At 45.5% G+C, this 110,271-nt stretch overlaps 3 protein-coding genes across 7 annotated transcripts; 1 reads left to right on the forward strand and 2 right to left on the reverse strand.

The window, feature by feature from the left end:
* Positions 1 to 2,022: 2,022 nt before the first annotated feature.
* On the reverse strand, positions 2,023 to 11,658 carry DRC10 (dynein regulatory complex subunit 10). Of its 2 annotated transcripts, none has more exons than XM_084649576.1 (5): positions 11,498 to 11,658; positions 9,990 to 10,744; positions 5,276 to 5,509; positions 3,725 to 3,796; positions 2,023 to 2,490 (listed from the first exon to the last, which is right to left on the reverse strand). In XM_084649576.1, the coding sequence occupies exons 2-5, from the start codon at positions 10,710 to 10,712 to the stop codon at positions 2,218 to 2,220; spliced, it is 1,302 nt and encodes a 433-aa protein (XP_084505702.1). In that variant the 5' UTR covers positions 10,713 to 10,744; positions 11,498 to 11,658; the 3' UTR covers positions 2,023 to 2,217. The 2 variants fall into 2 exon arrangements, with proteins under 2 accessions (XP_084505702.1, XP_084505703.1); XM_084649577.1 differs by having other exon boundaries at positions 2,283 to 2,490; positions 5,226 to 5,509.
* A 257-nt stretch (positions 11,659 to 11,915) lies between these two features.
* On the forward strand, positions 11,916 to 81,690 carry TPCN1 (two pore segment channel 1). 3 transcript variants are annotated; one of them, XM_084649579.1, is made up of 28 exons: positions 11,916 to 11,980; positions 12,461 to 13,246; positions 42,461 to 42,585; positions 45,661 to 45,837; positions 47,135 to 47,248; positions 47,798 to 47,928; positions 48,547 to 48,635; positions 50,143 to 50,177; positions 51,075 to 51,133; positions 51,967 to 52,066; positions 53,254 to 53,370; positions 54,068 to 54,192; positions 55,894 to 55,942; positions 56,168 to 56,231; positions 57,866 to 57,910; positions 59,035 to 59,091; positions 59,181 to 59,234; positions 63,862 to 63,934; positions 64,312 to 64,419; positions 67,117 to 67,188; positions 68,221 to 68,310; positions 68,840 to 68,955; positions 69,908 to 69,954; positions 72,017 to 72,085; positions 72,543 to 72,627; positions 74,876 to 75,012; positions 76,255 to 76,335; positions 78,659 to 81,690. In XM_084649579.1, exons 2-28 carry the CDS (start codon positions 13,147 to 13,149, stop codon positions 78,773 to 78,775), a joined length of 2,436 nt encoding a protein of 811 aa, XP_084505705.1. In that variant the 5' UTR covers positions 11,916 to 11,980; positions 12,461 to 13,146; the 3' UTR covers positions 78,776 to 81,690. The 3 variants fall into 3 exon arrangements, with proteins under 3 accessions (XP_084505705.1, XP_084505704.1, XP_084505706.1); XM_084649578.1 differs by lacking the exon at positions 11,916 to 11,980 and adding an exon at positions 11,993 to 12,188; XM_084649580.1 differs by lacking the exons at positions 11,916 to 11,980; positions 12,461 to 13,246; positions 42,461 to 42,585 and having other exon boundaries at positions 45,777 to 45,865.
* Positions 81,691 to 82,715: 1,025 nt separating this feature from the next.
* Positions 82,716 to 100,236, reverse strand: SLC8B1 (solute carrier family 8 member B1). Of its 2 annotated transcripts, XM_084649581.1 has the most exons (15): positions 98,881 to 100,236; positions 94,628 to 94,780; positions 94,202 to 94,254; positions 93,426 to 93,484; positions 91,901 to 92,005; positions 91,152 to 91,319; positions 90,851 to 90,958; positions 90,675 to 90,737; positions 90,094 to 90,224; positions 89,054 to 89,195; positions 88,043 to 88,164; positions 87,437 to 87,590; positions 86,331 to 86,411; positions 84,313 to 84,377; positions 82,716 to 83,820 (listed from the first exon to the last, which is right to left on the reverse strand). In XM_084649581.1, exons 1-15 carry the CDS (start codon positions 99,079 to 99,081, stop codon positions 83,623 to 83,625), a joined length of 1,803 nt encoding a protein of 600 aa, XP_084505707.1. In that variant the 5' UTR covers positions 99,082 to 100,236; the 3' UTR covers positions 82,716 to 83,622. The 2 variants fall into 2 exon arrangements, with proteins under 2 accessions (XP_084505707.1, XP_084505708.1); XM_084649582.1 differs by lacking the exons at positions 82,716 to 83,820; positions 90,675 to 90,737 and having other exon boundaries at positions 83,827 to 84,377.
* Positions 100,237 to 110,271: the final 10,035 nt, after the last annotated feature.

Consider the following 110,271-nt stretch of genomic DNA (forward strand, 5'->3'; position numbering starts at 1 on the left):
TTGTTTTGTGTTTCTCTGTGTTCTCTCTCAGTGAGGAACCAGGGCAGGAAAAATACATCTCCTAAAGCCATACCTAAACTAAGCATCTAAAATTACAAATTGTAAGTAATAAAAAAAAAAGTGTTAAATTATCATTTGTTTTAGCTTGTAAATTTTCCCTGTGCTAAAAGGGACATTTATCCCTGTTTTTTGTAACTTTAAAGTTTTGCCAAGAGGGAAATCCTCTGTGTTTTAAATCTAATTACCCTGTAAAGTTACCTTCCATTCTAATTTTACAAACGTGCTTTTTTACTTCTTTTTCTTTATAATAAAGTTCTGTTTTTTAAAAATCTAATTGGTTTTTAGTGTCCTAAAAACCCAAGGGTCTGGTCTGTGCTCACCTGGTTTACCTATTTGGTTGGTAAATTAGTCTCAAGCCTCCCCAGGAAAGGGGCTGAAGGGGCTTGGGGGGATATTTTAGGGAAACAAAAACTCCAAGTGGTCCTTTTCCTAAATCTTTGTCTAACTCACTTGGTGGTGGCAGCAGTACCCATCCAAAAACAAGGATGGATTTGTGCCTTGGGAAAGTTTTTAACCTAAGCTGGTCAAAATAAGCTCAGGGGGGTCTTTCATGTGGGTCCCCAGATCTGTATCCCAAAGTTCAAAGTGGAGAGGGAACCCTAACAGGAGCTGGCCTGGGCTCCACTGGCCTCTGCTCCCCCCGAAATAGAAGTCAAACTACTCCTATGCCCAAGGGTCCCCCCCTCCCCGACATAGAGCCCTGAGTCTCCCTCCTCACCTGGCTGGGCCATGGAGATTTTAACAGCATGTTGGGGGGTGCCTCAGAAAGAAAAAGGTTGACAGCCCCTGCGCTAGATAGCCTTGAGACAAACTACAAGGGAGCGAGGGTGCACGTGGGGGCTGAACGGAGACTAAAATCTCCCAGTAGAGGTGCAGGGGTGCAGATACACCTACCCAGAGGGACACTCATCTCGCAGAGCCATCATTACTGCAGAAAGTGAGTAACTTCCTCTTTTTCTTGTAACCATTCCTGACTTTTATGCCGCATTACTTGTGTTCACTTAAAATCTCTCTTTATAGTTAATAAACTTGTTTTACTGGTTTATCCTAAATCAGTGTGCTTGGAGAATTCCACCTGTGGTAACAAGATTTGTGCATACAATTTCTGTTAATAAAATGACAGACTTTATAGGAGCTTGTATTGTCCAGGCGAGGGCTGGGCAGTATAAGACGTACAGTTCTGGGCAAAGTCTGAGACTGGGAGCATGCTGGGGTCACCCTGCAGTGCAATTCTGGCTAGTGAAAGCCTGAGTGTGACTGGCAGGCTGCAATTGCACACACACATAGCTGGGAGTGACTTACATGCTAGAAGGGGTGTGTGAGCAATCCAGGAGTGCAGGCAACAATAGCAAAGCAGTGTAACACGACCCGCCGGATCGGCAGGTAGCGATTGATCCAGCGGGGATCGATTTATCGCATCTAGTCTAGACGCAATAAATCGACCCCCGACTGCTCTCCCGTCAACTCCTGTACTCCAGCGCCGCAAGAGGCAAAGGCAGAGTTGACTGGGGAGCAGCAGCAGTCGACTCACCGTAGTGAAGACATCCCGGTGAGTAGGTCTAAGTACGTCGACTTCAGCTATGTTATTCAAGTAGCTGAAGTTGCGTAACTTAGATCGATTTCCCCCCCACCCCCAGTGTAGACCAGAGCTAAAGGACACCACAAGTTAGAGGGCAGAGGTGACACAGCTACTACCTAGTCTAGATTGTACTTTGGATATGTCACATGGGACCATTGCTGGGGTCTGTACTGGGAGTGGTGCTGGGGTCAGTGAGAATTTTGCCATTAACCTCAGGAGGAACTGGAGTGGGCCCTAAGTGACTTGTACAAGGTTGCACAGTGCATGTGTGGTAGAGCTGGGGATGGAACCCAGGAGTCCCAGCTCCCAGTCCAGTGCCTTAACTACAAGATCATCCTTCTTCTCTTAAATTCAGACCAAAAGCAATTAAAATATCCCACCTGGAAGTCTAACATGTTGGCTGACATTTATTTATGACAGAATCATTTTTACATGCCAGATTTGTGTATATACAAACCATAGACATCCTGGAGAGGTTGTTTGTCTGGTTGAAGTGAAGACACCCTAGATAGCTGAGGTCCAAAGAGAAATGTCTACAATGCTGGGAAGAGAGAGCAAGGGGAAAGGATGGAACTAATTTATTTCTTGCTCTTCTTGCCTTTTCCCTTCTTCTTTCTCTTTGACTTTAACAGTGACCTGACCAAGTAGCCCTTCCAGAAGGCCTGAATGTGGATGGCAGCACGGACCATGATAGCCAGTTCCCTCTCAGCTCTTTCCTTCTTCTCTTGGGATAGCCTCCTCTCCTCCTTGATCTGGGAATACTCTTGTTCAAGCACAGCATACTTCTTCTTCAGCTCAGCAAGCTGGGCCTTCTCTTCAGTATAGACAGCATCGACTTCCTCATACTCAGTCTGGTAGGACAGCAAACACCAGACTTATAAATGACTTTCATAATATCACCCTACATTTAGTATAGGTAGCATTTTTCCAGAAGGGTTCCAAAGAGCTTTACAGACCCTATACGAATAGGGATTGTTTCATCCATCATAAATGCGTGCAGGGTCACTTGCAGCCCTTATTCTTTTCATCTCTTGGGATGGAATTTTCAAAGAGGTCTAAAAGGAGGTGCCCAACTCCAGTGGGAGCTGGGTTCCCAATTCCTTTAAGCTTCTTTAAAAACTGCAGGCATGGTTCCAATTGTTACCATCCATTGCCTTGCAGGCCAGGCAACAATACTCTCAACTTATTAAGCAACTTTTTATCTATGGTATAAACACAATCATCTGGATGATGGTGGTTTATTGTCATTATAACCCATCTGTAGGGATGAAAATAAGCAGTATGGAGATAGCCTGCTTGCATGACAGGGTAAGGGGAATCAGCAACATTTGTGTGTCAGACCTACCAACCCCAATTTATCAAATTCTGCCTCTGCTCTCATGATGATGGCTTCATGAGCAGCCAGGAACCAGCAGGGCTTGGTGCCACAAGCCATCATGTTCTGAGCTCATTTCTGCTTCCGATTACAAGGTTGACAAGGCAGGGACCTACTATTAAGGCCAATCAGCAACAATTTTCCAGGTCCCTCTCCTTAGGCCCTTGCTTTGCTGTTAACCAAGCACCCTGTCTTGATCTGGATAATGAAGCAAACATCCACTAAAATGCCAGGAACATGAGAGGAAATAGTGGATTCTGGGAGGAGTTAGGCAGTGTGGACGTGATTCTAAGACTGTTAAGCTTAATATGGAAGATAGACGATGGATTTGCTGTCACTCTCCAGACTCTGAACTACTTGACTAACAAGTTAGTAGAGATGTGGAAAGAGCACTTGGTTTGTACACTAGGTGGAGCCAGTAGGGCTGAGGAAACAAACATAACAATTCCATCCAACACACTGAGGAAACAATCATCCAGTGCTAGAACAGGATAGGATTTTGCAGCTGACATGACCCTTCTCAACAATGCCTATACAGCAGAGAGCAGCTGAACACAAAAGCAGGGCAGAAAAATGGTTACTTGCCTGATAGTAACTGTGGTTCTTCTTTGAAATGGCTTGTCTGGGTACATCACATGCACCCCTTGCATGGGATCCACATGGACAAGCCCTCTCGAAGAAGAACCAACTATCTTGACGACTGAGAGTACCTGTTTTTCTCCCATGTCAGCATCATATTTCTGGATCCAGTTCTCGATTTCCATCTCCACTTTGTATTTCTTCTAAAATAAATGACACAGGAAAAAATGACATTTACAGGCAGCTGAATATAGAAATATAACATGCAGTATGCTGGGATGAAAGGAGCTGTTCATTTGAATCCCAGCAGCTAGTATGCTTGTGATGCCTGCTCCTTTTGGAAAGGTTCTTCAGTCCAAGATGTCTTTGACTCTGGGCCTCTAATGGAGAGCAGACATCATTCACCTATAGAATATGGGCATGCTTGGTCTACAGCAAATGGCTGGGATTCAGTTGCAGCACAGAGAGACTATACTGACTATAATGATGGGTGCGGTTAAAATACAGAAATATTTTGGACTGTTGGAAAATGAGCTAAAAATGACTTAACCTCACTGTTTGGTGGAATCCTAGAGAGTTACTGAACGGTTTCCTTCAAGCTGATGGTACCTGCACTCTGTAGAACCGCTCAGATTTTAAGGCCAGAAGATTATCTAGTCTGACCTCCTGTATATTACAGGGCAGAGAATTTCACACAGTTAAGCTTACCCAGTCACTGTTGAGAGACCCAGTTCCCTATTTGACCACCACCTCTTCTGATGGATGGGATAAGAGCCAGGTTTTTGACAGGCCCTGATGACCAGCTCCTGCCTTCATGTGAGGTGGACTGGCCTATGACTGGTCCAAGTTCTTCACACATGAATTCCTCAATCCAATTAAAACATTGGTCATAGGAGAATAGAGCACATAGGAAGGGAAAGGAGACTTCAGTGGTGAGAAAGTGTGTTCTTTGTCTTCCCCTACTCTCTCAGCATGTATAATTGATTGAGCTGAGCAGCTTTTAACAGAAAGCAGAGAAATGACCTGCAGTGAATTTGAGCTGGATGACAACGCAGGCCTAATAATGGATGGGGCTGCTTGGATTTCATACTGCTTTGTAAACTTTCATTTGACACTGCCCCTACACTATAAAACCTTATTCTACCTTGGACTGTACAGTGTTTTGAAAGAGCTAGAGAAGATATATAACGTAAACATCCTTTAAGTAGATGTGTTCTGCCTGCAAATTGGTCTCTGCCCATTTGGACTGAGAACTGATTAGAAAAGAAAAGGTGACGTTTTTTAACGCTATAGATTTTTCCTGCACAATTCTGCCACTCTCCAGCAGGAACATTTTGGGACTATGAATTCTGACTGCTTCATTAACCTACTAGAGCACTATCTCACCTGTGCTATATATTGAAAGTGTTTTCAGAGGCAGGCTGGCATCCAGTATGTACATGTCTGGTGGGAGCTATAGGTGACTACGAATAAGACCCTTTGCTGGTGGGTTGCTGTGATGCTGCTTTCCAGTGAAATCAGTGGTATGTTAGATCATAGCTGATATGCTCAGCAGCACAGCAGATACATTCTGCCAGGAATGTCTGTTAGCAGTTAAGTGGTTAAGGTTAGCAGACAATATGAAGAACTCACAGCACTTTAACAGGTCTGCTTGCTTCTCTAGAACTCCCCTCCCTTGGTACCTTTCTGAGAGCCAGCTCTGAGTCTCTATTGTCTATGATGAGAACATTGAGCTGTGCTCTTAGCTGATGTATATCTTGCTGTATCTTGGCACACTTTCCCTGGGAACTTCGCAGCTCCCCTTTTTGGAGTTTCTCTGCTTCCTGCTTGGTGCGTTGGATGTGGCTTTCAGAGTACTTCTCCAGATGAAGTAAGTGGCTTTTGAGATCCTTGATTGCAGCATTCTTTTTCATAATCTAAACCCAGGAAAAAGAAGCACCATAAGGAACTGCAGGGTAGGTCAAGGGGTTTTCAGATCAAACCTACAGGAGAATTAAGGCTTAGTTACAAAGACACCAGTGTCCTAAAATAAGTAACTGCATTCCAGTGACAGTGAGCACATTGCATTTGCACAGAACTCTGAAATCATTACTGGTGCAACTCCCAATGACTTCAAAGGGAGCAGAGTTAGGCCAATACTGAGGCTCAGTCTACACTAGAGCTTACTACAGTCTAACTTACGTTGTTCAGGGGCGTGAACAATCCACACCCCTGAGCGATGTAAATTACACCATCCTAAGTGCTGGTGTGGACAAGCATAACTACCACCTCTCACAGAGGTGGATTTATTTTGCCAGTTGGAGAGTTCCCTCTGGTTGGCAATGAGTGTCTTCACCAGATGTTCTGCAGCTGCGCCGCTGTAGTGCTTCTAGTGTAGACAAGCGCTGAGTGAAATCCCCACCCTCACTGACTCTTTTGTTGGTAGTTTAGCAGACAGGCCAAGGAGTGAATGGGCAGCACTGAAGAACACTGGCTGTGCATCACAGGGAAGCTGGCACAGCTGCTATCCATGCTGGACATGATCCAAAGCCCTTTGAAGTCAGTGGAAAGACTCCTACTGAATTCAATGAGCTTGGGATCAGGCTTATTGTGCCTGTTCTGTGGCCAGACCGGGCAACTAGTCCTATTGGCTGTCTAGAACAGACGAAAATACATCACAGACAAGTGAAATGTATTTCCTTGCTAGCACTGGGCAAACTGCTAAACTGCACTTAAAAATCATGAGTGTATTGAATTACCAGCATGCCTGACCTGAGCTTGAAAATTAGAACCCATCCCCTGATGCCTCAGTTCCTCTGTAGATACCCCCCAAGTGCAAAAAAAGGATGATTATCTTGCCTGACCTACTGCCTTGCTAAGTACACTTTGTCCCCAATCATTCAATTGGACTATTTCCAGTGGACCTTGTGGCTTGTGCAGAGCCCCACTGAAGTTAATGGGGCTCTAAATGCACGCAGGGTCTGCGCACGTGGATCCGATTGCAGGATTGTAGCCTTAAATTGTAAAAGAAAAATAACTAGGTGCTACTCATAATAGATCCCTATCAAATCATCACAGAAATGTACCAATTCAAGCCCAAAAGCTACTCAGCTATGCTTCCCTGCAATGATGATAATGAAAAATCTGACCTATCACTTACCCCACAAATATATTTCTCACTCCAGATGAGTGGTTGGATATACTTTTGCAAGGCTCTATTAACAGATTACACTGGATGTCAGATCATTATGCTGGATTAATAGATTACGCTGGATCTTAACTGGTTTTGGTCTAATTAAAGACTACAAGAGTATTGCTATTTTTATTGTACTCTTAATTAATTTTAAGAGAAAGAGATTAAAATTACTTTTTAATTAATCCCTTCTCTGAGCAATGAGAATCATGAGTGCTGCATAATGAACATCCTCATGTCAAACAGCCTGGCTAGAATAGCTGCTCAATGTTCTTCCTCAGAGCTTGTGTATTTACCTTATATTTGGAAAGTCAAGCAGAAAGAGAAGTGATTTTGGTTGGCATGCACGTGTGTGTGTGTGTGTGTTGTCACCCACTGATTGGAATGCAGTAATGGACATTTAGATTGTGGTTTTAAATAGTCACTGTGGAAGTCTTTTGGACAGAAAGGAGTAATTTGGAAACTGCTCCCAGCATTAAAACAAACTAATATACATATATGTTCCAGAAGTTTAGTAGAAATGTTGGGATTTTTCTCCGAGGCCCTTTCCACTTGGTTCCCAAGAAATTAACTCAAATATGGACTCATCACTGAGGGTTTTTTTTAACTGACACACAGCAACACTACGCTGAAGTGATCAAGCTCAAATGCAGTGGGGTAGGTATGGAGGTTTACCACAGCTTCAAAGCACATAATAATAAATCACATTATACACATATTTGAAAACAAACTAACGAATGTGCATTACATTTGACATTGCATCATGATTTATAATTGGCTTACTAATTTTTGTAACCAGCCCCTGTACAGATCCAGAACTGCTAGTAAGCAAAGCTGCAGCTGTAACATAATGACAGGTTTCAGAGTAACAGCCGTGTTAGTCTGTATTCGCAAAAAGAAAAGGAGGACTTGTGGCACCTTAGAGACTAACCAATTTATTTGAGCATAAGCTTTCGTGAGCTACAGCTCACTTCATCGAAAGCTTATGCTCAAATAAATTGGTTAGTCTCTAAGGTGCCACAAGTCCTCCTTTTCTTTTTGCGAATACAGACTAACACGGCTGCTACTCTGAAACATGTTGTTTACAAGCCCACTTGTGAACTTATGCTTTGTCCATTGCTAATCTGTTTCCTTACTTCAGTTTTCTTTCATTGTTTATGCAAGGCCTACAAGATAGACTGGTACTTAGGGTTGCCAGGCATCCGTTTTTGACCGGAATGCCCGGTCAAAACGGGACTCTGGCGACTCCGGTCAGCACCGCTGACCAGGCTGTTAAAAGTGGTTGGTGGTGCAGAGGGGCTAAGACAGGCTCCCTCTGTCTCCCAGAAGAAGCTGGCATGTCCCTATGGCCCCTAGGTGCAGGGCTGATCAGGGAAGCTCCGTGCACTGCCCCCACCCCAAGCACTGGGTCTGCAGCATCAATTGGCTGGGAACCTGAGCCCGCTCCTGCACTCCGAACCTCTCGGCTCCAAGTCTGGAGCCCCCTCCTGCATCCCAAATCCCTCATCCCCGGCCCTACCCCACAGCCTGCACCCCCAGCCGGAGCCCTCACCCCCTCCCATACTCCAACCCCCTGCCCCAACCCGGAGCCCCCTCCTGGACCCTGAACCCCACATTTCTGGCCCTACCCTGGAGCCTGCACCCCCAGCTGGAGACCTCACCCCCTCCTGCACCCCAACTCCCTGCCCCAGTCCAGTGAAAGTGAGTGAGGGTGGAGGAGAGCGAGCGACGGAGGGAGGGGGGATGGAGTGAGTGGGGGTGGGGCCTCGGAGAAGGGGTGGGGTGGGGGCAGGGCCTCTGGGGAGGGCGGGGCAGGGCCTCTGGGGAGGGGTGGGCAGGGCAGGGCTGGGGCAGGGACTTTTGGTTTTGTGCGATTAGAAAGTTGGCAACCCTACCAATATCCCATATGAAAATGGAAATGACTAGTTAAATAATTAGGGAGGAAGGAATAGTTTGTGTATACGGTAACGATGGACTGGAAGTCAGGAGATCGGGGTTCTTGTCTTGGCTCTGCCCACCAACCTGTAGTGTAATCTGAGCCTCATTTTCCACAGCTGTAAAATGAAGAAACAATACTGCCTCAGAAGAAGATTGTGAGCCTTAGGGCCAGATTCTTGTAGGTATTTTGGGGAATACCCAGGGGTGAAAGTAACTTAAGGGACTTACCGGTACGCAGGACTGGGGTCCTGAGCAAGATTGGCGGGGGGAGCTCAACCAGAATGGGCAGCGGATTGGGCAGAAGGGGCGAGGCCTTTAAATCCCTGGGCCCTTTAAATCACCGCCAGAGCCCTGGGTCTCCTGGCTGCTGCCGCTACCCTGGGGCTCTGGCGGTGATTTAAAGGGCCCCAGGCTCTGCCTGCGTTAGCAACAGCCGGGAGACCCGGGCCCTTTAAATCACCGCCGGAACCCCATGGTAGTGGTAGTGGTGGCTGGGAGCCCCGGGGCTCTGGCGGCGATTTAAAGGGCCCGGGGCTCCGGCCGCTGCCAGGAGCCCAGGGCCTTTTTAAATTGCCAGTTGGGGAAGCTGCCTCCTGCCGGTACAGTTTACTTTCACCTGAATACCTTTGGGGATGTGGGCCTTAGTTCATTAATGTTCATGAGGTAGAGAGATACTATGATGAAGGCCATAGAAAATGCCTGTAATGAATATGTTAAATAGTGAATGTGGAGTCAGTATTAAAAATGGATTTTTTAAAACAGTTTTTTAGAACTGCCTGTCACTGTTTCACTATCCAGTTACAGGGAATGGTGCTAGTGCTTCTCAGTGAGAGCTGACATTATGGCCGTGACTACGAGGGGCCTTTGTGACTCCTTCTTTGCCACGGTGGCCAATTAGAAGATATAGACCACATATCAGCAGGCCACACGCTGGTTCCCTTATGGATTTGCACAATGCCCTTCCTTTAGCTATGGAATGGTTCAGACACATTGACTAACATGCTTGACTTCACTGTCACTTTAACTTCAATCGCAATTGAGCTGGCCAATGAAGATGGCATCAAAACATGCTAGAACCATGTTTGAAAGCCTCTATCTAAATATGCAGTGATTCATTTTAATTATATTTAGAATGTAACATCTATTTCTAATTCAGAAAATGTTTTAAGAAATATTTCAGCGACTTCCACTTTATGAGAGGCAACAGATTATATTTTAGTTTACTTGCCTTTCCTTCAATGATCTTCCCCTCTAGCCTGAAATGTTTAGTCTTACTACCACTGTACCTCATCGTCTCGACTCTGGATTGCCGCTGCAAGTTCTGTCTCTAAAGCTGCGATGGTTTCAGTGTTTTTCTTATCCCGGAGGGAGATTTCTTCCATGAATTGAATCTTTTCTTGTTCTTCTAAGGGACTAGTCAGGAGTTTCTCAAACAAGAATCCCCGGAACGCTGAAAGGTTTTTAATAAACATTTCAGCTGATAAATCCCTAGCATAGGCCTCATCTCTCACGGCTTGAGAAGCTAGCGGGTCAGCCTGAAAGAGTCTCAGAATATTTCTGATAGAGCTTTTTACAGCTTGCTGATGCAATTGAAGATGGTGGATTTGTTCCTCAGTTCCTACAAGGTCCCCTCTTCCATCTTCCTGCTTCAGGAGACCTTTGCTTTGAAGCTGGGTAAGTAGCGCTTCCATGTTGTTTGAAAGTTGCTCATGCTCCTTAAAGGTATCCATGAGCTCAGATCCCAGTATAGTGCTTAAGCCATCCAGAAATTCAGTAATGTGAGTGATCAGACTGATCAGTTCTATCTTAAAGATGGTCTCATCCAAAACAGATATGATCCTCTTCGTCTCAACAGTGGTAAGTTTTGAACGACCTGGATCCAAGAGCTTTAGGGGGCTTGTTTTGATCGCTGACTTTTTTGGAGTCTGACTGTTTCCCACGGAGGACTTGCTGCTTGAATCAGTAGACTCATACGGCAACTGAAGCATGGTAGCTACCTCTGTTGCCATGTTCTCAGCCAAATACTTACAAGTTGAGGGTTCTAAAGTGAAAGGGAGCAAAAATCTTCTATATGGGTAGAGTCACAGAGGACATCTCAATCAAACAACATCTAGATCCCCCCAGTGCTTCAACTGCATGCTCTTCTTTTGCAAAACTTATCTTAAAAAAAGTTTGATTTCAGCATTAGCAACACAATATAATTTGGTAAAAATTGAGAATGTTACATTATAGTGGAGCTGTCTCTAGGTTTAAAAGCACATTCAGGATATTGGATCCTTACACCTAAGACAGCCTGTCTCTGTGTTGGAGGTGAAGCTGTATGTTAAGCCTCGGTGGCACTGAGACAGAGTGATGAGCTATTTGTTCCCCGTGCTGAAAGGTGGAGGGAAAGCTCCTGAGAAGAGACTGGGATGGTGGTGGGGATCCCTGGTTTCTAGGAGATGGGGGGAAGCTCTTCAGTCTCTCGGAGTCTGGATAAAGAGGCTCCCCTGGTCTCTCTGAAGGTGGGTTGAACAGGGGCTTGACTTTCTGAGCACATGGCCAAGTTGGGCTGTGTGTGGGTCTCTCTTGGGGGGGCGCTGGCCTCTCTGGGGGTGGGATCAGACTGTGGCGAGGGGCTCCCCAGTCTCTTTGGAGAGGGAAGCGGGAGAAGGGTGAAAGGGCTTCCCTGTCCTCCTGGGGGTCCCTCAAGGAGCGGGGGGGAGGCTCCCCGGTCTCTGGGGGGGTCGGGCTGGGGATAAGAGGCTTCGGTTGGGGGCCGGGCTCCCCATCTCCCGGGGGAGGTTCTGCTCACATCAAAGCTGCCGCCGCCGCCGCCTCCCTTCCCATCTGTTTTCAGCGTGTCTCTGTTGCTATGTTACCCATTCCCTAACCTTTAACCCCGAACACAGAAGGTGGGGACAGATCCTTACGGATTCTCTCCCCCCTCCGTAACCAATCGCCGCCCTTGCTAGGCACGCTTAGTCCCGCCCCTTCCTTCTCCAGAGAAAGGCGGGGTCTCCAGTATGTGCCTAGCCTTCTGACCAATCAAAAACATCACCGCTCACCTCTACTTTGATGGGCGAGACCTCCGTCCAATGGGAGGACAAAAAGGGAGAAACCCGGATCCCCTTCCATGCACCGCGACAGTTGAAGGGCGGGGCAGAGAGGGCGCCAAGGGGCGATTGGCGGCTCTCTGGGATGAGGGAGCTATCAGAAGGCAGCCTGACGGGTGGCGGCCAATGGGCGGTGCCGGTGGGCGGGGCTCGGCTCGGCTCTCAGTCAGCGGCTGAGTGAGGCGAGTTGTCGCAGCGGCTGGGGGTAGTTTGGCGGGTTCGGTTCTGTCGCTGGACTCGCCGGCTGACGCTCGGGGCTCCCCGGGCGGCGGGGGCGTGAAGCTTGGCTCCCACGCGCGGGGCTCGCTTGGGCTGGGCGCGGCGTGAAAAGTGCACAAGGGTCGCCGGGGACGCGCGGGGAGGGCGTCGCTGAGGAGGGGCTCCCGCCAGGTGTGTGTGTGTGTGTGTGTGTGTGACGGGGGGGGGGGGCCCTGTAGGGCGCGTGCAGGGCGCGTGCAGGGCGCGAGGGAGTTGCTGGGGCTGGTGCGGAGTCAGCTCGGTGGAGGTGATCCCTGTGACTCTCCTCGGCAAGGTGCAAAGTAGCACACCCCACCCCCCGTACCGTGCTGCTGTACAGCTACCCGGAAATGCACATTTGCACTTTTTGTCCTGGGAACATGTTACTGTTTGTGTGAGCTGACCCGGCCTTTCCTCTCCCGCAGCCCCAGCCGTCACTGACTTACCCGCAGCCTCAAAAAAAGAAACAAACCGTAACAACGTTGAGGGGCGGCATCATTAGTAAGGCACTTTTAGGGTAACTTCTGGATTCTTCTTAGGAGTTCACAAGTGTTGTAGTAGAGGAAAAGTGTGCGTGCACACTCATCGGACTCCAGTTTTCCCATTCCCCCCTTGGAGTTCAGAGCTTTGAGATGGAAGAACAGAAAAGTTTTGGATTTGAAGCCATGTGTGACAGTGTTATATTAACTATATATATGTAGCTCCTGCCTATTCTTTATTATTAATAAACATTGTGGGATTCACCTAGAATTATTTTCCTTCTGCTCTAAATTAAATCATGAGTATTGCAGCTAAGATCATGAGTATTGTGGTTACGGATAAGTAGCTCAAGTTAGATAAAGTTTTTTTGTTTTAATAGCCAGTGGCTGGATATAAGCTTATGTTGTTAGTGCATTTACTGTTCTGCACCACTCTTTGGAAACAGCTTGATAGATTCTTTTTGGCCTGAGATCCCCTGGAAATGGGTGTATCTTTCTACATATTTTTAAGTCTAGAAGATGCACCTGATGGAGGACTTTCTGAGGAATATTTTTGACAAAGTGTTTTTGAAAGGTGAACTACAAAAGACATTATTTAAAGTTCTTGGAAGAGGAGCCTGAAAGGAAATAGAATGGATGATGACGTTCCCCTCATTCTCACTTTGGATGAGAGTGGAAGCAACACTTCAACACCCAACGAGCAGCTGGATCGGGAGGACCTGCCTAATGAAAGTAAGACCACTTTATGTTTCTTTGGAGCACACAGTTTATTTTCAGTTAGCTGCTGTAATTGTGGTTTGAGGGGTAGGTCTCCCACCCCCCTCTCCCCCATCCATAGCGGTTGCTCTGTATTCTTCCTTCTGGAACCTGAAATCTTACCAAAAAAATTAATCACTCGCAGTATTAGGAGTAGCCTCAAAGAAACCTATTAGGAAATTTTTTATTGTTTACTCAAAACTCTCAGAACTTTAGTGAATGTCTTGGGTGATCAAGGAGTAGATTTGGCTTTATATGAGTCTGTGTGTCATGCAGCCTTTGATACTTTCAGGTAATAAATTGGGACTTTCTTGCCCATAAAATGAAGTTTCCATTTCCATATCTCTGCTCCAGAGTCATGCCTTTTCTTGGCACTCACACGATGTGCTATGCCATTGGACCAGGCTGACACAAAGCAGTTACAATCATGTCATTTGACGTTTGCCCAGGAACATAAGGTCCTCATCTGTAGCTGCTGTCTTTATTTTTCACTCTTTTGGTTCCAGTCAGGAAATGGATACCTCTTGATGCACTAAGGAACCTAAATAAAGGATTTAGGAAGCATCTTATCTTAACCATCTAATACATTTTTGAATAAAAATTAGCTCTCTCCCAATTAGCCACAGTTATTTGGTAGCTTAATTGGTTTATGACAGGAAGAAAGAAAAACAACTCACAAAGTCATCACTGTGTATTTAATTTCCTGCTATCTTTAAGCTCTCTTTCATTGTGAGGTGACATCTCCTGTTCCTACATACTTAATCACGACTAACTTTTTTCTCAAATTTCCTATCACCAAATTTATTTCAACAATCATTCCCATTAAATAAAGAAATGTCTTTTGACTTCCACATGAATCCAGGAGGCTGAACAAGTTTTGAGATGCCTCTTCTACTTCTACTTGCAGTTCAAATAAAGAAATTAATCAGACCAAATAATTGTACTCATAGCTGGGGACCCAGTATTCTAAGCTGTAACAATTTTTTAGTCCCTGGCTTGCAGTCACATCTGTTCCCTTAATTTCCTCTTCCTTTACTCTCCTGAACTCTAACCCTCTGTTCCTGAGTGCATTTTGAGATTTCTTCTTTGGCTAGGCTGCTTGAGTTTTCTTTCTGTAAATCTTGCTTCATTCCTGCTTTGCACAGGTCTGTTGTCGCCACTTAAATTTACTTCCCTGGTTGTTTTTGTTTTGTTTTTTTTTGCGGGGGAGAGGGGTTGAGTTTTTTTTTTATTTTTTTTAAATAGAGGAGATAATGCTGCTTCTGCCTTTTGGCTTGTTTGTATCCCTTCCTGTGACTGACTCCTTTTTTTTGTTTGTTTTTTGTTTTCTCTGGCAGAAGAAAGTATGTATCTGTGGGTCTTAGTGTTAGTTTAAAACCAATAATACTGGAACAAAGCAAAAAATTGAGAATAAGCATTTTATATTAAATAAAAAAATGAAGATACCCCATATTTAATTTTTAAGTGTATAAAACTTTAGGGATGAGTTCTGTGGAACCTACAGGTCCCCCACTCTTCCTGAGAGCTCATACTGTTGTGCTTTAGATGAGACCAATTTTTTTATATTAAAGAAAAACTATTTTAAATTGATTAAAAATAGATAAAATTGATCCATAATTTGCTTTAAAAGCAAACATTAATGCTCCATTCTTGCTATCTGTAGTATGTGCATGGGCTTCTGTACCCATGCAGAATCCCATGAAGTCAGTTGGACTCCACATCCTGATTGCAGAGTCTGCGCACTATCGCTTATAGGATCAAGACCTAAGGCATAAAGTCCATGAAGGGCTTGAAAAGTCTGTTTAACCCTGGCAAGTGGGAAGCTTAACTTGATGAGGGAAGGGACTTACATCATCATTTACTGCAGAAAATTTGGTTTTCATTAAAAAAAAATTCTAGCCCCTATGACTGCAAAGAGAATTGTGAAATATGATATAGTCTGGTTTCTCTGAGTCTACAGACTACTCTAGTACCTGCCTTTGCTGCTGCTCAGCTTTTTCCAGTGAGTAGGCCAGTGAAATCAATAACACTAGTTAGTTTCACAGCTGTTCTTCAGAACCCTGTTGATAACTCTAAAGTTGACTAGATATGTCTGTTTCACTTTATGGATGCTTGGGGAAAGCTGTGAGTAGAAGCAATCACTATTCACAGGGAAAGAGGACCAAAAAAAGGAAAGAGGTCTTTTGTTTCCCTCCTTGTTTTCTGCTCCCTGCTTTCTTTTCAGTCTCTGTCCACCTCCATGAGTGAATTTAGTTCTAGCAACTTTAGCAAAACTAATAGAATTCTGAGGAATTGCATGACAGGGCCTACTTGTCATTGATTCTGATCTCAGATTTCTAAGGGCCTGTCTGTAGTGTAAATACAACCATGTTGGGGGGCTCAATTACTTTATAGTTTGTCTTTCAAAACAGTGGTTCTCAGCCTCTTCTAAATTGGGACTGTCCCATACAATGTAGACAGTAGTCCTGGACGTTCCCACTAACTCAGTGGTTCTCAAATTTTTGTACTGATGACCCCTTTCACATAGCAAGCCTCTTAGTGTGACCCCCCCTGTCAAGGTTCCTTCCCCACTCTGAACTCTAGGGTACAGATGAGGGGACCTGCATGAAAAACCCCCTAAGCTTATTTTTACCAGCTTAGGTTAAAACTTTCCCAAGGTACAAACTATTTTACCTTTTGCCCTTGGACTTTATTGCTGCCACCACCAAGCGTCTAACAAATATATAACAGGGAAAGAGCCCGTTTGGAAACGTCTTTCCCCCCAGAATCCTCCCAAACCCTACACCCCCTTTCCTGTGGAAGGTTTGATAAAAATCCTCACCAATTTGCATCAGTGAACACACACCCAAACCCTTGGATCTTAAGAACAATGAAAAAGCAATCAGGTTCTTAAAAGAAGAGTTTTAATTGAATAAAAAGTAAAAGAATCACCTCCTGTAAAATCAGGATGGTAAATACCTTACTGGGTAATCAGATCCAAAACATAGAGAATCCCTCTAGGCAAAACCTTAAGTTACCAAAAAAAAAATACAAACAGGAATATACATTCCATTCAGCACAGCTTATTTTATCAGCCATTTAAACAAAACAGAATCTAACGCATATCTAGCTAGATTACTTACTAAGTTCTAAGACTCCATTCCTTTTCTGTTCCTGGCAAAAACAACACACAGAGTGAACCTTTGTTTCTCCCCCCAGGCTTTGAAAGTATCTTCTCTCCTCATTGGTCATTTTGGTCATGTGTCAGCGAGGTTATCCTAGCTTCTTAACACTTTACAGGTGAAAGGGTTTTTCCTCTAGCCAGGAGGGATTTTAAAGGTGTTTACCCTTCCCTTTATATTTATGACACCACCCCCAATAAATTAAAAATACTTTTTTATATATTTAACACCATTATAAATGCTGGAGGCAAAGCAGGGTTTGGGGTGGAGGCTTACAGCTCATGACCCCCTGCATGTAATAACCTTGTGACCCCCTGAGGGGTCCTGACCCCCAGTTTGAGAACCCCTGCTCTAACTGTATGGATAGAGCAGGGTGGTTGCAACCTTCTGGCACCTAGCCATAACCTGTAGGTTGAGAATCCTTGTTACAACACTTCAGTTTTACTGTGTAGATGGGATATCTCCATGGTTTGGGAGTATGGGTTAAACCTTGTTATAGTTCTGATCTGTCCCAATGTTGTAGCATAATTCAAGTATGTAGGTGCAACACAGGTGCCATCTACTTTACAACACAGAACCATGGTTTATCTGTTTTAGGCCCTTGTTTAACTCCGTTGTACCTGGGCCTTCAGACGTGGGGGATTTTTTGGTAGTGTTGATAGTCCGTAAAAAGTAGACTGCAATATTTTGTAAGTAGCTACATGCCAGTTTTCTCAAAACCATGGTACAAAGCAAAAATCGTAACTTAAATACAGGGGTGTATTTCTTAAAATTGTTGCAGGAGGGGTGGGCAGGAGGGACCCTTTCTTAATTATTAAGAAAATTAAATGAGGAGACAGAAGCTAGATTTCCTTTTTCAAATAAGAATTTAAAGACAAATTATCTCCTGGTCTATTTAATTCTTTAAACACTGAATACAGGAAAACCCTTCTGTGAGGAGTACATAAAAGGTTTATAATGACTGCGATTAAGGAAGGCAGGGTTTTATATTGTACTGAAGTATCATGTCTTCCAGGATGCTATCACTTTTCTGCCTCACCAGATTGTCAGAAGTTTGCAAAGCTGACTAGAATTTTGATCCTAATGGATACAGTAGTGAGGTTTTCCCACAATGCAGACAGCAGTCTGAACAAAAAGAATTGCGAGGCTTGATAGTAAGTTCTTCAAAACTCCAGCAGTCAAAGGAGACTGAGAGGGAGAAAAGTGCTGTCATCACTTGAGTCTGTTGCTTAAAGAAATTATGTTGCCCTTTCCTAGCGCATCTTATTTGAGGAACTCAAAGCGCTGAATAAATGCTAATTAAGCTTCACAACCCCTTTGTGAGTTAAATGAGTGTTGTTACCCTCATTTTACTGTGGGGAAAACTAAGACACGGGAATTAAGTGACCTTATTCAAAGATACACAGTCAGTCACTAACAGTGGTGGGGAAAAAATAGCCCAGGACCTCCTGACTTTTAGTTCCCTGTTTTAAACACTTTGCTGGCCTAGTGGAAAGAACAGTGGACTGGGGCTCAGAAGATATAGGTTTTATTCTTGCTTCTGCCACTGTCCTAGTGGGTGAAATCGGGCAAGTAACTTCACTACTCTGTGCCTCAGTTTCTCCATTTGTTAAATGGGGATAATGATACTGCTCTCCTTTGTAAAGCATTTTGAGATCTACTGATGAAAAGTGCTATATAAGAGCTCAATATTATCTTAATTTTAAAAATATTCTTCCATCATATCTCAAAATCTGAGAGAGCTTTTTTTATATAAAAGCCACATGTAAAGCCTTGCAAGTATTAAACAGCATCTCTCTTGAGCAGCTTGGAATTATAGGCAATAAATGGTGCATACATATGATTTACCCCCATTTTAGTTCAGGTTCAAGATATACTCTTCTGTGTGGAAATTCCTGTTGCATCAACTAGGAATGCAGGTCCAGTGCATTCAGAGCAGGACATACAGTACCTATGTTATATAGGCAACCATGTTGTACTATGTTACCACAGTACTTCCACACTGGTCGATTTATAGCAAATAGGAAAAGTCATTTTTATACTCTGGTTTGAACAAGAAAAACACTGATTGCTACTGAGGCAAAAATAAATTCTAGTAGACATGTCAGCTGCCACTCTAGGTTTTGGATGAAGCTTCCTGTCTTCAGACAAATGTAATTTTGCAAAAACACTCACATCTTTGCTGAGCCTTTCTAAACTTGGGCTCTACTTAAAGGTGAATCAAAGGAAACTTTAGAAAGCCTGAGCCATTCTGTTCATTTGTAATGGGTGGAAAATAGAGAATTATTACCCAAGCTCACTTCTAAATATGTTCTGGGCCACCCTGAAATTTATGGCATAAGACCTGCCAAGGAGGAAGCTACAGATACTTCACTGTGGTGCACAACCCTCCTGCATGAAGATTATAACCGAGGAACTTTGGATTCATAAGAAGCTGTGCTGCAGTACGCACTTCATGAGTGTTCATCGCAGGCCTCAAAGTATTGGAGAAGGTGCTACCCTTCCATAAGAATATGGAAATAAAGGAGTTCTTTTTATCAAGTACTGTCTGGTCTTAATATTAGAAAAATCCCATCAAGGAATTAAGAGAATGTAATGAGGCTTTCAGCAAAGTTGTCAGACGTGCCGTTCGCTGATGCTCTGTTCAAATAATTCAGAACGTTTTTAGCGTATAATTATGGAAGGGCACATCATGTACAATAAACCAGTTCATTTTGAATAGTCTAACTACGTTGCCACTTGTAGGCACGTGTCCAAAACACTGGGCTAGAATCTAGCCGAGGAATGATTGACATAGTTCTGCTGAAATACACAAGCATTCAGGGATGTGAATATCCACTTGCTGACTCCTATAATCAGCATAAAGCTTGAAGGAACACAAATTTCCTTGTATAAATTCTGGTTCAAGAACATATTTGTGTCATCAGTGAAAGAAAAAGGATTTCCCCCTCATACTTAGCAGGGATACCATATCTGGACAGCTAGTGTCTCTTTCGAAAATATCCTTATTTAATAATGTAACTTGTAGTTCAGCCACTGGATAAGAGTTCCCCAGGTGTGAAATTGCACCACATCCTCTGATGTTCCTAGTGGGAACGAGTAGGCAACAGCTTCTTGGCTCTTTTGGAAATACTATAATCTCCAGCAAACTATCTGTGCTTGTGTTAATACTCTGTTCATTGAGGAAACAGATTCCCTGTCAAGGAGGTCTTTGACTTTGCTGGCTTTGAAAGTAAATGGATACTAAACGTTAGTTTTGTGGAAGACTTAGAAACCTTACCAGGAAACGAAGGTATTGATCCTCCAAATGGCAGTGAGAGATTTAGAAGATGACATTGCAGACTCAGCACACAGATTATGTGGAAATTGATGACTGTGACTAAAGTAATGGGGAAGAAGTGAGGGCAGACAAGGTGGTTGCGTTTGACCTGGTAATTTAAGGGATCTCTGACAGCAGAACCTTAAACTTCCTACATACCATGCAGTATATTCTCCTACAACATGCCTTCTTGTGCCACTGATCTCCTCTTAAATAGCTCCAGTAGTGGTGCTTCAGCTGCTTCATTTGGAGATAAATCATGGCTTGAGCAAAGGACCGGGAACCAGAATTTAGGAGTGCCAACCTCAGTTCTGCCACAGATTCCTTCTTTGACCTAGGATAAGTCACTTTAACCTCTCTGTGCTTCAGTTTTCTCATCAGTAAAATCTGTATTATACCTACCTCACAGTGGGCCTGGGAAGAGTCATTAGTGTTTTATGAAGGACTTATTTTTTTGTAGTGCTGAAGTATTTTTATTTTTCTATTTATTTAAGGGTGAGATTTTTTTTTTTTTTTTCAAAAGTGCATAGGGCAGTTTGGTGACTAATTCCCATTGACTTTCAATGACCGGTATCAAACTGATAAAAATCTCTTCCCAAACTCACAACTGTACAGTCTGAATGTCTGCTGGGGTTTTTATAATATGCGTCTAGCCCAGATAACTTATAATGGAACTCTTTTTTTAGAAGAGCAAATTGCTCCTGAGGGAAAGCTGTCTCCAGTATGGCTTCCTAAGACAGTGTCTCAACCTGGGGTTCGTGACCCTAGTGGAGGTCGCAGTGAGGGTTTAGGGGGGTTACAAACAGTCAGCATTAGATAGGTTTGCGGGACTTCTGGCTTTTGCGCTGCTTCCTGCCAGTTTACATGTTTCAACCCTGGGCAGCGGGGCTGAAGCAAAAGGCCGAGCTAAGATAGGGTAGAGGGTCTCAATTTTTTCAAGTAGCGGGGTTGCCAGCATTAAAAGGTTGAGAAACACTGCTCTAGGAGACGGAAATTACAGTAAAAGAAATCAGCACACAAAACGTCAGAGTACTGATTTTTCTCTCAGCACTGTTCCCCTCTCACTGTGATTATTGGTGTGATGTGCCCGTGCCCTGTAAACTCAGATGAAGTCTGGAAAGGTTGATTTCCAACTTGCATTCCATTCAGGAGCTGCTGTGTGTCCTCTGATACTGGAGAATACACAGTTGTGTGCTAGACTCCTAACACATCATCCCCTTGTCTCTGCTTTAGTGAGACAGCAGTGCTTTGGTATGGTTTGGTAATTATGCATACTTGCTGTAGTAAGAGAGAGTAATATTGTTAATCTTTTAAATATATACTCTCTCTTGAATTTACAATGGTGTCCATGCATTACAAAGGCATCCATGGCCAAAAAATAATTTAAAAAAAAAAAAAAAAAGGTAACCTATGGCCACAGTGCATCGTAACTATAGAAGAGTAATTCAACTTAATCAAGTACTGTGACAGATTGTCTTGCAGTTAGCATGAACGCATTGTGCTTGTCTTGTTTTTTCAGTTGGGGGGGGCTTGATCTACATTAATTCAGACATTTTGCCTTTCACAGTAGGGCACTTTGTTGAAAAAGAACAGCTGCACTGTTGAATGTAGTATAATTTTCATAAATAACTGTCTTGTCTGTCCCCCAATTGTATTTTGAATGGTCCAATTTCCCCCTGCTCCCCAACCTACTTGTTCTGCACAGAAGTAGGATGGACAAGATAATTTCATGGTGTGTTATACAGGGTTCCATTATTTACTCCTGGGGGAATTCTGCGCCACTGCACAATGCTGAATTTTGCAGAAATTAATGTGTGCGCAGAATTTCCCTTTTTTCCCCAAAGAAATGTGTTGCAGAGCTGTTGGCCGCCATTAGGGGCCACTGGACCTGGCAGAGCCCAGCTCACAAATAGAAGAGAAGGTCAGAGGAAGGGAACTGGAGGGTTCCCCGCAGCTGCAGTTCCCAGCATGCCCTGAAGGAAGGTGGTGGTGACATGCAGGAAACACCGTGCTAGCTCGGGACTCTGTATCAGGCTGTTTCTTCTTCTGGATCCCTGGACTCTGGAGGGAAGGGGCTGTGAGTAGCTGGGCCAGGGGGGACCTGTGGCTGGGCTCTGGGGAATAGGTGGTGTGAGTGTCAGACCCCCCAGCTGGGCTCTGAGGGGTAGGGGGAAGAGAAGCTGGAACTGGGTTGTTGTAGGGGTTTCTTTAACTCTTTACTCCTGGGGAATTTGTGTGTGTGTCTGTATTGCTAGGCATACTTGCTGTCAGGTATTTTGAAATAAGTTACCAAAATTGAAACTGGCATGATTATATAGTGTTTTGACAAATAAAATTTGCAGCATTTGAAAATATTGTATGCTGAATTTTTAATTTTTTGGTGCAGAATTCCCCCAGGAGTAATTATTCTAAAGTAAAACCCTTCTCTTCACCACTCCACCCCCAGAATTATAAACACGTATCCAGTTTTATACACACATAACATAAGTCATTAAGGGTATGACAAATGGGGATTGAAGAATCTGGAAGCCACTCATTTCCCCTTTTGTGTAGAAGTCGACAGTGACCTTGATGCTTTGAGAGAGCCATCTGCATCTTTCTTCAGCACGTCTTCGCTCTGCGTGATACGAGAACAGAAAAACAGGCTAAGTGTTTCCTTCCCGGGCTGATGGCTTGTGTTGAGGGATACATAGAGACGTGCATATGTATAGTGGTGTCAGAGTATTTGAACAGGTGGTCCTGGAACTATAAAAGGTTTTAAAGAGCTAGAAAACATTCAGACTGTGGTTCTGAAATGACAACAGGAAACCCAACAACAGTTGGAAACAAATAGTTATTAGCTTTTCATGGCTTCCCAGGGAAGTCATCAGTTTGTTTTTCCTCTTTTTTTTTATGGTTCCTGTGGATTTTTAGAGCATTTTAGAAGCAGGATGTTTGGTATGGCCAAGTTTGCTTACTGGCAGATTAAAAAGAACAAAAGCTGAGCATGCTGAGTTAACTCATCATAACCAATATGATGCTCCTCAGAACTTCCTTTACCCTTGGTGTCTTCACCGAGGGATCCTGCCTGCTGCCCTCAGCCCCCCCTGTGTTGAAATCCCATTTTATCCATCCGAATGCTTTAAGAAGCGTTGTATAAACTAAACAGCAGCATCTGTGTAGTGGTTAGAGTTCTTGTTGATTGCCTTTTCCTTATTGCCTCTGGGGTTCTAAGCTCACATTCACCAGGAGTAGAATTTATGAGCCAGAACACTCAATTTCTGATCCTCTAAACTGGGGAAAATGGAATGAGTTTGAGGGGTCTCCGTTTTCTCTGACAGGCTCTGGCTTTAGATCTGCATCTTCCAAGGGTTTCCATTTGTTTATAGCATGATTGTGCAATATGTTTTGTATTATAGGATGAACACTTCCTTTTTATTAATCTGAGTAGTTCTTTAGGTACAACTTTATGTGAACTGTGGAATGGCTCTGGGATTCTATTGGTACGCTACTGAGCATTTGAATGAAAAGCTCAGACTCCCACATGCCATGTAGGAGACATGGGAACTCTTTTCCTTTGGGAAAAAAATAAAATGTATCTGGTTCAACCCCAAGTTGCTCTGCATTGATGGTGGATGACTTCACAAATGACAAGGAGGTGCTCTTACAAACCCAAGATCAAATCCGAATTTTAAGTGGCTTGTGTCAAGGTCATTGGGGAAGAAAAAAACCACTGCTTACTACATGTGAGAGAGCTATGACCTAGTGAAACCTATTGATAACAATGCTTTTATTCTTGCATAAAAGGAAATAAAAAATTATGGACCATATATCAATACAATTAGATATGAGACACTCAGATGATGATAAGTGCCTTAGAAATATAAACAAAACTAGCCCCGGGTACATGGTTATATGTTACGTGCTTTTGTTTTTTCTGTAAATCATAATCTGGTAATCTCTGCTGTCCTCTGTGAATTTTATGAGAACAAAATGCAGTTTGTGGCATTTACTTTTACCAGCCACAAAATGTGCAGGGGAAAGCTGCATGCAAGAAGATAGCATAACCCATTAAATGAAAGGCATGGAATACATAAATGCTTCTGTGCATTGGGTTAAATGAGGGCGATGCCCATAAAACTGAGACATGAGCACATAATTCCATATGTAGGAGCAATGAAAAAATCTCCAGGGTCCAGCCATTTTAGTGAGTTTGGCCTCGTCCTATTTCTAAATGCAGATTACATCGCCATTTAAGAGAGAGCCAGACATGTAAGGAGGTAAAGAGAAGCATTATCTCCTCTAGAGCTAATTCCAATCCATCAAATGCAGTCACTGGGCTTCAGAAGGCATAGGACTATGTTGCACTATTTCTAAGCAGGGGGAGGAATCCTCAGAAGAATGGTGGGTCTTAGTAGAATGGTATTTCCCCACACACTCCTGCTTCCTTCATTGACCTGGCAACCCTGTTTGAGGGTATCCATCTTTAGTGCTTTCTTGAATAGTAACTGAAGTATTGAGCCATAGTCTAATCCTGCTTGCTTTTATTCATGTAAGTCGTCCCGTTGATGTCGGTGGGATTGCTTGCCTGGGTGAGGTGAGCAGCATTTGGCACCACAGTAGATAATGCCCTCACAAATGTGTATCTTGAGGAAGGCCATCCATAGCCAAAATGCTGTCCTCTTCACTTAATGTTCCTACGAGGTGAAACTGCTAAATCGAGTTGATTATTTTATTAATTTGTCAACAGTAAGTCATCACTGAAACTTGAAAGTACTACTCGTATTGGACAGTCACACCTCTTTACTGATGCATGGTTGGGGCAGAGAAGTAGTGTGATGGTCATTCCAGAACAACTGGAAATGTGACAACAAATATTGCAAACTTGCTGAGTGTTACGTGGCCATGTCACTTTATTCTTTAAAAAGAAAAGGAGTACTTGTGGCACCTTAGAGACTAACAAATTTATTTGAGCATAAGCTTTTGTGCATCCGATAAAGTGAGCTGTAGCTCACAAAAGCTTATGCTCAAATAAATTTTCGTCTCTAAGGTGCCACAAGTACTCCTTTTCTTTTTGCGAATACAGACTAACAGGGCTCCTACTCTGAAACCTCACTTTATTCTTTGACTCTGCTTTGCAACCTGCATGTGCATTAAGTGTTCTGCTTTTGGGAAAGTAAAACCAGCTAAAAAACAAACAACATAACAAATGGCGGGGAAAGGGGAAAATTTCTAGTACTGAATGTAAAATAGAAGCTAGGAAACTAGAAAATTGGTAAAGCAAAAAGACACACAGAAATCCATGGCCAGCAAAGTTAAGGATAATATGGACGAGTTTAAGTATATTAGGAACAAAAGGAATGCTAACAGTGGGATTAGTCCGTTATTAAATGGAAATGGTAGAATTTTCATTAATGCTGAAAAGGGAGAAATGTTCAGTAAATATTTCTGTTCTGTATTTGGGGAAAAGTCAGATAATGTATTCAAATCATGTGTTGTTCTACTTTTCCATTCCAACAATAACTAAGGATGTTAAAGAGCAGCTATTAAAGGCAGATATTTTTAAATAAGCAGGTTCAGATAACTTTCATCCAGACATTAAAAGAATTGGATGAGAAGCTCTCTGGAATGTTAATGTTGGTGTTTGTGTGTTTTCTCACCCAATATGTCTTGGAACACTGGGGAAGTTCTAGAGGACTGGAAGAAAGCTACTGTTGTGCCCATATTTAAAAAGAGTAAATGGGGTGGCTCAGGTAATTATAGGCCTGTAATCAGGAATGGCTGGTACAGGACTTCTTTATTAATGCCAATATACATGGATTTATGGAAAATAGATCTTGTCAAATTAACCTTATTTTTTTATGCCATTACAAGTTTTGTTAATAAAGAGAATAGTGTTGATGTAATAGACTTCTGTATGGCATTTGACTTGGTAGCATTATGATATCTTGATTAAGAAACTAAAATGATATAAGATCAACATGGCACTGGCTTTTGGCCCTATGTTGTTGAACATCTTTGTCAATGACCTGGAAGGAAAACAAAATCATTACTGATAAAATTTGCAATGATCCAAAGATTGAGGACTGGTAAATAATGAAAAGGACAGGTCACTGATACAGAATAATCTGGGTCACTTGTTAAGCAGGGTGCAAGCAAACAGTATGGATTTCACTATAGCCATATTTAAGGTCATACATCTAGGAACAATGAATGTAGGCCATACTTACAGGATTGGGTACTGTATCCTGGGAATCTGTTGCTCTAGAAAAATACTTGAGGGGCATAGTAGATAATCCGGTGAACACAAGCTCCCAAGGCAATGCTCCCAAAAAGGTGAATGTGATCCTTAGATGCCTGAACTCAGTGCTCCCCAGTTCACGTTACTTCTGTATTTGGCACTGATGTGACCACTACTGGAATACTTTAAACAACAGCATTGGACAGCATTCAAGAAGGATGTTGAAACATTTGAGAGGGTTCAGAGAAAAGCCACAAGAACCACTAAAGGATTGGAAAACCTGTCTTTTATTATAAAAGATTCAAGGAGTTAAATCTGTTTACCTCATCAAAGAGAAAAGTATTGGGTGACTTGATCACAGCTGTAAGTATTTACATGTGGAACCAGAAATTTGGTAATAGAGGGCTCTTCAGACTAGCAGACAAAAGTATAATGAGCCAATGGGTACAAAGCCCTGGCTGGGATGATTTAACTGGGAATTGGTCCTGCTTTGAGCAGGGGGTTGGACTAGATGACCTTCTGGGGTCCCTTCCAACCCTGATATTCTATGATTCTAAGTTGAAGTTTGACAACTTCAGACTAGAAATAGCGTAACTGTTTTTTTAACAGTGATGGCAATTAACCATTAGAACAATTTATCAAGAGCTATTGTGGATTCTCTATCACTAGCAATTTTTACATCAAGATTGGATGGTTTTTCTAAATTATATGCTTTAGCAACCACAGATAAGCAGAAGTTAATTCAGGGAAGTCCTATTACCAGAGTCACACAAGAGGTCAGATTAGATGTTTATAATCCCTCATGACCTAAAAACAATTTATAAATCTTGCAGTTGTGGGTGAGCCTCTGGAAGACAGAATCTTTACTCCCTGTTAAATCTTGTTGGAGCTGCTCTTATGCGGTTCCTCTTTATTTTCCTTAAGCAGCAGTTTAGTGAGACAAGAAGTCAGGGATTCTCCTTATTCCTTTGTATGCAGCCTCATGAGATATTAGCAACTTCTCTTCTCCAGTTCTGCCAGAGTAGAGAAGGAAGAGGAGGTGATAATTGCTCTGTTCCACAAGTATTCGCACTCCGGAACATATTTTTAATACCACAGAGCTTTATCACTATAATTAAGGGTTTCAGAGTAGCAGCAGTGTTAGTCTGTATTGGCAAAAAGAAAAGGAGGACTTGTGGCACCTTAGAGACTAACAAATTTATTTGAGAATAAGCTTTCGTGGGCTACAGCTCACTTCATTGGATGTATTCAGTGGAAAATACAGTGGGGAGATTTATATACATAGAGAACATGAAACAATGGGTGTTACCATACATACTGTAAAGAAAGGTTTCAGAGTAACAGCCGTGTTAGTCTGTATTCGCAAAAAGAAAAGGAGTACTTGTGGCACCTTAGAGACTAACCAATTTATTTGAGCATGAGCTTTTGTGAGCTACAGCTCATGCTCAAATAAATTGGTTAGTCTCTAAGGTGCCACAAGTACTCCTTTTCTTTTTACTGTAAAGAGAGTGATCACTTAAGGTGAACTATTACCAGGGGGAGAGCGGGGGTAGGGGGGGAACCTTTTGTAGTGATAATCAAGATGGGCCATTTCCAGCAGTTGACAAGAATGTGTGAGGAACAGTGTGGGTGGGGGGGAAATACACAAAGTAAAACTATTTCCCCATGTTTAATGACACATCCACTCCCAGTCTTTATTCAAGCCTAAATTAATGGTGTCCAGTTTGCAAATTAATTCCAATTCAACAGTCTCTCACTGGAGCCTGTTTTTGAAGTTTTTTGTTGAAGAATTGCAACTTTTAGGTCTGTAATCAAGTGACCAAGAGATTGAAGTGTTCTCCGACTGGCTTATGAATGTTATAATTCTTGACATCTGATTTGTGTCCATTTATTCTTTTACATAGAGACTGTCCAGTTTGACCAATATACATGCCAGAGGGGCATGCTTTGTAAAATTGAGTTTCGCTAGCAAAGAGATCATTTATAAACAGGTTCTTTTGGATTCAGTTTTTACTGATTAATGCAGATTTCCTCACAAAATTTTCAAATTTCAGATTTTTCCAGTCTCTATTTTTCTACATTTCTTTTTTCATTGCCAGTTTTGGATTACCTCTTTCTGATTTCATCTTAAGAAATAGTCAGTGCTGACATCTGAAAGCATTACATTAGAAGTGAGCAGCACAACTGGAGAGAATATCTAACATTCATTTTAACTTACTGTATTAAAGACATACAGTAGTTAGGGGATTCAGATACGGTCTTTCTGGATTCCTGTCTGACGCCTATTAAAAACTCTGTTCATGCATTCTTTGACTCACCCTTCTGCATTTGCACCATTAGAGGGAGCTTGCCTTTCTCCTACTGAATTCGGTAGGTTAGCTATATGCTTAAGTAGTAGTCTTGGAAACATGGATCTTACAACTTAAGTTGATTATTCCCCCCCCCCCACCCCGTTGGAAACAAATTTGCAAACCCTGCCTTCACCTCAGGAGTTAAGATTAGTCAGTTGTAAGAATTTATGTATGTATTTTTGATGTGGTATCAGAGGCCTAATAGGATTACATAAGCATACTACCATTCGAAAGAACAGACAAAATGACCATCAAAATCACTTTGTGGAGACTAATTTATTTTTTATTGTGGTTTGAGGGTTCTCCTTTTTGCAGGATTGATTTTGATCTGTTATGGCAAAATAAAGGATCTGAAACTTACAGTAGTTTGGGATTTTAAATATATGCAAAAAGGATCTAGTTTGTGTTTTTTGCGCCCCAACATGTAGAAATAAGTGGGGCTATGTATCTTGCTAGTCAGAATCCCCTGAATTAAAACAACATGACTTCAGCAACTGGAGCAGTGCAGAAAGAAGCAGGTACTTTATCATCAGACTTTGGATGTAAGAGTATTGAAATCTGCCCCTTCTTATACTAGTTAATCTCCTGTGTGATGTTACATCCAGAAAGCCTCTGTGTAGGAATTGAATGCCAAACTGGAAAAGGTTCTGTGGAAAAGGGCTAGGTATGTGACTCTTCCAGTGTGGCTCTGTGAAGGCAATATAGATGGAAAGCGAGAGCTACTGGTGATAAGTAACCTATTTTTTTTTAATGGGATGCAATCTTTCATAAATTGTCTCCTGTAATTTTGCTGACTGCCCAGTTTTGATCCCAGGAAAATCGGATCACTGTTGAATTTTCAGACACACACACACACCCTAGATTCACAGGAGCCATGCGGGGCATATAGAAACGCTTTCCCTCCTTCATACTTTATATACCAACTATGAATGAACTCAGCGGCTCTCAAACTGTAATGTGTATACCAGTGGTCCATAGAAAGCTTCTGATTGGTCCATGGAGCAGCTTCTGTCATAGTGAAGCATCAGTCAGAGTTCAGCCAATGATGCCTGGGGATAGTAGTAGTCTAGGACTCTTCAGGATTTCCAGAGGTGTTTTGGACCAGCTAAATGAAAGAGGGAAAGCGTTTCTGTATGCCTCGCATGGCTCCTGTGAATCTAGGGGGTGTGTGTCTGAAAATTCAACAGTGATCAGCTTTTCCTGGGATCAAAACTAGGCAGTCAGCAAAATTACAAGAGACAAACCACAGAGTGACTCAGAGAGAGTGAGGGAGCAGGCAACAAGTTGGGATTCTGTATTAATAAGCATCAGTGCAGCACGCAAAATGAGGCAACAAACAGCACAGATGCATAAGGGGGGTGTACGTGTCTTAATGCAGTGGTTCTCAAACTTTTGTACTAGTGACCCCTTTCACACAGCAAGCCTCTAAGGGCCCCCTCCTTCTTATAAATTAAAAAACCAAACATTTTTATCTATTTAACACCATTATAAATGCTAGATGCAAAGTGGGGTTTGAGGTGGAGGCTGGCAGCTCGCAATCTCCTATGTAATAACTTCACAACCCTCTGAGGGGTCCCAAACCTCAGTTTGAGAACCCCTATCTTAATGCAATAACTGAGGTTGCTTGGTTAAGTTTTTATTTTCATCTTTGCTCTTTTATGCTGTCCTTTCCGTTGGTTTTTCATGTGAAAATGCACTGTACTTGCCACAGGGAAATGGGTTTGGATAGGAGATGGTTTGTAAGAAGATCTTTCTTACGTTTTTCATCATTTGAAATTGTTTACAAGTCATTAAACTGTTAATTTAATATTAAGATGTAACGTGTATATCAGATAATGTGGTATCTCCTACTGCAATAGTGCACTAGGAACACTGTTGTACCAAAAATGAGAATTGTCTTTGGTTCCCTAAACATGTTAATGTTAGCATACCAATATTTTAAGTGTGTGTAGCACAAACATTACCACAGATACCATAGACGTATCTAGTCAAACAGCGCAGTTTCTGTTTGTGTTGTGTTTGAAATGAGGAGTTAGGCAGCATGGTTTATAAAAGAGGTGATAATATATTTAAAATAGCTTTCCATGCTGGGGAGGGGGTCTGTTAATCCTTCAGCATGTGTATTCAACTCCCATTTAAAATTTTCGTAATCCAGTCGTTTGGATGTTAACTTGAGTGTGCCTCATGTTGAGGTAATTGTACTGTGGACTAAATACTGAGGCAGAAGGCGAGGCTGCTTTATAGTCCTGGTTACAGTTGTTAACAGGAAGTATCATCCAGTTGTTCTATGCTAAAATATCTGAAAATTTAAATATTTTTGGGACAGCTGCATTGAAAGAGACACTGAGGTGACTGTATTATTTTGTTGTCTATAGAGGGTGTGGGGAGTAGCTAATGAGAGAGCAGGGATTTACATACTTTGTGGCTGCTAACAATTGTGATTGGCTGAAACCAACCATTCTTTTTAATGACACAGTGTCTGCATATCAGGCTAACCGTTCAAGTCAACCTATTATTTCTCTTGAAACAGAGTGGCATGACAGTGACTGTCATTGGGGACACACTGTATGTTCTGGGCACTGAAATTATAATAGTAAGCTGTTTAGGCTACTCTGGAGACTTTAAAAAAAAATCCCTGCTCCAGAGGGGTGCCATGCATGCTTATTGCACTTATTATTTAAGGTGCTCAACCCATAGGATTCAGGTACCAATATATGAATTTAAAGTACATCAGGTCTTCTCACATGGCTCTCATCCCCTGCCTCCCAGTAACAAAGCCACTGGCTCAAAAAACCAAACCAATAAAAAACCTCAGGTGACTTGCTTCCCATAGTGCCCAGCCATTATTGTTCCTCCGTCATCTGGTATGAGAGAGCGAGCCTGCAGGACAGTGGTATGAGAGTGCTGATATGTTCCCTGTAGGTAGCAGGGTTTGGGTTCAGCTTGATCTCTGAGAGTGATTTCTACCTTCGTGGGTCTTACCTGTTTGGAGCTGGGTACCATCAGCCACACGCAGTATTCCTGTCAAATGCAGTTGCCACAATGAGTGGGAAAGAGGATGTGTGCAATAGGCCATTTCTGTACTGTTGGGGCTCTAGTATATGCAGAGCTTTAAATATGAGGTCCAAAATCTTGAAATTAGATGTAAAATTTAACTGGCAGTCAAACATGTGAAGCACTGGTGAGTTGTGCTCTCATTGGCGCGCACTACCTATACGATGGTCAACTAAATGTCAAATTGGCAGTGCTTTCCAGATGGGTTTCAGTGTTATCTCCCACAGGGTGAGACTAGTCTTGAAATGTCAGAAGTATAGACTATCATGACTCAGTCAAAATCTGAGAAGGGCGGGTGCAGTCTCTAAGCCAGAGAGTCCAGGAGCAGAGATAAGTCCATCAAGATCAATGTTGGCATTTGGAAGGTAGACTTCTTCATGATGCTGATGTGACTTCATCACTCCTGATGCTTCTTCCTTTCAACAGCCATCACCTCTTTTTTTTCCTGGATTGAACTCTTCTTTTATTCAGGTCTCTACTTCAGGCTTTGGGGTAGAAGGGCATCTCTACTGTTTTGAATTTAAGAAGAATGTTAATTCACTACAGTCCCATACTTTCTTGCAGTATCCTTCTGTTCAAGCACATGTGATGTCACTGGAAGGACCAGTAGTGCTGATCCCTCTACTGGTAAGGGCTTTCAGAGAAGAACTGTCTCTGACCTCTCTCTGAAGGAAATGAATGAAGCCTGCCTAATGCAACCACATCCATCCTTACCAGGCCATCAGGGGAGATAAGGCCACCAGTAGAGCCAACAGCATTAGCCAGGATGTATGAACTTTGTCCTTAGCCACAAGGAGATTGCCCATCGGAACAGCCAGTGCTGTCTTTGTGCCTAACTGCAAGGGTTCCAAGATAGAGAAGAAAATTCAGGTGTTTCTGGAATTGTTTCCCTACTTGAGTGACTGTCATTTAGTGCTGCTGGATGCTGCCCTCCCTCAGTGAAGCACTCCTGATCTGTCTGCAGCTGATTTAGACAACCAAATATTCCAACATGATGGAGGAATGGTGGGCCAAAGTAGATAACTGAGCACTGGCAAATGGTAACAATGTAAACACGGAAGATAAACCTCAGATTGAATGGAATTTTTAAGTGGGCATATGTACGGAGAATGGTAGGTTAGATAGCAATCAAAAGCCCTGTTAAGGCACACCTCAGTGGTGCCCCTAGGACAGGGGTTGGCAACCTGTGGCACGCGAGCCGATTTGTAATTGCACGCTGCTGCCTCCCGGGTCCCAGCAGCTGGCCCCGCCTAGCCCGCTGCCGAACCCAGGCCGGCAGCGGGCTGAGCGGGGCCATCGGCCAGGACCCTGGCAGGCAGCAGCGTGCCATTAAAAATCCTGCCTGCCCTCGCCCGCTCTTCTCTGCCCCCAGCCCCTTCCCTCAGCATGCTGGGTTCCTGCCCCTCCTCCTCTCCTTCCCTGTTGCCAATCAACTGATGGCCCTTGCGAGGGAGGGGGAGAAGCGGAGCCCCAGCGCGCTCGCTGCTCTGGGGAGGAGGTGGAGATGAGGTATGGGTGAGGACTTGGGGAGCAGGGTTGGAATCAGGGCATATCCCCTCCAGCCCCCTGTCTGTGAGCTGCTCTAGGCAGGGGGCTGGGAGCACCCCCACAACCCTAGCCCACACCCCCAGCCCTCTGCCCTGACCCCTGCACCCCCTTCACACACACCCCAGCCTCTTGCCTTGCACCCCTCACGACTCCAGCCCTCACTCCAGCACCCACACACATACCCAGCCCCCCATGCCCTGACTCCTGCACCCCCTCACATGCCCCCAGCCCTCTGCCCTGACTCCTGCACCACCTCATATACCCAGCCCCCTCACACCCCATGCCCTGACTCTTGCACCTTGCACATTCGCACCCCCACCCTGAGCACCAAACGGGAGCTCCATCACCTCCCCCACCCCTACCACATTCCCCCTTGCACCAAATGGGAGCTGCCCAGGTAAGCACTCCACACCCAAACCTCCTGCCCCAACCCTGAGCCCCCTCCCTCATTCTAGCTCCTAGCCTGACCCTACACCCCAATCCCCCAGCCTGCTCCTTCACCCCCAGCCCTGTGCTCAGTGCACTCCCACCCTCAGCTCAGTGCAGAGAGAGAGGAAGAGAATGGGCTAGAACCAGGGAGAAGGTAGGTACCTATTCTATGTGGGCAGGGCCAGGATCCCAGACCACCAGTGGGCTGGCAGGGGCCGGCAGCCGGGACCCGGGCCGGCAGCCGGGACCCAGGCCGGCAGCGTAAGATCAGCATTTTAATTTAATTTTAAATGAAGCTTCTTAAACATTTTGAAAACCTTGTTTACTGTACATACGACAATAGCTTAGTTATATATAGACTTCTAAAAAATGTTAAATGTATTACTGGCACGTGAAACCTTAAATTAAAACTCGGCACACCACTTCTGAAAGGTTGCTGACCCCTGCCCTAAGGGGTGGCCTTACTGAGTGGCCTTAATTCATAGCCAGGGTTTGTAGTTAGCTGGGGAGCGAACTAGAAGCAGCTAAGGCTATTTTGCTTCAACACCTTAAATGGTATATTACACCCAGAAAAGAGAAAACCACAGGGGAAGTGGTAAGCAGAAGCCAGGCATGGAGCTCTGGGGAAATATGAGAGAGACTCTGTATGGTTTGTATTATAACTTTATATTTATCAGTTTGCTCATTGTGGGGAGGAGGGGTTTAGAGAAAAACAAACCACCCTACATCAAAGAAATGCAGTTGAAGACTTTTGCCAAATTGATATCAACTTGGATTGAAATCCAGAATGGGGAAGGAGATTTGTCCCAACCCACAGGGGGACTTCCTTGTTCATTGCTCCACTCCTGGTTCTGTCATATGGACCAGCATACTTACTGCTGGTTTACACATGGCCTTGTGCTGGCATTGATCCATTTCTGAAAGCAGCGTACCTCTTACCCAAATCTCAGTGGCAGAAGTTGCTTACACTGCTGACCAATAGTTTTCTTTCTCTCGTGGCAGGGAACTTTGTTTAATAAAAGGAGCTGTTTGGCATGAGGAAAGTTTTCTTATTTGTGTCCTTCCTTTCTGTCTAATTTTTTTTTATTTTTAATGATGGCATATGGAAGCTATTTACACTGGAGCATGCTGTGCTCTGGTGAATGAAAATGTTGGAATCCCTGCAGTATCATTCTGGATGCCTTGTGTAAGCAGACCAGCTGGCTTTTATTTATTTATTTATTTTTTTATTAAGGGAACTTCTGTGATAAGTTACATCAGTGTGGAGGAAATATTACCATTTGTGTGAGAAGTTCAGCTGGTTTATTTCTTTGCCCCCTTTGTACTATGAACTTCACAAAAAAATTGCAAATGTTTTTGGTTGGGAGAGAGGGTTCTTTACATTGATCACTTAGCACTTTGCAGAAAGTACACTTGTGGGGGTGAGCAGATTCTGATGTGTGCCAAGAAAAGAAGGGGAAAGTGCAAATGAGTCATTGCTTTATAATTAGAATTAATTTAAGAAACTCTTCATCCAGTGGCTAAGCCTTCTGAAAAATCAAAGCATCCTGTTTCTGGTATGGTGGGGATGAACTTTTAACTGAGGCCTTGAGCCACTGTCCACATGGGAACAAGTTGTTTTATTTGTGGGTTTTGTTTTGCAGAGAGTAAAAGGGAATCTAGTTTTTTTAGCTTTTGTTAAAACCTTGAGTAAGCTCTGAAGGTGAAAAGAAACTTTCAGACAACAGAGAGGGGAGAACTTAAGTTGTTTGACTCTTCTCCATCTGCCTACTTCCATCTCCAAATATCCTGCATCTGCATCCTGAGGCAAAGGCTGACATGCAGTGGTGGAGGCAGCCTGCTATCCACTTGGAAAATTGCTAGAGTCCCGTGGAGAGATCCTCTTATCTGACTGAGCCTGACACGAATGGTAAATGCCGTTGGGGCTGTTCCACAGCATGGTCTGAGCAGAGTGAAGAGTTGCATTAGTCTGTGTCATTGTTACCGGGGGAGCAGCTGAGGAAATAACCTTACCTGGATGGCTGCCAAGCAAGAGTCAGAGTCACATTTTAAATTTATTATTATTTTAGACAGATGATACTAGTGCCTTTGGATTCTAGATCAACCTTCTGGAACCCAATGGGAATAAACAGATAGAGTAAATGGAGTTCTGCAATGGGACGCTTCACTAATCAGTTTTCCAGTCTATGTGAGACTAGCATGGAGATGTTTGTTTGGGCAGAGAGAATCCATAGCAGTCTCTAAAGTTTTTGTTTCTGACTCATGGCTCTGAGACCTGTTGTGGTATTTGCACTTGTTCCCCCAGGAACATCTCATTTGTATTTCAGCAGTGAGCATCTTGTGTATGAAATGTTGGAAAAGTTTTTGTTTACCCAAGTGCTGCCTTTTCTTTCCATTCAAAATGTTGGTGTGATTCCATTCAAGGAAAGGTTTCTCTTTCAAAAAGCATTATTTTAGAGATTAAAGGAAAAGCTTCTAATGCTATAAACCTGTGGCTAAATTGATCTGACCTTAAGTTTTAATGCTCTTAAATGTTGTGGGTATTATCAAGTTTTGGTGGTGGTGAAATATTTTTGAAAAAGAGAAATGAAATAAATCAGTTCTGATATTTTGAAAGCCTTCCAGTCGTTTTAGGACTTGCATCAAACTGAACAAGTCTGAGTGAGTGGATGATCAATGGCTCCATGTCTAGTTGGCAGCCGGTGTCAAGTGGAGTGCCCCAGGCGTCGGTCCTGGGGCCGGTTTTGTTCAATATCTTCATAAATGATCTGGAGAATGGTGTGGATTGCACTCTCAGCAAATTTGCGGACGATACTAAACTGGGAGGAGTGGTAGATATGCTGGAGGGCAGGGATAGGATACAGAGGGACCTAGACAAATTGGAGGATTGGGCCAAAAGAAATCTGATGAGGTTCAATAAGGATAAGTGCAGGGTCCTGCACTTAGGACGGAAGAACCCAATGCACAGCTACAGACTAGGGACCGAATGGCTAGGCAGCAGTTCTGCGGAAAAGGACCTAGGGGTGACAGTGGACGAGAAGCTGGATATGAGTCAGCAGTGTGCCCTTGTTGCCAAGAAGGCAAATGGCATTTTGGGATGTATAAGTAGGGGCATAGCAAGCAGATCGAGGGATGTGATCATCCCCCTCTATTCGACATTGGTGAGGCCTCATCTGGAGTACTGTGTCCAGTTTTGGGCCCCACACCACAAGAAGGATGTGGATAAATTGGAGAGAGTCCAGCGAAGGGCAACAAAAATGATTAGGGGTCTGGAACACATGACTTATGAGGAGAGGCTGAGGGAACTGGGATTGTTTAGTCTGCAGAAGAGAAGAATGAGGGGGGATTTGATAGCTGCTTTCAACTACCTGAGAGGTGGTTCCAGAGAGGATGGTTCTAGACTATTCTCAGTGGTAGAAGATGACAGGACAAGGAGTAATGGTCTCAAGTTGCAGTGGGGGAGGTTTAGGTTGGATATTAGGAAAAACTTTTTCACTAGGATCGTGGTGAAACACTGGAATGCGTTACCTAGGGAGGTGGTAGAATCTCCTTCCTTAGACGTTTTTAAGGTCAGGCTTGACAAAGCCCTGGCTGGGATGATTTAATTGGGGATTGGTCCTGCTTTGAGCAGGAGGTTGGACTAGATGACCTCCTGAGGTCCTTTCCAACCCTGATATTCTATGATTCTATGAGGCACCTGGACACAAGCCCAAACTGCAGTTGGCCCACGTGTCCTGGTGATATTTCACGGTGGTGGCAAATAAGAACGGTATTAATTTACCTGTCTTCAGAAAGTAGCCATGTCCCCTCAGCCAGTTGATACCAGCAGTTAAGAGGATTCCTGCAGCTCACCCACTACCCTCAGTTCCAGGTCAATTTTTATAGCTTCTCAGAGGTCCCTTTTTATTCCTAACATCCTGCCATAGGTAAAATGGACGTTTATTGCTAATGTGTTAAGTTCATTTTTGAGTTTCCACTTCTGTTAATATTTTGTTGGCAGGATATATTTTCAGAAATTTTGTCCTTGCAGGTGTTAAGCAAATTATAATAATATATTTAGCAAAGACCTATATTAATGCAGGGTTAGGATTATGAATTTAAACACTTAAGAAATGCAGAAGTAGTAGGTGCCAGTTACAAAACTGTATAGTTAAGGTAACAAACTAGGGTGGAAATGGCCCACCTTGATTATCATACACATTGTAAGGAGAGTGGTCACTTTAGATAAGCTATTACCAGCAGGAGAGTGGGGTGGGGGGAGGTATTTTTTCATGCTTTGTGCGTATAAAAAGATCTTCTACACTTTCCACAGTATGCATCTGATGAAGTGAGCTGTAGCTCACGAAAGCTTATGCTCAAATTGGTTAGTCTCTAAGGTGCCACAAGTACTCCTCTTCTTTTAGGTTTCCATTATAATTCTCAAAAAGAACAGGAGTACTTCTGGCACCTTAGAGACTAACCAATTTATTTGAGCATAAGCTTTCGTGGACGAAAACCCACTTCATCGGATGCATGCAGTGGAAAATACAGTAGGAAGATATACACAGAGAACATGAAACAATGGGTGTTATCCTATGCACTATAATGAGAGTGATCAGTTAAGGTGAGCTATTACCGGGGGGGGGGGGGGAACCTTTTTGTAGTGATAATGAAGATGGGCCATTTCCAGCAGTTGACAAGAACATGTGAGGAAGGAGATGGGAAATAAACATGGGGAAATAGTTTTACTTTGTGTAATGACACATCCACTCGGTCTTTACTCAAGCCTAATTTAATGGTGTCCAGTTTGCTAATTAATTCCAATTCAGCAGTCTCTTGCTGGAGTCTGTTTGTGAAGTTTTTTTGTTGTAATAATGCGACTTTTAGGTCTGTAATCGAGTGACCAGGGAGATTGAAGTGTTCTCCAAGCCAGGAACCTATCCTTGCAACAAGGCCCGTTGCCAGCTGTGTCCACATATCTATTCAGGGGACACCATCATAGGATCTAATCACATCAGCCACACTATCAGAGGCTCATTCACCTGCACATCTACCAATGTGATATATGCCATCATGTGCCAGCAATGCCCCTCTGCCATGTACATTGGCCAAACTGGACAGTCTCTACATAAAAGAATAAATGGACACAAATCAGACGTCAAGAATTATAACATTCAAAAACCAGTCGGAGAACACTTCAATCTCCCTGGTCACTCAATTACAGACCTAAAATTTGCAATTCTTCAACAAAAAAACTTCAAAAACAGGCTCCAGTGAGAGACTGTTGAATTGGAATTAATTTGCAAACTGGACACCATTAATTTAGGCTTGAATAAAGACTGGGAGTGGATGTGTCATTAAACATGGGGAAATAGTTTTACTTTGTGTATTTCCCCCCCACCCACACTGTTCCTCACACATTCTTGTCAACTGCTGGAAATGGCCCATCTTGATTATCACTACAAAAGGTTTTTTTTCTCTCTCCTGTTGGTAATAGCTCACTTTAACTGATCACTCTCGTTATAGTGCGTAGGATAACACCCATTGTTTCATGTTCTCTCTGTGTGTGTGTGTGTGTGTGTGTGTGTGTATAAAAGATATGATCTTCCTACTGTATTTTCCACTGCATGCATCCGATGAAGTGGGTTTTAGTCCGCAAAAGCTTATGCTCAAATACATTTTTTAGTCTCTAAGGTGCCACAAGTCCTCCTGTTCTTTTTGCGGATACAGACTAACACAGCTGCTACTCTGAAACCTGTCATTATAAACCTGTTTCCTTTGCATGCTGATAACTTTTCTAAACATTTCACCATTCTGGGCTTGAAATTTCCATTTTAGTCTGTGCTCCAAGAGAGAGGGGTGGGTGGGTGTAACTGGGGAAAAAACCCTTCATTCATTTGGGTCATGGGATGAAGTTTGGACCTTATGCTGGGCAGAGTTCCCAATGAGGTCTTTGCTTTGTTTGGGCTGGGGATTTGAAAATATAAAGTTTTTTATATTGACTGAAAAATGTATATGTGGTGAGAGGTGAGCATATACTGATGAAACCATGGTCCCTTTGTAATTCCACTAAACATTCTCTCTGACCAGGATACTTCGAGGCTTCTGCTGTCAGCCTAAAATTTACATAAGGGAGTTCACGTCTCCTTGAAATATGCACGCACAATCCTTTTAAAAATAATAATTAACCAGATCCCACATTTAAAGGTCTCTCTGAAATTTTTGCAGATTATAATCTTTCATTTAAAAAAATGCTGCACCTGTTATGCGGATAAATAAAAGACTTTGGGCTTCAGCATTCTGTAGCATTGCATTCACAGAGGCTTCAGTGGAGGAGAGGATTAAATAGTCACCAAATTCATCCACATCTTGAAAAAGAAAAAGAATAGATAGACAGACTGACTGACTGAACATTGCATGTTTAGATCACTTTGAAGTCTGGGATCCAAAGCTCTTTATGGTCACTCTGCAGCTGTGTTTATGTTCATTTGATTCCGGGTTAGAATGCAGTTGTCATGCTGCACTGACACAAGGGCTGTCAGTCCCTTGCATGCCATATCCTTTCAGGCAGCTACTTTCAATGACTTCTCCTTGGTGTGCTCCAGAATATTTGTCAGGTCTACCCCGGTGCTTCCAGAGGGATACTACAGGAACTGAATCTTCAGTTTATGGGGTTATTCTGGCATTTGAGAAGGACGTTGCTGCAAAGTGCCTCAGCAAATCTGCATGAACGTTATAGCAAGGAGAGAAGAAATGAAAGCACAGTCACAATTTCCCCTTACCCCCAGATAAGGTCTCATAATTCACAGTCTATTCTGGTCAATTTCATGGCCATAGGATTTGAAAATTAGTTAATTGCATGGTTTAAGATGCTTACATCTGAAATTTCAGGGTGTTGTAACCATGGGGATCCTGACCCAAAAGAGGGTCATGGGGTGGAGGGTGTCCAAAAGCTGTTGTAGAGGGGTCGCGGGATTGCCACCATCACTTCTCTGCTGCCTTCAGATGTGGAATCTCAAGGCAGCCTCCTCCCCCCCTGGAGTTTCCTGTGGCCACAGGAAGTTGCTGGAGGTTTAAGTGGGTCTGATATCCCCCGTGCTGGGAGCACCCCTGCCAAGAGTTCCTAGCTGCTAGCCCCAGCTAGGGTGAGTTGGGACAGGACTTGCTCTTCCCCTGCGTGGCCGCTCTCTGGAGGAGATCAGACCTACCTACACCTCTGGCAACCTCTTGGGCTGCTGCCTAGTCCCAGAGCTTTCTGCAGCTTCAGGAAGTACCTGGAGATGGGTCTGATCTCCCTCAAAGTGCGGCCATGCTGGGGAAGAGCAAGTCCTGTCCCTCCCCAGCCCAGCTGGGATTAGCAACTAGGAGCCCCTGGCTGGGGCACTCCCAGCAGCATTGGGAAGATCAGACCCACTTCCGGCAACTTTCTGCAGCTTGGGTAGGTATCCAGAGGTGGGTCTGATCTCCTCCCTGGAGTGGCTGTGCAGGGGAAGAGTAAGTCCCATCCCTTCCCAGCCCAGAGGGGACTAGCAGCTGGAGCAGGGGGCATGGTAGGAACCCTTCACTTGGCACACACCCCAGCCCTGTCCCTCCCTTACAATAGCTAGATTTCACAGGGGAGGTCTGATTTCATGGTCCGTGACACTTTTTCCACAGCCGTGAATTTGGTAGGGCCCTACTCATAACACAGAGATTAAGAACTGCTGCATAGCAACTTTGAAACAACAGGACTGGGGCTTTTGTAGAGGAAAATCCTTCTACTTCCCATGCTGGGACTCAGCAAAACTATTTTTATGTGTACCTCTGTAAGAAAACTACCAAGGAGGAAGAATGCCCTTGTAGTTAAAGCATAGGACTGGAACTCGGAAGAACTGGGTTCATGTCTTTGTTTTGCCATGGCCTTCCTGTATGACCTTGGGTGAGTTATTTAGGCCTAACGTTTAAAAAAGGTGACGTGAATTTTTGGTATCTCTTGTTTTGGGTATCCAAACCTTAAAGGAACCTAATTTTCAAAAAGTATTGACTGAGTAGCCACCATTCACCTGGACATCTGCAATCACTGATTACTTTTGAAAAATTAAGTTTTAGCCTCTCTGTGCTTCCGTTCCCATCTGTAAAACTGGGATAATGATCCTTTTGGACGTGGGGGTATTGTCTTTGTGGTCGTGCAGTTACATCCTCAATGTCAGCAAATATTTGGTTTTCACACATGCCCACTGACAATGTCACTGTCATAGGAAGTTTGCTGTGTAGTGTCCCATAACTTGTTTCCTTGCTTTTTAGGATTTGAATTGGGGGAAAATATTGCAGTTATCCCTAATACCCTTTTTTTATACAAGGATTTTTGTCTACGGAATCTTAAACAAATGATAGAGCACTCTTCGTTTCTGTGCTTCTTTAGAGATTAAAAAGACCCCAAAAGTTTTAAAGTAACCTAGGACATAAAGATAGACAATTAACTTTCTCTCTTAGGCTATAAGATGGGGATATTGATATTTACTTGTATTGCAGGAGTGTTGTGCAGATGAATTAATGACTACAGAGCACTCTGAAAATATAATGCTGTCTATAATGTTAAGTATTATGATTTAGTTTCTGTTGCTTGCTGTAACCCGTTACTCTTCCTGAGTCTTCCCTAGTATTCGGTCTAAAAAGAAAGTTTTGCGGTATTTTTGTTTTGTTTTTTCTGGGTTGTATGCCCCCAAAGAGGCTTTCAGAAGTTTGTCATCTCCTCTTAATTTGTTTCTCTTGATGGTAGAGGTATGAACCTGAAAGCATTAATATCATGAACCAAGAGACCTTCTTATGTTAAATGGGCAGGTGACTCTGTTTTGATTATTATAAGATGCTCATGTTCAAACATTCAGAAGTTCTTAACTGCTGAGTTCAAGAGTGCTGATCATAACATGCTAGTTTTTGAAAGCTGCTTCTTGGGAAGAATCGATTAGCCAGTGTCTACATTGTCACTTGGTATTCAGGTGTCACTTGATGCTTGTCACTTGTCTTACTACATGATACTTGACCTGCTTGTGTTCCAGAAAAGACTGGTGCATTCTCCCTGATCAAACTGGGCCTACTTAATTGTACATACCTCTCTCTTTCTCTCTCTGTCCTGTCCTATGGATACAGATGGAGGCAGCTATGACCTTGTTAATGATGTGTCTAGCCCAGCAACAGGGGACTACCATTCTCAGCAAAGATCTGCCAGACACAACTGGGAAATGAACTACCAAGAGGCAGCAATCTACCTCCAGGTGAGGCCTGCTATTCAGTGTTGTGGTAGAAGTATCCACCCTGTGTTTGAAATTGCTCATCAAGGGCTTGTGAACAGGGGAGTAACCCTTTGACGTGTAAATTGGTAACGTGGACTTTTAAATCATGATCATTATTAAATATAGAAAACTGCATTTGTGAAGTTTCCTGGTTGCAGGGTTGATTCTCTAAATGGGAGTGTCTCCTTACTGTTAAAAAAAAAGATGAGGACTTGGGAGATTTAGGTTCTATTCCTAACTGTGCCAGACTCACTGTGTGATCTTGAGCAAATCATTCAACCTCATTCAAGTCTAATGTGAACTCATGTTTATAATGGAAGTTCACAGAGTTAATACATTGTCTGATTATGGCACATACAGTAGGCTAAGCCCTCCAGATCGAAGAATTATTCTTGTTGCTGTCTTGACCAATTACCATGTTGATGATGTCCTTGAAATGAAGTAGACATAACTTAAATAGCACTCAGATTGTTTATCCAAATTAGCAGCTTCAGGCTAGAGTTTGCTATCTGAATAAGAGGGCTTAGCTGCCCAAGAATGTCTTGAATTGCATCCGATGAAGTGAGCTGTAGCTCACGAACGCTTATGCTCAAATAAATTGGTTAGTCTCTAAGGTGCCACAAGTACTCCTTTTCTTTTTGCGAATACAGACTAACATGGCTGCTACTCTGAAACTTGAATTGGTTAGTTACCAAAAGACAAAATTTGGCTCTTTTTTTCATTCTGTAAGTTTGTTTGGGTCACGCCTGGATAAGAATGCCCTACTGATGTAAAGCTAGCTCTGTCTCTGAGTGGGAGCTTGAGTTTAATCTGGGTTAGGTTTTTTCTGTCCTGTTTGCAATGTGGATCACCGAACTGACTGTTATATATAAGTTAAACAGAACATAAGCTTGAACTTAACTATTGAGAATTGCCTCTTTTCTTGTGAGATGATTAAATGGAACAAAGTTGTCACATAAGAATGGCCATACTGGGTCAGACCAAATGTCTGTCTAGCCCAGTATCCTGTCTTCTGTCAGTGGCCAATGCCAAGTGCCCCAGAGGGAATGAACAGAACAGGTAATCATCAAGTGATCCATTCCTGTCGCCCATTCCCAGCTTCTGGCAAACAGAGGCTAGGGACACATTCCCTGCCAATCCTGGCTAATTGCTGGACCTATCATCCATGAGTTTGTCTATTTCTGTTTAGAACCCTGTTACAGTCTTGGCCTTCACAACATCCTCTGGTACAGAGTTCCACAGGTTGACTGTGCGTTGTGTGAAGAAATACCTCCTTTTGTTAGTTTTAAACCTGATGCCTGTTAATTTCATTTGGTGACCCCTAGTTCTTGTGTTTATGAGAAGGAGTAAATAATACTTCCTTATTTACTTTCTCCACACCAGTCAAGATTATGTAGACCTCAGTCATATCCTCCCTTAGTCGTCTCTTTTCCAAGCTGAAAAGTCCTAGTCTTGTTAATCTCTCCTCATATGGCAGCCATTCCATATCCCTAATAATTTTTGTTGCCCTTTTCTGCACCTTTTCCAATTCCATTATATCTTTTTTGAGATGGGGCAACCACATCTGTACACAGTATTCAAGGTGTGGGTGTACCATGAATTTATATAGAGGCAATATGATATTTTCTGTCTTATTCACTATCCCTTTCTTGATGATACCCAACATTCTGTTCGCTTATTTGACTGCCGCTGCACATTGAGTGGATGTTTTCCTGAACTATCCACAATGACTCCAAGATCTCTTTCTTGAGTGGTAACAGCTAATTTAGACCCCCATCTTTTTATATGTATAGTTGGGATTGTTAGCTCACATTTATAGTGTGGATCACCTCTTAATGGAAAAACTGTCTTGTGGACCTGACCTCACTTCCCACTCTTGACCACAAGTACCAGCCTCCCATCCATAATTGCTTAATATCCTCATAGTAACTGCAGCAATTGCTTGCCTTACCTAGAAATGTAATGTTAGAGATGTACTTAACTGTCCCAGTTGGAAAAAACTAGCCAGCACCAAGTGACATCTTCAGACAAACCAGCAAGTGCTCTGCAGGTCACCACTGGTCCACAGTGAGAACCTCTAGCTTAAACAATAGAAGTGGCTGTTTGATGGTCCTATATTGAAAGACTGAGACCTATTTAAACGTAAGCTCATTGGTACCAGAGCAGTCTTTTCCTTACGAGCTAAAGTAGTAGTAAAGCCACTGTTGTAAATCATTTGCAAGCAAACTGTTGGAGTGTTGAGCATTTATGCTCAAATAAATTGGTTAGTCTCTAAGGTACCATAAGTACTCCTTTTCTTTTTGCGAATACAGACTAACACGGCTGCTACTGTGAAACCTGAACTTTTATGTTAAGATCCTGAAGCAAGAGGGAATGACACATCAGCATATAGACTGCCTTAATTTTTCATGATCTCCAGCTTCCCACATTCCTTTCCAGAATGTACTGGACAGTATTTGTGTTCTACAAAAGGATTTTCCTTGCACAGTCATTTTGCAAGGTCAAGATAAGAAACCATGACTGTTAAGCTCAGGGCCAGCTGGTTATCTGAGTTCTTTAGAGTTCTGTCATGGAGAAGTTGATCAGTTTGATGTGGGAAGTCACAAATGTGGAAATAATTAAAAATAAACAACATCCCAGAGTTTTTCAAGTGCTAGCTAAATTTCTTTGGCTATCCTGCAAAATGACCTGGGCACTTCCTTTTCCTAAGAAACTAATAGCTTTCTAAGTTGGAAGCTCACAGCTGTTAATGTAATCTGTACTACTGAAATATACACACAGAAAAAAGTGGGTTTGCTTTGTGTATAATATATGCCATGTCACCTAGTGGTTAGAGCATTGCCTCGGGATCCAGAGCTTCTGAGTTCTAGTCCTATTTCTGCCACTTGGAGAAGACACTTAACCACTCAATGAATCAGCTTACCAGTCTGTAAAATGGGAATAACACTACTTCCCCCACAGGGCAGTTATGAAACTAACTTGATGTATGTAAGATCAGATGGAAGGTGCTCTTGTAGTGTAAAACATTACTAATGTTGCTGCTATTATTTTCTATAGGAAGGAGAAAACAATGATAAATTCCTCACCCACCCCAAGAATGCCAAAGCACTGGCTGCCTACCTCTTTGTACACAATCACCTTTTCTACCTAATGGAGCTGACCACGGCACTGCTGCTCCTGCTGCTGTCCCTCTGCGAGGCCCCTGCTGTCCCCATTCTTCGCCTTGGCATCTATGTATGTAGTTCAGTCACAGAATGATGATGTGAGTGGATGGGCACAGAGAAAGAAGGCATCAGCACCAGAAATACTATGTGGTTTGTTTAAGGGCATGGGGGGAGCAGAAGCAGTGTTGTTTTCACTGGATGTGGAGAGATCAGGCTCCCTCAGGTCAACAATCAAGACACGACATATGTATGATGCTTTTAAGGGTCACCATCATCCCAGACCTATACTACCCATGATGTATTCAAACTGAATCATTAGCAGCTCTTAGAATGCGAACATTTCAGATCCTTGTCTCCTGGCATGTTTGAGAATAGCGTTCTAATCCCAGCTCTTGCTCAGATCCCTCCTGTGATGTGGACAAGTAGCTGAAGCTCTGTGCCTCAGTTTCCCAAGGTTTATAATGGATATAAAGATATTTACCTTGCTTCTCCGTATTTGTGAGAATTAATTTTAAAGTGCTTTGAAGCTTTATGGTTAGATTTTTTTTCAAAGGCCCAGCCTCCCTTTCTGTGAGTGTAGTGTGTTTGCAAAAATGAATTATGAGTGCAAATCAGAGGGTTTGTGTCACTACCTCTTTGTGGCTACAGATCAGATAGTGAGAAGTGCAAACACTCTGATTTGTGAGTGCAGCTTGCACCTGCAAACAGAGAAGCTGACCCGAATAATTAAGTGCTAAGGGTTATTACCATGGTTGTTCAGGGTTCTATTTCTGATCATCCATTACTTTTTCATATATGCAAGCTCTTTTTCCATCCAGCTCTTATTCCCGTACTGCATTGTGGGGTATATGCAGACTTGGATCTTTCAAAAAGAGCCATTTCTGAGTTACAGATTTGCAAAAAGTGTACTGAGGTAATTACATGGAAATAAATACTTACCATACATCAGTTGCTCATCAAAAATTCCAAAATCGTTTTCACTGAATCTTTTATCACACATTGTTTCTGGGATAAAACCAAAAAATAAAATTTCAATCAAAAGTAAGCCTTTTTAGAGAAAGTGCTAAGTGATGTGAGGCTGGATTTTTCCAGTGCTCAGCAGCTGTTGTCAATTAATGCTGAACATTAATTTAACCCTTAGAATATTAGTGCCAGGCTAACTTTAAGAATGTTTAAAAGACAGAGGACTGTTTGTTCTGATGTTTTCAATATATATTCAGGTCTTCTATCTCTGTAGGAAAAGCCTGACTGCTACAAAGCAGAGGTTTGTTACAGAAGCCACAAGCTTCTTGAGACGGGAGGGTAAAACCCTGGTTTCTGGAACCAGTGAAAATGAGAGGTTAAATTTATTGGTGGTCTGATTGCAGATCCACGCCACCCTGGAGCTCTTTGCATTAGTGGTTGTGGTCTTTGAACTTTCCATGAAGATGAGATGGATGGGCTTCTATACCTATATCAGACACAAAAGAACCATGGTTAAGGTAAGCTGCCTGCCCCACTGCCTGTCTTTTTCTTCAGTATTCTTTCTCCTTCAGTATCTTCTGTAACCACAGAACCAGAAGAAATATTGGGCTATTAAATATAGGGCATTTATTGAGTTGTCTCCCAACTTCCATCTGATATTACGTGAGCTATTGTCCATGTCTGAATTTTGGGGTTCTTTTCACTTCCTTAAAATCTTTTTCCCTGGTTATTAGTCACAAAACACTGGAACACAACTGGTATCCATGTGTACTGTCTATGAACTCGTACCACTCTGGATACACTTCCACAACTTCTGTTTCCTTCACTCTCTGAACGCTATTCCATTGCCTGGCTGTTAAGAAATGGCATAAGAGTAATGCCAGCCATGCTTTCTATGTCTGTGCCTAAACACTACAACTCTGCTCTTTTGCTTTTCTTTATACTGTCTGTCAAATGTACAGTTCAGCCAACATTACTAATCAGGAACGGGGAGGGAAGAAGAGGAAGTTACCTTTGTAATGCTGATCACTTCCTTTTTTTTTTTTTTTTTCTCCCTCCTCTTGCAGACCTGTGTGCTGTTAGTGCAGTTTGTAGAAGCAATAGTGGTTTTGGTGCGTCAGACCTCGCACGTCAGGATAACAAGAGCTTTGCGGTGTATCTTCTTGGTGGACTGTCGCTACTGTGGAGCGGTCAGAAGGTGACTGGCTACCTGGCCGGCTGGCTACCTGGCCGGCTGGCTACCTGGCCGGCTGGCTGATTCCTGCAGTTATGGCTGAGAAAGAGATCAAACTAAAGCTTTGTGGTTGTCCAGGCTTTTTTCATAGAGACTTCATATTTACCCTGGAGATTTGTAAGAGTGCAGAATTGTAGCAAGGCAGTCTCAGAAATGTTACTGTATCTTAGAATTCTCTTGTTTTGGCCCTATTGGGAGGCTGTATGTCTTAACCCTGCAGAAAGAAATTGACACAGTGAAACTAGTATCACGTGTTACCTGAAAGCTGACTGCAAAGAAACTAAATATGGCTTGGAAAATTACTTGATGTTCTGGGGACCATGTAGCATTGTACTGCTGCATGGGAGACCTGGGTCTAGGGAATGAGTTTGAGATTCTTATTTCTCAGAGCTAACAGAACTTCACAATGTGCTAGAAATCCTGAGCATTCCATTCCCAATCATTGAAGTGAGAGATGGAAAAAGACTGACTAGATTCTCCAGTTTATCTGCTTGCCAATGTAGAACTGAGCCATCCTCACTTTCTGGTGCACATGCACAGGTTTCAGTTTAAAGTATGGAGTAAATGTTTCCTCCTTTTCAGAAATCTGCGGCAGATCTTCCAGTCTCTCCCTCCCTTCATTGACATCCTCCTCCTCCTCCTTTTCTTCATGGTGATCTTTGCCATCCTAGGTAAGTTGCCTTTGTGTAAGGTTAAGCTGTCTGCTTTCTTGTATGGTACCTTGCAATAATTATTGTCCACGTGCCACAAAAGAGCAAGGGGAATGTAAAGCTGATTGGACGTAAGATGTTTTGACAGGCTCTTCACTTCCTTTCTGTCTGATTCATTTCATAATTAGCTGGGAGGTGAGGACAGGTGAAGAGTTGGAAAACATAGGAATTAGGGATTTCAGCCCCGTAAGGTAACATCACGAGTGACAAGGGAAATAAGTAACTTTGCCAAAAGGAGTTCTTGTATGCTTTGTGTGCGACTTCCAAGTTCTGCTTAATCAACTTCAGTCTGCAAGTTCAATTTAAACTTCTGAAAATTACTGTCTGTACTGTGCCTTGTACAATGCCATCCTCGGAGAGTATCAGAATTTGCTTTCCGGAGGGGTCATTTGAAAGTGTGTTGATAAGTACAAGGAGTCTACAGTATTGGAACTGGCACTGTGTAACATATACAATACCTTTTCACCTTCATGGTATTAGAAAACTTAACAGTTGCGTGACTAAGTATGCCAAGGATGGTGAACTTTTGGCATGCAATGCCTCTTCTGCAAAACAGTCACTGCCCAGCCTAAGGGCCAGCCAGCGTGTCCAAGCTTACGGCTTGCCAGGTCTTCAGTCAAATCATGGGACTTTGTGAAATGAGAGAACGCTCTCTGGGTCTCTTGACCCTTTGTAGCACCAGCTGGGAAAGGATATGAAAGTAGAGGGGATCTTCAACTATGGGAGCAGGTGCCAAATCTTTGGACTGAAGAACCTCTTGCTGTTTTGGAGAAGGAGAGAGAGGAGGGGAGAAAAGGGAATAAGAAAAGCAGGAAGGAGAAGGAGAGGAAGCAGAGGTTTGAGAAAGGGAAGAGAGAATAAAACCAATCAAGATGGAATAAAATCACTAATGAAAGGGGACAAGAGGAAAGGAATGGCAGATCAGGAAAAAAGGATTCACAAACCCAAATCCTGCTCTCTTCTGCAGAAGCATGTTAGTGAGGCTGGAGACAAGGGCATGGGACACCTTTTTCTCTCCCTCAACCACCTTCTTCCCTGATGTCCTCTGTCCGTCATCTTCCATGCTGCTCCTTATGTTTAGAACAGTGTTCCAGATTAATCTGGGGTGGGGACCGTGGGCCTGATTCTCACACCTTCTTGTCCTTTACAATTGTATAAAAATGTGTGTACAATGCTACCAAATTAGGATTCCCCACTCACTTGAACCCATTTAACATAGGTATAAATGCTGATACAAGGTGCCTGTGCAATGGAGAATGAGATCCTATATCTTCATCCTCTCTAAAGCACTGCGCACATGCATTATGCTGCATACAGATATTAAATAATAACAGAGTATTTAGCTGATGATCTGAAGTTTCATAGCCATGATTTGAGGACAGGGACTCTTCGTTATTCTGTTGCTTGAAATTATTGTCCTTTTTTTTTTGTTTTTCCCCCTTCCCATTTTCTCCTTCCATTTCTTTAGGTTTTTATCTGTTTTCCTCTAACCACTCAGATCCCGTAAGTAAACAACAAATACTTCAGACTTCGCTTTTTAAGACCCATTTGGTCATCTTGAAAACCAAATTCAAATAGTATATATAAGGTATAGATATAGTTTTTCTCCTGAATGGATTGTCTCTGGTTTTTAACTGGAGTTAGCACTAAGAAGGGCAGAGGGCCATGACTGACCATTTATTTTTGTAACGTAGTTAACCAAGGATCAGAACCAATGGGAAATAGTAAATGGTCCCCCCCTCAATGTCAGGAGATCCAAAAGGGGACATTACATTTGTCACCCCTCTTCTTGATGTCTCAGTCCAATCAGGGCCATCCAAATCTCCCACTACCCACAACTGCATCTATAGTGCAGTGCACCACACCTGTGGGCTGGCATATAAATGTCCTTGATGTACTTTGCTGCTCTGCTATTAGTGCTTCTGCCTGGATAGGTAAGTGAATATACCCAATAACGAGTTGTGATCCCAGCACAGCTGCTGGCAACCTCTTGTGATACACCAAAACTTCTTGTGATACACTTGATCACAGATCTAAGGAAAATAGTACTTTTCCATCCCAAGTGGGAGGCAGTTGGGTCTGCAGTGAAAGAGTGGTATAAGAAATCCTATTCTCGTCCTCCCAACTTATGCTGGCCTTACTGCTCAACAGCCACAGGTTCCAGCTGCCAAGTCTGACCACAGGGTGATAAAAGTATTGGGAGTAACCTACAGGAATGTTCAGACAAGCTTTCATTTTTTAACTTTTGACATGCCACACCTTTCTGTTTGCCTACAGAAGGGGCATGCAATTACATGTCAAGAACTACTAAGAAAGGTCAGGAAATTAGTTAATTAGTTAAGGAATTATAACCTTGACAGTGTCAATGTGGGGCTGGTTTGTATTTGTTTTCTCTTTCAGTATTTCAGTACCTTAGAGAACAGCCTTGTGAATCTCTTCGTTCTTCTGACCACTTCAAAGTAAGTCCATGCTTCCTTATACTTTCCCTTCCCATCATCTATGGGGAAAAAGTCTCTCACAGCAAATCTTTTATTTGTGAAACCTCTGGGGCTGCAGATGTGACCTCTTCTTTGTAGCATGAGAGCGATGTTTCCCGGTGGGGAACCTGTACTTCATTGTAGCCTAATGTGCAATGACCTGCCCCGAAGGAACTGCTGTAGTTCACCATTAAGTATTATGAAGCCACTAAAGGGGAAGGATGGTCTCACTGTTAAGGAACAGGTCTAAGAATACAGAGGTCTGAGTTATGCTCCTTTGTCTGGCACTAACACATTATACAGGCATGGGAAAGTCACTTCACCTCTCTCTGCCTCTTTTTCCCATCTGTAAAATGGGGATAATGATGCTTGTGCATTTTCTAGGATGATTGTGAGGATTAATTAACTTGAAATCCTTGGAATAAGATCTCTGTAGAACTGCAAAATATTACTGTTGATTAAAACATAAATAAACCATAGATACTTTGTAAGTCCCTGTTGCCCATCAAACTTTTGGGATGTTTAGGGATACATAATCTTCACTGCATTTCAAACTCTTGCAGCTAATGTATACGCAAAAGACTAAGTCTAATATACAGACTAACACGGCTGCTACTCTGAAAGGTAATGTATAGGTTCATAATCTGTATATTGTGTATAGCTACTTAGTCTGCATAACTATATGAGGATGGTGATTTGTGTATGCATATACACAGTTCCTGTACATAGTATGATCATCTAGTCAGTGTGAAATGCTGCATGAATGAGACTATTGTGATTGCTAATAAGTTGGCTTGTATGTTTTGGGGGGGCAGTTTCCCTGATGTGATGATGCCATCTTACTCCCAGAATCCCTGGTCCTGTGTCTTCTTCATAGTATACCTCTCCATTGAGCTCTACTTCATTATGAATTTGGTAAGTTTCTTACTGCAGCTGGGACTCCCCTTCCTCTCATTTTGATATTGCAGTAGAGTTCTTCACCTGTCGCAATGGTTTGGTAATAGAGTGCCTGTTCTCTTTTGTGTTATAATGATTTCTTAACAGGGTCTATCTGATTAAAAACAATTATACCTGTAACAAGGTCTCTTTGGTAATGTTCAGCCATCTTTGCAATCTCTCGTAACAACACTGCAATGACCTCTTCAGGGATTTTTGATCATTTAAGATGTGTCACATCGGTGGTCTGCTCATTGTGATAAGGCCCCTTTTGAAATCTCTTGTCATAACGGGGGTATCGGGATCCCTATCGGAATTATCACCTAGTAATAGCATTTTAATATCTTAACCAACCTGGAACCCTTTTAAATTGCCAATCAGAGTCTGAAATGGTTAAAACTGGTAACTCTGACAGGACTTTAATTGTAGCAGCACTAACATTAGCTCTGCAATCCATGTATACGTCCTCATATGTCACCTACACATAGTTAGATCTCCTTAGTGGGTGCTTGTTTATAGGTGTGTCTGCGTATTGAAAGATTTAAATAGGGAGCACAGCTGTAGCCATAGAATAGCATGAGTCTATTAATTCAGTCGCAACTGGAGCTTTCAGGCTCACTTTGGCTTGTCCAAACCAATACAAGGCTCTGGAAATCCATCTACAGAAGCTGTATGCTGTATTACCTTGCAACACTATCTATTGATGAATACTGATGTCATTACATCTGGGCCTTATAGAAGCTAGCCAGTTGAGGGTATACTTGACAAAGCTTCAGTTGAAGGTATAACGGCAGAAAGTAGCCCTCTTTCCCCTCTTCTTCTGAGCTTACTGTCCTGGTATGAACAGGCATTGTACAAACTTTTTTATGTGACTCTCATTAATGATGATAGGAGCAGTGTAGCCAAATACCTATGCACCATTTTAAAAATGTAACTGTGGGTGTGTGCTCTTGTTAATCCTTTGGTGTCCAGGTTGCTTAGAGATTCTTATTAACTCTACTATACCCTGTATTAGCACAGCACCTAGCAAAATCCATACTGCTGGCATCTATTGTGCCTCTCTGTGGTGCTTATTCATAAGTGTCCAGATGCAATGTAGCATAAGAGGCCATATGCTGTAGCAATCAAAGCCTGACTTCCTCTTTGTCTCATCTGTTTCTTTTCAGCTTCTTGCTGTGGTGTTTGACACTTTCAGTGATATTGAAAAGAGGAAGTTCAAGTCCCTGCTGCTGCACAAACGCACAGCCATACAACATGCCTACCGCCTGCTTGTCAGCAAGCAGGTAGGGAATATTCTGTGTATGTGCAAGAAATACCCAGCCTGTGTCACTGGAACCGGTTACTGACGCCCACCAGTAGCTCATCGGAAGACACTGAGTGTTTAAAGAGGTGGTGTCCCACCAGCAGTAATTGATGACAAAGTTCAGTGTGATCAGAAACCTGAAGGATTCAATAGATAGAGGATGGCTAAGTGACAACTAGCAGGAATGTTAAGCCTATAAATATATTTTGCAGATTGTACAGAACCAGGGAGAAAAGGAATGATTTAGCATAGTGAATTGAGGGTATAACGAAGAGTAATGGAATGAAATTCAAAAGGGAAAGCCATAGGTTAAGTATCAGTAAAAGTATCCTGGCAGTGAGCTCTGTTAGACAGTGGAACAGTTTTCCAAGGGAAGTGGTGGAAGACCTAATACTTGGCACTTAAACTGAACAGAACTTCAGTGCAAGATTGTTCTATGTTCTTCCACTAATCAGGAGATCAAGTAGAGGAGCTAATCCCAGGAGACTTTCCCTATATCTAGGTTCTAGAGTAATAAGTGAGTGTGTGCCTTCTAGAGGTGGTAGTAACAGCACCTTATCCTGACATTTAAATCTTGCTTAGAAGCAGTCCTAAGAGAGAGTTAAATACAGTGGCCTATATGTTCCTATGCTTCCTCCTACAGCATCACTTATGGCAACCCCTTTCTGTGTTTCTAGAGACCATCTGGTATCTCCTTCAAGCAGTTTGAAGGGCTCATGCGGTTTTATACGCCTCGGATGTGCGCCAGAGAGCGTTATCTCACTTTCAAAGCACTGAATCAAAGCAATACAGCTTTAGTCAGGTAGGAGCTGGTGCTGTAACCGAGAAAAGGGGTGGCATTTTACAGGATTCATGACACTCTGGGTCCATACCATATGTCAGAGGGAATGGTGTGGATTATGAAGGAAAATCAATCCCAGAATACAGGCTTAGATGCAGCCTGGGGTCGGGGAACACTTCTGGGATTCTTGCCTTCTTAGGCTATTGGAGGTGAACTTGGGCTTGGAAGGGGCGTCAAAGTGATAATCCCCTGCTGCTTTATGATCTGCTCCTTGATGACTGGCTTTCTCTTCTGCCCTGTTGGAGAGACAATACTGCGATGACAGCCATTAAGCAGAGGGAGATAGGTGAATGACAGAGGTCCTTGGAATAAAAGAGTGGGGAAACAGAGGACCCTATTTGGACATGAGACACCCAAAGAAAGGAGAACTTCTGCACATGCAATGCAACTTTAGCTTAACGCTTTCCCAGGTAACCAGCAATTGGTTATGTCCCCTGGCATTTCACTAAAGCACCACTCTCCTGGAGTTCCTAAAAAGACTGCAGAACCCTGCATTAAAATTCAGAGTAATTATTGCTGAATCATGCTGTTGGGTGAGTCCAGTTAACTCCAACCTGGGTATAAAGAGATGAGTGTGTCTTTGGGCGAGAGAGACCTAGAATGATAGGACAAGGAAACCCCGAAGGGAAACTCCGGGCATAGCTAAGCTTGGGGTGAAATCTTTGCATGATGCTAATCTGGTGGTAGATAATGGTTTTCATTTCCCAATAAAGCTAAACCCCCAGGAAGGGAGTGAATCTGGATGCTAGTTCAGCATCTGTGTGCTCTGTTGAGGATGGGGTAGGTACCAAGAGTCAGATTGTTCAAAGTGTTTAGGTGCCTAAAGGTGCAACTAGGTACCAAGTAAGATTTTTTCAAATCTGCGTCTTTAGGCATCTAAACACCTTTAAAAATCTGGCCCAAGCTGATTGTCAGTCGTTTTCATTTCATATGCTTACAGGGTTCTCTTATCTCATGTCTTTGCACCAGTTTTATTGTTGCTCAAAAGTTTAAAACTACCTTTTTAAAACAACCAACCAAAACCAAGCAGGAAAGGAATAGTTAGTAGTAAATGAGGAATTAAAATGTACTTCCAGGATGGTTCAAGTCCAATTATTTGTAAATGGCATTTTACAAACCGCACAACTGATCACCCAGCTATCAACCATGAGGCTTATGTAAACCTTAATATCGGTGATATCTTACTGTATTTATTTATATGCATGTAGTACATGCAAGTAAACACTGTACCCCTAAGACCTTACAATATAAGTGGAAATTCTGATTCCATTGAAGTCCATAGCAAAACTCTCCTTGAGTTCAGTGGAGCCGAGATTTCACCCTAAGACTGTATCGGTCTTTGTCAGGCCTTGCTGCAGAAACGTGGTAGTCTTTACTCTCTCCTAAGGCTCACTTGCATTTAAGAAAACCTGAGACACAAACAATGGAATAGCTGAACATTGATTTTTTCATATAGTTTGAACAAGGAGTTAACAAGAGAAATTAAGGGGACTTCTCCTGAAAAGAAGGTCTGGCATGGAAAATGTTCCCCCATCCCACAATCAGGGGACACAGTTAGGCACTTGATACACTTAAATAGTGAAACATTTGGTACCCATGATGGCAAAATCCAAATACCACAGAGATTTTGATCTGATTCACCCTTTTATCTTTCTCTTACAGCCTACAGGATTTCTACAATTTCTATGAAGTTGTTGGCTTAAAATGGAAGGCAAGTGTTAACTGGAAGAGAGTGTGAGGAGAGAAGGGGATGAGGACTGGAGGGAAGTTGGAGGTGAAAGAGAAGGTGGAGGAGAAATAAAGACTATGTGGAACAAGACCAAAATGACACGGGGAGAAGATGGGTCTTGTTCCTTTCTCTTATGGATGTAATTTTGACCTACTTAGATAAATCTCTGCTCATACCTCCCACTGATCAGGTCTGTTCCACTTCCAGGCAAAACGAAACCGCGAGCACTGGTTTGATGACCTTCCACGGACAGCGTTTCTTATATTTAAAGGTAATTTGCTCTACAGATCACTTGACGATTACCCTGTTCTGTTCATTCCCTTTGAAGCATCTGGCATTGGCCGTTGTCTGATGACGGGATACTGGACTAAATGGACTATTGGTCTGACCCAGTTTGGCCGTTCTTATGTTTTAAATTCTACATGTGCAGAAGCATGTACCTGTTGGAAAATCATCTCTTTTCAAAAAAAAAAAAAAAGCCTTCTGAAAGAACACATTCTCTCTACAGTACCCCAAGCGTAAATACAGTAACAGTCTAAATGTTCCAGATAAACTGCTGAGATGGGCACAGTCGCTAACTGCCGATCCACTCAAAGGGCACAGAGCAGCAGCCGTGTTAGTCTGTATCCGCAAAATGAAAAGGAGGACTTGTGGCACCTTAGAGACTAACCAATTTATTTGAGCATAAGCTTTTATGAGCTACAGCTCACTTCATCGGATGCATTCAGTGAGCTATTATTAATAATAATAGCTCACCTTACCTGATCACTCTCGTTAGTGTGTATGGTAACACCCATTGTTTCATGTTCTCTGTGTATATAAATCTCCCCACTGTATTTTCCACTGAATGCATCTGAGGAAGTGAGCTGTAGCTCACAAAAGCTTATGCTCAAATAAATTTGTTAGACTCTAAGGTGCCACAAGTCCTCCTTTTCATTTTTCAAAGGCACAGTGTTCTGGCCTGTTGGAGGACATCTGTTACACAAATATATATTCTGTGCACTGACCCGGAAACCAACTAGATAAAATAAGGAAAGCTTCTTAGCAAATACTTTGTAATAGACTAAGTCTTGAGCCCACCCATTGCTGGATTCATCTTCTGGTACAGCATGCAGGAGAGTCTGATGCAGCGCTCCAGCTTGCTGGGGCTGGCCGGGTCTAGGAGATTCGTTTGTCAGTATCCAAGGCTGCAGCTCTCCTCCAACAGTAGCTGGCTGTGGAGTGGATTTGCAGTCTCCCAGGGGTTGCTGGTCTTCATAATCTCAGGTGGATGCAGCATTTGCACAGAGCATGTGCAGCTGCTGTAAAGGAGAAAATAGAGGTTATAATGTGGCCTAGATACAGCCTTAAATGTAATATACCCTCTACATGCCATTATTGCAAATGTTCCAGTTTTTCTTTACCAGTTTGTATCCCTGGATAATTTTTTTTTTAATATATATATATATGTTAGTGAGGGACAACTAGCCTGAACCAAGGATAGTGCAGGCAGCTACTGGTACAAGATCCCTATGCAGCTGTGCTAATGCACTTTAGCCCCACATTAGGACACTTCCACTGTTCCAGGACTGGGCAGTGACTGACATCTCCATTTGAACTGTGCACTAGTTTCAAGATGTGGGCAAATTTTGGAACTGCAGTAGAGTGAGAACTGTCACATCACTGTCACTTGAGTTGTGGGTCAGGATTTGAAGTCAAGGCATAAGAAGTGAAAGACATGTAAGTGCACTATTGCCCACTGTGCTACCTATACCCCGTGCTGAGAATGAATATGAAAAATGAGCCCAGTTAATGTCAGGGAGGTTATTGAATAGATATGGAGGAAGAAGAGGGAGTATTTGAGTTTATTTTTAAGTATTTTTTTGTAACGAACATCTATTCGTAATATTTCCCTTCTTCATACAGGCATTAACATTCTGGTGAAGTCCCGAGCATTCCAGTATGCCATGTGTAAGTGTGAAAAACAAAATCTCATGATTTTACGTACTCAGCTTTCTTTGTTCTTCAGGGCAGGGATTCTCTCTCTGTGTTTGTACGCTGCCTAGTGCAATGGCACCAGATCTCTGATTGGAGACACAATGCACATAATAATTCCTGTGCTTGTCTGCAATCAGGGAAGGAGTTCTTGTATCTGTGCGTGTAGGATTCTTATAAGGACTAGTTTATACATTACTTTGAAGTGTGTTTTATGGGACTGGTTTCTTCAGAAGCTGGCTATTGCACCCTCTGAAATGCAACAGGATGTGTGATTACACTTCACATGGTTTCAGTTTTGACACTGCAGCTGAGGATGTTAATGCAAGAACCTGACTTGACACACAATGCTCCCATGGTTTGCTGTACTTCAGAAAGTGCAAACAGCTTAATTCCAAGGGGTATTGCTTGGAATTTGTACTGAACAGAGCTGTCAAGTTTCTCTAGAGAGGAGGGCAAGTTTGACTCCTGGTCCCATTTGTTATGCTAATCTCTAATTTTGATTGATTTTTATTCTGTAAGGAAGTGCCCTTTTTGCTGATTATGATGGTAGAATGAAGGGAGAAAAAAGGAGTGAAGGGGAGATTTCCTACATCTTGGATCCTCTGTGTCGCAATGCCTTAATGGTGGGCGCTACAAGAAGGCCTGTAGGAGCTTTGTGACGGTGCTGTATCCTTCCTGCATTGTAACTGACCTAGGAGCTATATACAGTCCTGGAACAATTCTGCAAAGATGGAAAAAAACTGGAATATTGAAGTAATACTAGGGCAATGTAGGGAATAATGTACCAGGAAAAATAACTGCATGTCAGACTGAGATTCAACAATACACTTTTTCTTCCGAGGATCTCAAAGCATTTTACATAGGTGGATAAATTATTATACTAATTTTATATACTGGGAAACTGAAGCATAGAATGTAGAGGGCTTTACCAGTGAATGGGATGTGTAACCTTGGGAGAGTTGGAAACAGAGCTTGGCTCTTCTGATGCCTAGTCCTGTGCCCTAACCATTAGCCCACACTGCCTGCCTAAAGGTTTAGAAGATTAACATCTGATTATCCAGCAACTTTTGATTGCAGCAGTGTATTTTGTTTTCCAGATACTGTGGTAGCTGTGAATGGGATCTGGATTCTAATTCAAACCTTCATGCTGCAAGGTAGGTGCATGGTTCATGGTTCATTTCTTGACTTGTCTTCCATAAGTTTGATCAGCCCTCTGAGAAGGTGCTGTTTCTGTGCCTTGCAGGTGGGAACTTCTTCCCCAGAGATGTCCCGTGGAGTTATATTGTCTTCCTCACGAGTAAGTTGCTGTGCCAGACCAGCACTGCCTTGTTCCATTACATCTGGGAAAGGGTATATTGGGGCTTCTCAGTTGCGCATTTTTAGTCATTCAAGGTATTAAAGGATCCATTTCCTTGGAAGCCATTTTTCTCAGTGCCTGGGATCTGTAAAGATTTTATTGGCCTTGCTTGCTTGTAAGAAATGCGTCTGGTGACCTTGGTGCTGAAGAGGGAACTTCTTGCACCCCTGCTATCTATGTAATGAGATGCATCTAAATGGGAATGTAGTTCTGACTCAGCCCTTAGTAACATTGCCCCAAAACCACACACACATCTGGTCTTCCATTTTCACCCCAACCGTAAACTGTTGGACATTTACTGACACCCGTCCACAAACACAACTCACATTACTGTCAGTGCAGACTGGATACATTGCATAGCCCTCTTGGTAGAATTATCATATTGAAAGCGTATCTCAAACCAAGACCCTATTTATTTCCTGCTCTGTTAATTGTTATTTTGTGGAATCCTCCTCCTTCCTTTATTTTCACCTGGAAGCTCCTTCCATTCTCCTCCATTGTACTGCCCTTCCCTAACTTTGACTCTGAGCTGTCCTCCTTCCATTTTGGAGGTGGTGTCTCTTTTGAGCCTATCAGCACCACTTCAAAGAAATCAGAGGGGCTCTTGAGAGATCCGTATACTGCTGTCCCTCCCACAGAGGCTGTCTTTCTAGTACTCCTGAAAAGAACAAGTCAAGAGTGAGCCTGATCATAGATCCCTACATGCCAGTGTGTTGCTCGGCCATGGAACTCATTACTTATCCAAGTTAGTTCATCCTCCCCTATAGGTCGTGGTTGTTTTTCACTGCTGCTGCTGAGCAATTCTACTGAACAGAGCTAAAGCTGACAAATGCAATAAAGGTGACTTTGGGAGAAACCAAATACACGTTTGCTAACCTCTCACTTAACAGCATGGAGAGCTCTTTGGCTACAGTTGCCAGCAGAGGAGTTATCAGAAAAGTTGGAGTTAGAGAAAATGTCCATTCTTTGTTTTATTAAGATGTGGTGACTTATTTTTGTTTTCCCTGTGGCTGTCCTAATTAGTGACATCACATAAAGTCAGAAAACTAAATATTGACAAATTTTATAGGGCTTGTATGCTAATGCAAGAAGTCTAAATACTAACAGGGGTGAACTTGAGTGCCTGGTATTAAATGCGGATATTAATAGAATAGGCAAACAGAAATTTGCTGGAACAATGATAATCAATGGGGGACACAATACTAGGGTACAAAATATATAGCAATGACAGAGTAGGTTGTGCTGGGGTGAGTGGCACTGTATGTGAAAGAAAGCATGGAGTCAAATATAGTAAAAATCTTAAATGAGTCAGACAGTACCATAGAATTTTTGTGGATAGAAATTCCATGCTTGAATAATAGAGTATAGCAGTCGGAATATACTACTGACAATCTGACCAGGATGGTGACTCTGATTGTGAAATATTCAGGGAGGTTAGAGAGGCTACAAAAACAGAAAACCCAATAATAATGGGGGATTTCATTTATCCCCATAGTGACTGGGTTCATGTCACCTCAGGATTGGGTGCAGAGATAAAATTTCTAGACGCTATTAATGACTGCTTCTTGGAGCAGCTAGTTCTGGAACCCACAATGGGAGAGGCAATTCTTGGTTTAGTCCTAAGTGAGCACAGCATCTGGTCCAAGAGGTGAATATAACTGAACCACTCGGTAATAATGACTATAATGTAATTAAATTTAACATCCTTGTTGGGAGGAAAATTCCAGAGAAACCCACCACACTCGCATTTAACTTCAAAAAGGAGAACTAAACAAAAATGAAGCTAGTTAAATGGAAATTAAAAGGAACAGTAAAAAGAGTGAGCTGCCTGTAAGCTGCATGGAAGCTTTTTTAAAATACCATAATAGAGGATCAAACTAAATGCGGTTCCTCCCCCCCCACCCCAAAAAAAAAGGTTACAGGACCAAGAAATGCCACCGTGGCTAAAGAACATACTAAAAGAGGTGGTTAGAGACAAAAAGACATCTTTTAAAAGTTGGAAGGCAAATCCTACTGAGAAAAATAAAGGAGTATAAACTCTGGCAAGTCAAGTGTAAAAGTATAATTAGGCGGGCCAAGAAAGAACTTGAAGAGCAGCTGGTTTTTGCTAACAGCAAAAAATTCTTTAAGTACATTAGAAGCAGGAAGCCTGCCAACAAGGGCCACTGGATGATTGAGGGCCACTGGACAATCTAGGTGCTAAAGGCGCAGTCAAGGAAGACAAGTCTGTTGCAGAGAAGCTAAATAAATTTTTTTTGCATCGGTCTTCACTGCAAAGGATGCAAGGGGGATTCCTAAACCTGAGCAGTTCTTTTTAGGTGACAGATCTGAGGAACTGTCCCAGATTGTGGTGTCTATAGAGGACATTTTGGAAGAAATTAAACAGTAATAAGTCACCAGGACCAGATAGGTTACATACCACAGTTAGTATTTCTGCAATTTCACATTTGAGTTCCTTCAGAACTGTTGGGTGAATCCTATCACTTAAATTAGCCTCTGTAGCAGGTGACTGGCAGATAGCTAATGTAATGCTGATTGATTGATTTTGATTTATTTTTAAGGCTCCAAAGGCAATTTCAGGCCAATGAGCCAAATTTCAGTGCTAGGCAAATTGGCTGAAACTATAGTAAAGAACAGAATGATCAGACACATAAATGAACACAATATGTTGGGGAAGAGTCCACACAACTTTTGTAAAGGGAAATCATGCTTTACCAATCTTAGAATTCTTTGAGGGTATTAGCAAACATGGACAAGGTTGACCTAGTGGATGTAGTATACTTGGACTTTCAGAAAGCCTTTGACAAGGTCCCTCACCAAAGGCTCTTAAGCAAAATGGGCAGTAATGGGGTAAGAGGTAAGGTCCTCTCATGATCAGTAACTAGCTAAAATACAGGACACAAGAGTAGGAATAAATGGTCAGTTTTCGTAGTGGAGAAATAGAAATAGCAGGTTCTCCCAAGGATCTGTACTAGGACCAGCTCTGTTCAACATATCCATAAATGATCTAAAAAAAGGGGTAAACAGTGAGGTGGCAAAGTTTGCAGATGACACACAATTATTCAAGATAGTTAAGTCCAAAGCTGACTGCGAAGAGTTACAAAGGGATCTCACAAACCTGGATAATTGAGACACAAAATGGCAGATGAAATTCAGTGTTGATTAAATGCAAAGTAATGCACCCTGGAAAACATAATCCCAACTACACATGAAAAATGATGGGGTCTAAATTTTCTTTTACCACTCAAGAAAGAGATCTTGGAGTCATTGTGGGTAGTCCTCTGAAAATATCTTCTCAATGTGCAGTAGCAGTCAAAAAGCTAACAGATGTTAGGAGCCATTAGAAAAGAGCTAGGTAATGAGACAGAAAATACCATAATGCCACCATATAAATCCATAGTATGCCCACACCTTGAATATTGTATGCAATTCTGGTCACGCCCTCTCAAAAAAGATATATTGGAAATGAAAAAAGTACAGGATAGGGGAACAAAAATGATCAGGGTTATGGAATATTTTCTGTATGAGGAGAGATTAAAAAGACTGGGACTGTTCAGTTTAGAAAAGATTTATGGGGGAGATGATAGAAGTCTATAAAATCATGAATGGTGTGGAGAAAGTCAATAAGGAAGTGTTATTTACCCTTTCACATAACACGTGACTCCGGGTCACCCAATGAAATTAATAGGCATAAAGTTTAAAACAAGTACCTCTTCACAGAATTCACAGTCAACCTGTGAAACTTGTTGCCAGGGGATGTTGTGAAAGCCAAAAATAGAACTGGATTCAAAAAAGAATTCAATAAGCTCAGGGAGGATAGGTCCATCAGTGGCTCTTAGCCAAGATGGTTAGGTACACAACCCCTTGCTCTGGATGTCCATAAACCTCTGACTGCCAGAAGCTGGAGATGGATCACTCGATAAATTGCCCTGTTTTGTTCATTCACTCTGAAGTATCTGGTCTGGCCATTGTTGGACGACAGGATACTGGGCTAGATGGATCACTGGTCTGACCAAGTATGGCCATTTTTATGTTTTTATTCCCAGATATATAGAAATACTTTGATCACTGAACTGTTGCCTGATGTCCTAATGTTCTACTAATTCAAGAACTTCACAAAGTGCCATCTTGGCAGTGTATGAAACCAGCAGCCTTCCTTCACTCTGTTTGAAAATATCTCCCATGGTCCCATGAGCTTGTATATATGATTCTTTATACATTCCATTGAGGCTAAATTGGGCAAGTAAGTGGGAGTGAGTATGTGCCCTGAAGTTCCTCCTGATGACTGACTAACCTTTCTTTAAGGCATTCACTCTTGTCCAAATGTTTGGCACAGTAGCTAAGTTGAACTCCATTCAGCAGCAGTGGGGAGAGATCACCACCCAAGTACAAGGAGAAGTTGGGAAGTGGGGTCCACTTAGCATCCCCTTGAGGATAAACATGAAGGAAGGGAATGGGAGCCTATTAAACCTACAGTCAACAAACCTAAGAGTTCAAGCTGTACATATGGAATGGTTATGGTGGGGCTCATTTAAGGGTTGATATTAGATGCTCTCTTGTTTTGCAGTCTATGGGGTAGAGCTGCTCCTGAAAACCACTGGCCTGGGACCCATTGAGTATCTGTCTTCTGGATGGAATCTGTAAGTGTGCCTCTTGTGAACAGTGAATGGGGGCTGGAGGCATAACACCCAGAGCTGTTGTGCTATCCTGCACTGTGACAGTGTCACTTGAGCAGTCTGAATTTGAATCAGTTGAACTTGGTGGGGATCTACTGAGAGAGAACTCAGAATTACAGGATTTGAGGGACATGGTGATAGTTGCTGGGATATAGTTGCCTTCTTTCAAAAACAGCCTTAGGCTGATAGGTTAGAAAACTTCATTTCAATAGAGGTTCTTCAGACAATTCCAGTACCCCTCCACGTTTCCCTTTGTCTTCTTTTGAACTAGAGTGCCAGGAGCACTCTGCCCCTCGCAAGGCTAAACCGGGCCATTTCTGCTCTCCCTCTTCCTTTTCCAGCTTTGATTTTTCAGTCACCTTGTTTGCATTTCTGGGTCTCCTGGCGCTGGCATTTAACATGGAACCATTCTACTTCATCGTTGTCCTGCGACCCCTTCAACTGCTGAGGTGAGACAGAAAAGGCATATGGGGAATGGGAAAATAGCCAAAGCAGCAGAGCTAGGGAGACTTGTTTTTCTTCCAACCCAATCAAGAGCTCATCTCATTGGCAGGATCCAACTGGGAGGGTTGCATGGGTACATGACCATATCAGAAAGGAAGTGGAAACCTCTCTGGGTAATGAGATTATCTTGAGTTATCAGAATTAATTGTGACAAACTTTGGAAGGGATATTAAAGCTCATGCTTCAGGGTTTAACCCAGCCTCTGTTAGAATCCAGGGTGGGATGTGATGTGGGGGCAGATTATCTCACATCTGCTTCTGTAGGGGTTCTTATACCTGTCTCTGAAATACCTGTTGCTGGCCACTGTTGTTCAGGATCCTGGGCTAAACAGACCTGAGGTCTGATCCCGTCTTTCAGTTCCTGTGTTCCTATGTGCAGAGTGCTGTAGCTCCCAGAAATGCCAATCACTGAGGCAAATTGTTGTCTACTGGTTAGAGCAGGTTGCATGAGTTCTCTTCCCAGTTCTGATACTTGCAGTGACTCCTTGGTCAGGTAATTTATCTTCTGTCCCTCAGTAAAACGGGTATGATAATGTCTGCCTCAGAAGGTTTTTGTAAAGATTCATTCATCTTTGTAGAGTGCTTTGAGATCATCAAATGGAAGTTCTATAGAAGACAAAGTATTCTTTTACTAAAGATGAACTAATACCTAGTTCTCATATAGCACTTTTCATCAGTAGATCTCAAAATGCTTTACGGAGAAGGTCAGTATTGTATTATCCCCATTTTACAGATGGGCAAACTAAGGCCCAAAGAGGAGACATACTTGCCCAAGGTCAACCAGGAAACCTGTCAGAGCTGGGAATAGAACCTGGGTCCCAGTTCAGTTCTCTATCCACTAGGTCATACTGTCTAGGATCCCCACTTGCTAATGGAGCACATGTGATGATTTAAACAATTGGGTTAATTACATTTTAAAAGAAACCATTTTCTCCTTTACTCATCTGCCAAAGCCTGCACTCGGAAGTCTGTTTTTCCTCTTGTATTGGTTGATGTGTGAGGAATGCAGCTTTCTCCCATTGATTGTTGCAGGGGAAAAAACAGAACTGAATTTGTGTCTTGGTAAGTGAGCGCACCTTTAGAATGTGTTCTGTAAATTCCAAGCATACAGGTGTTAATGATGTAGGAGCTCGCCATTTATAAATGTAATTTATTTATGTATGATGCTTTATAGGTAAAACACTATCCTTATCCTGAGAAGCATAATCCTGCAAACACTTATTCATACAGCTTGTCCTTCCTCACATGAGACAGAGGGGCTTACCCACAGGAGTAAAGACTATTTGAGTAAATATGGTCTGGATCAGGAACTGGGAGTCCTTACCTCTCCACGTTTTAATGTGTCTAAAGTCTAAGTATCCCAACCAAGTGAAGGGAAGCAGTGTGTGGTGGAAAATTAACCACTCATTGTTTTAGGAATCAGAATTGCCTGAGGCTTTTTATTTTATGCGAGCATATATGCAAGGAGAGTCAGCATAGCTGCACGCAGGGTGGCAAGTGGCTCTGCTTTCCATACACTTCAACGAACTTATATAGGGTTTTCACTGGCATTTCGAACAATACACCTCTGCATGGGTACTTTTCCAACAGACCCTACCAATTATGCCTTATAAGGACAATATCCTACGTATTGCATCAATAAGCAACTTTTCTAGGTTGAGCAAGCTTTGAGGTTAAACAATAGGCCAAGTGCGGTTGACTGTAGGCCATGGGTTGTATATTGCAATATTGCAGTCAGGGGTTTTTTAAGCAGAACCGGTTGGATAGTCAGGGGCTTTTAGAAATTGCCCTGCTGTCATAGCATCTCTTGGCCACCCACACAGTCAGACTGGTCAAAGTTCGGCTAGCTTGACCAAAGTCCAGGCCCACTCAATTTTGCCTCCACAAGTGTAACCTAATGGATAGAGGATTGATACTTGGGAGATCTGTGTCTGAGTCTGTCACTGACTTACTGTGTGACCTGGGCAAGTCGTTTCCTCTGCCCCGTGCCTCAGTTTCCCCATATGTTAAATAGGGATAATGATACAGACCTCCTGTGTGAAGTGCTTTGAGATCTAGTGATGAAAAGAGCAGTGTCCCACTCCACCTCTGGGGAAATTATTGGTGAATAATGGAAGTGCAAAACAATTCATAGATTCCAAGGCCAGAAGGGAACATTGTGATCATCTAGTCTGACCTCCTGTATAACACAGGCCATAGAAATTCCCCCAAAATAATTCTTAGAGCAGATCTCTTAGGAAACATCCAGTCTTGATTTAAAAGTTGGCAGTGGTGGAGAATCCACCACGATCCTTGGTAAGTTGTTCCAATGATTAATTACCCTCACTGTTTTAAAAAAAAATTATGCTGTATTTCAGATCCAAATTTGTCTAGCTTCAACTTCCAGCCATTGGATCATGTTATATCTTTTCCTTCTATCAGTACTCCTCTGTCTAAATGCAGGTGCACAGTCCCCAGATTCTCATTTAGTAGCATCACAGCGAGGAATGCCTCCATATGGACCCTGGCTGTGCCTGTATTCAAAATGCTTCTCTCGAGGCTTTGTTTTGCTGCTACATGCTACTTGTCTTTATGCGGCTAATAACAAAACAGGAAGGAAGTGTCTTCATGTAAGTAACCACTGGCTTTTCGTCCCTTCTTCAGGCTCTTTAAATTGAAGAAGCGCTACAGGAATGTCCTGGACACAATGTTTGAGTTATTCCCTAGGATGGCAAGGTATTGCACAGCTCTCCTTGGAGGGGGAAAAATGGGCAACATCCCAAAGGAGCGTGTACTAATATGACACTGCCATTTCCAGGGTAATGAATACCTGGGCTGGGGTCACGGTAGGAGCGATCACTTTTTTCTTTCTTTGCAGTGCAGCACAAAGAAATACATAGAGAGTTCTCTAGCACACTAGGCCTAGCACCTGATGCACAGTAACCCCTTTGTGCTGAGCACAGGGGCAACCCCACTTTGGAACTTGTTTGGTTTTTAAGAAATGATGTTTTTTGTGCAAAGAAAGTTTCACAAAGAAGATATATATACCCAGTGTTGCCTCATGTCCTTGGTACAATAGGGGACCAGATGGGTTACAATTATTTCAAAATGATGTGGAATGCCCGTTTAATTCGTCACTGAGATAAGTAGCCATTGTCAGTCTATGACATCACAGTATCTTATTCCCCTGCTGCAAAACTAGCTAGGTGTTCAGACATGTTAACGAACTATCCTTATTCTTGAAGCTGTTCTGACATCACTGCTGATGGTCAAGGAAACAAAGAGGATACAGCTATGTTGGCTTGTGCTTCATTAGAGAAACTGGGTGGTGGGGTCCTACACTGGGGTTTACGGTAGATGGTAGAGATGGAAAACTGCTTAGAGAACAGCCAGTGTGAGTGACTTTGCTTTTTTCTCTGTCCTACCAATTGGCGAATAACAGAATTAGGCTACGTCCACACTGCGCTCCTTACAACGGTGCAGCTGTGCTGTTTCAGCCACACTGTTGTTAGGCACGCAGTTTAGCCGCTCTTTGTCACCAGGAGAGAGCTCTCCTGACGACGATATCAAATCACCCCAAACAAGGGGGGATAGCGTCATCGGCCGGAGAGCATCTCCCACCGACAAAGCGCTGTCCACACTGGTGTGTTTCATCGTTAAAACTTCTGTCGTTCAGGGGTTGTTTTTTTCACACTCTAGAGGGACAAAAGTTTTAACAATGAAGGTGCAGTGTAGACAAGGTCTTACTTTTGTTTCTCTTTCCTCCAGCCTGGGCTTAACCCTACTTATCTTCTACTACTCCTTCGCCATTGTCGGCATGGAATTCTTCTCTGGGGTTGTCTACCCAAACTGCTGCAAGTAAGTACCCAGCAACCACCTTCCTCTGAAACAGCCTTGTTAATAGCCTGGTTCAATGCCAAGCCAGGAGCATCGTGTGTCATATCTGTATTTTCCTATCAAGAAAAGGCCAGTGGATGTGTGTTTACGAAGAGTGGTTGTTCTGAACTGAGATTCACCGTAAAAGGGAGACTTATCACTTCTCTTGCTGAGACTCAGTGCAATGATCTTTACTTACAGTTTGAGAAGGGAGAGGGGTAGTATTGTGCTGCTGGGTATTTGAATCGCTGCCTGAAGCAGCTGGGCTGGGCTGGTTGCTCTATAATGGCACCACAGCAAAGCCCCCATGTAATAGGTATGATGCTGCAGTGCCCTTGCCTGGGGGGTACCACTTTAGAGAATGGCATTCAAAATGCAACAAGTGTTGGCAAGAAGGAAAAATAGCCTCCCTGCCCACAGGTCTCTCAGCATGCCTGTGTCTGTCAGCACCTGGAGCGTTGCACATCTTTCCAGAGCACCTCTCATTGTATGTTCTGGCTTCTCTAATCAGCACGAGTACAGTTGCAGATGCCTATCGCTGGGTGAATCACACGGTTGGAAACAAGACAGTGGTGGAAGAAGGTTACTATTATCTCAACAACTTTGACAACATTTTGAACAGCTTTGGTAAGAGGAATATTTACATCTTGGTTCTTATCTTAATTGTTGTAATACTCCTCGCATCTACTGCTGCTGATTGCAGAATGACCCTGTGTGAATCTGGTGCTTCTGTAGGGGTGAGACTCTTAACATAGCTTGCATAAACACCTGCCCATGCTTCCTTCTAGTCCCCAGAATTCTACCAATGCATGTCAGCCCTGGTCCTCAGTACCCCTTCCCATTCTAACCCTGCCACCTGCAAGTGGGTCTGCCAAGTGACCTGTAACACCCCTGCTCTGGATCCCTAATCCTACTTATACTGTACACCTCAAACCTGCAGCAGTATCGTTTTGCTGTCCTGGGTTCTGCTGTCCTGGGTTCTGCTGCTGGCTAAGAGAATCCAACTGTGTGGTGATTTTACAAGGTAAACATATCCTGGAGACAAGCATGAAACCTGCCGACTTGTTTTGACATGTGATCTGAACCAGTTTTGAATCCATGTTTCCAGAGATGAATAAAGAGAGCAACTCCACTATCCTGCTGAGCCTCTAACACTGATCTTGTCACTCTGTTGTGTTTTTTTTTTTCTGACTTTAAACATGAGTCTGGCCTGCTGGAGGAGGAGGATGATAGTGGTGATTTTTCTTTTTTTTTTCTTTGTGGATCTCTCAAGAGTGTTGCTTAGTGTGGCCTGGTATGGCAGACTCTGTGCTCTTTGTTATACCATTATAACACTAGAGTCACTCCATTGTCATCAGTAGGGTGACTTCAGATTAACTGTGGTATGACTGAGAGTAGAATCTGTCTTCTGTCATCAGCACTCAAGTATTTCAGTCTCTGTTGGCTATGCTGAATGAGGTATCTTATGAAGAAAGTGGGAGAAAGCACATAATAGGGGAAACAGAGGAATTGAAATGACTTTGAAACTGGTCAGGCTGGCTAAAGCACTTCTTGTTTTGTCCTTTCTGTCTCCATACAGTTACGCTGTTTGAGTTGACAGTTGTCAATGATTGGTACATCATCATGGTATGTAGATCTCGGGGTACTTAAATGTATTCTTGTGTATACCACAGAATTCTTGCCAGCAAGGTAAAGAAGTATGGGCTGGATGAATGGATTATAAGGTGGATAGAAAGCTGGCTAGATCGTCGGGCTCAACGGGTAGTGATCAATGGCTCCATGTCTAGTTGGCAGCCGGTATCAAGTGGAGTGCCCCAAGGGTCAGTCCTAGGACCAGTTTTGTTCAATATCTTCATTAATGATCTGGATGATGGTGTGGACTGCACCCACAGTAAGTTTGCAGATGACACTGAACTGGGAGGAGTGGTAGATACGCTGGAGGGTAGGGATAGGATACAGAGGGACCTAGACAAATTAGAGGATTGGGCCAAAAGAACTGATGAGGTTCAACAAGGACAAATGCAGAGTCCTGTACCGAATGGATAGGCAGCAGTTCTGCAGAAAAGGACCTAGGGGTTACAGTGGACAAGAAGCTGGATCTGAGACAACAGTGTGCCCTTGTTGCCAAGAAGGCCAATGACATTTTGGGATGTATAAGTAGGGGCATTGCCAGCAGATCGAGGGACGTGATTGTTCCCCTCTATTCGACATTGGTGAGGCCTCATCTGGAGTACTGTGTCCAGTTTTGGGCCCTGTACTACGAGAAGGATGTGAAAAAATTGGAAAACGTCCAGCAGAGGGCAACACAAATGATATGGGGACTGGAACACATGACTTATGAGGAGAGGCTGAGGGAACTGGGATTGTTTAGTCTGCAGAAGAGAAGAATGAGGGGGGTTTTGATAGCTGCTTTCAACTACCCGAAAGGGGGTTCCAAGGAGGATGGATCTAGACTGTTCTCAGTGGTAGCAGATGACAGAACGAGGAGTAATGGTCTCAAGTTGCAGTGGGGGAGGTTTAAGGTTACATATTAGGAAAATCTTTTTCACTAGGAGGGTGGTGAAGCACTGGAGTGCGTTACCTAGGGAGGTGGTGGAATCTCCTTCCTTAGAAGTTTTTAAGGTCAGACTTGACAAAGCCCTGTCTGGGATGATTTAGTTGGGGATTGGTCCTGCTTTGAGCAGGGGTTTGGACTAGATGACCTCCTGAGGTCCCTTCCAACCCTGATATTCTATGATTCTATAGTCAGCACCAGGGTTTTGTCATCAATTCTTAATCACTCTGCAGCGCAAGATTCTCTTTAACACAGATTCTTTTTCATCACTCTGATGGAAAGTGGGTAACTTTTGGCTGACATGGATGGGATGAGAGGGTGGCACTGTTAGCTGCCTGCCAGGAGCTGTCCTCCCCAGTAACATCACTCAGATATTCTGACAGACAGGTTGCCACTGGCTGGCTCTGCGCTGTACCTTTTGGCTGTTATACAGCATGTGACAGCTATTGAGCAATTCTGAATGGTTTAGGGAGAAGATGGAAGGTTCTGAATGCTGCCCTTTTACCTCATGTATTTCTCAATTAGGTTTCTCATCGGTCGTCTTATTTCTTCTCTCCTTCTCCCTGTCTCCTCTTTCTCCCCCTACCCCCACCCTCCCACCTTGCTATGTATGGTTGAATGGCAGCCATTCTCTGTAATGCTACGCAGGAAATCTGCACTAGGAATAACCTCAGGATCCTTGATCTAATTAATTCTGAATGCAGCATGACAGACCTGTTGTACCTTTGGTGTAAGGGTGTTAGTGCCCTCACTCTTCAAGCACTTCTGTACTATAGCTTGTTGTCGCAGGCACTATGCTGTATATTGGTAGCTAGATATGTAGCGAGATAGCTATCTCTACGCTTTTCTGTAGCACTCGTCACCATTGTGTGAGTATTTACACATCAAAGTAATATATGGGAATCTGTGTTCAATCCTTTAGGGGAAGGGCTTCGGGGCCAGCTGGGGCTTTGAGTATGGTAGAGGCAGTCCCTGGGGTTAGATACGTGAGGTGCACTACTTGTCCTGTATTTCATGAGGTACCGATTTATATTTGGGGGTGGGGAGGCGTGCTGCTTTGTCTGCTCTCAAGGGGACTAATGCAGCTTCCCTCCTCTTTGCCTGCCACTGAACTCCTGCCTCTCTTGTCCCTAGGAAGGGGTGACCTCACAAACCTCTCACTGGAGCCGCCTCTACTTCATGATCTTCTATATTGTGACCATGGTAGGTCCTCAATGCACTTTTGATGGAAAATCTCTAAATGCCAGCAGCAGTCTTGCTATGCTCTAGTGGAAGAATCCGCAGCCAATTAGGGACGTTCTCTTTATGAAACGTAGCTCAGAACGACGCATGTGTCCAAATCACTTTTACTGGCTTTGATATGGCAAGAACTACAAGTGTTGCCAGAGTAGACTCATTATTATGTAGCTGAATGTGAGTTATAGTGGTGTGTAGTGATGCCTCCATCTTGTCATACCGCCCATTCCCAGTTCACTGGCAGGCTGTTACACAAACACATCACCTAGACTCATGGATTAGGATTTGTACACTCCCTCTGCTGAAAGGAGGGGTGAGGGGAAGCAGCAAGAATTCAGGTGCAGTTCAATTAGAACCAGACTTGGAAGGATGCTGCAGTTACAAACCCTGTGACGCTCTCTACTCATTCTGGCTCCCTTCCCAGGTGGTGATGACGATCATTGTGGCCTTTATACTGGAGGCTTTTGTGTTCCGCATGAACTACACCCGAAAGAACCAAGGTTCAGAAGGTCAGTGCCAGGCCTGGCCAGCCTGCTGGTCTGTATAACTTTGCTCCCAAAGTCTGGCTTGTGTGTATGAGAGAAAACAACTGAACAGGAAAGGCCTGATTTTATAACCTCCTCACGTGCACCCACAATTCTGTAGTTGCAAATAACCGCAGTTACAACTGCTGCCATTGGATATCCAGCTATCTGAGCTGGGTGTAATCGGGTAGCTTGATATTTAAATACAGCAACTGCAGTTATTTGATTTAAATATCAAGCTACCCGATTACACCCAGCTCAGATAGCTGGATATCCAATGGCAGCAGTTGTAACTGCGGTTATTTGCATTCCCAATTGAGTGCACACAAAATAGGCTATGAGGTGTAGATCCTTTTTTTAAAAATCAGACCTTTTGGCCCCAAACATCCTCGGAACTAGAAAAACCCTCCCAATCCAACATACCTGCCATCACCTTATTGATTGTTCTTTTCTAACTTGTTGATAAGATGTAGCTCCTCTTGCCATCTCCCAGTCTGAAGAGCTTAACACAGTCTCCCACAGTATTCTTGCCAGCAAGTTGAAGTAGTATGGGCTGGATGAATGGACTATAAGGTGGATAGAAAGCTGGCTACATTGTCAGGCTCAATGGGTAGTGATCAATGACTCCAAGTCTAATTGGCAGCCGGTATCAAGCGGAGTGCCCCAAGAGTCAGTCCTCGGGCGAGTTTTGTTCAATATCGTCGTTAATGATCTGGAGGGTGTTGTGGACTGCACCCTCAGTAAGTTTGCAGATGACACTAAACTGGGAGCAGATGTAGATATGCTGGAGGGTAGGGATAGGATACAGAGGGACCTAGACAAATTAGAGGATTGGGCCAAAAGAAATCTGATGAGGTTCAATAAGGATAAGTGCAGGGTCCTGCACTTAGGACGGAAGAATCCCATGCACCGCTACAGACTAGGGACCGAATGGCTAGGCAGCAGTTCTGCAGAAAAGGACCTAGGGGTTACAGTGGACGAGAAGCTGGATCTGAATCAACAGTGTGCCCTTGTTGCCAAGAAGACCAATGGCATTTTGGGATGTATAAGTAGGGGCATTGCCAGCAGATTGAGGGACGTGATCATTCCCCTCTATTCGACATTGGTGAGGCCTCATCTGGAGTACTGTGTGCCGTTTTGGGCCCCACACTACAAGAAGGATGTGAAAAAATTGGAAAACGTCCAGCAGAGGGCAACACAAATGATTAGGGGACTGGAACACATGATTTATGAGGAGAGGCTGAGGGAACTGGGATTGTTTAGTCTGCAGAAGAGAAGAATGAGAGGGGATTTGATAGCTGCTTTCAACTACCCGAAAGGTGGTTCCAAAGAGGATGGATCTAGACTGTTCTCAGTGGTAGCAGATGACAGAACGAGGGGTTATGGTCTCAAGTTGCAGTGGAGGAGCTTTAGGTTGGATATTAGGAAAAACTTTTTCAGTAGGAGGGTGGTGAAACACTGGAATGCGTTACCTAGGGAGGTGGTGGAATCTCCTTCCTTAGAAGTTTTTAAGGTCAGTCTTGACAAAGCCCTGTCTGGGATGATTTAGTTGGGGATTGGCCCTGCTTTGAGCAGGGGGTTGGACTAGATGACCGCCTGAGGTCCCTTCCAACCCTGATATTCTGTGATTCTATATGCCTCTAAAGGAATAAGTCAACACCTTGACTGGCCCTGTTTGTTCCTGTACAGCCAGCTTTGTGCTATGAAGCTTCAGAAGAGTCTCACAAAAATGATGAAAGGATTGGGGAGCAAGCCTTATAGTGATAGTCTCAGGGAGTTTGATGTATTTAGTGTAATAAGAGAAGGCCAAGAGTTTACTTGATTATGGTTTACAAGTACCTACACGGGCAACAACAATTTGATGATGGGTTCTTCAGTCTAACAGACAAAGATATAACAAGATCCAGTGGCTGGAAACTGAAGCTAGGGAAACTTTTAACAGTGAGGGTAATTAGCCATTGGAACAATTTACCAAGGATTGTGATGGATTCTCCCTCATTGGCAGGTTTTAAATAAAGATTGGATCTTTTTTCTAAAAGATACGCTCTAGTTCAAACAAGAATTAATTCAGGGAAGTTCTCTAGCCTATGCTATATGGGTGGTCAGTCTAGATGATCACAGTGGTCCCTTCTGACTTTATAATCTCTGAAAACCCCGTTAGGATTATTGCCCTTGCTGATTAAAACTGTGACTCCCAATGTCTTCTCCTTGTTTTCTTTCCCTCCCTCTGAAGAAGACAATGGCATTGTCCTGGAGAAGGAGATCTCCAAGGAGGAAATGGCAGGTGTAATTGAGCTCTTCAGACGGAATTGTGCTGCCTCTGAAACTGCTCCGCTGCAGAAGGTCGTTGCACAAATGGACAAATATGAGGTACGGAGAGAAGCTGGGATTCAGGCCACAATGCCTGCACTTCTGTGGTGCAACATCCTGGGTCACAGCTGTGGGATTTAAAGGAGCTCTTCTGCTATGGTGCAGAGAAAGCCAAGGGCATATGTGGAAAGAGGCTCTTGTTAGAATCTGCTCTGTTGAAGGGACTCTGGATTGGTGCCCTGCAGATTAGCACTTAAAACTCATTGCACTGAAGAAACTGCAGTTGAATTCCCAGGGCACTGGCCTGAATTCCCACTGTATTCCTGAGATTAAGACCTATCTCACCATACAGAATAAACATTGCTAAGAGGCATCCTGGCCAGCTCACCCCACTGGAAGGAGCATTCTGGTTTTTGAGAGTTCCTAATACTGCAGTTACTGTCCTGTAATTCACCTGTGCTGCCCAATCTGTTTTCTACCTGACCCACTACTGTACAGCTGTCCATACAGTTCTGAAGCATTGTGCCATAATATAACTGTCAGTTCCAAGTTTCAAGCTTACTTCTCTGAAGATGATGGCAATTACTTTTACCACTGGTATCACAAAAGGGATATTGTAAAGCCTGAAAATGAAGATACCTTGAAAACTGTCCCACGCTGTAGCTCTTCCCTTCGAGAGCTCTGTGTCTCATGATGCTGGGAAACTTTAAACTGATTTTTGTAATAGCTGGAATTTGCCCCTTCCATCCCACCCCTCGAATTGTAGACACCAAACTTGCTGTACTAGATGACAGCACATTTGTATCAGTTGGCTTACTGTGTCTCTCATTGCTTGGGTATTGAAATGTTGAGCAATTGTACACATAGAAAAAATTCAGAACTGGAATCTTGAAGGTTACATCTGCCAAAGAGGCAGTTTTCAAGATATTAAGTCTAAAAATGGCTCTAACCTCAACCATGTCCATTTAAAGAAACATCTAAATAACTGTTTAAATAAGAAAGTTAAACCAGTAACTGTAAGGATATTCTTAATACTCCTCAATTATAAATAACCCAAAATGATCCCACAGTAACTTAGGCTGTTACTCTCTGCTTGTGTGAGTTGAAACTAACAAGACCCCTTGAGTAACCTGGCGGGTATAGGTGAAATGAGGAAAGTTTAGTTAGGCACAGTCTCCCTCAGGAAGCTTGGGTTCTCATCTCACCACTGATCTAGCTGTCACCTAGTGAGGCAGGGAGTTGTTGGAGGACCTGGGTTCTTTTTCCCATTTTATTAATATCTCTATACTTTTGTCTTCTCAGCAAACATCGATGCTGTTTCTGGGACGGAGATCAAGGACCAAAAGTGACTTAAGTATGAAAATGTACGAGGAGGAGATACAGGTAGGAAACATCGAGTTGCAAACGTCCTCATAAGTTTCTGATTAGTAATGGACATTTTCCATTGGTTAGAATGTTTAATCATTCTTTAAATGTTGGGAGTCTGCCACCCAGAAGAACCAGACAGCCGGATGCTCTGCAGAATATATAGTATTTAAAGGGCATCTCACAATATTCATAACCTCTTACATTTATGTAGCCCCTTAAAGGCCAAAGTGCTTCACAAACTGGTGCATGCCACTGAAATGAAGTGCTCTCCAGGGTGAAACGCAACACATATTTACCAGTGCCATCAACACCACCTGGCAGTTCAGGGCAGGAGGTGAAAAATAAGGATTAGAAACACCTAAACTGTATCTACACTACGCAGCTTACAGTGGCACAGCTGCTGGTGCAGATGCTCTAAACTGATGGGAGAGAGTTCTCTCATCGACTTAATTACTCCATTATGCAATTACTTAATTACCGCGAGCGGCAGGAGAAGCTCTCCCGCCAAAACAGCACTGTCTACACCGACGCTTAGGTCGGTATAATTTATGTCACTCGAGGGTGGCTTATTCACACCTCTGAGTGACACAAATTATACCAACGTAGGCTGTAGTGTAAACATAGACCTAGATTAACTGATTAAGCAGTTCCTGCTAATATCCTTCAAACATAGGAGGTCTCTGCTGCAAAGGACAGTTGTTTTCATGCTTCTGTCTTTACCAATTTCTTTCTTGTCAGTTATTAGTCTTATTTACTCCATTGAATAGCACTGTGATAGGGTACCCTTGTCCATCTCAGATGGACAGACCATGGTCTTCATGGTTATGGAGGCTGAACTCCCCTCTTTACCCTGAGGTGCTCCTACCATGCCAATCCTGAGCATATTGGTGAAGAAACCCCCGCAGTCAGTCTGTTAAGCTGTGGGCATAGACTATTATACCACTTGAGCCAGTGGGGGTGGCATCATCCTTCCTTCTCTTGAGCCTGCCCTCCCCTGCCCAACCACTCCTGGGTCAGTCGGAGGGGGCTCACTAATGAGCAGTGCAAACTGTAGGTGCACTTCCCCCATTTTATTTCCTTGGAGGCTTAGTATGAAATCACAGGGCTGACTGGAAAACAAGCATTTGATGAAAAATTAACAGTTTGAAATGGGTAACAAATGTTGATCTAAACAAAGACCTTTCAGAAACGAGAGAGCAAGAGACTGACCATGCGCTCCAAGCTAGCTAATAGCGGTGTGATTAGGGCATCTCCATGTTCAAGGTCCTGCCCTGCCTGATTGAGCAAGGACTTGAACCTGGATCTCTCATGTCCCAGGTGAGCGCCCAAACCACCGGGCAACTAGCTGTTCCGAGGGTGTTTGGGCACTCGCTCTCCCCAGTGGAAGTTTAGGCGAAACCAAAACATTTCCACAAAATTTTGGTTTCAACAAAAGCCTTTTGCTGAAAAGCTGCTGACTCGCTCTAAACATGAGGAGCCTTTTCAAACACTGGTAAGCTCATTAATACATACACCAAAGGAACTGATCAGGTCACTGAAACATCCCATGCTGTGCACTGAGGAGTGCACCAGAAAAATCCCTCTCTGGAGGGAAGGGGCCTTTAACTCCACAGGAACTTGTCATGACTAATTTGATGATGATGGATACCAAAGGAGTTAATCTCTGCATCTTTCTGGTGTCCCTTCTGTTGTTAGCAGTGGGATGACCTGTGGCTCCCACAATGAGTGTAACCCTGGAGCTATTCTTTAATGTTGGTCAGAATCTGCTGAGACTCTTCTAGTTTATAGTGAGTGAAATGACCAGTCTGTCCTTAGCAAATGAATCTTAAATGACTGCAAAGGAGGCATGTCACTGAAAGATTAAACGTCCTCACCAGGATTTCCCAGTGCATCCTGCTGTAGCAAACTGCATATGAAGTGATGGGGTGATAGTTAATGCTTTGGACCCAGGAGCTGAGAGCTCAGTGCTTCCATCCTGCAAATGTTACAGCAATGCTCTAGTTAACCCTTTCCTGACAGCAGCTCCAGTTGTATCCAAACTTCACAGTGGAGGAAAAACAGATGTTTATAGAAGCCTGAAAAGAGACAACTAACTAAGCCCTCGCCATTTACTACTGCCAAAGCATCTGAGATGTATTGCACCCCTGGGTTCTCTTGTGTTTCACAGGGAATCATAGAATATCAGGGTTGGAAGGGACCCCAGAAGGTCATCTAGTCCAACCCCCAAGGGGGAAGGGGGAGAGGGTGGCTGTTCAGGACAACGAGAGGGGCATGGGGGAGAATAGAATGGTATGGTGAAGAGACTTCTCTCATTGGGTATGTTCTTCCCTCTGTTCAGGAGTGGTATGAAGAGCATTCCAGAAAAGAAGAGTATCAGTGGCAAGAAGATGTCTTCCCATCCGGCAACCCCATGCCATCCTCGGGTCTCAGGCAGCGCTCACAGACAGTTATCTAGGCCAAGCTAATGCAAATCATCTTTCTATGCAATAACCCCATAGTATTATTTTATAATGTATATAGATATATTCAGTATATCAATCAAATTTGGAGTTTAAACATCTCTTCCCCTGGAACACATCATGAGTTGCTTTGAATAAATGAAAAGCAAAGACCCAGAGGACTCAAAATAGGACTGCTGGAACCAAAAAATAAATATATAACTCTTCAGCAAGACCCTATGCTGCAACTGTAACTAATGAGCATCTAGTACAGAATACTCAGTTGTTCTTCCTGGCCTATGCTTCCCCGACACGGGCCTACAACTAGTCTTACCAGTCGGAAGCCATGGGTGAGGGATATTTAATCCTTTGGAAGAAGGAAATAATACTGAACCCACCTGCTAATATTGAAGTCCGGTACTTAAAATATATTTTCTTTAACCCATTAATTCTTAAGTAAAAGGATCAGGGGGCAAGTTTGTATTTCCCTCCCCATCTAGTATCCAGCAAGATGGGCTTGGATGAGAAGTTACCACTTTAATCTAAACCCATTCTGCCTCTTCCTAACTACCTAGGCTTATTGATGGTTCTAGAGACACTCCCAAGAGCGGTTTCATTCCTGAATAGCTCATTCAACCTCTTAAATCTGTTCTTTGGAGGAAGGCTGTTGGACTGAGCTCCAGTAATTCTGTGGATCCTTACTAAAAGTTATGAGACTTGACAGAGTTTGGGAGCAATGCCCTTGCTGAAGCGATCAGAGTTCAGTACTGATGTCTGTGCTACGCAGTGTCTGTGCTATGCAGGCTGGGAGCCATTTGACAAATCCCAAAACTCCGGCGATCTGATAGTAGGTGAGATGCAAATTCCACAGGATGGTGATTCTGAGCCTTTGTCATTCCACCCTCCAGTTTATAAGCGGAAGATCTTTGCCTGGTATGAGAATGAGACGGGCTTCTGCAGCACAAGGTTGGTGACTGAGCTTCATGTGGGGCTGCGTTGAGAAGTGCTGGGGAGGCATGTGTGCATATGCATGCACACCTCTGTGCAATCACCACCTGGGTAATGTCGCCTTTGCTTTCCCAGTCAGGTTGACGTGACCTAGGGTGACCAGATGTCCCGATTTTATAGCGATGGTCCCGATTTTTGGGTCTTTTTTTTATATAGGCTCCTATTACCACCCACACCCTGTCCCGATTTTTCACATTTGCTGTTTGGTCACCCTAACATGACCACAAGGGAACTTTTCTCCTTGTTTGCCTTCTCTCTGGCAAAAACTTTGCCAGCTCTGGGAACCACTAATTTAGGAATCAGGGCCAGTTTGGGAAGTTTTTCTAATGGCAGAACTGAACTTAGAGATGTGGAAAACAACTCTTCCATCCGCCTGCCCTTCTGTATCATACATAGAGGCAGCCTCTGTTCTCTGCTCTGTCACTAACCTGTTCCGTGACCATGGACAAGGTCACTTAATCTCTCAGTGCTTCTGTTTCCACACAATGGGAGGAACGAAGCTCGCTTGCGTAAAGCACGCCAAGGTCTGTGGATGGAAAGTGCTAAGTATTATAAAAGCATGTAGTCACGGCACATGTGCATTGGCAGATCAAAGGAGAGGTTGCCATGGCATCTTACCTTTGAAATTTGCTGTCACCAATGGGTGCGCCCCTCTAAATGAAGGTGAGAGCTTTTGGGAATCCTGTTGGCAATCTGCACTCCAAAACTATTGCATAGGAGACTGCCTCCCTCCTAAAGCAGACAGCATTAATCCTAAGGTAATACCCCCTTGTCCTTGGAGTTATAGACCCACTGTGAAGGACCATATTGCACTAGAGAAGGGAAGGGAAAGAGTTTCTACAGCTGGCTGCACTGTTCATTTAGGAGCTGCTTTGTCATTCCCATTATGGCCTGTGATGAGATTTTTCAAAAGCATCTTAGTCTTAAGAGCCCAGTTCCCGATGATTTAAGTCTCACATGCTTTTGACAGCCTCCCCCTTGATGGAAGTGGTTCAGAGAGGTCTGACTAAGTGAAGGAGATGGTAGTCACCATGCCTGCATCCACTGCATGCTACTTGTCCTCACTGCTGCATTATGGAATTCATCGGATACTCAGATGAAACTCTCTGCTTCCTTTTTGTGTGCAATGGGCTCCATAGTTATGACATGACACCTGAGCCCTGCCGAGCTTCCCTCTTGAGAAATGGCAGCCATTTTCCAAATTGTGTATATCACATCCAGGACACTCCCTAATGAGCAGCACTGGAAAGAGCACATCTGTTGTTGCTTCTACGCATGGAATCCTAGCTCTGGTGTTTCACTCTACACTAATCTCTAGATGCTGCAAAAGCACAACTTCTATTAATTGCTGGCAGGATGGAAAGCCCCAGGATTGTAAGGGTTTAAAACAAATGCAGCTGTTAGGGAAGTAAAAAAAGATGATTTTCAAAGCCATCATTCAGGCCTTTTTGCACTTCTGGGGGGCAGGGGGACTATATAAAGGGGGCTTGAACCTGCAGAACATGGAGTGGAGTTTTCAAGAGCGCCCTCATGTGATGAAGGGTGCACAGGATTGCTGAAAGACTAAAAGTCCTACTCTGCCTTCTGTGGTTTTATTGCTGAGATTTTGATCTGGCCTGAAATATGCACTGTATTTTTTTTTAAACTGAGGTGGTTTGTAGAGGTTACTTTTTCCAAATGACTTAACAGTCAGAAGGGAAAAAAAAGTTCGAGTACGGGGCATCCCCTTCCAATTGTCCTCCCCATCCCTGTCTTAGACATTGACTTACCGTAACTACAAAGACAATCATTTTGTAGGGATAAGGGAGGAAACGCTGCAGGATTTTGTATGCTGGTGGTTTGTTTATAAGTAACTTTATGGACATGTCTGTACAACAGCATGTAGATTTTCTGGCACATTAATAAAAACATCCTCTGCTACATAGACAGCTGCCTCTGCTGCTCTTTCCTGTGTCTGTTTCAATAACCAGTTGGTTTGTGGGTGAGCTATTGCCAAACTGAGAGGATCCCTGTCCTCCTTAGATTGCAGTCACTAGGCCCCACTCTAAAAGCTGCCATAAACTTCTGCAGCGATACATTTGAAATGCGAAGTGACCCTAGGATTTTGTAAACTGGCTGCTCCCTTCCTCCAACCCATGAGTTGTCCCTTGTGGTCTAGAGTGAAATTTTCAGAAGTGCCTAGATTCCATTTTTGTATGTGACTTAGGAGCCCACGTCTCACTGACTTTCAGTGTGATTTAAGATCTTAAGTGCCTGTCACTTTTGAAAATGGGCTTTTTCAAATATCACTTTTAGATGGTTTTTACATCTTGTGCAGATTTGGCACCTGAGAACAATCCCTTAGAATGTTGCAGTTCAATTTTCTGGGCATTTGAAGCTGCCACAACTCCAACCCTTAAGCAGGGTACTTTTATTCATGTTCCCCACTATTTCCTCTCCCCCTCGTGCTGTCTCCACTCCTTGGGTTGCCTGTGTGTTGATGGATAAGTTTATTTCACCAGGCTTCTTGCCATCCCTGTTGCACAAGGCCCAGTGACTAACCCTTGTGGTCACTCAGTCCAAGCACAGTGCTGACACAGGATTAAAGAAAGCCATGACAATGCAATTTCCTAGGAAACCAGGAGGATTGTTTTCTTCTTTAATGGCAAACTAATCCACACGAGTGACTGCTGTTCAGGGGCCCTTCACTACTGAAGGGAGACTATTGCTACTTCCCATCAGCACTAGAGCAAGTTAAATGTACTCACAGCACAGCTGGGTATGGTACAAGATTCTGCCACAGCGCTGCTTCATTTGCCTTCCCTGTGTATGTCATTCCTGCTGCAGCCCCTGTAGTGATGTATTTCCCCACTGCTCCATGGATGGACAGATGAACTATAATAGCTCCTGTGAGCCCCAGTCATGGACCACGATCCCACTACGCTAGGCGCTGCACAAAGAGTCACTAGGCAGAGATCACTGAACATTTTATTTTGTAACCCTTCCATAAAGCATCTGAGCCTAACCTAGGTTTCCAGAGGCTAAAAGGGTACATCTCAAAGCCACTGGAGCACTGAGAAGTCTTTCAAAGCTGCACTGAAACAGTAATTTCACGGAGTCGCTTTATTGTGCCATGAACAATGATCACTTGTCCTGGGGGGAGGCTAAAAAACCTGCCCATAACCCCCCTTTCTGTGCAGCTGCAAAATGCCTCTTAAGGCAGCAGGGATTTAAACTGATCCCCATTTAAAATGCAGTGCAAAGCCTTCCTTTGAAACCAATCTTTCTTTAATTAACAACCCCCCCATCCTCCATTCTAAATCTAAATAATCCCTTTCCTTAAAAAAATCAATTGGAAGTTAATACTGGCAGTGGAGTCCCAGGAACAACGTCCCGGCAGCCCTGGGTTGAGCTCTCATTTGGCTGGGTAGCCCCTGGGCTAGAGGCTGTATAAACCAAACAGCAATGTAGCCTCAACTCCTGCTGCACCAGTTTCCATTCCTGGGGTGGCAGGGTCACGGGAACCTTAGCATACAGGATCCAAAGCACGCGCCCTCCAGGTGGGAAGTTCCAACTGTCCTAATGCCTTCAGCGTAGAGAAATGGCCATGTTTCCAGAGGTGTGCTCACCAGGAAGGGAGCTGTCTCCCTCACCTACCAGTGGCATGTCCTTCAGTGATTCACTGGGAATAGAACTGGCCCAGCCAGCGAATGTGGAAAGTCTCAAGCCAGTTGCTTGCCTGCATCTGGCTGTCGCACCATCACCTTTTGCCCCTTCACAATCAGCAGGTTGGTCCAAGCCCTGCAGCTCGTCAACTCGCTCCCACCATTCTCGCCAGAGGTGCTAAGAAACAAGATGGCGTCCGACAGCAATGCCATCAGAGGGTGGTGAGCCGGATCACCTTGAACTCCGTCAGCAAAGCTACTGTGAGGAAGGCCAGGTAGTAGAGGAGGAGGCAGACACCGTACCCTTGGCCCAGCTGGAAGCACTGAGCTGGCACTAATATGAAAGAAAACACCAGGCTCAGCCCCAGTGCTCCAGCCAGAATCCAGACCAGAAGACCATCCAGCTCCAGCTGAGAAATGAAAGGCAAGAGTTAATTTTTAGTGCCACATGGTTACTTCAGGGGCCAGTACATCAATACAGTGCATCAGCCCTCTGGGTTTCTATACCACCAGCTAACCTTGTACAGCCAGGAGCCGCCCGCCAGAAATAGGTGCCCTCATGAGACTCCAAGAACAGGGGTCCCGAAGTAAATCCTAAAAGGGCCAGGATAATCCTGGTCTCCAATGAGGGGCCCGCTGCTCTGACTCTAAACGTGGAAATGGTCTCTCCCTCCTCTCTCAGCTGTGTCTGCACCCACAGCTCCCCCATAAAGCAATGGGTGTTCACCCCAGTGTACGGCTACGCGGGAAAATTCAGCGCGACCATTTCCCACCACAGTAGCCGAAGCTGTAGCATGGACACTGGCGGTGCGGAGCCAGTGCATCTGAGCAGGGGAGTAGAAACAAGGCAAGCCCGCTCCCGGCGCACAGGAGAGCACGGAGTCCGAGAGAGCCAGCCCTACCTTTATCACCAGCTGGCCGCTTGTCATCTGCAGCAGACAGCCCAGTCCCACTCCCACCAGCATGTCTGTGGCTAGGCTCAGGGGAAACCCCGCACGAAACGGAATTAGACACTAGGGGGCAAAAGTGGGCCCGCAAACAGCTGGATTGTCTGGTGAGAAATGGGCCTGACCAGCCTAACCTGGCGAAGGAGGGAAGGAACAGACAGCTGAGCCCTGTCTGCACTGATTCCCTGGAGAAAGGGCTCGTTTCCCCACAGAGTCCTACAGGCCAGGGCCTGCAAATGGCTCAGAGTCCTGGCTACAGGCTGGCTGCACCCCAGCTCTCCGCTGTTACAATGATGGGGGACCCTACAACTGCTCAGTTCATCTCTCAGGTAGGAGTAAAAAGGGCACCTCTAGTGCTGAGTCCGGATGGCTCCTCCTGGGGTGCACAAGTTCCTCCCCTGGGCAAATGGGCTCTGCTGAGCCTGGGTTTTCCTTTCCTAGCCAGAATCCCTGATCGCAGGGGGGCTGCCTCATGGAAGGCTGCGAACAAAAGCAGATGCTGAATGTGTATCTTTCAGCACAGCTAGGGGAAGCAGTGTGTAGACCCATAAACTGGGGAAGCCTAGGGTCTGGGTGCCAGGAACTCCTGGGGTCTAATCCTGCTCCTGGCACTAATTTGCAATGTGGCTTGAGCCAAGTCTGTCTGTCTCTCTCTCCCCTCCCCCCACCGTTTTTCCATCTCTGCAGTATGTCCACTGCTGCCTACTGGCCATGGGTACTGCGAGAGTTAACAGTCTGTGTGAAAACCGGAAGTTCTAAGTCCAACTTAATCTGTGGTTGTGACGAAGTGGGACTGTTCTTAATGTTTCCTCTGAATAGTGTGGGGGTGCCTCAGTTTCCTCTAGGCAGTTCTTAAGTATCTAGGGGGTGGGGTAAGGGTGTATGATCATTGCAGAGCCCTAGAGGGCAGGTGTGTGCAGGAGTCTGGACACAGAGAATGGCCGACACCCTGTTTCCTGGCAACTGATGGCCTGGGCCCTTCCCCCCCTGCAAGGTGAGAGCTGAAGGGTTGGAGAACAAAGGAATCAGGTGACCACCTGGCCCGGGAAAGGAACAAAGCCCAGAGGAGGAGGGGCTGGAGGGGGTTTCAGTTTGGGGCTGGGGAGAGGAACACAGGGAACCCCAGGGCTGGGGTCTAAGCTCCCTGCTCCCCCAGAAGGACGTGATTGAGGGGTCCTGGTTGTACCCACAAGCTCTGTTTTTGGACTGTGTTCCTGTTGTCCAATAAACCTTCGGTTTTACTGGCTGGCTGAGAGTCTCAGTGGATCCCAGGAAGAGGGGTGCAGGGCCTGGACTCCCCCACACTCTGTGACAGTGGTTTACGATTGGCTCAGTTTGTGACTGTTGAGCAGGGATGGCAGGTGGGTCATTGCACTAAAAATCAAAGCTCAGCCCATGCTAACACCAGGCAGAGTTCATGTAAGTTTCCTCGGCACAGTTCTGCCAACATGCCTCAATCGTACGTCCCCAAGGCTCCTTCCTAACCTAGTCTTCACTGGAAACAAAGCTCGTGCATCTAGCCGCCCTACCCACAATCACACCTCCTGTGAGGGGTCCTGGACCAAGTGTAGTTGCGTGGGACTTCTATACATGTCAGCATGCAGAGCTACAAACTCCTAGGAGATGAGCGTGGGGTCTGCACCAGTCCGTGATCCTGACCCCTGTAGCTACAGAGCTAGATGGAAAAGAAACAGGGAGTTGTAAACTGTTGTGCAGAGGAAAATCCCTAGGTACAAGTTTAACACCTAGCTTTTATCAGCTCTCAAAGCGCTTTGCAAAGGAGGTCAGTATTGTTATCCCTGTTTTACGGATGGGGAAATAGAGGCACAGAGACTTGCCCAAAGTCATTCAGCAGGTCAGTGACAGCTGTGGACAGAACCCAGGATTCCTGAGGCCCAGTCCAGAGCTCCATCCACTAGGCCATTCTGCCTGATTTAGCAATTGCCCAAAGGAGCTCAAGCTTGAAAGGATACTGAAGATGATCCCCCCAAAGCAAGCGGAGAAGGCCATGCGGGGGTATCCGTGCCGTGCCATGGTGAGGTCCGAGAAAGTGTCTGCAATAGAAGAACAACGAACATTGTCTGCATGCCCCAGTGTTGCAGATGGCAACCTCTAAGCTCATGAGACCCAGTGCGAGGAAGGCTCAATCTCTAGAAGTGGGCTTCTCCTGAGGTGTCCCTAAGTGGGATTTGGATGTGGCATAGATGTTTTTGTGGTTAAGGACTGACCCTCCTCAGTTATGCACTTCCCAGCCATGCTACACAGAGGTGGGTATGTATCCAAACGTGCATTGGCAAAGTCCTGGGGGAGATGAAGCTCTCACCTCCTGGTTTAGATGCAGGTTGCACCAGCAAACCCTGACTCTTGTACCTGAATTGACGCAACCTGCTGGGAATGGAGCCCTAGCACCTCCGTGGAGACAAGCAGAGGACACAGGCTAACAACTAAATGATCTGCAGCACTGAAAGCTGCTTCCCTGCCATAACCTCCTGCTGGAAATGCCACTATGTGGCTACCGCCATCAAGAGCAGCGAGATCAATACAATGGCAAAGTCCTGGATCTCCCAATACATGGCAGCCTTCATACCCTGCAGCACAATATGCACTACGGGGAACCGGTCGCATGCTACAGCTGTGGTTAAACAAGATTGAAAGGGCGGGAGTAACCCTAGAGTGGGGAGTGTGGCAATGAAGCCTTCCTACCTTAAACACAACTGACCCCTCTCCTCCTGAACTGGAGCTAGGCTGTAGGGGGCAGGGCTGAAGGGGACGCCACGTGTGTGCAAATCAGCTGGCGGCTGCTCTTGGTGTAACGGTGGCAATGGAAGCCACAAAAATATTGCCACTGGGAGGCATGAATTCCAGGCTTAACCCACCATATCCTCTTGCTGGAGAACAGGGGGGTGTGCTGCCAAGGTCGCTGCACTGGGGTTTGGACACAGCTGACTACAAGTCGGACCCAGATTAAAGTTTCTGCTGCTTGGCCTGCTCCTGGCTCCAGAACCAGCAAATCCTGGCCAGGACCAGCCAGCCTGTGCTGGGCAATCCCCCTCTCTGCTGCACATGTGGATCCACTCACCGCCAATGCTGTTCCCCCAGGCCAGCAGCGTCAGGCCCAGCACAGTGTTGCTCAGCTGGAAGACCACACCCAAGGTCTGCAGGACATTGACCACCTCTGTGGCGACTGTGTTAATCCACAGGGCACTGACCAAGAAACCCAGGAAGGTGAACACCTGCCAGGAGAGAGAGAGAGAGCAGGGCCACAGTGTGAGATCAGTGCCTCCAGGGTGTGCGGAAGAGCCTCCGGGCAGCTCTGTAATGCCCTCCTCACCCCAGCACTGGGGAATAGCCTGGCTCCCTCCCTCCCTCTCAATGGGCAGTTTACCAGCTAGCACTGACTTGCAGTCAGGCTGGGGTCCAGTCCCAGCCTGGCTTTCTCCACAGGCAGCCACAACACAAGCCCAGCTCCAGGCACGCAGCCTGTGGCTCTTCCCAGACGTGGGCTGGGTGGAGAGGGGCAGATGGGCATGGGTAGGGACCTTGTGGACACAGAGCTGAAGGGCAGATGGGGGACGGTGTCCCTGCAGCCACAGAGCTAAAGGGTGGGGAGGAGTCCCCCCCCCTCAGCCACAGAGCTGACTGTCAGGGTGGGGCGGATGGAGGCTGTGATGCCAGGGGTCCTTACACAGTGATACTTGGGTGGTTCCTCATTCTTTGTAGTGCAGAAGACAATAGCAGCCAGGAAAGCACCAATCAGGAGTCCCAGGCCCCAGACTGGGAAGACCCCCTGGATTTTATACAGCCCATCTGCACAGGAGTGGGGAGAGAGAAAGCCACGATGAGGATCAGCATGTCCCAGTGCTGGGAAAGCCAACTGCCCCTCAGAGACCATGGCGGGACCCACCGAGAACCCAAGGAAGAAAGCGGGGTCTCAGTCCTCCGCTCAGCTCAAGGACAAGCTGCCCAGGGGTTCCACGCCTCTGGACTTGTGGCTGGTCAGAATCCTTCGTACAAGTTAAATTAGCCTAAGAGCTTATTCTGGTCCCCCAGGGGCAATTCTGCTGGCGAGGACTGCCAGAGCACAGTGCGCTTCCCTCACCCCACCTCTTCCCCCAACACCTCCTGCATGGGTGGGGGTGGTCAGAGCAGCTGCAGCAAAGCCAAACATACCAGCAGGTGAGGATTTCCCCCAGCACTGAAATGCAGCCACCTCTGGGTGTGTTGGTGTGGTGGGAGGAATGGTGCTGATAGAAACAGTACACAACTATACTGGATTGGGGACATCATGGGTTAAAACCTCTCATCTTGAACTTTTTTTCTTTTTTCCCCTGCCCCGGCAAACAGCTTCTGCTCTCCTAGCAGCCCCTGGCACAATGCTCAGTTCCTCTAGCTCAGAACCGAGAAAGACCAAGCGGCACCCGGCAGAAGCTGAGACTCGAGAGGTTCTGTAACTGATCTAACCCATCTTCCTCCTGCCCACCCCATCCACATGAGAGGGAAGTGAGCCCAGCCTAGACTTCCTGAGCGATCATTCCAGCGGCCTTGGCCCCAGACACGTGGTACAGCTGCTGAGCTTTCTCCCTTTGATTTCCGCTGCAAAGCCAGGCGAGCTGCACCGCCTACAGCTATGGAATGCCCACCCATGGGACTAGGGCTCTGCCATGGGGGTACTGCTGGGAGCATGCTAGGTTCTTACAGGCTCCAGATTTCAACGTGAGGATGCAGACCAAAGGGCTGGTGATCAGGTGCAGGCAGTTGAGAGGTCTCTTCCAGTTGTGGTCCTCCTGATCGGGATCCACCACAGGCACCGTGAGCAGCATCACAAACTCCACTGGCATCTGGGAAGAGACCGCCCCCAAGGAGGCAGCTTACATGGGGTTGAACTTTCAGGTGAGCTTTAGAGAGCAGCCTTCTCCACGTGGACCCCAGCCTCACAGAACTCCCACTCTCCAAAGCCGGAGGTTTGTGGGGTGAGCTCTCATGTGGCCCCAGCAGATCTCCACAGAAACGGTGGCCAACATTTTCAAAGGCAGATCCCTGCCAGCCTAGTGCTGGCCTGTTCTCGGGGAGGGGGGGCCTCCCTTTTTGAAAACAGGCCATTTTACAGAGGTGCCCAACCATGGATTTTGGCTGCCTCCCTTTAAGTACCTAAGTTTCACTGTTTGAGCCACGACTTCTGCACTTGGTCTTCACCTGCCTGGAGAATTCTCTCAGCTAAGAGTAGTTTGAAGAGCTCAGTGCAGCCCTGGGGGACCTGGCCAGGCTCCTGTCGAGTGACGTAGATACTTTGCCGGCGAATGGGGAGTGAGGCCCTAGAAAGCGATTGGTGAAGTGATGGGAGCCAGGAGCCTTTCACTTCTATCCCCAGTTCACATCCAGGCCAGCTCCGAGAGATTTGTCTACTGGACCAGCAATCCCATGTTAATGTCCAGCAGACACAGGGTATGCTGCTCTGAGGATGCATCATAGCAGGCTCCTGACAGCTCAGCCAGATTGCTCGAGCATCCAACCTTCACAAGCTGCACTCTGAGAGGTTGGTCCCCTCCCTGTGCTGAAGGGAGACCTAGGATGATTCTCTGCCCACATTGGGAGTGGGCTGGCAGAACGAGAGAGGGGACCTGTTGTGTCCGCAGCAGGGACGTTCTGCTTCTCTGGGTGTCCCATGTCTACTGCACCCCAAGCCCAGCCTCCTGCCCCACACGCTAGAGGAGTAATGAGGGGCTACAACTAAGGCACCTTGAAAACCTTGAGGAATCTCCAGTAGCAGGATTTCCTCCTCCACTTCCTGCGATCCAGAGGGTTCACGGACTTGGTCAGGATCTGTAGTGTCCCCTCCTCGGAGGGGAGCAGGGGCCGGTATTCCTCCTCTGCAAGAGAGGCGCAAAGGCTGAGCTCGGTTGGGTTTCTTTAGCTTCAGAGACTACAGGGACCCTCGGCGCTAAGCTGGAGCTGCTCCCTATATCATACCCGGGTCTGTGACTGCACCAGCTCCCCTGGGAGTCTCTTCTTCTGCCCAAAGTTTGCCAATGGGAGCTGTGCGTGCTCAGACCCTTTGAGGACACAGGTGTAGGTGCCAATTCTTCAGCCCAGCTCTGGCCTGGGACCACTCTGGCCTGACACACAAGGATAATCCATTCTCCCTGTTCACCAAGCCCCAGGCTTCCCAGTGATTGATCACAAGCATGGCCGGCCGGGGAGCCACTGAAGTCACAGAGATGCTCATGACCCACTTGGCCAACTCATAACGATGGAGGTGAACAATGCTGAGCATGTCCCCGCTGGCCCCTGCAGCCCCAGCTAGCCAGGAAAAGACCTACCGTACTCCCTACTGTGAATGCTGGAGGAGGGGGACTCCTCATCTTCCGGGTCGGACACATGCTCTGGAGGAGACGAGAGAATAGGGAGGTGGGTATGTTTGAAGGAGCTCGAGAGCGTGAGTGGTTTGTGGGGACCTAAGAGGCCTGATGAGTCCCCTGCATAGCAGCTCCCTTACCTGGCTGTCCAGAGCCAGCAGTGGACAACCCTTCCCCACGCTGTCTCCTGTGAATCCAGGTGCAGATCACAACTGTTAGAACGTAGAAGATGTACAGCCCGAGGTAGCCTGGCCAGAGGGTGAGAGAGGGGGGGAAATAGCTTCACTTTCAGCCTCCCCTGCCCATGCAGCCCCCCTCAGCCATGAGATCTCACTCTCCACCAGGTGCCCCTTGCACTCATCAAAAGCGCTCCCACTGGTGGTGGTGATGGCCACAGGCTCTCTGCCCGCCAGATCTGCCTGCTGCAGGCCGGTGACTTACTCAGCGCCCCCGCCAGGGTGATCCTCCGGAAGTACAGCATTGTGAAGGTCAGGAACACGGCCACCATGTAGAAGACAGTGTCCCTGAGGAACGGCCTGGAGGCCACCGTGAAGGGCTTGAGCAGGGCGATCCCGCCAGCCACCACTGTGGTCACAAACACGCCTGCGCCTGTGAACACAATCAGGGCCAAGTCAGCACCACTGGACAGCTGGCAGGAGACCCTCTTCCACCCGGCTCCCTGGCACTAAACCGCTGGCTACCTCCTGCTGCACTGGCAAGTTTGTGTGTGGGCAGCTGGAGAATGGAACACACCTGGCATCAAGCCCAGGATGGAGGGACTGGGTTGCAAAGCCACGACGGAGTTCCTGCTGCCTCAGGGGACCAGACCTGTCCAAGTGAAGAGCTGACAAGCACTCTGACCCTACAGCACCACCTGCTGGCCACGCCCTGCATCAGCACCAACAATGACCTCAGGAGGTTATCCCGCTTACTAGAGAGTGGAGCTGGCGGGACAAAAGTAGGGACACCATGCCCAATGCATAAGGATAGTCTATGCTGAGATGCTCGGGGCGAGGGAGAGTTGGTTAGCAAGGCACCATGCAGCAGGCTGGTGCTATGAAATCATCGGGCCTGGAACGGACCCAGGGAAAGTACCCCAGGAAGGAAGCTAGGCCATGGGCAGTAGAGGGTGGAGATGTGCATGGAGAGGGACTGGGGGTCCTTGAGGAGTAGGAGGTGCTGGTCCATACCAAAGAGGGCGCCGATAGCCAGCCCGGCAGTCCGGGGGTCAGAGAAAGCCACCACCGCACTGAAGACATCAGGTGCTCCGTTCCCAAAGGCCAGGAAGGTGACACCATGGAGACAAGAACATCAAGGAATCATAGAAGATTAGGGTTGGAAGAGACCTCAGGAGGTTACCTAGTCCAACCCCCTGTTCAAAGCAGGACCAACACCAACTAAATCATCCCAGCCAGGGTTTTGTCAAGCTGGGTCTTAAAAACCTCTAAGGATGGAGATTCCACTACCTCCCTAGGTGACCCATTCCAGTGCTTCACCACACTTCTAGTGGAAGTGTTTTCTAATATCCAACCTAGACCTCCCGCACTCCACTTGAGACCATTACTCCTTGTTCTGTCATCTGCCACCACTAACAGCTGAGCTCTATCCTCTTTGGAACCTCCCTTCAGGTAGTTGAAAGCTGCCATCAAATCCCCCCTCACTTTTCTGCAGACTAAATAACGCCAGGAAGGGCTGTCACTTCATTGTCTCCAATCTCTTCCCCTCCCTCGCTCCCACCATGTGCAGATCAGCAGGCCCCGGGCACACAGGGAGTTGCATTGAGGACAGCTCTGCTGCCTGCTCCAGCAATCCGGGCCCTTCCTGAGCAATGCCCATGGGGGGAGGCAATCTAGTCTAGCGTGCAGCACACTGGACTGGGAACTAGGAGCTCTAGGTTGCACGCCCCATGCTGTCACTGGCCGACTGGGTGACACCGGGCAAGTGACTTCTGTGCCTCAGTTATCCCTTCTGTAAACTGGGGATAATGCTGCAGCCCTCCTTTGGGAAACGTATCTCTGGATGGAAGCTGCAACAGAAGTGCAGGGGACTGGAGCGTGACACTGCCACAGCGATCAGAGCTGCACAGCCCCTGGCCTGGCTCTACATGAGAGTCTGGAAAGCGCTGCCCTAGCTCTGCTTCCATGGGAGTCCAGGGCAAAGCTCAACCCTGGCTTCAAAGGGAGCAAAGCTAGAGTCAGACCGGCACTGAGGCCTTTTGCAAATCCCCTGCCCCCTTACGATCTCTTGGCCGTAGATCTCTGAACTCTTTGCACAGGATGGTGAACAGCAGCAAAGACTTCATTGCACCTGGACTCCTAGAGGCCACCCACTCTTACATACCAGCTCCTGGCTCACAGGTTAGTCCTTGGCCTAGCCCAGGTAATGAAGGTTAAAGTTCTAATGGGCTCCCCCCAAACAATCATTTCCATGGCTTGGAAAATTTATCAAACAGCTCTTTGGCCAGGTGGCCCCTTCCAGCACAGCCCTGGCACGAATGCCCCCCTCACCCATAACACAGCAGAGCCAGGGCTGGTCTCCCACTACCTCCCTCTCTGTCCGTTCCCAGCACATTTCACTTCCTCAGGCGCTTCCCCCACGTTCTTGCAGTTGCTCTGTGGTTGAAGCTGGCCCTCACTGGTTTCCCTCCCCCCAGCCCACAGAAAGATCAATTCTCCTAGCCTTTGTGCCCCTGGGAGTGGGGTGAGCGGAAGGATACTGCTACGTTGTGGGCCAGTCTCAGATTGGTGGAGATCGCAGATAAGTTGGGGCAAAAGCTGGAAAGAGAAGGCAAATGCAGGTCCAATAGAATGATTCACAAGTCCTGGAGCCACCGTGGGGACAATCCAGTCTGTTCAGCAACGAGTGAAGGCCAAGGCTTGTCACAGGCAGGCGCTGGTTACCCTGGCTCCAGCCAGTGAGGGGTAAACAAGGTGCTGGAGAAAGCTCCTGTGCCCCAGTGCATAGACTCCCGTGCTGCTACTCCAGTACCAGCCTCCCTCCACCCCCAGCTCTGCTGATGCCCCTCAGTCCTAACCTGCAGCCCCCTGGCATTGCCGCCTTGCAGCTTAAGTGCACACCAACAGGCCCGAGGGTCCTCAACAGAGCCCATCAACCTCATTTGGGCTGTGACTTAGTTTAAGGGCCCACATCTCCGTAGGTGACTGCTGACAGAGCAGGAGGTCAGACACTGCCAGCAGAGCACGGATCTGAAATCCCTCTCTCAGGCAGACAGAGGCACACCAAAGGGGGCCATGCCTGGGAAATGAGGGTTTGAGGCAGCTCTTGCCACTACTGCATCCAGGATAGGGGTTGCAGGGAGCATAACCACACTGCTGGCCACTAGAACGGGTCAGTTTCTAGCCCTGCTCGGGCCTTAATGTTGGCTAGACAGAGAAGTGAAGCTGTCCGGACTGCGCGAGGCTGGGGGGAGTTCTCTGCCCGCAGCACCCCGCTCCCTCTTAGGGGAGGAACCGGGCCGAGCAGCTACTCACAATTTCTCAGCTGTCACTCCGAGGATGAGAAACAGATACAGCAGCCAGAGCACCTGCAATAAGCCAACGGCGAATTAGCAAAGGGCAGGACAGGGGCAAAGATGAAACTCAGGGACTTCTGAGTAATCCCCCCAAAACAGCAGCAGGAGAAAAGGTGGGCAGGGAGAAGCTACTGATGTTCGACACTTAGCTGGACCCAGCCTCTCCTTGTGACTCTCCCTGCTCACCCCTGGGTGTCCATAGGACGAGAGGGCAAGGTCCCACCATGGTGTGTAATGCCCTGCCTGTCTGTAACACTCGCCACCTCCTTGCCAGTTGGTGAGTCACTTCCTCCCTCCAGATCTCCCTTCACAACCTTCCCTCAATCCCTCCCTGCAGGGCCTCCCCCTCTCTATCCCCCCGTCCCCCCAGCGCGAAGATCCTTACGTATAAGGTCACCACCAGTGGCAGCAGGGCCGAGGGGAAGACGCAGAAGATCCCGTCCAGGTAGTTGAGGAAGCCACTGTCCATTTGGCAGTCCGGGTTGGTCTGGATGAAGTGGCACCACTCAGAGCTGTTCCGGGTCCGCACTTCCCGGCACTGACAACAGAGAAGGAGTCATGAGTCAATTGCCAGCCACACGCTCTGGAAAGCCAGCGTGCAGCTGAGGCCTACCCTCAAAAGCAGGCTGGCTGGCTGCCTGGGCACTCTGAGCTGGTAGGCAAATGGCTGCAGGATGGTGTTTGTTGCCCTGTAGCATTATGCTCATTAAGAGGCAGCATAGCCTAGTGGGTATGGTACTGGCTTGTGGGCTCAGGAGACCTGGGTTCTATTCCTGGCTCTGATTCTAACCTGCTGCGTGACTTTGAGCAAGTCACTTCCTCTTTCTGTGCCTCAGTTTCCCCACCTGTAAAATGGGGATAATGATAGCGGCTTCTTTTGTTAAGTGCTTTGATTTCTAGGGCAGAGGGGAGTGAACCTGGGACCTCTGAATCTTAACCCATGAGCCTCTGCTGCTGGTATGACGTATTATTTGTATTATCGTAGTGCCTAGGAGCTGTCCCAGTCATGGATCAGGACTCCCTTGAGCTAGGTGCTGTACACACACAGAAAGGAAAGACAATCCCCGTAGGGGGACAGAACACCACCCTGAGTGGGTGTTGGTCATACATATGCCAGAGAAAGGAACCAGGTCTGTAACTAGGCAACGGGAGGAACTGAGCTGCACTCAGGTTCCCCGACATCGTGGTATTTCTAGGGCAGACTGGTCCTGATGAGACTTTTTCACCCTCCGAGCTCCCGTTTGGGTAGAGGAATTTCTTAAATTCTTCCAGCACTGGCCTCGTAGGGTCATTACACACACCCACGCTCTCTCTCTGAGGGACTGTTGTGCCAGCCAGAACACACTGAGTGTCTCTGGGGCAGCCCTTTGGGCAACACCAGGTAGGGGCAGGGCATGTTCCTCGCTCTTCGCATGTCAGTGGAGAGTGTGAACACGGGGAATGCTGGGGTGTTTTTGCCTATCCTGGAGCATGCAATGCCCCTTTGGAATACAATGAGCGACTAAGGGGAAGCCAGAACTTTGACATTGTGACATGAGTGCAGTCTGCCTGGCTTCTGGTGTTTTAACCACCCTGCCACCTAGAGACCTGCTGGGTTAGAAAGTCCTCAATGTAGACAAGATAATCCAGGCAGAGCTGTGTTTAGAGCCTGCATCCAGCCAGAAACTCCTGCACAAAGATAAAGGTGACCGGGGCGTTAACCTCCCAGCCTCCTTATTCACCATTTAAATACAATTCCAGCATCCTTAATCATCTGATCCCATCTCAGAAACACCCAGCTGATGTGCGGGGTTAGGCAGGCCCAGCACTGCCTGGCCTGACTGCACTCCCACACGTGCGGGGAGCAGCCAGTCACATATCGGTTTGATTCATTCATAAGTTATAGGGTTGCTGCAGTCCTGAGGACTAAGGGCAGAAACCAAGCCACCTGGTTCAGTCAAAATGGGGCAGAAGGCCTAAAAGTGAGTCACCACGGCGACTGGGTCTGCACTGGCAGTCTGCTATTACAGGGTAATACTTTGCTCTTACTTAGCTCCTCCCATCAGTAGATCCCAAAGGTTAGTATCTTTATTCCCACTTTACAGATGGGGAAACAGACAGCTGGCCTCCACTATAAAATTAGATCGACCCAGCTCCCTCACTTGGGGGAAGAAGGGGTTCACATCCTTGAGTGATGTAGTTACACTGGCCTAACCCTTGGTGTAAGCAGTGTTCAGATGGCAGAAGAATTCTTTCATTGACCTAGCTACCCCCTCCACTGGAGGTGGATTAACCACAGCGACCGGAGCACCCCTCCCTTCTAGGCAGGGAATGTTTACACAGAAGTGCTGCAGCTGTAGCATTTCAAATGTACATAAGCCCTGAGCCACAGAGGGGAACTGACTTGCCCAAGGTCACTCAGCAGGTCAGAGCCAAGAACAGAACCCAGGTCTCCCGCATCACAGCCCTCTATCCACTTTGCCACCCGCAGCGAGGTCAGCACCACTGGGCTTTGAACCCCTGGTTTTATCGTTTCAAACCTTACATTTGGCCCTGTAAGCCATCCTCTGTGGCTTTATAGAGCTGCATGAATCTTGGTGTCTTTGGTCATGGCAGGGAGACCTAGGGAAGACTAAAGAAAGTACACGCCCGGTCCGCTCTGCCTCATGCCCATCACCACAAAGGAAGAACTGCACTGATTTGTTTTCAGCTGCTGAGTTAAGCTGCTCTGGGGAGGGAAGGCTGCCTACAGTCAGTAAGTCCTGAGCTAGTGCTAGATGCTAATGAACTGAATCAAACTGGATAGCCCAAGGTAACTGTCAGAAGAGATCAAGCTCCCAGGAATTCCCATAAGTCTGTGGATGCTGCTGGCATCCTTTCCAAGTCTTTCCTCATCAGAGAGGCCAGGATGAATGCACAGCTCTCTCCCTCTCTGCTCCACAAGGACAGTTTCTGCTGGGGATCTTCAAAAACCATCAGGAGCCATCAGCTGTAAGGCGATGGATGGATTTCTAGCCATGTGCTCAGCCAGCAAGACCAAGAGTTTGCAGAATGCCATCCTGCCACAGCACCGCTTTAAAAGGGGCAGTGGTCTTGCAAATCCGGAGAGCTAGACTCGGATCTGTGCTTTCCAGTGGCATAAAGCGTTTGTCTCGGGCCTGGCTCTGTCTTGAGATAAGAAACTTTAATCCCGTCAGTTTGATTACTATCTTCCTTCCATGTTAACACCCTAGGGATTACAGCAGTGGGTGTTCTAGGAACCCCCAGATATAGAAACTAATGCTCCATACCCTCCAAAAGCAGCATGTAACCCCAGCCTTTACAATTGCTTTTACTAATGCTACCCTGGATCTCCCCGAGTCGGATTGTCTTGAAAATTGCCACATGTGCATGTGGATTTTACCACATTTGGAAAAATCCTGTGCTTGACAGAACGCTGGTGGTAACTTTAGCTACCCCCACCGCCGATAACGGAGGAACAGCGTTCACTTCCGCTCACCAGCAGTTTCAGAGCAACTTCCTGACAAAAAGCACATGGAAAGACTGTGGCAAAAGGCCCTGGCTTGCCAAACAAGCATTAAAAAAACAAAACGAAACAGGATCAGCAAATTTCTGCAACTGATAGCCTTGGACCAGTGTGGGGGGAGGGGCTGGATACACAGCCCCTAGAGCCCTAGACTACCTGCCCCAGCACTGGCCAGCCTGGGGAATTCATAACGCTGTAATTCATGGAGATGTATTCCTATGACCAGGTTAATGATGGCTAACGCCAAAGCATTAATGTGCTGTTGGGAAGCAATTGCATTGCTCCCCAGCAGCCTGTCTCAATCATTTCCTCTCCTTAATGGCATAATATTACACCGCACTCTAACAAATCGGTAAATGGAACCTCTGCTTGGCTGGCTGCTCCCTGGGTCTGACATCAATATGGTGAATCAGCAGGGAGTGCCTAAAAACACTGTGACTGAATCAAGCAGGACAGGTAAATATGTTAATGAGCTTTGACCAGAACCAGCTTTCCTTCCCTCCAGGCCTCTCTACACGGGCATTGTGTGCAGGGGCAGGTCACTCACCCTTCCCTTGTATCCTATCACTCATTTATTTACAAGCATGAACATTGACCTCACTTCTCTTATTAATACAGATGTGATACATGCAGTGCCCAGTCAGTATCCTGCCGGCTCACTTGCCCATGACAACTTCTGGATAGGTGCAGGCACAAATGTCTTTCCTCAATTTGTCTTCGAACTGCAAATGCTGCCCTTGCTTCCAGATAATCTCTCCTAGTCTCTGCAATCCAAGTGCAGCACAGCTGATGCACCAGGATAATAATACCAGCTCTTAGCTAGTGCTTTCCATCCGTATATCTCAGAGCACTTTACAAACAGGTCAGGTTTTAGAGACCCAGTGAAGACCTGTAAAAGTCCCACCCCTATGTTTTGCTGGGGCAATTTCGTCCTCTGGAGGAGACACATTAGGTACCACAGGGAGGGATGTATTATACATGCACTAGAAGTTATTCTCCGCTGAGGCTCTGCTGATTTACACCAGCTTAGAATCTGGCCCCAGATCTTTAACATCCTGAGGAAGTTTTCTAACACTTTTCTAGTGCTCTGTCAATGTGAACTATCCCTGTACCCAAACATCTCAGATACTTACATCTACAGGCCTGCCCTGGTGCTTGGCATCCCGGATGCCATCAGACTCCCTCCGGATTTCCAATAGGGGGGGCATTCGGCTCCCAACACCCCGTGATCGTGGTGATCCAGCGTCAGGTCCTGAAGTACCAGCACCGCAGCTCAGCATCCAAAGCACACCCAGAATGCAGAAAGCCCTCCCACTCGCAGGCCACAGGGCCATCCCGATGCAGCGTGTGGGTTCACTGCACCTCGTTCTCACCCTAAAGCCAGACCCTTGGGTTAGGACACCTCAGCTTCTCTTCCTGGATCAGTTGCCGCCAACATCTGTTTCCTTGGGTGTCTCGGTTTGTTTGGTAAATTTTGCAAGCTGGGACGTTTCAGCCGTTGATGGAAATAGAGAAGTAACACAGGGGCTAATGAATTTTTTTTACCGCTGCAATGCCTGGGATTCTTTTATGCACCGCTTTCCTTGCGGAAAGAAAAAAGGCAAAGAAACTAACGTAGGCAGAGCTCCTTAACTCCACTTTCAGCATCCATGCAAGAGCCAAAGATGAACAAATACAAACACAGGGAAGTTTTTTGTTTTTTTCTAAATACTACAGCAGAAGTAAAACAGGCAGAATGTCCTCACCATCAAACCAACACTGTCTTTTCCACAGCATGCCAGGAAAGGCAGCTGGCTCCTGTCTGAACAGCACCAGGATCCTTTTGCAGGAACACAGAGCGGGCTGGGGGGGCGGAGTCACAGCCTGGCTTCCCTGCCTTGTTCCTTCTCATTTGAAGTTGGCAGCGACTGGGGCTTCGGCACCTTGCAGCACAGGGGAGTGCTGTCGGGCTGGGTGTTTATATACAGGCTGCAGAACGCCTCAGGGAGGCGAAGGATTAAAAGGAAAAATCTGGTCCTTCCAGCTTGAAAGGTGTCATCAAAGCCTATGGGATTTTCTTCCTTTCCAGGGCTTGCCAAATCCCACCCTCAGCACGCCGGGGAGTAAACAAGGCTGGGGGGGGAGGGGGGGCGGCGGCGGTTGTTTCAACCATCCATGACCCAAGTCGCCCCCACTTCAGGATAAAACTTGGATATTGCAAAAGCTGAACCGGGCCACCCCTGAGCTCACTGGCTTTGGAGCCTGGGCCGCGGCCACGAGGGCACCCGGCCCGGGGAAGCTCTGGCACGTTTAAGCCAGGCCATAAACTTTGCAAATACGAACCCCCAGGACAGGAGCGAGCCTCCCTCCCTGCAATGGACTTCGCTTCCCCCCGCAGAGGCGGCTCCCAGGGGCGAGCTTTCAATCCCTGCACGCTGGCTTCCTGCGAGGGGCCGGTGGTTGGCCTGCGGCGGCTGAGCTGGGCTAATATGTGTCCAGGCGGCTCATTCCCCGCGAGCAAACAAGCAGCTACCCCCTCCGCCTCTTTCCTCCCCAGACTCTGCCAGGGCCAGCCTCTCTTAAAGAGACAGGCTCCTTTTTCCCCTTGAACAGACTGAGATTTTCCTCTCGCTTGGTGTCGCCCCCCCAGATCTCCACAAGGACTTTGAACAGAAATATTTGGGGGGAGTCATGCATCTGGAATTTAATAACGTTCCTCTTTACGCCTCCCCCATTCCTCTTCTAATAATCACCTTAGCCACCTCAGCCTGCTTCACAAAGGTGGGTCAATATCAACATCCTCCTTCTCATGAGGAAAGTGAGGCACAGAGAGGGGCACTGGTGACAGCAGGTAGGTAGCCAGTGACAGAGCTGGGGATGGCATTTGAGCAGATTGGAGATGCACAGGGAACAGTTTTCCCATCCAGTCACATTTCTGAGATTTTGGAAATTTTTCCCATCCCAACATGGGACGAAATATCTAAATTTTGAAAATTTTCATAGACTGAAAATCCCCCCCAAAAAGTTGGTTCAGGTCAATCCAAATGTTTTGTTTGGATTTCAACCATTTTTTTTTTAAATACTATAATTAGTTTACAGTTTGAATCAGAATGTTGTTTCAAACTGGAAAACTGAAAATTTTCATGTAGAAAATGTTGAAACGGGACATTCCAATGATTTTGAAGCTTTTTATTTTTCAAACATTCTTCAAGTTGAGAAATTTGTCAGGACTGACCATTGCCCACGAAAGGTTTTGGTTTTGGCAAACTGGCTTTGCCGATGAAAAATTCCCAACTGGCTCTCGCCCTGAGCTTGCAAATGGACAATGGGACTGCTCATTTGAGTAGTTAACGCACTTGCAGGATCGGGGCCTCTCCTACTATACCGGGTCATATTTTAATGAAACCTTACAGTAAACAGAACCTGCTCATAAGGGACTCATAGTGAAACTCCTTTGTTAGGAAGTTAGAATAAAAACCCAGGCTTGCTTCATTGCACTGCAAGGAGCAAATTGCAGCTCTGCTTTGAGGGAAGCTGTGCAAGGAAAAGTCCTGTCAACACTACCCCTACAGATGAGCCAGGAGGGCTTGCTTACAAGATGCTTGAAAGCTACATAGCCAAGATCAAGCTGCAGTCAAACCCTTAAGAGTCCAGGCTTTATTAGCCCGATCATGGCAGTCCAGTGAGGCCCAGTCTATGCTACGGCTTTTAACTGAATTGCATCCAGGATCCGTTCTTGTTGCCGTGACAGAGGAAGGGGGTCTAGGAGGACTCCACCATAGCACATGGTAGGGCAGTTATATTGGAGTGCCTTGCCTCCAGCCTGATTGAATCCCTGAGGCCTCAGCCCATCCCAGCTTGCCCAAGCATGGTGGGTGGCTGCCTCTATATGTGTATACACCAGTATATGCAGTACATTCTATGATTATCCTGATATTCTATGATTCTATTCTATGATTCATTCCCCATATTAATTACCTGTAGGAGTCCCAGTGACGGCCCAAGGCCCCATTGTGCTAGGCGCTGCACATAGCCACAGATCGATACAGCTTTATGGAGATATACAAGGGGCTGCTAAGCTGTGGAATATGTGTGGTGTTCAGGAGCCACTCCGGGCACAATGTGCTTGAACAAAATCCTCTTTCTTCAGTGATCCAGTTCCCATGCCTCTGCATAACAGAACATGGGCTTCGGCAGCACCCTTCTCCCCACATTTCCCAGCTAGGAAACTAAACCACAGTTCTCAAGACCCCAGTATGAAATAGGAAGGAAGATTTGGCGTGTCTCATTGAAATGCACTCAAGAAGCCCTGGAAAGACTGCCTAAAAATGCATCCAACATGAGAGTGTCTCCGTGTAAAGGGCAGGCAGGGGGGATGGGTGGGATAATGCCAGTTGGCAGCCAAGCATTTCCTTAATCCGCACCTTTGTCAGGCCAATAAAGTTACTGACACTGAAAACTGTAGAGCCCTTCTGTGAGTCAGCCCTGGTTCCCATCCTCATTCCCCCTTGGAGCTGTACACTCCTTTCTCCCTTGGGCCAATTTCCTGCTCTCCCCAGTCCTTCAGCTTGTGGAATTTTCACTTGGCTTGCTTTGCACTGCTTTAAGGGCTCTCTGCTTCTGGCTCTGCTGTCTCCCTGAACTCTAGAGGGTGTGGCTGTCAATGTGCGGGGACAGCCTGTCTGAACTAGAGAGGGGTTGTGATTAAGTGTTGTTGTCGCCTGGTCATTAATACATGCCTCTCCCTATCCCCCTCCACCCCTCACACAGTGCCCTAGTTTTCACAGGTCTGGAGCACATTGAAGAAGCCTGGAATTACTCCAGATAAAATGCAGCATAGTCTCCTAGTGCTGCAGCTCCTCACTTCTTCCTGCATCCAGGTCTGGGTTGGGCAGCCCAGTCCGTTCCTTTGCCCACTAAGGGCAGTAAAATGCTAAATGATAAGTCCCCAAACTCTACTGTGACCCCTAACCTGGGCAGTCACTTGCAGCTAGAATTCCAGATGACTTAGGGGTACAACAGTGCATGCAATCTGTGGGCACGATTTACTACGTGGCTAATTTGCAAGCACAATTACTGTGACCAGATGTGCAAATCAGATCATTTCACAGGATTCTGATCATTTGTGCATCCAATTTGCAAGCTGCTTAGGAACACAGGACTGGAAGGGGCCTCCCTGGGTCATCAAATTCAGTCCCCTGCTAGGGCAGGCAACCACATCATGTGCTCAGGCTTGATAGCTGCCCGTGCAAATAAGACCTGTCACGGCAGACACATTCTGCATCTGTGGCTCCATGCATTCTGTGACAGGGTATCCATTAAGCCTTAGGGGGACGAGAAGACCCTGCTTCAGGGAGGATGGTGTGAGCACAAGCTTAGAAAACGGCCAAAACTGGAAGAGAGGAGGTAGTCCCAGGGACTTAGCAGTGGGATGGAACATTGTCACTTTAGAGGCCAGGGATGAGGAGCCCTGTAGTGCAGGGTGGGAGCAGGACTCCCCAACCTTCCAGCCAACTGGGCGAGGCTTTCAGAAGGATCGTACCATATATGCCACCTTCCCTCTGAAAAGAGTGCACAGGGATGGAGGAAGGAAGGCTGAGCCAGGAGGCTAAACTGCTGCTGAGCAGGAGAAGGGGTCCATGGAAGGCAGGAGCGTTGGTGATGGGTGTGAACTATGGTGCTGCTATGGTGGACTTAGCGTTTGGGACACTGAGGATTATTTTGAATTACTTTGGGCTACTGACCTGAGAGAGAGCCCTGCGAGAGCCTATACCGCACTCTCAGGGACCCCCAAAGAGATGGGGGGGGCGGGGCGGGGAGGCCTGCGGAAACACCTCTGTCCACAAGGGGGTGCCTGACAAATGGCCACTCCGTAATGCCTACGTTTGAAAATCTGGCTCTGGGTGGGCTGTCCTGGCTTCTGACAGATAGACAATGTCACCATCTATTAAACTTTAGCGATAGCTGGATAGCTTGGCTCCAAGCGTGGGGGGTGAGGGGGGTGGATCTGAGTCCACCAGTGCACATCACAGCTTACAGAGACTTTGCCTGTCTGCATGAGGCTTTGTATCCGTATAGCTACACTGGAGTGGCTATAAATGGGATGCTCTCTGGCTGATTGTGTGAATCATGGCTAGGGAGACCAGATGTCCCGATTTTAGAGGGGTCTTTTTCTTAGATAGGCTCCTATTACCCCCACCCCCGTCCCGATTTTTCACTCTTGCTTTCTGGTCACCCTAACCATGGCCTCTTTGACTATCACACAACTAGCAATCCAAAGGCCTCCTTCCAGCTGAAACCAGGTCAGCAGCACATCCCTGCCACTTTCCGCTCTTCCAACTTCCCCAACGTGCCTCCAACTTCAGCACACGTTCTGCTCTTCCAACTGCCCCAGTAACGCTGTGTCTGCAAACCTGAGAGGTGCTGAACTGAGCCTCCGTGACAGTCACATGCAGGATACACACGCACCTGGTGCAGCCACCGGATAGGGGCCTCCACCAACTGGTTAAACCTAGTGCCCCACTCAACCCATCGCGTGCGATTCTTCCCTGAGGACGGTAAGTAGAGCTTATCCAGATCCTTCCAGGACAATTTGGGATGATCCCAACGTTGGCTCTGAAGTTCTTATGAATCAAGACTGACAGAGATGCCCACACCAGGAGGAAGCATTTTCCAGCAGTTAGAGCAGGGGACAGAAAGTCAGGACACTGGGTTCCATTCCTACCTCTGGGGAGCAGCAGCAACCCCAAGGGATTGGAACAAAGTTTAAGGGCATGGTGATGACAAGGGGCCATCACTGATTGTGTCTTCAGCCCCTTTATAGAGCAAATGGGTGGAGCTGGGGCAGAGGCGCTATTAGCTAAATGTTAATGACTATCATTGATGTCAGGCCTATCGGCCCCAGTTACATTGTGCTAGGTGCTGTATGGACACAGGACAAAAAGACAGCTCACATGGAGAGTCACGGGTTTCTGGGAGCTCCTTACATCAGGCACTGAGACTTGATGGTGAGGTGCCTGGCAAGGTTTGCATTGCATCGGCATCCACACAGCAGCCACTAACGCCTTCTCCTGTCATGCACTAGGCTCAGCATAAATTCTGGGATGGTTTTGCATGAAAGGTCACAACCCAAGCCCTGGTTGCTGTTCTACTCGGGTTCATGTACTACACTCATCCCCGTGATAGCTGAACCCCGGAGACCATGCTATCAGGATATTACACATTGGGCTGCTTAGGCCATACCAAACAAACAAGAGGGCATGTGACAATGCCTGTAGAGACCTTTGCTTTAGAATGGTCCATAGCAAGTATTGGACCCAGCCATCTATCTCCTGTTCAGGGGCAGAGGCGGGGATGGGGTGGCATGTTCTTTATGAGCTGATTCACCCCAAATGGCACCTTCTTTTTCTTCCACATAACAAGGCAGAAGGTCTTCAGCCAAAGGCACCAATTCAGGGATCTTCCAGCAAGAGGCACTGCAGTCATCTCTGGCCCTGCCCCTCCTTCCTTGGCAACCAAACCTAAACCATCTTGCATCTCCAGCCTGCCCTATTCCCACCTCCCCAGTCTGGGAAGAAGATCGTCCACCACAATTGATTCTCCTGCTTTGCCAGCGTGAGGCCAAGTCATTGTGCTTGGCTTTGATTTTGTGCTTCCTGCTTCCTCCCCCGCCCAGTGCTCACAGGACAACACTGATCAGATAAGAGACCTCTCAGCCCAGCCAAGGGAGCTGATAGTGGGAAAACAGAAGCCTGACTGTTGGCGACATGGACTAGGTGACCTTCTGGGGTCCCTTCCAACCCTGATATTCTATGATTCTATGATATTCTATGACATAAGAGCCTTAAGAGCTTAAAGGGTCAGTTTCCCACCTTGTTAAACTGCCCACTAAAATCACATGCCTTTAAGGGGAAAAACTGAGCAAAGAATGAACCCAGCCACCCTGGGGCACTGGGTTTGTTGTGTTCAGGAAAGTTACAAATGCCTTTGCCGTACAGCTCAAGCCTCCTTGAGAGCTCAGAACTGCAAAAATGTGCCCTGGTGCCCATCAGAGAGAGCTCACAGCAGGATCGCCAACCACTGACGTGATTTCAAAGCAACACCCCTTGCTCCATGCCACGGGCATCACAAGGCAATGTCAGGAAAGCTTTCTCCATGCTATGCAGTTCTCACCCCAGGAAAGAGGCACAGATTTTGTGCAATATTTCCTGTTCCTGGGCAGCTGGACTGGGACTCAGGACACCTGGTTCTATTGCCACTGACACAGGCAATTTGCCCCTCTCTGGGCCTGTCTGTTTCCCCTCCCACCTTCTGTCTGACTTGTCTCTTTAGACTGTAAGCGCTCCAGGGCAGGGACTGTCCAACGCTGTATGCTAGCACAGTGGGATCTCTATTTTAAATGGGGCCTTTAGGAGCTTCTGGAATAGAAATAACAAATACTAATAAGGCTCATTAAAAATAGGCTAGCAGGCCTGAAGGGGCAGGATATGACCTAGGAGTCTGAGGATAACTGGAGTTGAACTAGAACAGTGATTCTCCATCAGGGGTACGCAGAGCTCTTCCAGGGGGTACATCAACTCATCCCGATATTTGCCTAGTTTTACAACAGGCTACAGGGAAAGCACTAGAACAGTTAGTACAAACTAAAATTTCATATGGACATTGGCTTGTTTATACGGCTCTATTATACTATACATTGAAATGTAAGGACAATACTTATATTTCAATTTTATAATTACTATTTTATAGTATTTTGGTGCGCTGTCCCAGCTCTGCTGGTATTAATTTAGTAACGTAAAGCATTTTTTATTACTTTATATTAACTTTATTTTAAAGCTTTGCTATGTGGTAATAAGGAAAGCCCATGTCTCAAATATTAGTTAGTGCTTAGGATAGAAGCAAAGTCTGCATTTTTGTTGCTTGGCAACCATATCTTTAAGAAAGTTAGGCGTAATTCCAGCTGTTGCATTTCTGAAGGGTTAAAATAAATAATTTATGGGATTTATTTAAAGTAAAATTTTTCCCTTGTTTTCTCTTTGTTGTTTTGTTCGGTTTTCAATTGTTTTATATTCTGGAGGTTTTTGTAAAAACTATAACTTTAAACTTTTAAAACAAAGAGAGAGAGCAGACGTGAGGAGAAGTGGGGGAAGGGGATGAAGAGCAACCTAGGAAGGCAGGGAGACCTGAGCCAAGAGAGATTAACTGTATTAAGGTGTGTTAAAATACAGGCAGCAGCTGCAAGTTTAGCAAACTGAGAAAGGATGTAAAGGAAAACTTAACCGATATGTAGAAATATTTGAGAAAGAAGGGTCTATTTGTAGCTGGGAACGTGCAGTGTGGTTCCGTGGGACAAAGCAGTTTGGAACTTGCACCCCAGGTTTTTATAGTAATAGTGTGCTGTGACACTTCTGTATTTTTATGACCGATTTTGTAAGCCAGTCATTTTTAAGTGAGGTGAAACGTGGGGGTCTGCAAGGCAAATCAGACTCCTGAAAGGGGGACAGTCGTCTAGAAAGGCTGAGAGCCACTGGACTAGAAGGTGAGGAGAGCAAGGTCTTAAAGGGCCAGTGTACTTCCAAGGGACCTCCTGAGGCCAGGGAGTGGGGCTGAGCTCCCATGAACCCTCTTTGGCTTCTCTAACAAAAGCCTGACATTTTTTGTTTTGCTTTCTCAAGTGCCTATACCAATGGCAGCTGCATGGGGAGGGACGCAGCTCTCAGACAACCAGGTCCCAAACGACTGAGGGCTTTAAAACCATTCCACTTGGAAACATACTGGAACCAATGCAGATCCCAGAGCCAACGCATGCTGGCGTGGGCAGTGTTTGTACTGAGTCCATCCAGCAGGGGGCCCTGGAAACCCCATCTCAGCTGCATGTGAGTCAGAGAGCGAAGGTCACAAGTCATCAACTGTCCTGAAGCACCAAGTGTCTCCCCGGAGTGGATACAGTCTCTGCATGTTTTTTGTTACAGTTGGCAGGGCTGGTTCAAGCAAATCTCGGGCGCTCTTCAAACCACCCGATCGCACTGCAGTGGCAGGAGCCAAGATCAATCATGGGGTAAAACACAGCCCTATTGAAGTCAAGGGCAAAACTCCCTCTGTTTTTTTAAATAGAGCCAGGATTTCATCTATTGTGCCACCCTCCCTGCCCAAACTGCTCTGCCAGGGCTGCTTGGAGTACTTGGTACGTATCACCTGGACCCCCACCTGGACCCTCCATGGTATCACCCCATCAGCACAAAGCCGCTTGTACGCCATGCCTTGTAGCACTGGATCTAGGTAATAAAACCACCCGTTCTCTGGTGGGTGAATCTCCCATTACCTGTGGGCCTTCTTGCGGCTGACCTGGCTCTGATCCGTGCGCTTGTACTGCATCCCTGCCCAGTCTGGACCTTTCGGACCCACTCACATTCATCCTTACACCATGCCCATCGTACCCATTGAGATATTCCCTCAGTTGCAGAGTTGTCTTGCTCAGGGGCTCAGAGATTGGACTGTCTTTAAATGTCACGGAATCTGCTGATCTGCAAAGAAGCCAAGAACCAACCCTGATGACAAGGAACAGCCCACCTGTAGGACAGCCTTGCCCCTCGGTCCCTGGCAACTCAACTCTGCCACTGGCTTCTCCCTGCTTGGCCTGCTCTGTTGCCAACCCCAAATGGTCAAAAATCACGTGTGGGGCTCACCAACAATCACAAGATTGCCTTTAAAAGCGTGAGATTATGTAAAAATACTAGATTTGCTGTTCTTTCATTTCCCCTCTGCTCTTTGAGCCAATAGGGGGCACCTGGGTCCAGGGGCGAGATGTCTAATAAGCTGGGGAAGGCTGTGCCTCCCCAAACACCCCCGCATGACCCCACCCATGCTACTCCCTGAAGCCCCCTCCTGCTTGCCCTGCTCCTGGTGCACTGGGACTGAGGCGGGTGGGGGGCTGGCGACCACGGGGCTGGGGGCTCCGGGCTCCAGTTGTGGAAGGGGGCAGCTGGTGATTCACCCGCCGCCCATGCTGGGGCCACATTTTGAAGCTTTCTCCACAGCCACGAGGGCTAGAAACTTACTTTTGCTTTAAGAACAAAGGCTGAAATCATCACACTTCCACTTGACTCCAGGAGCTGGGGCTTTAAGGAAAACAATAATGATCATTAGACTCATGACAGAATCATGAGAGTTGGCAACACTGGCACCCAGTTTCCCTGCAGTTGTGCTTGGTGCAGCAGAGAGACAGGGTGAGTGAGGTCATATCTTTTATTGGATCAACCTGGGTTGATGAGGGAGACAAGCTTTGGAGCTACACAGAGCTCTTCTTCAGCTCTGGGAAACTAACTCAGAGTGTCACAGATAGTTTAGCATAAGTAGTTAATACACATTTCGAGGGACCATTCAAGATAAAGTGTCCCATTAACACCCCTGTCATAGGGAGAAAAGGAAGGGTGGGGAGAAGCAGCTGTTGGGGTTATTAGTGGGTTACAGATTGTTCTACTAAGCCATGAATCCAGCGTGTCTATTTGATCCGTGATTTGTAGTGTCTAGCCAAGTTATGAATTTAAGCTCCCAGGTTCGTCTTTTGAAGGTGTTGTGCAGGTTTCCTTTGAGGATGCGACCGGATAGGTCAGATGTAGAGTGATTGCTTTGTGAAAAAAGTGTTCCCCCACAGGTGATAGGAGAAGATCTTGGAGAAGAGAAGACTGAGAGGGGACATAACAGTTTTCAAATACATAAAAGGTTGTTACAAGGAGGAGTGAGTTTAACGTCTGAGAACAGGACAAGATGCAATGGGCTTAAATTGCAGCAAGGGCGGTTTACGTTGGACATTAGGAAACACTTCCTGTCAGGGTGGTTAAGCACAGGAATAAATTGCCTAGGGACGCTGCGGAATCTCCATCATTGGGGATTTTTAAGAGCAGGTTAGACAAACACCTGTCAGGGATGGTCTAGAAGACAATACTTAGTCCTGCCTTGAGTGCAGGGAACTGGACTAGATACCTCTCGAGCTCCCTATGAGTCTATGTGTCTGTCTTTTATCATTTCCCTTTGTGAGTTCATTTGAGAGCATCATGATTATCTGGTATCACCAACACAGTTGTTATTGGGGCATTTAGGGCACTGGATGAGGTACACCACAGGTTGCGATCTCTTGAAAGATGTGAATGGGGATGTTGATCATCGGAGCAGTAGAAAGATGTCTGCAGGTTTTGCATCTGTTGTTCTGGCAGGGTCTGGTGCCGCTTTGAGTTGGGGTGTCCTGGTCTATGGGGAGCTTGCGTCAGATGAGGTACTTCAGGGGTTGTTTGAAGGTCAGAAGACAAGGCTTTCAGGATGGGGTCCCCATGGAGGATGGGGTGCTGGTGTTTGATGACACCTGCACTGGGGCCCATGCACTGGAAGATGATGTCTGCGGGGGTGCAGTTGGAAGTGCAGCATGCAGAGGCAGCATGCCAGCCTAACACAGCCCTGCCCGGCATTCGTTCAGCACATGGGGCTCTCTGGCCCTCATTCTCCCTGGCACGTACTTCAGGAGGTGAGGGTCGCTTTACCGCCCACTGCTC

This window comes from Lepidochelys olivacea (genome assembly GCF_965140295.1).
Source record: "Lepidochelys olivacea isolate rLepOli2 genome assembly, chromosome: 15".
NCBI lineage: Eukaryota > Metazoa > Chordata > Testudines > Cheloniidae > Lepidochelys > Lepidochelys olivacea.

What these genes read in the sequence shown, in the direction of transcription:
- SLC8B1 (XM_084649581.1), bottom strand. Translation starts at nt 99,081, where the DNA reads ATGGCCCTGTGGCCTGCGAGTGGGAGGGCTTTCTGCATTCTGGGTGTG. An exon ending in AACCACCCAAGTATCACTGT is followed by an intron (nt 87,591 to 88,042) that starts GTAAGGACCCCT and finishes CTCTCCTGGCAG; the next exon opens with GTGTTCACCTTCCTGGGTTT. An exon ending in CTTTGGGGGGATCATCTTCA is followed by an intron (nt 84,378 to 86,330) that starts GTATCCTTTCAA and finishes GCCTAGCCACAG; the next exon opens with ACATGCTGGTGGGAGTGGGA.
- DRC10 (XM_084649576.1), bottom strand. Translation starts at nt 10,712, where the DNA reads ATGGCAACAGAGGTAGCTACCATGCTTCAGTTGCCGTATGAGTCTACT. An exon ending in TCCAGAGTCGAGACGATGAG is followed by an intron (nt 5,510 to 9,989) that starts GTACAGTGGTAG and finishes TCCTGGGTTTAG; the next exon opens with ATTATGAAAAAGAATGCTGC. An exon ending in CAGAGCTGGCTCTCAGAAAG is followed by an intron (nt 3,797 to 5,275) that starts GTACCAAGGGAG and finishes CATTTATTTTAG; the next exon opens with AAGAAATACAAAGTGGAGAT.
- TPCN1 (XM_084649579.1), top strand. Translation starts at nt 13,147, where the DNA reads ATGGATGATGACGTTCCCCTCATTCTCACTTTGGATGAGAGTGGAAGC. An exon ending in GGAGGACCTGCCTAATGAAA is followed by an intron (nt 13,247 to 42,460) that starts GTAAGACCACTT and finishes CTATGGATACAG; the next exon opens with ATGGAGGCAGCTATGACCTT. An exon ending in TACTGTGGAGCGGTCAGAAG is followed by an intron (nt 47,929 to 48,546) that starts GTGACTGGCTAC and finishes CCTCCTTTTCAG; the next exon opens with AAATCTGCGGCAGATCTTCC.